The sequence below is a fragment of the Phocoena sinus genome, chromosome 4, assembly GCF_008692025.1.
Source record: "Phocoena sinus isolate mPhoSin1 chromosome 4, mPhoSin1.pri, whole genome shotgun sequence".
Classification (NCBI taxonomy): Eukaryota; Metazoa; Chordata; class Mammalia; order Artiodactyla; family Phocoenidae; genus Phocoena; species Phocoena sinus.
Genome location: NC_045766.1, coordinates 85,677,637 through 85,821,815, shown reverse-complemented (window position 1 = coordinate 85,821,815; position 144,179 = coordinate 85,677,637). Strand labels below are relative to the sequence as shown.

The 144,179-nt window shown below is 38.4% G+C and overlaps 2 protein-coding genes across 6 annotated transcripts; one reads left to right on the top strand and one right to left on the bottom strand.

Moving 5' to 3' along the window:
• Positions 1–80,720: 80,720 nt before the first annotated feature.
• Positions 80,721–109,937, bottom strand: ATG3 (autophagy related 3). Of its 2 annotated transcripts, none has more exons than XM_032630924.1 (12): positions 109,450–109,937; positions 106,515–106,556; positions 102,612–102,661; positions 98,570–98,640; positions 97,109–97,216; positions 91,939–91,988; positions 89,809–89,890; positions 86,279–86,313; positions 85,873–86,028; positions 84,968–85,095; positions 82,615–82,683; positions 80,721–80,985 (listed from the first exon to the last, which is right to left on the bottom strand). In XM_032630924.1, exons 1-12 carry the CDS (start codon positions 109,519–109,521, stop codon positions 80,904–80,906), a joined length of 945 nt encoding a protein of 314 aa, XP_032486815.1. In that variant the 5' UTR covers positions 109,522–109,937; the 3' UTR covers positions 80,721–80,903. The 2 variants fall into 2 exon arrangements, with proteins under 2 accessions (XP_032486815.1, XP_032486814.1); XM_032630923.1 differs by lacking the exon at positions 80,721–80,985 and adding an exon at positions 80,999–81,329 and having other exon boundaries at positions 109,450–109,877.
• An 88-nt stretch (positions 109,938–110,025) lies between these two features.
• SLC35A5 (solute carrier family 35 member A5) lies at positions 110,026–130,238 on the top strand. 4 transcript variants are annotated; one of them, XM_032631171.1, is made up of 7 exons: positions 110,026–110,414; positions 111,067–111,215; positions 116,120–116,218; positions 117,591–117,724; positions 120,253–120,320; positions 126,695–127,475; positions 128,744–130,238. In XM_032631171.1, the coding sequence occupies exons 2-7, from the start codon at positions 111,086–111,088 to the stop codon at positions 128,810–128,812; spliced, it is 1,281 nt and encodes a 426-aa protein (XP_032487062.1). In that variant the 5' UTR covers positions 110,026–110,414; positions 111,067–111,085; the 3' UTR covers positions 128,813–130,238. The 4 variants fall into 4 exon arrangements, with proteins under 4 accessions (XP_032487062.1, XP_032487060.1, XP_032487061.1 ...); XM_032631169.1 differs by having other exon boundaries at positions 110,057–110,259; XM_032631170.1 differs by having other exon boundaries at positions 110,057–110,414; positions 117,594–117,724.
• The last annotated feature ends 13,941 nt before the right edge of the window (positions 130,239–144,179 follow it).

Here is a 144,179-nt window from a genome sequence, read left to right as displayed (position 1 = left end):
TCTTTTGTTGCGGAGCACAGGCTCCAGACGCGCAGGCTCAGTAGTTGTGGCTCACGGGTCTAGTTGCTCCGTGGCACGTGGGATCCTCCCAGACCAGGGCTCGAACCTGTGTCCCCTGAATTGACAGGCAGATTCTCAACCACTGAGCCACCAGGGAAGCCCTGTAGGCACTTTTAAGCTAGCCCTTGCCTTTCTCCTCACCATTGTCCTGGCCTCTTGGCCTTGCATCTGATTTTCTCCTATGAAACACACTCTCACCCTATTTAAAGAATTCTTTGTTTGGACTAGTCGACTCACAACTTCACTTTCTGCAAGATTCTGTTTTGTTTCCCCTTTGCTTGACAATCTTTTCCTTTGTGAAGCCGCATGTTCTTATCAGACTCAGTGCCAGCCTTCAGAAACCCAGCCAAGAGCAAAGTCCTCAGGTCCCTACATACTAAGGAAAGGAACTTAGACATGGATAATGTCACAAGGAAACTAAGGGAATTGAGAGAAAAAGTTACCCGAGAACAGCAAGAGCTCCGATAAAGGTGAATGAGTGGAGAAAGAGCCTTCCCCACTTTGGCAATGATAACGCCAGAGGGATTGGTTTTTGCAACAGTTAGGCTCAGCTGCTCTCCAGTTAGCAACAAGGTTTCTGCAGCCACACACCTTCACAGGAAAATAGAAAGGAAATGGGGGAGGACAACTCTTGAAATCCTTAGTGGAAGGAAACTACTGTCAAAGATCACTGAGATTTTTGTTGTCCTTCCTCTGAAGGTCTGCTCCCCAGGAAGAAAAGCTACAGATGTTTCCTCAACAGAACACTTTGAACATAGTAGAACAGTGCAGCTATTCTAGACTTGGAGCCAGAAAACCAAGGTTCACATTCTGTCACAAACGTCATTGTTCCATCTGCCACAAGTCAGTTACCCCTCTAAACCTTGACTTCCCCATTTAAAACAAAAGATTCATCTTGTACTATTGCACAAGAGGTAATGTGTATAAAAGAACTATCAAATACTAAAGTACCTCATTAATTTGAAGTTGCATTGTGACAATATTTTAGCACTTATGATATTCATACTACGTATTTGTGATTTAAATGATACAGATTTGAAAGGAAATTTGGATTTTCAGTCCAAAACAGTGTGAGTACTAAAAGAGACCCCCAACAGGATAGAAATAAGTAGTATAATAGTATGATGGGGTTTGGAGTCAAACCTCAGTGCAAATCCAAGATCTGCTATATACTAACTACGTAATAATAAATCTGACAATTTTATGCCCACATGTCCTCATCAGTGACTAATTCTTGGCATTGTTTTCAATGGGATTAAGTGAGAAAGCAGAGCAGAGCATAATGTTAGTTTTCTTTCTTTTTGCATTGACGAGGAGAAATAACAGGGAAGTTCTGACTGGTTGGACATGAAAAAAGAGGAAGCTGAGGACACAGAAATTGCAATGTCATGTATAATAATACTTTTGTGATCAAAAAATAAAATAAAATTGGACAAAGACTGCCAATAAATTCTCAGAAAAATCTCTCCTAAAGGGCCAATCAATCAAATCTTAGCATAAGTTTGAGAGGCAACACACAGGGAGAAAAAAAAAAAAAAACAAAAAATGTGAGTTTAGTGATAAAAGTGAAAGAATATCTCATTTTATGTGTACTTTTCCCCTTTTATGAGATGATAAAATTATAGCTTATAACTGGTTTTACTTAATTATATAGGCACAGTGAAACAGTTCTAATCAATAATTATCAATTATCAGTTAAAAAAAAAACTTATTTTGCTTACCCAGGAGAGAATATCTGCCTTAAATGTTGCTCCTTTGACTAGTCACTCACATCTACCTGGTACATTAATAGAAAATTATTGCAAAAGAACGGAGCAGAGACTGAATATAGCTAACCTCTTCTCTTTAGCTATACCTCAACCTGGACTTACAAGTGACAGACACTTGTTAGAGTCATTTGATCGTAAAGTTAGGTGAATAAGTATATTCAGGAGATCGGTTGTTGGAAATTCTAGATAGGATTAGACAAAAGTAAGTCTGGGTCTTCAGGAGGCTATTGTAAGCAAATTCAGCAAGTGTGTTTTACAGTAACCACTCTTATGTAGAATTCCATCTACTGCAGCTTACTTCCTCATTTCATGATACCAACCCTGAGCGTGCAGTATTTCTGAAATAATGCAAGACCCAAAACATAATAATTCTTACATGATTAATGATATCCTTATATCAAAGCACTTTCATAAATTTTACTATATTTATTGTCATTTTACATATTAGGAAGCTGAGGTTCAGAAATGTGATGGGATGGACTCAGTCTCATAGCTAGCTCGTAGCAAAGCCAGGACTCAAATCCCCTTCTCCCAACGCCAAGGACAGTGCCCTTTCCAGTGTACCTTGCCTGAAAGAGTATCAGATGCATGAAAAAATTAAATACATTTTCTTTCCCTTTAGTATGGGAGGGGACATCCTGACTCATTGGCTGAATTGGTAGAATAGAAAGTGACTAATCCAAGGCAAACAGACTGACCTGGGAGCCCAAACAGAGATGTCCTTCATTCCAGACCTCTTTCTACTGCTTTATCCTTGCTCATTTATTTGTCATCCATTCCAAAGATTAAGAAACGTAAAGAAACTATTACAATAGAAAGTTCAAAAGGGAACTATTTGTAAAATATGTGCCAAATATGATCAAATAACATTAGGTTATAAACCTGTCACTTCATCCATTTAAAGTTTTAAACTTGTGTCAAATTCACTTGACACTTGAAAACAAATAATTGAGTCTGTCACTTGTCTTATTTGTATATAGTTTATTAGAAATTATGCCCTTAAACATAGTCATGAGCTATGTTTTTCATTCCCCAAACCGCCAATACTTAAAACAGAGCCTGGCACACACTTGATGCTTAAAAACTATTTGTCTAATGAATGAAAGTACAAATTGTGCAGTGGTAACGGGAGGCTGAGAAGGAATAATGAAAGAAAAGAGGAAAGAACTGTATATTACAGACATGACCCTTCTTCTATCTGCCTGGATGGTGACAATGAAAAATTACACAACTTTGGCAACAGTAGAAAGCTGATTAGGAAATTTTCTAAATAGGATGCTTCATATCCAAGGAAATCAGAGAACAAAATTCACTGAATTTAGTTTCCTTGTGCATTCAAGTGTTATTAGTAATGGAACTCATAAAGACATTTTTATCGTATATCAACAGCAAGGAAATTATCAGCTTCTTAGGCAACATTGTTCTTGGGTTATTCTAGTGCCTCTCAAACTCTTATGTGCACATGAGCTACCTGGAGAACTTAAGAAAATATAACCCTTGTAGATTTGATTGAATGAGTCTACAGTGAGGCCTGAGATTCTGCATGGCTAACAGCTCCCACATGCTGCCAACACTGCTGATCCATAGATTACACTATAAATAGTGTGTGTTTTGTTTAGTTTTGGGGGGATTCCCATATTTTCCTTCATCTTCACTAAAACCTTACCATTTCACTATAAATATATACTCGATGTCAAATATAAAGGTCTGCGATGTGCCTTAGGTGAAATTTTGGATTGATCCTTCATCCTTGCTGTATCACCAATATACTTAGGTCACCAAGTCAGACTATTGATGTGAGATATTCTGATTCGTCAATCTTTTTATTATGACAATTTTCATCATTGAGAATGTCAAATTAACCACGTTAGGAAAACACTTGACATCCCACCTGAAAATGATTGATCATAGTTTCTTTAACAGGTTATTCCGCCATCAAAAAAATTCTCTTTAATGAAATTCCTTTTTTTTTTTTTTTCTCAGTTTATTGCTATTACCTGAGGCTATGAGCTGGGTCACACCTCTCTGAAAATTAAGGTTAAGCAACCATTTTCAATTATGGTCTCTGTAGGTTGTGAAATGTTTTGAAAGCAATTTTATGGTGATATTGAATATCATAAAGTAGTGAAATTGGCAAAAGATTTACATTATTTAAAAACTATAGTCCAGGGGCTTCCCTGGTGGCGCAGTGGTTGAGAGTCCGCCTGCCGATGCAGGGGACACGGGTTCGTGCCCCGGTCTGGGAAGATCCCACATGCCGCGGAGCGGCTGAGCCCATGAGCCATGGCCGCTGAGCCTGCGCGTCCAGAGCCTGTGCTCCGCAACGGGAGAGGCCACAGCAGTGAGAGGCCCGCGTACGGCAAAACAAAAACAAAAACAAACTATAGTCCAGTCAAGGTAATATTTCTGCCAGTAGTTCTCAGACTTGAAAATCAAAGTCACTTGGAAGACTTCTTAAATCACAAATGCTGGGCCCAGCCCTCTGTTTCTGGGTGGGGCTCGATAATTTGTATTTCTAGCAAATTCCAAGATGATGTTCTATACCACAGTTTCTCAACCTCAGCACTATTGAAATTTTGGTATGAATAATTCCTTGTTATCCAAAGGATAACAAATGAACCAAAGGAACCAAAGAAACCAAAAAAAAAGGACCTACTGTAGAGCACAGGGAGCTCTGCTCAATATTCTGTAATAACCTACATGGGAAAAGAACTTGAAAAAGAATAGATACATGTATATGTATAACTGAATCACTTTGCTGTATACCTGAAACTAACACAGTGTTAACCAAATATACTCCAATATAATTTTTTTAAAGCAATCAAAGACTAAAATTGTCTTTGTGGTGTTATCCAGCAAGAGGCCCAAAGCCCCACACCTGCTCCAACTTCAGTCTCCTGGAGCCCTTCTTTAGCCATGCTCTGTTCATTTGGTATCCTCACCTTTCTCCAGGAGATTGTCCCTATTACTGGTGTACAGAATATGGGGAACTTGATCCCCTTCCTGAATGCAGAGATATGTTCCCAGAATCCAACGCTGTGAATTTGAATGTATTTTTATTGTGTCACAACCTTATTGGCTGGTAAGTCACTGCTGTTGCAGAATTTCAGACATATCGAAGGTTAAATAGGTTGTTACTGATGTTTTAGGACACGACTGTCCTAACTAACATTGTTCCAAGACCTAAACAAAAGACTACAAATGGACATTGGAACACAGTCCATTCTTATGGCACGGGTTATCTCCTGATACCAAGTAGCTTGTCTAGAAAACACATGTGATTCATGCAAAATCACATCCTCTCTTTTTCTCTCTCTTCTATTTCTCACTTTGTCTCTCTCTCACTGAACTGCACTCTCCCTGTGTTTGAACAGTATTTTTTTTAATTTTCCTTTGGATTCTCCATTAAAAATTTATTTTTGCATACAAGAAGTATTATGTAATCTTTGTAACTTCATTACGATTGTGTATTTCCTTCATTTAATTCATTGAGTCACTTTTCTGGGGAAAAAATATTACAAGAGACTTATGAAAAATCCAATGAATAATGATGCTATTGATATCGATAAAAGGCGATTTCTTCCTGTTAAAGTTTAACTTTCATATTGACCCAGAATTCTTATTAAGGGAAATTTCTCAAAACATATTTTTGTTCATTTACTGAAAGAAGTCCATTAACACTGAATTCAAATTTCCATTGAAACATGAAAAACGGCTCTCTTTAGAATATGTGATTCAAAGACACAAAATGAATTCCAGAAGTCTCAAATAGTGAAGACTAATAGAGGGCTGAAGAAGAGAAGAGGGTAGATTTTCTTCAGACAAATTCTGCAGTTCCCTAGTCTCCTTCTCTATCTTCCTTTTGCTCTCCCTACCCCATCTCCACTAAAAAAAATTAAAAAAATAAAAAATAATAAAAATAAAAGACTGAGAAAGGCCTGAGTAAGATGCCTTCTGAAGTGGGAGGATCTCTTCTCTAAGGAAGGGGAGGTTTTAGAATATGGGCAGTACAAGGCTATAAGAAAGACAAGTAAAATTCCTGCAGAACAGAGCCAGGGCAGAGGAGAGCTCTGGGAGCTAAGCATAGGATGCTAATACTGATGCTCAGAGGGAACAGCTACATCAGAGACAAAGCTCAGAAGATGCCCTGGGGCTAAAGGAATTGATGTTGAAGGAAGCAGCAGAGCTAGCAAGAATGGTAACTTACCTTCACTTATAAGTTTACATTTTATTTGATATTTTGTAATACATACATAAATTTTTGAATTTGAAATGTATTATATATTTAGCTTTGTGGGTTTTTAAAAATTTTATGAGTTCTGATCTCATTTTAAAATAAAACTCCTGGATATGGAAATAGTGAAACAAATCCCTAAATACCGGCATTGTAATTTTTCTCCAATACAGTGCTCACTTATTCAACACGTCCGAAACTGAAGTGATACTTGACCTCCAAGCACTTCCTCTCCATCAGAATCCACAGTAAAAGGAATCTCCATTCCTTCTTAGGCATTCAAACCCTGGGTATTATTACTGATGCCTCCTTCTCACTCAGTCTCCAAATCCAACTTGCTACCAAGTCTCAAAAGTTCTACCTGTTAAATATTTCTGGAGTCCACCTCCACCTCTCCATTTTCTGCTGGCAACATTCTTGCTCACCTAGATGACTTTCAGAGGCTTAAGATTTGTCTCCCTCCACCCCTTCTTTTCCCCCCAGTTAATTACCTATACACGAGCTAGTGATTTTCTGAAACCCATCTCAGGCTTTACATTATTGTTAGAATAGAATCCTCACATGAGGTGTACGTTTTTGCTAGTCAGTTTGCTAGTCAGTCAGACTCCATTCCCTATCCGTCCCTGAAACATAACTCCAATTTTTATGTGTTTTTGAGGAAGGTGATCCCACCCATAATCTAAGTTGTCTTAAAGGGTGGGCCTTTGTTGGTTTCATCCAATCAGCACGTAGCATTTGTCTTGTTCAGGAAACACATAGCAACTGAAGAAAAAGAGACTGCAGGAGGTGTTTATTGGATTCTTAGGGAAAAGCAGCATTCTACTTTTCCAAGAGAGAATTGAGTGAAATTTCTTTTTTGTTTTTTCATCTTTTCCTGATGTGAATAAAGAAACACAGAACCTCTAGGAAAACTGGCAGCTATCATAGGCAAAAAATGGAACCACAGTTACATTAACACTGTAAGACATCTGCAGAAAGCAGAGAGGGTGACAAGTAATAAATTAGTTCCTTTTGTCCATATTTGAGTTGCCGGATATACCCTTGCCTGAAGCTCATTTTACCACTAGAATTTTCTATTATGGAAGCCAGTAATTTTTTCCTTTTTTTATGACTTAAGCCCATGTGAATTTCTTTCTGGCTTCTCCCAGCCTCTTTAGTCTCATTCTACCCCTCTAAATGAATCTCTCTGGGCCACATGGCCTTCTTTCAGCAGTTTGACCACATTGAGGGTTTATCAAAGAGTTTCCTATGTATTGTTCCTTCTGCCTGAAACATACTTTACCCCTGTGCCATTATCAATGTATTGCCTCTCAGCTCCAAATTCACCTTGTTGCCTGATCTGTAAAAATAGATCTGGGCCCTTTAAATAATATTTTCCTTTTGGCAGCTGCATGATGTTAAGCCTTATCAGTTGAGGGCACTGGAGAGATACTGTAGGAACAAGGAGTTTCCTTCCCTTTCCAGTGTCTCATTTGCCAGGCTCCTGGAGAGCATGGTTTCTTCTTCAGTGCTTGAACCATATAGTTTTCATCAGTGCAAGGTGCCTGCATGGCACAGCTTTCTCCAGCATTTGGCCATATGTTTCCTTTAATCCTTGACTAGAGCAGTGGCTCAGATAGTGTGGGCCTGTTCCCTAGCTCAGGTTATTGTTTTTTGTACTCTCAGCCCCATGTGTGCACATGCTGGCCCTGAGCTGCCCTAGCCTGAGCTGCACATGGGAGTGCACTGGGTTCATATAAAGGAATCCTCTCCATTCCAATGGTACTCTCAACTCCCACTGTGTGCCCCACCCTTTCTTCATGGCTGCCTACCAGTCTGCCTGCCTGTTCCCTGCCCAGAGACTGTGAACCAGCTCTGGCTCAGGCCATCTGGCAATCTTCTCCACCCTCCAGTGTTCTACAACCACATCTCTTTCAGCAACCTCTTTCAATGAAAGCTGAACCTTCCTTGCAAATTTGTCCTTCCTTAGGTATGCTACCCAGCCCTAAGGTACCTTTTAGAGTTCTCTTTCCATGTACATAGTGAGTCTCCTATCTTAGCTTGATAATCTTTATATTAAACTTCCCCTGTTTAAATTACTGTCACCTGATGGGACTCAAGACGATGCACCCCCTTTACCTATGGCCGCTCATATTCCTGATCTCATTTTCTCCAGCAAACTTCCCTTAACCTCCAGACTAAGTTAGATCCTCATATTAATTAGCTCTCATTGCATACCACAGAGTTTTTTTTTTTTTGGTTTATAATGCTTACAAACGTAATTAATGTTTGTGTGGTGATTTGCTTAATATCTTAATTACTATCCTGGAAAGTCAATGAAGAAAGGGAAAATGTCTTTCTTGGATTCCTAACATCTAACACAATGCCTGGTACAACATAGCAGGTTTTCAGAATACTGATTTTTTTTTTTTACCGTATATTACGTATGTATGTGAATTTTATGAAAAGCCCAAAGTAGCTGTGAATGGGAGAAACAGGGAGTATGAATTTAGGCAGGTGTCACTCTGTTAACCAAGTTCACTCTGGTAGGGCTAACAACGTTTTGAGTGTTCAATAAATAGTTTATTAACTGATGGCGAAGAAAGTATGTTTCCTCCTACATTTGGACAGCACTCCCTTATACCATGAAAGGAAAGAGCTTCAGAAAGTCATTTATATTCTATCAACCTCCTCAGACTAATGACTCAAGAGGGCCCTTTCTTTCCTGTCAGAATCTTGGTAGAGTGGAACATAGCCAGCATATGTGGACCCTTAGAGTTCAGAGTGAACAAGCTCAAGATGCATAATTTTATCTGATCACTAGCTGACCCCCAGGCGTTGCTATTCAGAATGTTAACGATTGTCAAAGTAAATAAATCCTGTTGCTGCTTAGTCAGGAGACAGTTCTCTTAGGACGCAGCACAGTGATGGATTAATATTGGAAAGCTGAAGCATCTGCTTTTATGATTTTTATTTTTGGCTCGTACTGGAAGCCAGTGTTTTCTTTATTTGTTAACGGCCTTTTAACATGAATGGTCTTTCCAGATCAGCAGTTTATGGGCATCTTTCCAAACATCAATTTGATGTTTCCGGAAGAATGACTGCTTCTTTCTGGGAAGCCCCCAAAATAACTTTTGTATGTACTACAGAGACTATATTGTATATCAGAACATCTATAATGGGCATTTGTTGGTCTTGCTACCAAAGTCAAGACTCTCATCCTGTGGGCGCAGGATCCTGATTTGGTTTTGGGGAGTCACCTTCCCAAGCTTCTGTCCATATGTGTAGAGTGAAGTTGACCTTACACCTGGCTCTGGGGAGGCCCTTGTGGCCAAATCCTAATTCAGACAATACATTTGTGCACCACAGTTTGGTCTGGTCACAGTTTGATTCACGAATGTGTATAGGGTCTAAGTCTGGACAACCAATCACTGAGATGCCGTACTGAGGCTTCTCTCTGAGCTTCCTGAGACCAGGACTTTCTCTTTCCTGCTGCACTTGGAGTTCTAGAGCTGCTGCAGACAGAGCCTGACTGAGGGTTGATCCAAAATGGAGGTGAGCAGAACCAAAAGATGGACTAAATTATCCAGATTCTGATAGTTTTAATATAATCTTCTCATCAAGCTTCTCCGAAGATGAACTATTCTAGACTTTTCAATTATGTGGGCTTATAAATTCACTTACTGATGAATCAATTCACTGTGTTAAACACACCTTTTAATCTTGGCGAAAATCCATCTACCTGTTTTCAGATGTAAAGTGATGAGCTTGAATAGATGAGAGGCAGAAAATAAATTTTGGTCACATAGATTGGAAAAAATAAATAATGATCAAGCACTGAGATAAGAAATGCTTTTATCAGTCATTTGTTTAGTACTTAAAATACGTTTTGCAAAATTCAAGAGATGGTAGAAGTGTCAAAATATAAGCTGGTCATAAAGTCGGCAAACAGGTGCATATCATAGAGCATTTGTTGATATTACAACACAAAAGTGTAATTATGGATAACATTATTTGACGTAAACCCCTCTTAAAATCTACTTTTGTGTTTTAAGACTAATTAATAGACCATAATACTGAATAATGCATGTGTCTAAGTTCTTTCATGATGCTGTAACAAAAATACTATAGTCTGGGTGGCTTAAACAACATTTATTTCCCACAGTTCTGAAGGCTGGAGTCCAAGTTCAAGGCACCTTCAGATTCGGTGTCTGGCTTCCTGTTTCATACACAGCTGTCTTCTTGTTGGGTCTTCATATGTTTCTATGTGGTGAAAGGGGTAAGGGAGTTCTCTGGGGTCTCTTTTCTTATTGTAGTTAACTTACAATGTTCTGTTAGTTTCAGGTGTACAGCAAAGTGATTCAGTTTTATATATATATATATAATTTTTCAGATTCTTTTCCATTATAAGCTATTACAAGATATTAATATAGTTCCCTGTGTTATATAGTAGGTCTTTGTTGTTGATCTATTTTATGTATAGTAGTGTGTATATGTCAATCCCAACATCCTAAATTATATTTTCCGCACCCCGCACCCCCACCCTGCTATCCCCTTTGGTAACCATAAGTTTATTTTATATGTCTGTTGAGTCTTTTCTGTTTGTTTTTTAACATCATTACTGCAGCATAATTGCTTTACAATGGTGTGTTAGTTTCTGTTTTATAACAAATTGAATCAGCTACACATATACATATATCCCAATATCTCCTCTCTCTTACATCTCCCTCCCACCCTCCCTATCGGACCCCTGTAGGTGGTCACAAGCACCAAGCTGATCTCCCTGTGCTATGTGGCTGCTTCCCACTAGCTAGCTATTTTACATTTGGTAGTGTATATATGTTGATGCCACTCTCTCACTTCGTCCCAGCTTACCCTTCCCGCTCCCTGTGTCCTCAAGTCCCTTCTCTACCACTGTGTCTTTATTCCTCTCCTGCCCCTTGGTTCTTCAGAACTATTACTTTTTCTTTTTAAATTCCATATATATGGGTTAGCATATGGTATTTATTTTTATCTATCTGACTTACTTCACTCTGCATGACAGGCTCTAGGTCCATCCACCTCACTACAAATAACTCAATTTCATTTCTTTTTATAGCTGAGTAATATTCCATTGTATATGTGTGCCACATCTTCTTTATCCATTCATCTGTTGATGGACACTTAGATTGCTCTATGTCCTAGCTATTGTAAATAGAGCTGCAATGAACATTGTGGTACATGACTCTTTTTGAATCATGGTGTTTTCAGGGTATATGCTCAGTAGTGGGATTGCTGGGTCGTATGGTAGTTTTTAGTTTTTTAAGGAACCTCCAAAGTGTTCTCCATAGTGGCTGTATCAATTTACATTCCCACCAACAGTACAAGAGGGTTCCCTTTTCTCCACACCCTCTCCAGCATTTATTGTTTGTAGATTATTTAATGATGGCCATTCTGACTGGTGTGAGGTGATACCTCATTGTAGTTTTGGGTTTTTTGTTTTTGTTTTTTTGTTGTTGTTTGTTTGTTTGTTTGTTTTTTGCAGGACGTGGGCCTCTCACTGCTGTGGCCTCTCCCGCTGCGGAGCACAGGCTCCGGACGCGCAGGCTCAGCGGGATGACTCACGGGCCCAGCCGCTCTGCAGCAGGTGGGACCTTCCCGGACCAGGGCACGAACCCGTGCCCCCTGCATTGGCAGGCAGACTGTCAACCACTGCGCCACCAGGGAAGCCCTCATTGTAATTTTGATATGAATTCCTCTAATGATTAGTGATGTTGAACATTCTTTCATGTGTTTGTTGGCGATCTGTATATCTTCTTAGGAAAACTGTCTATTTAGGTCTTCTGCCCATTTGGGATTGGGTTGTTTGTTTTTTTGATATTGAGTTGCATGAGCTGCTTGTAAATTTTGGAGATTAATCCTTTGTCAGATGCTTCATTTGCAAATATTTTCTCCCATTCTGAGGGTTATAGTGGTCTTGTTTATGGTTTCCTTTGCTGTGCAAAAGCTTTGAAGTTTAATTAGGTCCCATTTGTTTATTTATTTTTTTAAATTCCATTTCTCTGAATGTGAGTCAAAAAGGATCTTGCTGTGATTCATGTCATAGAGTGTTCTGCCTATGTTTTCCTCTAAGAGTTTATAGTGTCTTGTCTTACATTTAGGTCTTTAATCCATTTTGATTTTTTTGTGTGTGTATGGTATTAGGGAGTGTTCTAATTTCATTCTTTTACATATAGCTGTCTGGTTTTCCCAGCACCATTTATTGAAGAGGCTATCTTTTCTCCATTGTATATTCTTGCCTTCTTTATCAAAAATAAGGTGACCATATGTGTGTGAGTTTATCTCTTGGCTTTCTATTCTGTTTCATTGAACTATATTTCTGTTTTTGTGCCAGTACCATACTGTCTTGATTACTGTAGCTTTGTAGTATAGTCTGAAGTCAGGGAGCCTGATCCCTCCAGCTCCATTTTTCTTTCTCAAGATTGCTTTGGCTATTCGGGGTCTTTTGTGTTTCCATACAAATTGTGAAATTTTGTTTTAGTTCTGTGAAAAATGCCATTGGGGGTTTGATAGTGATTGCATTGAATCTGTAGATTGCTTTGCGTAGTATAGTCCTTTTCACAACGTTGATTCTTCCAATCCAAGAACATGGTATATCACTTCATCTGTTTGTGTCATCTTTAATTTCTTTCATCAGTGTCTTATAGTTTTCTTCATACAGGTCTTTTGTCTCCTTAGGTAGGTTTATTCCTAGGTATTTTATTCTTTGTGTTGCAATGGTAAATGGGAGTGTTTCCTTAATTTCACTTTCAGATTTTTCATCATTAATGTATAGGAATGCAAGAGATTTCTGTGCATTAATTTTGTATCCTACTACTTTACCAAATTCATTGATTAGCTCTAGTAGTTTTCTGGTGGCAGCTTTAGGATTCTCTGTGTATAGTATCATGTCATCTGCAAACAGTGACAGCTTTATTTCTTTTTTTCTGATTGGGATTCCTTTTATTTCTTTCTCTTCTCTGATTTCTGTGGCTAAAAATTCCAAAACTATGTTGAATAATAGTGGTGAGAGTGGACAACCTTGTGTTGATCCTGATCTTAGAGGAAATGGTTTCAGTTTTTCACCATTGAGAACGATGTTGGCAGTGGCTTTGTAATATAAGGCCTTTATTATGTTGAGGTAGGTTCCCTCTATGCCTACGTTCCAGAGGGTTTTTATCATGAATGGGTGTTGAATTTTGTCAGAAGCTTTTTTTGCATCTGTTGAGATGATCATATGGTTTTTCTCCTTCAATTTGTTAATATGGTTTATCACGTTGATTGATTAGTGTATATTGAAGACTCCTTGCATTCCTGAGATAAGCCCCACTTGATCATGGTGTGTGATCCTTTTAATGTGCTGTTGGATTCTGTTTGCTAGTATTTTTTTTTTTTTTTCGGTACACGGGCCTCTCACTGTTGTGGCCTCTCCCATTGCGGAACACACACGCCAGACGCTCAGGCTCAGCGGCCATGGCTCACAGGCCCAGCCGCTCCCGGCATGTGAGATTTTCCCGGACCGGGGCACAAACCCGTGTCCCCTGCATCGGCAGGCTGACTCTCAATCACTTCACCACCAGGGAAGCCCTGTTTGCTAGTATTTTGATGAGGATTTTTGCACCTATGTTCATCAGTGGTATTGGCCTGTAGTTTTCTTTCTTTGTGATATCTTTGTCTGGTTTTGGTATCAGAGTGATGGTGGTCTCGTAGAATGAGTTTGGGAGTGTTCCTCCCTCTTCTATATTTTGGAATAGTTTGAGAAGGATAGGTGTTAGCCCTTCTCTAAATGTTTGATAGAATTTGCCTGTGAAGCCAACTGGTCCTGGGCTTTTGTTTGTTGGAAGATTTTTAATTGCAGTCTCAATTTCAGTGCTTATGATTGGTCTGTTTATATTTTCTATTTCTTTCTGCTTCAGTCTCAGAAGGTTGTGGTTTTCTGAGAATTTGTCCGTGTCTTTCAGGTTGTCCATTTTATTGGCAAATAGTTGCTTGCAGTAATCTCTGATGATTCTTTGTATTTCTGCACTGTCAGTTGTTACCTTTCCTTTTTCATTTCTAATTCTATTGATTTGAGTCCTCTCACTTTTCTTCTTGATGAGTCTGGCTAATGGTTTATCAATTTTGTTTAGCTTCTCAAAGAACCACCTTTTAGTTTTATTGATCTTTGCTATTGTTTCCTTCATTTCTTTTTCATTTATTTCTGATCTGATCTTAATGATTTCTTTCCTTCTGCTAACTTTGGGGGGTTTTGTTCTTCTTTCTCTTATTGTTTTAGGTGTAAGGTTAGGTTGTTTATTTAAGATGTTTCTTGTTTCTCGAGATAGGGTTTATTGCTATAAACTTCCCTCTTAGAGCTGCTTTTGCTGCATCCCATAGGTTTGGGGTCGTTGTTTTTTCATTGTCATTTGTGTCTAGGTATTTTTTTATTTCCTCTTTGATTTCTTCAGTGATCTCTTCGTTATTTAGTAGTGTGTTGTTTAACCTCCATATGTTTGTATTTTTTTACAGATTTTTTTCCTGTAATTGACATCTATCTCATAGCATTGTGGTCAGAAAAGATACTTGATATAATTTCAATTTTCTTAAATTTTCCAAGGCTTGATTTGTGGCCCAAGATATGACCTATCCTGGAGAATGTTCCATGAGCACTTGAGAAGAAAGTGTATTCTGTTGTTTTTGGATGGAATGTCCTATAAATATCAATTAAGCCCATTTTTTTAACGTATCATTTAGAGCTTGTTTTTCCTTATTTACTTTCATTTTGGATGATCTATCCATTGGTGAAGGTGAGGTGTTAAAGTCCCCTACTATGATGGTGTAACTGTCGATTTCCCCTTTTATGGCTATTAGCATTTGCCTTATGTATTGAGATGCTCTTATGTTGGGCACATAAATATTTCCAATTGTTATATCTTCTCCTTGGATTGAATCTTGATAATTATGTAGTGTCCTTCTTTGTGTCTTATGATAGTCTTTATTTTAAAGCCTATTTTGTCTGATATGAGAACTGCTACTCCAGCTTTCTTTTGATTTCCATTTGCATGGAGTATCTTTTTCCATCCACTCACTTTCAGTCTGTATGTGTCCCTTGGTCTGAAGTGGGTCTCTTTTAGACAGCATATATATGGGTCTCATTTCTGTATCCATTCAGCTAGTCTATGTCTTTTGGTTGGAGCATTTAATCCATTTACATTTAAGGTTGTTATCGATATGTATGTTCCTATTACCATTTTCTTAATTGTTTTGGATTTGTTACTGCAGGTCTTTTCCTTCTGTTGTATTTCCTGACTAGAGAAGGTCCTTTAGCATTTGCTGTAAAGCTGGTTTGATGGTGCTGAATTCTCTTAACTTTTGTTGTCAGTAAAGATTTTAATTTATCTGTCAAATCTGAATGAGATCCTTGCTGGGCAGAGTAATCTTGGTTGTAGGTTTTTCCCTTCCAGCAATTTAAATATGTCCTACCACTCCCTTCTGGCTTGCAGAGTTTCTGCTGAAAGATCAGCTGTAAACCTTGTGGGGATCCCCTTGTATGTTATTTCTTGCTTTTCCTTTGCTGCTTCTAATATTTTTTCTTTGTATTTAATTTTGATAGTTTGATGAATATGTGTCTTGGCATGTTTCTCCTTGGATTTTTCCTGTATGAGACTCTCTGTGCTTACTGGACTTGACTGACTATTTCTCATATTAGGGAAGTTTTCAACTATAAACTCTTCAAATATTTTCTCAGTCCGTTTCTTTTTCTCTTCTTCTTCTAAGACCCCTACATTTCATGTGTTGGTGTGTTTAATGTTGTCCCAGAGGTCTCTGAGACTGTCCTCAGTTCTTTTCATTCTTTTTTCTTTATTCTTCTCGGCGGTAGTTATTTCCACTATCTTATCTTCCGGGTCACTTATCCGTTCTTCTGCCTCAGTTATTCTATTGATCCCTTCTAGAGAATTTTTAATTTCATTTATTGTGTTGTTCATCATTGTTTGTTTGCTCTTTAGTTCTTCTAGGTCCTTGTTAAAACTTTCTTGCATTTTCTCCATTCTATTTCCAAGATTTTGGATCATGTTTACTATCATTACTCTGAATTCTTTTCCAGGTAGACTGCCTATTTCTTCTTCATTTGTTTGGTCTGGTTTGTTTTTACCTTGCTCCTTCATCTGCCCTGTGTTTCTCTGTCTTCTCATTTTGCTTAACTTACTGTGTTTGGGGTCTCCTTTTAGCAGGCTGCAGGTTCGTAGTTCCTGTTGTTTTTGGTGTCTGCCCCCAGTGGGTAAGTTTTGTTCAGTGGGTTGTATAGGCTTCCTGGTGGAGGGGACTGGTGCCTGTGTTCTGGTGGATGAGGCTAGATCTTATCTTTCTGGTGGGCAGGACTGCATCTGGTGGTGTGTTTTGGGGTGTCTGTGACCTTATTATGATTTTAGGCAGCCTCTGTGCTAATGGACAGGGTTTTGTTCCTGTCTTGCTAATTTTTTAGCATAGGACATCTAGCACTGTTGCTAGCTGGTCCTTGAGTGGAGCTGGGTCTTAGCATTGAGATGGAGATCTCTGGGAGAGCTTTCACTGTTTGATATTATGTGAAGCCAGGAGGTCTCTGGTGAACCAGTGTCCTGAACTCGGCTCTCTCACCTCAGCGGCACAGGCCTGACACCTGGCCAGAGCACCAAGACCCTGTCAGCCACACAGCTCAGAAGAAAAAGGAGAAAAAAATTAAAAATAAATAAATAAGTAAATGAAATAAAGTTATTAAAATAATTTTTTTAATTATTAAAAATAAAAAAATTAAAAGTAATGAAAAACAAGAAAGAAAGAAAGAAGAGAGCAACCAAACGAAAAAACAAATCCACCAATGATAACAAGCTCTAAAATCTATACAAAAATATAAAAAGGACAGACAGAACCCTAGGACAAATGGTAAAAGCAAAGCTATACAGACAAAATCACACGAAGTATACACATACACACTCACAAAAATAGAAAAAGGAAATATATATATATATCTATATATAAGAAAAAAAGGAAGAGAGTCACCAAATCAATAAACAAATTTACCAATAAAAAGAAACTCTAGATATTAAACTATGATAAACATAAAACCAGAAACAAATTAGACACAGAAAGCAAACCCCAAGTCTACAGTTGCTCCCAAAGTCCACTGCCTCAATTTTCGGATGATTCGTTGTCTATTCAGGTATTCCAGAGATTCAGGGTACATCAAGTTGACTGTGGGGATTTAATCCGCTGCTCCTGAGGCTGCTGGGAGAAATTCCCCTTTCTCTTCTTTGTTCACACAGCTCGTGGGGTTCAGCTTTGGATTCGGCCCCACTTCTGCGTGTAGGTTGCTTGGGGGTGTCTGTTCTTTGCTCAGATAGGACGGGGTTAAAGTAGCAGCTGATTAAGGGGCTCTGGCTCACTCAGGCTAGGGGGGAGGGAGGGGTATGGAATGTGGGGCAAGCCTGCTGCAGCAGAGGCTGGTGTGATGTTGCACCAGCCTGAGGCATGCCATGTGTTCTCCTGGGGAAGTTGTCCTTGGATCACTGGACCCTTGCAGTGCTGAGCTGCACAGGCTCCTATGAGGGGAGGTGTGGATAGTGACCTGTGCTTGCACACAGTCTTCTTGTTCTTGTACACAGCCTTCTTAGCATTTCATGCCCATCTCTGGTATCCACGCTGATAGCCGCGGCTCGCACCCATCTCTGTAACTCGTTTAGGTGGTGCTCTGAATCCCCTCTCCTCGTGCACCCCGAAACAATGGTTTCTTGCCTCTTAGGCAGTTTCAGACTTTTCCCAGATTTTCTCTCGGCTAGCTGTGGCACAGTAGCCCCCTTTGGGCTGTGTTCACACAGCCAACCCCAGTCCTCTCCCTGGGATCTGACCTCCAAAGCCAGAGCCTCAGCTCCCAGCCCCCACCTGCCCCAGGCGGGGAGCAGACAAGCTTCTCGAGCTGGTGAGTGCCGGTCGGCACAGATCCTCTGTGCGGAAATCTCTCCGCTTTGCCCCATGCACCCCTGTTGTTGTGCTCTCCTCTGTGGCTCCAAAGCTTCCCCCCCAGTCACCCCCTGTTCCCACCAGTGAAGGGGCTTCCTAGTGTGCAGAAACTTTTCCTCCTTCACAGCTCCCTCCCAGAGGTGCAGGTCCTGTCCCTATCCTTTTGTCTCTGTTTTTTCTTTTTCCTTTTGCCCTACCCAGGTACGTGGAGAGTTTCTTGCCTTTGGGGAAGTCTGAGGTATTCTGCCAGCATTCAGTAGGTGTTCTGTAGGAGCTGTTCCACATGTAGATGCATTTCTGATGTATTCGTGGGGAGGAAGGTGATCTCCATGTCTTATGCCTCTGCCATCTTGAAGGTCTCCTTAGATTACTGTTTTAAATGGTATCATAGTTCTTAGGCCTGATCGTAACAGAATGTAGTTTGTCGTTGTTGTTGTTCACTATAGGAAGAAAGGAAATCACATTTAAGAAAATTTCCGTACTTGAGGAAACAAAACCTTAGCACCCAACACAATGATGCTTACTGAGGCTTACTAAAATTTTAATACAAATTTATCAAGTTGAATTTATTTAGTTCTATTTAAAATCAGGCAACCTGGTGGAGAATGCTGAGGGCCATTTAATATTATATGTAGAACTATGGGCTATATCTGCCTCTGGCATTTCTGGAAATTTCAAGAAGTTTACTACATCTTTATTTCTATTCTTCTTAATGGAAACACACACACCCACATAAGTTCTTTTTGTAGTATCTCATTTATGACTATTTGTTTTTAGTCAGAGCTTCATAAAAATTTTTTTCAGAAATATGTTGCCTCGTCTTGCATTCTGTTTTCAGTTCCAGTATTTACAGAACACGGAACCCAAAAGAAACACCTAAGAACTTGTATTCCAAGAACTTGTGGGAAAATTTTGCACTACCTCCAAAACACCCTTTGCTTTGTCTGTGAAGTCTCTTCCCTAATGAGACCACAAACATTATGAGGGACTTTTGCATAGTAATCAGACCTGTGATCATGCTTCTTTATCTGCTGGTATGATTTATGAAGAAATCATACCTGATTTTATGAGGTTATTTATGATTCATTCTTTAATTAACTCCCAATTCCCTTCTGGAAACTCTTTAAGGCATTTTTGTGAGAACAAATGAATAGCCTGAAGTCACATACCAGGCAGAGGACAGAGTCAAGGTTGTACAGTTCAGCCTCTGATTTTTCTGCTTAGGTTCTACACTGCCTTACATGCTCTTCCAAAGGACCACTTATTACGAGATTTGTTAATCCTGAAGCATCTTTGCTGCAGATGAAAGTAAATGTATTAAAATAAACACATTTTAAAAGTAAGTCAATATATGTAGCATTTAGAACAGTGCCTGGCACATGGTAAGTGTTACATAGACTCATTAAATTTTTAAAAATGTATAAATATTAACATGGTATAACATAGACTGCATTTGTTTTAACAGATACATCAAACATACCAGGTTACTTTCCCTTCCTGTTATATCAGAAAGCTTCATTTGTTCCCCTGGAATTCAAAAGGAGAAATAAGAAATCAAAAGGGGTAAAAAACAGAACAAAACAAAATTCTTCCTCAATTCCCTATAAGTTAGGGTCATTTAAGAATAGGGGTTCTGGAATCAGATTACTATCTGCAATCTGAGGATTGAAATATAAAGATTGAAATTCAGTCCTTAGAGCAGAGGTGGGATACCCCCTTACCCATGCTCACCCACTTGCATGCCATTGACAGCATCATTATTAGTTTGGGCTTGTTTATTTGCTGTCTAGCATGGCACACACACATCTGTTTGTGAGAATTCATTTTGCCCATTTTGTTCATTGGTTCTTCACTTCTCACTCCAGAAAGGCATATCCAAGAGGAAGGGGCAGGACCTAGCACATCACTTTAAAAAGCCTGGGAATCCTTGTTCTGGGGACATTCTATACTTAATGCCACACACACTGCTGTCCTGCCACCTACATAGTCAGGATCTCCTAGTTCACTTCAGATGAAGTAAATCAAAAGATTTACCCCTGACCTTTTTTTCTGAAGCTCCAGCTGCCAGAAGAAACGTGGCAAAAACTGGAGGGGGACCATGGAAAGAGACTTTGAGTTGCAGATGTGGACTTGGAGTTACAGAGGAGTCCCTCATATCCTGAGAAGGTTCTGGGCTCTGGAAGTCCTCACCACAAAACAGCAGAAACACTTTTGCTCAGACAAAGCTTTCTCTCATGGCAGAAATAAGGATTGCTCTGTCCAGCTTAGTCTCTGTAGCTACACTGTGGCTGCTGCTGTTGTGGGGAAAGGGATTAGACAAGATGACAGAGGGGAAAAAGGAAAGAGAGAGAGGACTGAGTTGGTTTTGACCCGAGCTAGACCAGAAGTCGCCATACATCTCTCTCTTACTGTCTTTCAGTGTTTGCTAGTGACATTGAGCAAATTCTTACAAAAACAGAATTGCTTTCAAAATATCACACCTCTGCCATCATAGCCAAACCCACATTTTTCAAATGCATTATTGTTGGGTGGGGATACAGTTCAAGCATGTGCTTATGATGGCAACAGTTAGCACAGACATATGAATTGCCTCTAGGGACACTGGGTCTTCATTTAGACAGGGGTGTGGATGACTGGCATGATGTGATGTGGCTGTAAAACACAGGATGAGACAAACTAACTCAAATCAGACATGTTGATCCGAGAAATTATTTCAACCTCCCTTTCAACACCCTTAAAATTTAGAAGAGTTCCTCCTAAGATTGACACAAGTAAAATGAATAAGTCCCAGCAATATGCCTTCCTCACCACAACCCTGACTGGAGCACTGTGCTGTGCTTAGCATGCCTCATCATGACTAGAGGAGACCTGTATTAATCCATTTGGCTTTCTGGTGGAAAGATGAGTTGTCCCCTAGGAAATCATTGTCCACAGTTTATAGCAGAATAGTGTGTAAAAAGCCAACAGAAACCAACTAAAAATCTATCAGCCCTTGTAACTGAACCCCAAATGTGTGACACAGAGCAGCAGGGAGAAGATGGAACTCACCTCGGTGCCGTCTAAAGCAGCAGAATAGGTAGAAACAGGTAATGAATAGAGATAAAGCCCCCAAAGGAAGCAAATTATAAAGGGTCCATTGTTGGTCCACCATCTCTTCCTTGGAGGGTGGTCCTGCAGCATTCCTGGTATCTGAAATGTTAGTCAGTACTAAAGATGGCTAGGAAATATGAGATACATTAGGTAACACCCTCTGAATTGTCAGAACTTGAATGGAGTTCCAGCTGATGCTTCTATTTCCCTTTCAAGAGGCTTCTCCCAAGAATCCCAGGACTCAGTACTCTCACCCACCTCTTGCTTTATTGCTGAGCATATGTGAATGACTCTGGGTTATAATTTATCTTTTGAAAAGCTTTTTATTCTGCTAGGGTTAATCCCCTGGAAAACAATATCCATAACAACTTTCAGAAAGCATTTTACCACACCCTTTCATTACATTGTCTTATTTAATTTTCATATTCACCACTTAAGAAAAATAAGGAATACTTTTTATCCAGTCACTTGCCTTGAGAGGAGCAATTGTCCCAAGACTTGCCCAAAGTCTGATAGCTAGTAAATGGCAGTTGGGACTCAAGCCAACATGCTTCTGAAACTAAATTGAAGTTCATTTAACACAGTGCCTTTCTGCTGTATCATAACCCTAATATCTCCAAATACTTTTATTATCTTCAGATACCTTTGGTATCTCCGGATATGCTTCTCTGGGCATACAGCTGGTTCCCATTGCTACTGATCAATGTTAATGTGCATTAAGGCCCTTTTTCTTCATGATAGGTTGCAACTTACTAGTGGGTTGTGGAACAAGGTAACAGATAAAAAACAACTTCAAAAAATGAAACATAACAAAATAGAAAATATCAGAATTCATCGCATATCTTTCGATTTTGTACTTCTCTTAATATTTTTTATGTAGGAAAGCTTTATTTCTAGATATATTAACATAGCTATATATTCCTTCCCCATACACTTGTTTTTGGGGTAAATGTGGTCACAGGCTACTGGATCTGGGCATGAAATGGTTTGGTAATTGAGTGGTAACAAATGCTGTATTGTTCACAGGGCAGCTATTGTTTAGGGTGGGCAAGCAGCCAAATCATTACCAAGAGTGACAAACTCGGCTATCTGGGGGAGGGGAATGGATAAGAATAGGGACTAAGATTCCCACAACAGATATCCTAATACAGACAAATCCACTCAATTAAGAAGATGCAACTTGTATTACTTTCCAGTCACTTAACAATCTACTTTCCTTAATTTTATTTGGCAAGTTTGATACTTACTTATAAGAGAGTGTTCTGAAGTGTTTTGAGTCCATTTTGAAACAGAAAGACAAGATAAAGAATTGAAATTGAATGTGAAAACAATGAGGATTATACTCAGGTGTGTCCAAAATCAGAGCTAGTCTCTGAGAAGACTCCTGCATTTACATACTAACAGATAATCCAATAATCCAGCTCAAAGGCAGTTTGCAAAATTTGTAGATCATCACCTCAAGATCATGGTCACAAAGTAAATCCCTGGGTTTATTTTGGATCTCAAACACAGACTGTATAAATACAACACAATCTTCCTCTCTCTGCTTTGATTCCCTCTTTCCCACTCCTTAAGTATAGGGACACAATTCAGCCTATATGACACCCTTTGGCACTTGAATAACAAGATGAATATTCAGCAGGTGTCCCAAGTGAGTATAAAAGGCCACGAGGAAAGAAGGCTTTTGATGACATGGTGGGAACTAATTGTGAAATAAAGATTGTGCTTCTCCATGAAAAGCTGCTCAACATCACTAATTATTAGAGAGATGCAAATCAAAACTACAATGAGGTATCACCTCACACCAGTTAGAATGGGTATCATCAAAAAATCTACAACAACAAATGCTAGAGAGGGTGTGGAGAAAAGGGAGCCCTCTTGCATTTTTGGTGGGAATGTAAGTTGATACAGCCACTATGGAGAACAGTTTGGAGTTTCCTTATAAAACTAAAAACAGAATTACCATATGACCCAGCAATCCCACTACTGGGCATATACCCAGAGAAAACCATAATTCAAAAAGACACATGCACCCCAATGTTAATTGCAGCATTACTTACAGTAGCCAGGTCATGGAAGCAACCTAAATGCCCACTGACAGACAAATGGATAAAGAAGATGTGGTACATATATACAATGGAATATTACTCAGCCGTAAAAAGGAATTAAATCAGGTCACTTGTTGAGACATGGATGGATCTAGAGACTGTCATACAGAGTGAAGTAAGTCAGAAAGAGAAAAAAATATCATATATTAACGCATACATGTGGAATCTAGAAAAATGGTACAGATGAACCAGTTTGCAGGGCAGAAATTGAGACACAGATGTAGAGAACAAACATATGGACACCAAAGGGGGAAAGCGGCAGGGGGTGGGGGTGGTGGTGTGATGAATTGGGTGATTGGGATTGACATGTATACATTGATGTGTATAAAATTGATGACTAATAAGAACCTGCTGTATAGAAAAATAAAATTAAATTTAAAAATTCAAATAAAAAAGAATGGATAAACAACAAGGTCTTACTGTATAGCACAGGGAACTATATTCAATATCTTGTGATATACCATAATGGAAAAAAATAATGTATACATAGGTATAACTGAATCACCTTGCTGTATACCTGAAGCTAACACAACTATACATGAATAAAATAAAATTTTTTTTAAGTAAAAAAATAAAGATTGTGCTTCTCACCCTGCTCACTCATAAACCCCCACTTTCCTACTAAGATGGCTTTGTGAAGCTCCTAATCAGGGATTGACCAAAGGCAGGTTGGAGAGGACAGAGTTGCAGGCCAGTGTGTGTTTCAGTGGCTGTTCTATTGACTTTCCCCCTGGGACTGTGCTCTGCAAAATGCTTTGCTTCCTTCTGAGAGATAATTGCTTCCCCCAACAGCATCCAAACCCCCACTCTGTCACAACCATGTTTTCACATGGACCAATTATTAACTTGAACATAAAAAGCAAAGCAGAGTTAGATATAAAAACAGGAAAATTCCCAATACCTCCTAAGAAAGATATTTCAAGGGGAAAAATGAAAGATTTTCTATCATACCTCCAAAATTTATTTACTAAAATCATGGTCCTGAAATATAATTTCAGAGTTTATATATTTTTAAATAAATAAATTTATTTATTTTTGGTTGCATTGGGTCTTCATGGCTGTGTGTGGGCTTTCTCTATTTGCAGCAAGCAGGGGCTACTCTTCGTTGCGGTGCACAGGCCTCTCATTGTGGTGGCTTCTCTTGTTGCGGAGCACAGGCTCTAGGCACGCAGGCTTCAGTAGTTGTGGTTCATGGGCTCAGTAGTTGTGGCTTGCGGGCTCTAGAGCATGGGCTCAGTAGTTGTGGCACACGGGCTTAGTTGCTCTGTGGCATGTGGGATCTTCCTGGTCCAGGGCTCGAACCCATGTCCCCTTCATTGGCAGGTGGATTCTTAACCACTGTGCCACCAGGGAAGTCCTCAGAGTATATTGTTCTCCTCACCTCATACTCAGTTCATTGAGTACTCCCTGGTACATAAAGAAAATAATTTCTCTTTAACACTCTTCCCATTATGTTTGTTTTCATCACTCCACGAAAGGAAAATCCACACCCAATGCAAAGACAGTTTCTAAGTAATTCATTTGACTTTTGTGAAGGAAGCAAGAATGATCCAAATAAATATAACACAGTTCCTCCTTGCCAGTATATCATAACCCTTCATGGAATAAAAGACATTTCTCCACATTTCTACAATACAAAGAAATCTGTGATAAATGAGAGGCAAAAACCTTATTAAATGGCATAAAATTACTAGAAAATAGAAATCACTTTCTCTAGTGTAAACATAGAAGCCTTCATAAAGAATTAGGAAATGAGCTGGGCTTGACAGAAGAGGTATAATTTTGATAGGTGGAGGCAGATTGGTGTGAGTCCAGTAGTGTAAGCACTGGGAATGTTCTTCACGGGACTCAATAAAAGAGTGGCTTTGGGGCTTCCCTGGTGGCGCAGTGGTTGAGAGTCCGCCTGCCGATGCAGGGGACACGGGTTCGTGCCCCGGTCCGGGAAGATCCCACATGCCGCGGAGCGGCTGGGCCCGTGAGCCATGGCCGCCGAGCCTGCGCGTCCGGAGCCTGTGCTCTGCAACAGGAGAGGCCACAACAGTGAGAAAAAAAAAAAAAAAAAAAAAAAGAGTGGCTTTATGAAATAAGTTTATTAGGCAAATTAAGTATATTAGGAAGATTTTTGGCTGAAATGAGCCAAAAGTGGGAAAACTTTAAAGACAAGGAGTTCATAAAACTAATTGGAATTTTAGAAGGAAGATAGTGAACGTCTGAGATGATCATGAAGCTCCAGGAGGGAATCAATCACAGAGTGGAAGGCTGTTGACAGGCAAGAGTAGAAGATCAAAGCAAAGTCCTGATAAATTCCTAATAGGCTCAGAAGCATTAATCATCAATGTGATAAGAAAGGGGGTGATAAGAAGGTGGGAGAGTAGAAAATTAGAAGAGTAGAAATCTTCAGAGAGAACTTAAAAGGCCCTTCATGTCTTCTACACTGCTCTTAGACTTCCCCTTTCACTACTTCATCCTTCACACTGTTTGTTCCAGTCATACCCTAGAGGCATTGGGTTTAGGAGGGAATGCTGCCTCCCTTCCCTTTGAAGTTAGGCCCCCTCCTCCCCAAGGGAGACAGATTGTAGATCCCAATTTCATCTCTGATTTAGTTAACACTTACCCTTCCCAAATTATTCCAAAAAATTGCAGAGGAAGGAAAGCTTCTGGACTTGTTTTACAAGGCCAGTAATATCCTGATATCAAAACCAGACAAGAATACTACAAGAAAAGAATATTTTAGGGCAATATTCCTAATGAACATAGATGCAAAAATCATGGTGTATGATCATGTTACAAAAACAGACAAAGATATCAGAAAAAAAGAGAAAATTATGGTCAATATCAGTGATAAACTTAGGTGGAAAAATCTTCACAAATATATTAGCAAACCAAATCCAACAATACATTAAAAGGATCATACACCATGATCAAGTGAGATTTTTCCCATGGATGCAAGGATGGTTCAATATCTGCAAATCAGTCAGCATGATACACCACATTAACAAACTGAAGAATAAAAACCACGTGATCATCTCGGAACAGATTCAGAAAAAGCTTGTGACAAAATTCAACATCCATTTTTAATAGAAATGCTTTACAAAGTAGGTATGGAGGGAACATACCTCAGCATCATAAAGGCCACATATAAGAAGTCCACAGCTAACAACATATTCAATGGCGAAAAACTGAAAGCATTTCTTCTAAGGTCAGGAAAAAGACAAGGATACCCACTCTCTTCATTTTTATTCAACATAGTATTGCAAGTCCTAGCCACAGAAATCAGACAAGAAAAAGAAATAAAAGGAATCAAATTGGAAAGAAGTAAAACTGTCGCTGTTTGCAGATGATATGATACTATACACAGAAAATCCTAAAGACAATACCAAAAAACTGCTAGAGCTTACCAATGAATTTGGTAAAGTTGCAGGACACAAAATTAATATACAGAAATCTGTTGCATTTCTATACACTAAAAACAAACTAACAGAAAGAGAAATTAAGGGAAAATCACATTTACAATCTCATCAAAAAGAGTAAAATACCTAGGAATAAACCTACCTAAGGTGGTAAAAGACCTGTGCTCAGAAAATTATGACACTGATTAAAGAAATTGAAGATGACATAAACAGATGGAAAGATATACCATATTCTTGGATTGGAAGGATTAATATTGCTAAAATGACCATACATACCATACTATTCAATGCAACCCCTATCAAAATACCAACGGCATTTTTCACAGAACTAGAACAAATGATTTTTAAAATTTGTATGGAAACACAAAAGACCCTGGATAGCCAAAACAATCTTGAGAGAGACCAGAGCTGGAGGAATCAGGCTCCCTGACTTCAGACTACACCACAAAGCTATAGTAATCAAAACAGTGTAGTGGTGGCACAAAAACAGACACATAGATCAATGGAATAGAAATAAATGCATTCACTTATGGTCAATTAATCTATGACAAAGGAGGAAAAAATTATACAGTGGGGAAAAGATAGCCTCTTCAATAAGTGATGCTGGGAAAACTGGACAGTTACATGTAAAAGAAGGAAATTAGAACATTCTGTAACACCATATACAAAAAATAAACTCAAAATGTATTAAAGACCTAAATGTGAGGCCAAAACCCATAAAACTCTAGAAGAAAACATGTGCAGAACACTCTTTGATGTAAATTATAGCAAGTTTTTTTTTGGATTTGTCTCCTAAGTCAAAGGAAACAGAAGCAAAAATAAACAAATGGGAGCTACTTAAACTTCAAAGTTTTGCACAGCAAAGAAAACCATTGACAAAACAAAAAGACAACCTAATGAATAGGAGAAAATATTTGCAATGATATGACAGAGAAGGGGTTACTATCCAAAATATATAAACGGCTCATAGAGTTCCACATCAAAAAAACAAACAACCCAATTTAAAAATGAGCAGAAGATCTGAATGGACATTTTTCCAAAGAAGTCATAGAGATGACCAACAGGCACATGAAAAGATGCTCAACATTACTAATCATCAGTGAAATGTAAATAAAAACCACAGTGAGTTATCACATCACACCTGTCAGAATGGCTATCATCAAAGAGACCACAAATAACAAACGTTGGTGAGGATGTGAAGAAAAGAGAACCCTTGTACACTGTTGGTGGGAATGTAAATTTGTGCAGCTACTGTGGAAACCAGTATGGAGGTTCCTCAAAAATCTAAAAATAGAATTACCATATGACCTAGCAATTCCACCTCCACGTATATATCTGAAGAAAACAAAAACACTAATTTGAAAAATACATGCATCCCAAAGTTCATAGTCACATTATTTACAGTAGCCTAGATATAGACACAACCTAAGTGTTCATCACCAGAAAAATGGATAAAGAAGATGTGGTATACAATGGAACACTACTCAGCTATAAAAAGAATGAAATTTTTCCATTTGCAACAATATAGCTAGACTTGGAGGATATTATGCTTAGTGAAATAAGTCATACAGAGAAAGACAAATACTGTATGTTATCACTTATATGTGTAATCTAAAAATAAACGAATGTAACAAAACAGAAACAGACTCATAAATAATAGAGAACAAACTGGTGGTTAACAATGGGAAGAGTGAAGGAAGGAGGGGCAAAATAGGATAGGAAATTAAGAGGTACAAAGAGCTATGTATAAAATAAATAAGCTACAAGGATATATTGTACAGCACAGAGAATATAACCAATATTAAAAATAATTATAAATGCTGTATAATCTATTACAATTTTGAATCACTCTGTTGAACACTTTATAAGAACATAAGGTTGCAAATCAACTATATCTCAATTTAAAAAGTGCAACCATCACCACTATCTAGTTTCAGAATATTTTCATCACCCCAAAAGGAAAACACAATACCTATTAAGTAGTCACTCCCCATTCTCCCTTTCTCTCAGCCCCTGGCAACCATCACACTTTCTGTCTCTATGAATGTTTCTATTCTAGGTATTTCATATAAAGAGAATCATACAATATGTAATCTTTTCTGTCTGGGGTCTTTTACTTAGGATATTGTTTTTGACGTTCATCTATGTTATATCCTGTACTAGCATTTTATTCCTTTTCATGGATGAATAATATTCCATTGTATGGATATATCACATTTCCTTTTTTTTTTTTTTTTTTTTTTTTTTTGCGATACTCGGGCCTCTCACTGCTGTGGCCTCTCCCGTTGTGGAGCACAGGCTCCGGACGCGCAGGCTCAGCGGCCATGGCTCACGGGCCCAGCTGCTGCCGCGGCATGTGGGATCTTCCCGGACCGGGGCACGAACCCATGTCCCCTGCATCGGCAGGCGGACTCTCAACCACTGCGCCACCAGGGAAGCCCCACATTTCCTTTATCTATTTATCAGTTAAAGGACATTTGGGTTGTTTCTACTTTTAGGCTGTTGTGGACAGTGCTGCTATAAACATTTATGTACATGCTTTTTTGTGGATATGTATTTTCATTTCACTTGGGTATTTTCCTAGCAATGGAATTACTGGGGCTCATGGCAACTATGTTTAACCTTTTGAAGAACTGCCAGACTGATTTCCAAAGCAGCTGCATTAGTTTGCATTCCCATCAGCAATGTATAAGGATTTCAGTAGTCCATATTCTTGCCAATACTTGTTATTTTCCATGAAAAAAGAAATTCTAGTTTCCCCTGTGGGTGTGAAGTGATATTTCATTGTAGTTTTAATTTGCATCCCCATAATAACTAATTACATTGAGCATTATTTCCTATGTTTATTAACCATTTATATATCTATTTTGAAGAACTGTCCATTCAACTATTTGCCCATTTTTTAATTGGGTTGCTTGTCTGTTTGTTTCTGAACTGCAAGAATTCTTTATATTCTGGGTACTAGTCCCTCATCAGATATATGATTTTTTTTTAACATCTTTATTGAAGTGTAATTCCTTTACAATGGTGTGTTAGTTTCTGCTAACTAAGTGAATCAGTTATACATATACATATGTCCCCATATCTCTTCCCTCTCGCGTCTCCCTCCCTCACACCCTCCCTATCCCACCTCTCTAGGTGGTCACAAAGCACCGAGTTGATCTCCCTGTGCTATGCGGCTGCTTCCCGCTAGCTATCTATTTTATATTTCATAGTGTATATATGTCCATGCCACTCTCTCACTTTTGTCCCAGCTTACCCTTCTTCTTCCCCGTATCCTCAAGTCCATTCTCTAATAGGTCTGCATCTTTATTCCCATTTGCCCCTAGGTTCTTCATGACCTTTTTTTTAGATTCCATATATATGTGTTAGCATGTGGTATTTGTTTTTCTCTTTCTGACTTACTTCACTCTGTTTGACAGTCTCTAGGTCCATCCACCTCACTACAAATAACTCAGTTTCATTCCTTTCTATGGCTAATATTCCATTGTATATATGTGGCACATCTTCTTTATCCATTCATCTGTTGATGGACACTTCGGGTGCTTCCATGTCCTGGCTATTGTAAATAGAGCTACAATGAACATTTTGGTACATGACTCTTTTTGAATTATGGTTTTCTCAGGGTATATGCCCAGTAGTGGGATTGCTGGGTCGTATGGTAGATATATATTTAGTTTCTTAAGGAACGTCCATACTGTTCTCCATAGTGGCTGTATCGATTTACATTCCCGCCAACAGTGCAAGAGAGGTCCCTTTTCTCCACACCCTCTCCAGCATTTATGGTTTCTAGATTTTTTGATGATGGCCATTCTGACTGGTGTAAGATGATATCACATTGTAGTTTTGATTTGCATTTCTCTAATGATTAATGATGTTGAGCATTCTTCCATGTGTCTGTTGGCAATCTGTATATCTTCTTTGGAGAAATGTCTATTTAGGCCTTCTGCCCATTTTTGGATTGGGTTGTTTGATTTTTTAATGTTGAGCTGCATGAGCTGCTTCTAAATATTGGAGGTTAATCCTTTGTCAGTTGCTTCATTTGTAAATGTCTTGTCCCGTTCTGAGGGTTGTCTATTTATCTCGTTTATGGTTTCCTTTGCTGTGCAAAAGCTTTTAAGTTTCATTAGGTTCCATTTGTTTATTTTTGTTTTTATTTCCATTTCTCTAGGAGGTGGGTCAAAAAGGATCTTGCTGTGATTTATGTCATGGAGTGTTCTGCCTATATTTTCCTCTAAGACTTTGATGGTCTCTGGCCTTACATTTAGGTCTTTAATCCATTTTGAGTTTATTTTTGTGTATGGCGTTAGGGAGTGTTCTCATTTCATTCCTTTACATGTCCATTTTTCCCAGCACCATTTATTGAAGAGGCTGTCTTTTCTCCACTGTATATTCTTGCATCCTTTATCAAAGATAAGGGAACCATACGTGCATGGGTTTATCTCTGGGCTTTCTATCCTGTTCCATTGATCTAGATTTCTGTTTCTGTGCCAGTACCATACTGTCTTGATTACTGTAGCTTTGTAGTATAGTCTGAAGTCAGGGAGCCTGATCCCTCCAGCTCCATTTTTCTTTCTCATGATTGCTTTGGCTATACGGGGTCTTTTGTGTTTCCATACAAATTGTGAAATTTTTTGTTCTAGTTCTATGAAAAATGCCAGTGGTAGTTTGACAGGGATTGCATTGAATCTGTAGATTGCTTTGCGTAGTATAGTCATTTTCACAATGTTGATTCTTCCAATCTAAGAACATGGTATATCTCTCCAACTATTTGTATCATCTTTAATTTCTTTATTCAGTGTCTTATAAATTTCCGCATACAGCTCTTTGTCTCCTTAGGTAGGTTTATTCCTAGATATTTTATTCTTTGTGTTGCAATGGTAAATGGGAGTGTTTTCTTAATTTCATTTTCAGAATTTTCATTAGTGTATAGGAATGCAAGAGATTTCTGTGCATTAATTTTGTATCCTGCTACTTTACCAAGTTCATTGATTAGCTCTAGTAGTTTTCTGGTAACATCTTTAGGATTCTCTATGTATAGTATCATGTCATCTGCGAACAGTGACAGCTTTACTTCTTTTCCAATTTGGATTCCTTTTATTTCTTTTTCTTCTCTGATTGCTGTGGCTAAAACTTCCAAAACTATGTTGAATAAGAGTGGTGAGAGTGGGCAACCTTGTCTTTTTCCTGATCTTACTGGAAATGGTTTCAGTTTTTCACCATTGAGGACAACGTTGGCAGTGGGTTTATCATATATGGCCTTTATTATGTTGAGGTACTTTCCCTCTATGCCCACTTTCTGGAGAGTTTTTATCATAAGTGGGTGTTGAATTTTGTCGAAAGCTTTCTCTGCATCTATTGAGATGATCAGATGGGTTTTCTACTTCAATTTATTAATATGGTGTATCATGTTGATTTATTTGCATATATTGAAGAATTCTTGCATTCCTGGGATAAACCCCACTTGATCATAGTGTATGATCCTTTTAATGTGCTGTTAGATTCTGTTTGCTAGCATTTTGTTGAGGAGTTTTGCATCTATGTTCATCAGTGATATTGGCCTGTAGTTTTCTTTCTTTGTGATATCTTTGTCTGGTTTTGGTATCAGAGTGATGGTGGGCTCGTAGAATGAGTTTGGGAGTGTTCCTCCCTCTGCTATATTTTGGAAGAGTTTGAGAAGGATAGGTTTTAGCTTTCCTCTAAATGTTTGATAGAATTTGCCTGTGAAGCCATCTGGTCCTGGGCTTTTGTATGTTGGAAGAATTTTTTTTTTTTTTTTTTTTTTTTTTTTGCAGTACGCGGGCCTCTCACTGTTGTGGCCTCTCTCGTTGTGGAGCACAGGCTCTGGATGCACAGGCTCAGCGGCCATGGCTCACGGGCCCAGCCGCTCCGCAGCATGTGGGATCTTCCCGGACTGGGGCACGAACCCGTGTCCCCTGCATCAGCAGGTGGACTCTCAACCACTGTGCCACCAGGGAAGCCCAGGCAAAGACCTTTTTGACCTCGAAGAGCTTACCATTTAATTGGTGAGGCAAGCTTAACTAACAAGACCACTTTTCTGTAATAAATTTACTATTTACCACTCTTTTTTCTCCTAGTTTAACTGAGCTGAAAGGAAGGCTCAGCGGGACCTTGTATATTAGTTATTAGGCAGTATAGGGAAAAATAAGACAAGGTACCTCCCTTGAAGGGGCTTGCCTTGTAATGGGAAATAGAGAACTTGACATATGGAAGAGTGAAATAACACTCTAAGAAGGTGCAGACCTTGCTTGGGTGTGCGGAGGATTAACTTTGACTGGGACTATAGGGGCAAGGCTGAATGGAAAGTTTGTATTTGAGCTGAACCTTAGTGAGTGAGTAGCTCTTTGATAATCAGAGCAGTGAATGGAACAGGGTGGGGGTATCTTAAGTCTGGGGAAATTGAAGGGCAAACACAGACTGTCCAGGAATCTCATGGCGGATTCAAGGAACTGATATACACTTGGATTGTGGTTTTATGAAAATACTGATATGCAGACCACTAGTCATTTCAGAATAAATTGAATAAGCATTAGGGGGGAGAAGTTTAAACTTTGCTTATCCACCATGAGAAAATACAGAGCCTGATTCTTTTGGGATATTTATAAAGTTCACGTAAATAGCTAAAAATGAGAATTTTCAGTTGAACAGGGTTGTTCAAATGCTAACAGACTGTGTGATTTTGAGATAGTCACCCAGCCTCACCAGCCCTCAATTTTTAAAAAATAAGATGAAAGGACTGGACTACAAAAACAGGAAAAGTCTTACCCACCATCCTTTCCTACACACAAACACATATACAACTTCACCTCCCTCAGTGTACAACTGATGCTATAAAACCACTTCTCTAAGTCTCTCTATTACAATATGTTACCTTTCCATTTAGCCACTGGGCTGTCACCCAATGCTAATAGCACTGTTGAATATCCCGGCTAGTTCAAGGATTCCACGACTACATGCTTGGGAGGAGTGTACAAAGTGGGTTAGGAGGGGAGAAGAGCTAGCTGTTAGTCCTGACCACATCACTGACTTGCAATGGGATAATAGAAACATCACTGTGGTTCTTGTGTGTTCTTATCAGCAGGATGAAGATCATTGGCTGTCACATTGACTAGCATAGGAATTTTTCTCGAGTGGAGGAAAGAATGGATGGAGGTTTATGAACAGGCATTAAAAGTCATCAAGAGTGCTCCCTCTTTGTACAAAGAAGACATTAACACTGCCTACCTGCGTGAAACTAAAACTGGTGCTTGTAGTACAGGAATGATGCACTGAGGTAAATGATAGAATTCTAATTTTCCATCTGACAAGTATGTTGACACTTTTGTTGCTTGTCCCAAATTACATATAATCATCTTATGACACTCAGGTTATCCAAAGCTGTCCCCAAGGGGTTTGTCTTGTCAAATAAACATCTGAAAAGGAATGAAGATCACAGTTGCTTTTGGCTGGGATTTATCTGTCAACTTTAGTTTTGTTGTTCCTGCTGTTTTCTCAAACATTTATATCTAATGGTGGGGAATTTTCAATGCTAAAAATAATTAAAATAAATGTATGCAGTGAATGATGAAACCTCTACCATCTTCAGGCTCTCATATGATAAAGTATCCCTTTTTAAGTACTGTATGTTTAGGAAGCCTCTCCTTTTAAAAGTTCTCAGGTTCCCCTGGTGGCACAGTGGTTAAGAATCTGCCTGCCAATGCAGGGGGACACGGGTTCGATCCCTGGTCCGGGAAGATCCCACATGCTGCAGAGCAGCTAAGCCTGTGAGCCACAACTAGTGAAGCCTACACTCCTAGAGCCCATGCTCTGCAACAAGAGAAGCCACCACAATGAGAAGCTTGTGAACCACAGTGAAGAGTAGCCCCTGCTCGCTGCAACTAGAGGAAACCTGTGCACAACAATGAAGACCCAATGCAGCCAAAAAAAATTTTTTAATTAAATAAATAATTAAAATTCTCATGAAAACCACTGCTGCATTATTACAGAACGTATATTCCATGACTAGGGTATACCTAGCATAGTTGATGCCCAGAGTGCATGATTTTTAACAACCATTTTTTTCTATATGGAAAAATATTTAGAAATAATCATGAAATGAAACAAATAATAAAATGCCCAGGAAAGAAACATAGTGAATATTGTTTTCATTAAACTTCGTGTATAAAATGGTGCAAGTTGGACTTCCCTGGTGGCGCAGTGGTTAAGAATTCGTCTGCCAATGCAGGGGACATGGGTTTGAGCCCTGGTCTGGGAAGATCCCACATGTCATGGAGCAACGAAGCCCGTGTCCCACACTACTGAGCCTGAGCGCTAGAGCCCATGAGCCACAACTACTGAAGCTCACACGCCTAGAGCCTGTACGCCGCAAGAAGAGAAGCCACCACAATGAGAAGCCTGTGCACCACAACAAAGAGTAGCCCCTGCTCGCCGCAACTAGAGAAAGCCTGTGCACAGCAATGAAGACCCAACACAGCCCAAAATAAATAAATTTATAAAAAAAGAAAAGAAAAGAAAAAAATAAAATGATGCAAGTTAAAAAATGTTTGAAAAATAATAGAAAAAGGGAAAAATGCACAGCTATTTATTTAATAATTTTATATCTATCTAAACAATGTGAACTTGGATCCTTTAGTTACAGCCTGATATTGTAGTTTATGTAAGTAATTTTCCAGTAATTAATAAGCAAATTTTATTAAAACTGAAATTCTATAAAAGACATAATTTAGACCATTACTGAAGTGTATCACTAATGTAAAGTTTTATTTTCTTGATCCATTCTTTAATTTTAAAACAACACTTTAAAGATTATAAATTATAAAGATATTAATCAATAAAACAGTTCAGATATAAACTTTAGTTCATGCATGAAACAACAATTGTATCTCACAGTTTGTATTCTGTTTCACTGTTTTAAATTTTAAACAAATAAATATTCAAAATGGTTGTATGGAATGAAAGAAATGAAACAACACACATTCTGTTCCTTTGTCTCTCTAATCACTGTGGTATTATTGTTATTTAAAAATCTACTGTTTAAATGTAGAAATATGTAGTACCACAGGGGTTGGAGACACAAACTATGCCTAGAGCAAGCTCATGTGATTCTGAACATTTATGAATTTGCTCTTGAAGTGAACACATATAGCTGAATTTGAAGTCCTCTGAGTTAACTTTCAGGTAGATGCAATGTTTCTTAAAGGGGAAGTACTGAAAATGTGCTAATTTGAAACTTACATACATATTATTAAAATTTAGGAGTAACCATGGTCATTATTTAGAACTTAGACCAAAATATTTGGGGATGGCGGAACATTTTATCACTGATATTTTTCAGAATTGCTGGTACATGGTGATCATTAAAAGTAGACCAACTTTTATTTGCTTTAAAACTCTGTACAGACAATATTCCCCCTTATTGCCCACACCCAGGGAGTGGGGTGGACATCCCACTATTCATGACTATTTAGTTATGGGACAGATTCTACTGCAAAGGGGATGCAGAAAGAGGCTCACTTGGCTCTTCAATTTTCTCATAAGATTTTTTTCTTTTTTAAAGATTGAACAAGATACAATCTCTCAGAGTTTTCAAATCTCCAAGAGGGAGAGAGCCCTTCTGTCTGGGTTATCAGGAAATGCTTCAAGGAGGAGGTTGAATCTCCTCCTGTCCCAAACCCCACTCCAGGGCAGATCTGGTCCTCCTCCCATTATAACAGTATAAAATACCATTATCTACCTAATCACATGGACCAGAACCTGGGTGCCATCTTTGTCTCTTACCCCACTCCATCAGCCACCAAGTTAAGTTAATTCAGCATCCAAAATATCATTCAAATTGGTTTTCATGCTACTGCCTTAATTTGGGTCTCATTCTACTTCATGAGGATTATTGTCACAGCTTACCAACTAGTCTTCTACATTCCAAATTTGGCCTTGTTCCCCTCCCTGCACCCCAATTCATTCTCCACATCACTGTCACAGTTTACATTCTTTTTTTTTTTTAAAGATTATTTTTTTAATTTTTATTTATTTTTGGCTGCTTTGAGTCTTCATTGCTGTGCGTGGGCTTTCTCTAGTTGCGGCAAGTGGGGGCTACTCTTTCGTTGTGGTGCCCAGGCTTCTCATTGCGGTGGCTTCTCTTGTTGCAGAGCACAGGTTCTAGGCACGTGGGCTTCAGTAGTTGTGGAGAGTGGGCTCAGTAGTTGTGGCGCGTGGGCTCAGTAGTTGTGGCTTGCAGGCTCTAGAGCGCAGGCTCAATAGTATGGTGCATGGGATTATTTGCTCTGTGGCGTGTGGGATCTTCCCGGACCAGGGCTCAAATCCGTGTCCCTTGCACTGACAGGCAGATTCCCAACCACTGCGCCACCAGGGAAGTCCCACAGTTTACATTCTTAAGACGAAAATCCAACTGCAAGACTTTTTTGCCTAAAATCCTTTAGAGATTCTTCAGTGCCTGCAAGAAAATGTCCAGACTTCATCAAATGGCATTTTGCCCCTGCCTCTTTATGCAAACTTGACAGTCCCCCCCACACACACACTCCAGCAACCCACATCCACTTGATGTTTCTCCTACCAAATGTCCCATGCTATTTTGTGTGACATGCATCACTCTATTATGAGTAAATATGTGTTTATGCATCTTTCTTCTGATCTTGTCTATGACCTTCTTGATGGGATGGCAAAAGGAAATGGCCTTAGAAAAGGTATGAAAGTGAGAAAGCATGAGACTGAACAGAGAGAGCTTCATGAAGAGAAAGATCTCCTGTTCACACTCTAATGCTCTCTGTGCACTAAGACACAGAGCAGACGCAGCTGAGTCCTTAGGTGTATGGACTAAAGACATTGAGGTGAAGGATGTATGTATATCAACATACCCTTTAGTGGTTATAACTTAACCACTAAAGAAAAACTAGAACTTACAAGTATGCAATGTGTAAAGGCCTGATTTATGTCCATTCATGGGTGATATTCAAAATATTTAAGAAGTGACACTCCATGGTCGTCCAGATACCCAGATCAGCCAATCAGAAAGGTGTGCCAACCACAAAAAACTGCATGGTCCAGTACCTTCCAGCTTAACAAGTGTAGCTGCTGGTGTAAATAATATCAGGAGCTGAAGGGAGTAAGTAATTTGTGAAACTTACTAACTACTAAAAACCTAAAAGTCAATCGACAGACGAATGGATAAAGAAGATGTGGTACATATATACAATGGAATATTACCCAGCTATAAAAAGGAACAAAATTGGGTCATTTGTAGAGATGTGGATAGACCTAGAGACTGTCATACAGAGTGAGGTGGGTCAGAAAGGGAAAAATAAATATCGTATATTAATGCATGTATGTGGAGTCTGGAAAAATTGTGCAAATGAACTGGTTTGCAGGGCAGAGGTAGAGACACAGGTGTGGAGAACAAACATGTGGACACCAAGGGGGGATAGTGGGGAGGGTGGTGGTGGTGGTGGGATGAATTGGGAGATTGGCATTGACATATATACACTAATATGTATAAAATAGATAACTAATAAGAACCTGCTGTATAAAACAATTAATTAATTTAATTTAATTTTTTTAGAAAAGAAAAAAACAAAGACCATGAAATGAATAGAGAGAATTTTCACATTCATCTTCTATCACTATTTTCTCTTTAAAATCTTCTTAAAATGGTATGTGAAACCTTTCTTTAATTTTGCTTTCATATGGTATTTACAGAGCACATTTTTTAAATAATTTTTTTTTTTGGCTGCACCGCATGGCATGAGGGGTCTTAGTTCCGTGACCAGGGATCGAACCTGTGCCCCCTGCAGTGTAAGTGCAAATTCTTAACCACTGGACCTCCAGGGAAGTCCTTATAGAGCACATTTTAAAACAATTTCTTCTAGGGCTAGGATTTCTCATAATGTGATATGACTATTTTGGAGAATATTTTGAAGACGATCTCTTTACTCCAGTAGTATTGAGCAATCTAAGACATTAAGCCATATATCACTTGCTTTTATATAGTTTGGGATAATTCTGAAATTTTTTTGTCTTGATATAGTTATTCTAGTATTTGCCATAGCTTTGTCTAACAGTTAGCAAAGCATCTAAAGTACCTGTGTCATTTCCTTTCCTTGAGATATTAAAGAATAGTACAAGCAGAGAGCTTTAGTGATCATCAGGTCAGATAGTTTAAGTCACATTTGGAAGGTAACCTCCAGAATCACTGCTTCATATTGATGGCCACTTGCCCACAATTGCAGCATATTTCGCATTATCAAAGTACTGTAAACCCATCCTAGGTGCTCCCGACAGGAGGAAAATAGGGATATGCCTAATATTTTTTGAGTTCTTATTATGTGCTATGCACTTCTACGTACAATACATATATTGTTTCCTTTGATCTTCACAGCAGTTCTATGAGGTAGTTACTACTATTATCTTTATCTTAAGTGGGAGAAACCAAATATTAGAGAAGCTAAGCCACTTACTCAAGATCACCAGCTGGCTGGAGGCAGAGACAGGACCAGACTTGAACCCAGGTCTGGTTACCAAACCACAAGTTCTTTTCTGGTAGAATAGTTGTGAAAGTGCATGGGAACACATAGGAAGAGTTGTTAGCACTGTGGTTCATTCACAATAAATAATAATAAATACCAGGCATTACTATTTTTTGGATAGGGTGAATTTAGGGAAGCAACAGAGCAGTTGAGTAATTGTCCAAGGGTGCAAGGCCTATGGGAGGCAGAGACAAGATGGAAACCCAGAAGGTCTGCCCCAAGTGCCTCTGCTCTGAACAGTTACTTCCAACTTCTTTTGGGGATCAGCAGTGATGTGATCATGGATCAGTGATGTGGTATATTCACCAGCCAAATGAATATAATAGAGATAGAAAAGGTGTTATATCCCATAGAAAAAAGTCCTTTTATATGAGACGTGAAATTCTTGAGAATTATACTAATGAAGAAGGCTAGTCTTGGTCAAAACTAGGAAGTAAAAATCCTTTGCTTTTTGGTACTTTCTCAAGCTTTCTCTGAGTACTTCTTCATTACATTTCCACCCAATGACAAATATCCCCCTGCAGTTCTACCCTAGTGGTCATGCCTTTGTCTCCTCAGACCAGAGGATTCACTCCAATCCTTCAGAGTCCTGCCTGTCCTATGTGATAAGGATGAGTTTCCGGTGGAGAGTTCGTTGGCCAATGTGTAATTATCTCTCTGGAATAGCAAAGGTTTTTACCCAGTTCAACAGACCCTAAAGAAAAATGAGTCATGTTGACAATTTAGGGGATAGTTCTGGGTAGGGAAGACTGCCTGGTATAGGTGGGTCTGTCCTTCAGAGATGCTAGGCCTTCCACCTTCCTCACAGTGGCTTTAGGAAGAAAATCAGGTCAAGAAAAGCCTAGAACATACCTTGGAAGCTATGGACAGTAACATTCAAGAGAGCCTTTGGCATTTTATAAGAAACCAACATGAGTATTTCTAAATGTTGCCTTCAGTGTTTGAGTGGTTACATGTGATGCTCAGAGTAACCGTGGGTTATGTGTTGTTGGAAGGACACGAGGAAAGTCCATCTCTACTTCTTTTCCAGATACTTCCTCACCTTCCTAATACATTCTACTACAGAGATCACACTGAGATTCACTGGCATTTTCAAAGCCCTAGAAGATACCTAACATTACCTATGTGGGCAGAAACTGCCAATTGTCCCCCAATATTAATTCTTCTAATACCCTAGAAGAAAAGGAAATGGGGCCATCACCACCCAGGTAGAACCTAAGTGTCCCAGCCTTCCTTATAGCCACTTCTGGACAATGGGCTGTTTGTGATACATGCAAGTTCCAGATTATGCTTATAAGATAAATGTGGCTATCAGGAAGGAGGTAAGGAGGAGTTAAAGAGCTCTACCAGCTAAACCTAATGTTTCCCTATGACTGCCTAGATGGCCCCTCTATCACTCGCGTGGACTGTGTTCAAAGTGAACCTCACGTTGTACATGTTTAGATTCTGAGCATACTAACATGATTCCCTGCATGTGTACACACAGACACAGGCACACAAGTAATTTCTTCCATGGAGATAAGCATGGAGATCAGAGTCCATAACCATGAGAGGATACCGGAAAGGTGGAAAATATTGAGCTTATTTTAGGTAAGGGAGTGAAGAAAATTGGAAAAGTGAAGCAAATTGCTTATGATACAACAATTCACTGACACAAAGTAACTCAAGCCTCATGACTCCCAAACTCTGTTCTCATTTCTTGGTGATGGGGATGATGGGAGATAATGATATCAAGAGTTCTTTATAGACAACTTTTGCCAACCCCAAATGAGAGATGATCTCCCAATACTACTTTAAGGGGACTATCAAGTTAATTAAGTTTGGGACTAAAAGGGAAAAAAAACCTAAAACATTATTAGCTAAACTTACACAGGACTTACTATGTAAGTTTAGCTAATAAACTTCAGTCACTGTTCTAAGAGTTTTACAGAATTAATTCACTCAATACTCACAACAACCCTATAAGTTCGATATCATTATTGTCCCCATTGTTTAGATGAGGAAAGAGAACCAGAGAGGTTATAGTCACAGAACCAGTAAATGGCAGCGATGGGAGAGTAATCTAGTAATCTAGAGTCCCTGATCTTATCTGCTCCACCACTGTGCCTCCAAGGAACAAAGAAAAATGTTGATTTCATTTTTGGACCTGATTACAAATATCTGTGAACATTTTTCTTTCAACAAATTCTGAACTCTAAGTAAAGGTGAAACTCACAAATGATGGAAATTAAGTAGGAAAGTCCCAGTGAATCAAGATAAACTGTTTAACTTCAACATTACAATAGAGGAAATTTTGATAGTGGAACAGAGGAAACAATAATTAACTAAAGACCTCAGTGTTAGGAAAGTCTATTCAAGGCTGTGATCAACACAAGAATTGGTCTTTTCATACCTCAATCCAGGAAATCCTGTAGCTGCAGAATGTATTTTTAGACATTTACGTAAAAGGTAGTCATATCTTATGACAGGCATTTTTGTAATAACAATACACAGGCATTTGGCAGAAGGCAGAGCTCTATCTCTGGCATACAATGTGCATATTTCAATAAGAACAAATAAGTAGAGCCAGAGAAATAAGCCTGATAAAGACACTGTGTTACAAAACCAGAAAATGAAGGAATGAGAGACAGATTCAGAGCACTTTTGCCCCAATGTTTCTTCTCTGACCCAAGGATATGGCCTGTTCATGGTGGAGAAACAGAATATGGGAGGAATGTGGAGTATGGATCCATGGATCACACTGAACTACTACCATAATGGAGAAAGAGAACACACACAAGACCCACATGGAGACTTGGCCCCAACCACTGTGTTTTCAAAGGCACCAAACAGTCAGTGGCCTCTGGTACTAGACCAGATAAGGATGATTTTTTATTACAATAAGCAGTGATCAGAGATTTCCTCCTGCCTTTAGTCAGGATCATATATAATCTCTGCTATAACCAGACATTAACTGCAATGCTCCTGGCTGCTTGAAGCTGGGATCCTTCGTTGATGCTCAGCTGAACAATGTCCCAGGACCTCTCAGCTGGAGCCGCTCATTGGGGATGAGGCAGGTGACTGACAAGGGCCATCACCACCTGCAGCCTAGTTCTTGCCAGAAGAATCTCTCTATGTGTAGGTGCTGAAACTTTTATTACTTTCATCCAGACAGAAAGTATATGTTAGATACAAAGGGACAGAGTTCCCCCTAATTTTTTTTTGAGAAACACAAAAGGCAAGCAAGCGTAATTTCATTATAAAGAAAGACCTTAAGCTGGAAGTTTGTAGAGAACTTTACCTTTTTTACAACCTTATTACGGATGCAGCCTCATTCCTGGGAAGAGGCACACAGACTTCACATTGCTTTGAAGTGGAAAGGAAAAAATCTTTAAAAATTATTTTTAAACAGTTTGTGCCAGTGTAAAGAATTCAGTAAGCAAATCACGGGAAATCTCACCAACCTCTCTTCCTAATTTAATTCAAGTAGTGCTACAATCCAAAAACTGCTGGATAAGATACCTGGCCAGTACTTTATCTAAGGCATTCCGTTTCATTTTTCAAATAATTCATGTCACTATACTTTGGGCTAAATATATTGTACAATATATTTCATGTATTCATTTTATTTTAGCTTCAAAACCTCAACTATTTTAAATGATAATGTTAAAACTTGCTTCCCACTTAATTGAATATTGTGTGGGTTGCTTGGTGTAAAGAATATTAGCAAAAATACCATTAATGTTTTTCAAGCTTTTATTATGTGCACTTACTATGCCAGGCACTTTATCTACTGTATTTGTAGTCTTCACAGAAGCCCCATAATTTAGGTACAACTATTATTATTTCTATTTTACAAAAGAGGAAACTAAGGATAAGAGAGGATAAGAAACTAAACCGAGGTCACACAGTAAGTGGCAGAGTCAGTCAATGAACCCAATTCTAACACCCAGGTCTGTTTTTGTAAGCACATGGAGAGGAGGAACAGAGTTGTACCATACTCCCAGTGTGATGCAGCACTGCATGTTCTTTTACTTCATTTCACAGAGAATCGTTTATATATTCTTCAGACTGGTATGATTTCTGTTTAATAATATTTGACTTCAGTCCTAGCTAAAGTGAAAAATCCAGTCAGCCATCCTACACCTCATCAACATAATACCAAATACTTAGAAACATAAAAACGCTTAAATGAAGGGGATTTTTATTTTGCACCTGGTTGCGTGCCATCCTGGCATCACAAAGACATTCCAAACCACACAGCTTCAGAACTGAAGATGACATTTACAGGATTTCAGTGACCATATTTTCTGATTTGAAAAATGTAAGAGTATGTGTGCTTGTGGGGATAATAAGGCAAGGTATTTGAAACCAGGAAATCAGAAACTTCTGCTAGCTTTTTATAGCCCTTCCCCCTTTACAATATGTGGGCATCTGTGACCACGTAAGGGAGCAAGTGAACTCATCACTTTTTTGCCTGCATAAAGTCTTTGCAAAAGTGGCCAAACATCGTCTATGCAGAATCCAAGCTGTTTTCTATATCATGACACCCAAGTAGGAACATTCTTTTTCATCATACTAGAAGCAGAGACAGAATGCTCTGATCCCATATTTCTCAGCATTGTCTCATTCAGTATTCTCAAGGCATGTTCCCCATTGAAGCAAGTAGCGAGATTTTATTTAGCCACATTATTCCAGAGTAACCATGGAATCAGATATAACTCCAGTTATCCAACACCTAACCTACCCACCTGAGTACCTCAACACTCCTCTAGCTTCAGTTTGGAAAGAACAAGCTATTTATTCACCATCTGTATGACATCCAGAACATTTTTGCTAGTAGGAGGGATAAATTTCTACTGAACTATTTATAATGTTTGCCCAATTCTCTTTTCTTACCATCTGTGTTTTTAAGAAAACCAGCCAAACTGTGACTTAAATACTGTTTTCTAATTTGGTTTATGTCCTATAATGTCTTCAGTGAGCAAGTCTAGATACTTGGTTTCATCTACCATTATCCACTGGACATAAACACTACATCCTACTACAATCAGCAAGGGAAAGCATTGCCTCCAACTCCCCCTGAGAAATAGAAGAAGTCAGTGCCTTACCATTGATACTCCAGATGCCTACAAGTGGAATTAGGAAAAGGACCCAAAGCAATTTCCCAATTCCAAGCATGGTTGGTGATGTCTTCATTTCCTGTTTATATCACAGATATTCAAGTAGAAAGCTTCCCTTCCTCCCCTGAATTCTTCAGAGTTGGATCAGGTTACCTACTCCAGTGACATCTATAAAATAGAGAAGAGAGAGGAGGTGGGAGAGAACAGTAAGAAGAGCCCAAGTAGTCTGTGAAACAAAATGAACAGAAAGACTAGGCCGTACTCTGTTGTGTGGGTTTCGCTTCTTGTCAAATTAGCTGTTCACTTTCAAATGCTCTGATCCATTAAGCAGTACAGTCCTTAACTTCTCTTTCCATACCAGCCTTTTTGCCCCACATTTAGGTTTTTCTCATTCGAACTTCAGTGAATGAACAACTAAACTCTAAAGAAATTTATATTGTTGAAATCTTTAGGTTGAGATTTTAATCAAATCAAGGTCAGGAAATTCATGGTAACAAGTACTTATGGTAAGTATACATTTTCCCCCTTTCCACAACTTGTGATTATGAAACTTCTTTTATGTAAGAGATTTTAGATTTACCTTCCCCAAAATCATGTCATTATAAGATGAGAACGCTTATTAAACCAGTGAAGATTCTTCTGAGGTTATGGAGAAAGTGAGTGACAGGAAGCCTTTCCTCAACAGATGAAGGAAAGGCAACTGTCTTTAGTCTGTAGATAAATATCAATGGGATGAGATCATCATTAGTACTGGCTACATGTTCTCTCTAAATAATAAAGTTCCAAGCTGAATAACACCTTGAATATCAATTAATGGAAACTTCCATTTTCAACGTTCTTCACGTGGTTATTATCTGGATTAAATAGAATAGAAACAATAAAGGAAGAAATGGAAAAGTTCAAGATCAGACAGGATCAATGTGGGACTGTTTTCTCCAAGGCCACTTGTAATAATTAGCATAGCTTCTAATCACAGAAGCTAATTAAATTCACCCATTTGAGATTCCAAATGAAAAATCTAGATTTGTGACATATGTGGTCATTGACAGAAGTTGATTTTGTAAGTCTTTCTCTCAGAGGCTGGTGATTTTCTTCCAAGGCCAAATTTCAATGGTTTTAAGTATATAAGGTTAAAAAACAGTTATCATGTATTCACTGATTCAGATAAACACTGTGCAATGGTTGGAGGAACAAAGAAGAAAAGTCACTCTTTCTGATTTTAAAGGGCTCACCCAGCACTGTAATTTCCTCATATCAGCCTTCAGTGTTGGGACATAAATATTCAGGCATTTCAACCACCACATTGTAATACAGAGCGACTACACATAGCTTCTTAGAACTTACATTACTGGAGTAAACATCCTGCAAATATTACAGTATTTATGTAATATTTACACAACTTTCTTTCCCATGCTCAAGGTGGAATGCAAATGACCTATACCAGCCGAGGTAAGGCTCATTGTCCCTTTAAAATGGTCTCAGAAGTCAAAGCCATAAACCACAAGGCCAAGGATCTCAGGATATTATCCCAAACCAGAAAGAAGTCCTATAAATGTTGTTTATCTCAACATAAAACCTTCATGATTCACTATTCTAAAGATTTTTTCATATAAAAATGCCTGCGCTAATTAGATAAATTTGGGGGGAAAAACTTATGTAACATCTAATGTATTTTTTTAAAAGATATCTATTTTGTGACTTTTATCAGCATGACTGGTCCTTTGTCCCTCCAGAGCTGGAGTCCTTAGAGGCCCACTGTAGACAGAATCCTCAGTCAGAATCTGACTCCTATCTTCATTCTGGTAAAGAAGAATTGAAAGAAGCCTGGCTCAAAAGTTTGTTAGCTCAGCAACAAATCAATTTTGCTTTAAATTTTTACCTCATCTAGTAATTAAGCTTCTATCTTGACCCTTGTCCCATTATAATTATGTACTGTTTGATCAGAAAATTATACTTTTATTTAAATGTGCAAATTTGAAGAATTTGCTACATCTTAAAAAGTAATTGCATCGTATTTTAGAAACAATTTCAAAAACATGAACCTATCTCCGATTTTATAGTTAAAGACAAAAAGCAAAATAGAATTTGGAATCTTCAAATTCATTTTGCAAACATCTTTGGAGCTACTTACAGGGCAAATTCTTCAGTTCACTTACAGATGCAGTTGCTTTCATGAACCATGAAGCAGCTGTGCTTTCTTCAATATTTTTACCCAAGGGTGATCAGAGAAACAGCAATCACAAAATAAGACGCAGGGTCCTGGTGTGGTCTTGCCACTGACTTTAGATAACATCAGCCCAGGGGATGAATCTTGATTCTGAATTTTTTTAACTCTTTGGGTGACTTCTATCAGAAATATAGTACAGTGTTTAAAATCATTTCCATTCTTCTACTTGGCATCCTCTCCTCATCAATGGTAGTAATAGTTTCTATATATGACTGTACCTTTGAACCAGCCTGGGCACTTTTTATTAACTAGGTGGAATTCTTGGATCTCACCCACATCTACTGAATTAGAATCTCACAGGATTGAGGCCAAATATTCATATTTTAAAGAAATTCCTATTTTAAAAGTGATTCTGATACAACTAGTTTGGGTGAATATTTGGAAACCAATTATAAATTAGTGGGGATCATGGACTTTTGAGCCACAAAAGACTTAGTGTCAAATCTTTGCCACTTACTAGCTGTGGACTCTTTCATATATTTCCTACATTCTTAGAGTCTGTGGTAGACACAGACGTACCACTCAGATCCTTTTTCAAGGACATATTTGCTCTTAGCTATTGGGGAATGCAGTTAGCAGACTGTATCCAGGTATGCTGTATGCTCCTTCAAGGTATGCTCAGCTGAGATTTCCCTTGTCCAAGGTCATGCTTTCCCATGACAGCCTGCATCCAGTGATGGAGCAAGGAAAGTGTATAAAGGGTTGGCCATTGTGACTCCACATGGGATGTCGATGGGCAATACTTGACCCAGAGCTTCCAGTTCAGTCAGCCAAGGTTATGTCAGGCTTCTATCACAGTTTGACTTCTTTCTCTGCCCAATCTCCCTTATACCCCCTTTCTTTCACAGGTGTTGATCCCTAATCTATTTTGATGTCTGCTTCCAGAGAACCAAATCTGCTCCATATCTCAATTTGGATGGATACCAGGAAGATGGATACGAGGAAGCCCTGTATTAATAAGCAATAAAATGGATACCAGGAAACCCTGTATTAATAAGCCAAAAAATAATGATAGTGGAACAACTTGAAAATGTGTATTTGCTAATGGTAGTCACTGTTGTATAGAGAATGAGACTCAGGAGTGTCATAACAAAGCTGTGATTAGCAGAGAAATGTAATAGATTAAAGGTCTGAATTCCAGAAAATTCACAAGGATGGATCAGCTTCACCAACAGGTCACAGAAGTAAAGGGCAGAAAGAATTAGAGGCCTGAGAACAGGAGATCTAATGAAGGGTCCAGCCATTTGGTCTGTCCCTCAGGGAAAGAGCTGTAACCCTCCAAAAGACTGGAAGGGGTCAAAGTAGTCACAACAAGACTAGAGGGCTGGACAGGTAAACAAGGCAGGGGCCACTTACTGAAAGTGGGATACAGAAAAGGATCATAGTCATTGGCACCACACCTGAGAACCTGAGATGGGCAAGGATGCTGACTTGCTACTGAGCTCTTCCCCTTGGCTCTTTAAAGTGTATGTTTGGTGACAGAATCAATCCCATACTGTGAGGTGGATAGGGTTGATCCAAAAAAAACAGTATAAAATACCCTCAGCTGCAAAAATTAAAAGACTGAAGTTGCTTTAGGGAAAAAAATTCCTTGCAATAAAAAATGTATATATAGACAACACCCGAAAACACCCTTCTCCCCTTACTTCTGTATTGGTGGACTTGAAATGTATTGTGGTTCTGTTATTTACTAGATGTGTGTCCTTAGACAAGTTACTTAACTTTGAATCAATTACCTCCTTGAAACCCATTATTCCCTCTGTAAAGCAGGAATAATCACACTTACCTGGAACCTTGTTGTGGGTATTCAATAAGAGACAAAAATAGTAACTAGCATACATTTTAAGTTTAACAAATGTGAAACCACTTACCACAGTGACTGGCACTAAACCAGGATCCTGATAAATGTATTTTCCTCTCTTTCCTCCCACTCAGACAAAAAGTATAGAGTGCCTATGTCTTGTTTATTTGTATTATTTGTATTGCATGGGCAGGGAGAGAGTTGACTTCTCTTATATCCCAGGAACTATATTTGTATATGCTCATATTTTTGTGCCATATGTATGTTTATCTCATTGCTTGTGTCATGAACCAATTTATGGATGCATCATTGCTTTGCAAATTGTTTTCTCTTTTACTTTTGTGGATGTCCACATGTCTTGATGAGCCTACAGCTTTAGATCTCAGCAAAATGTTAGGGTCTGAAGCCATGAACTTGTTCTTCCAGGAGGGACTAGGGGGTTTACATGGAAAAGAAAGGTGGCATACCTTGTAGATTTCCAAATATAAGGGTGTAATTGACCAAAAGCCCCAGGTTCTGCACGCTGAGATTTATCACCTTATTTGTGCCATGAGGCTCTGCTTCCCAGCCAATGACTGAACACAACAGAAATACCAAGGTAGGTCCATTTCTGAGGGACACAGGATACTTCTAATGACCTACTTTCACTTAAGAACTCCCCTAGAGCCTTGCTAAACCTTCTTGTGGTACACAGCACTCTAAGATTCTTCCACCCAACCTATTTCCTGCAGTCACTCAGGATCACACTTGCTTTGTGGTCTAATAGTTCTTCCTGGCATTTTTTTTCTCACAGGTGTTTCCCCTAATCTAATCCTTGCATATTTTATCCCGTTTTGGAGTCTGCTTTTTGGAGCACCCAGTCTAACACATTAACTTTGCATAGTTATGACAATGTTGAATATACAACTTTTAATTTTGCTTTCCCATACCCCTTGTTCAATAGATGATATTCTGCATAGAGGAGATCTATTTTGCAGAAAGTGGGAAGGCATGAAAGCTAGTTAGTAGAAATCGCAGTATTAAATTAGTCAATCTGGGAGAAACTGTGACGATCAGCCAAACCAATGGGAGCAATAGTGAAAAACAGGCATAGAAAGCAGGCAGGAACCTGGAAAATTCACATCCTTTTAACTACAAAAGTGAAAGTAGCTAAGAGCACAGTGGGAATTGGACCAAATAAAGCTTTATCAGAGCTGCACTGTGCATGCTCCACTCGCATGTGTCTTAGCAGTAGAATCCTCTCCTTATTTACATGGCTTTATGAGAAAAAGAACATGCAAGCGAAGTAAACAGTAATTCAAAGCAAAGGAAATGGATTTAGTTTTATTTTGGAGTAAGGTCAAAGAAAGAATTTGGGAGAAGTTTGTCCTGAAATGAAATATATATCCATATATATTCTCCAGCAGCTTCCTGAAGGCCCAATTGTGCCGGTCATTTCAGTTGCTCAGTAATGAAGAGATCCCAAAATGATAGGTCCCAAGGAAGGATCCCAGGGGGCCAGGGATGCAGGGAGTACTCAAGGGCTCAGGTCAGGGCAGCAACTAGTTGCCATTCCCCAACCAGTTCAGAAGTGCAGCATTTCATATTCTAACATCTGGTAGAGCCATATCAACGGTAACTGACTGAATTTTGGGCCTGTTTATCCCTTTAATGCTAATTGGAGTCAGTGTTAATAAACTCAGATAACTATATACCTAAATTTTCACACATAATGGTTTGAAAGGAAACTCAGAAAGATCAGGTCCAGGGGAGGCATGTTCTCCTGACTTCTGAGCAGATTTTTAGCTGCTGCTCAGCTGCCTTGTAAGATTGCTCTCCCTGCCCTTACCATAGGTGTTTCTCCAAGTGAATTAGGAAAAAATACTTTCCAGTAGCATCCATTTAAATAGCTGAATAATATTCTATCTTATAATTACAGCGCTATTCATTTAGTCATTTTCCTATTGTAGGATGTTTAGGTTTTTCTAATTTTTCACATAAAGATAAGCATTTTTGCTCTGCTGCATTTTGGATGATTTCCCAAAAGTGGTATTACTGAGTAGAACATATGAACATTTTTAGCACTCTTGATACTTAGTGCTACATAACTTCCAAGGAAGACCAGCATATATTTCTAGCGGCAAGTTATGAAAGCATCCAGATTTGGTTAACTGCACTCTTACCATTAGTAATGTCTTGTTATGATCATCATATTTCTAAAAGTAAAACTTTCCATTTATTTTGGAATTTTATGCTTAATGAGGATGAACAGATTTGGGGGGTGTTTTATCATTTGTGAATTGTTCTTACACGATTAACTGTTTATGAAAATATTGGAGTCAGTGATTTTCTTATTATTTTAAAAATTTTTATAGTGCATATATAGAATATATTATACTTTTGTCACCTTGCCTGCTATATTTTCAGCAAACAGTTTGTTTTTGCCTTTAAACATTTTAATAGTAGTTTTTGATTTATGGAAGCTGACTTTTTAAAAGGCAACCATATCTAACTGTAACCATATGTAACAATTTCTGTTGCTTTTAAATTAGAAAAACACCTTTCCTGAATGATTTCTAATCAAGATGTCTATGTAAGTGGAGTCAGCCTCCCAAATGTGTCTACATCCTAAACCTTGGAACTGTGGAACCCCTGATACTTTATATGGCAAAAGCTAATTCACAGATTTGATTAAATTAAGGATCTTGAGGTAAAGAGATTATCCTGGATTGTCCAAGTGGGCCTGATGTAATCACAATGATCCTTATGAGAGGGACGCAGAAGTTAGTCAGAGTTGGAGGAGAAGGAAATGTGACAACAGAAGCAGAAGTTGAAGTGATGTGGCCACAAGCCAAGGAATGCCAGCTGCCTCTAGAAGCTGGAAGAGACAAGGAACAGATTCTCCCCTCTGGAGCCACCAGAAGGAACCAGCTCTGCTGACATCTTGATTTTAGTCTTGTAAGACTCATTTGGGATACCTGGGTCTCTAGAACTGTAAGAGAATAGATTTGTGTTGTTTTAAGCCACTTAGTTTGTGGTAATTTATTACAGTGGCAATAGAAAAGTAATGAATGATGTAATTTTGTTCTCCATCACACAAATTGCCAGTAAATGTCAAAATGTTATTGTCCAGTAAATATTCTCTACTAATATAAAAGGAAACTTGCTTCACTATAAAATTTCATGGAATTTCTTTTAGAAATAGTGTGGATGAGGATGAACCATAATACCATAAGAAGCTAGAAGTTCTCGAGCCTAATTCATCTCCTGTGAAGCTTAGTGTACCTGGTAACTATGGAGGCCACTAGGCAGCACACCCCTCACCTTCCCTAGGAAGAGTGATGACAGGTCAAAAGGCTATTTTAGGATTACACCACTGGAGTTCTATATCAATTTAGATTGAGTGCAGCTGTATATAGTGGAAAAGTCCAAAATAGTGATGGCTTTAATAAAATAGAACATTTTTTCTTTTACATGCAAAAGAAGTATAGAGGTAGGCAGGACAGGGTTGATATTATGGCTCCTCATTAATCAGCAACCCTGTATCCTGTTTTTTTTTTTGTTTGTTTTTTTCACTACCTTAACTCTGACATCCATCTTCTGGGTCCAAGATGTAAGATGAATGGTCTCAGCTCCAGTCATCATGTCTGAGTTATAGGTTTGAAGAAAGAGGCAGAGGACAAAGGGAGCAGACCTTGGGGATGACTGAGACTCTTTAAGGAGATTTTTCTGGAAATCCAATCCCAAACTTTCACTTACAACACACTGAACATGACTTAATCATATGACCACACCTTCCTGCAAGGAAGACTTGGAAATGAAATTTTCTATCTAGGCAGGAAAAAATACACAACTAAATTTCTAGATTCCATTGTTAAGAAGGGCCAAAGCTTTATCTACCACATCCACCACTTTGAGCACTTAAACATCCCTGGAAGAACACACATCCCTCTCCAAAAGGGACAATATCAACAGCTCACCTTGCTAACTCATCCAAAGTCAACGTATTTGGAGGACATATATTCTCCGCATCAGATTTGTACATAGCTTCTCATGGTTCTATGACCTGTGAACTAAAAGGTAACTCATATGCTCCCAACATTTATATGGTAGTGTTTAAAAAAGATTTTATAAGCATTTTTGATTGTTGAATGAAATGTTATTTCCAATGATAAAACATAACATAAAGGAGGCCCTCTTCTAAAACAACTGGTCTCCCCAAATGAAGAAGGAATATAGTATCCATAGTTTAAATTATTATATGACAATAATAAATTCTAATCGGGTAACATTTGTCCATTTTGATAAAAATAACATAAGTTTCTGCATATCTTTTCTAGACCATTGTTGTATCAGTGTTCCATATTATATAGAAGGTTACTTCAAACCAAAGGCAAAAATGTCAATATGATTTCTTTCAGCTTTTAGGAAAAGATACACATTTCTATACAGAAAAGGGTATAAAGGAAATACAGGTAGCTACTGACAAGAGTGAGGATATCCTGCTGCCAACAGTGGACAAATTCCTATGTTTGGGCTTCCAATTGCCCTAGCCTTTGCCTTCTAAAGTCTCTTCCTAGTTTTTGAAGATTAAGTTCCTTGGGAAGCAGACTCTGAGGCTGAGATGAGCACACAAGAATTTTATTAAAGAGTGCTCTAGGGATCATTGACTGTAAGGACAGAGAAGAGAGGAGTATTAAGCAGAGGGGTACACCAGGCTGTGATACGGTCCCAGCAAAGGCTTCAGCCAACCATGGGGATGTCTGAAACTGGATTGGCCCCTTAGAGTAGATTTGAGCTTGGCTGAGAAGACTGGGACTTTACATACCTGCGTCAACAAGTCATTGGATGTAGGCTGTCTTCAGGAAAGGTGGTGTGTCTTTCGGTGAAGTATTTCTCTTCAGCAATTTCCCAGACAAGACTGACAGCTGAGAACACTCTCAGCAGCTCAAGAATTGTCCTTCAGTCCTAAAGGGGATCTGGATCATACATCATAGCCTCTACTACACTGGTCCTTTTTCCTTTAGGACCACAGCTGAGGGGGGCATTGGAAAGGATGACTTTGGGGAATGCACAGCTTCATCATTCTACTTCCTGTTTGTGCAAGTTGGGGTCCAAGTACAGTGTTGATATTTATCAGTCACAGGCTATTATAAGCTAGTCTTGGGGTTCCCGTAAAAATCTAGTAGGATTTTCTTCTATTATTTTTTCAGTAAGTTTCATGCACAAATAACCACAGTTAAGGAGCTGGTATAGTTGTGAAATTTTAAGCCAGAAGACTTACTTACTGGCCATTATCCTTTGTCCACCCTCCAGCTCTCAGTTAATGAGAGCTATCCTGAGACTATTTGAAAGAGGATTAAGTGGGAAGTTAATTTTTAGTCTGATTTTTATCAATGAGCTAGCTCTCATTATCAGGCAAACAACTCTTATGGGACTTGCTTGAAAAAACTTGCGATCAGAAACTTATCTCCTTCTAAGGCTAAACAGTAGCCTTTACTCTTAAGGTAAGAAAGCAGTTGATTTTTTATAATAGATTTTATTTTTTAGGCAGTTTTAGGGTTCACAGCAAAATTGAGCAGAAAGTAGAGGATTCCTATATACTCCCTTCCCCCACACAAGCACAGCCTCTCCCACCATCAACATCCTGCACCAGAGTAGAAGCTTTGTTACAACAGATGAACAAACATTGACAAACCATTATCACGCAAAGTCCATAGTTTATATTATGGTTCACTCTTGGTGTTGTACCTTCTATAGGTTTTGACAAATGTATAATGACATTTATCCCCCAGTATAGTACCATACAGAGTAGTTTCACTGCCCTAAAAATCACTGTGTTCTGCCTATTCACCTCTCTCCCACCCCTCTAACCCTTGGCAAACACTGTGGTCACCTTTTTGCTTTTTCCAGAATGTTATATAGTTGGAATCATACAGTATGCTGCCATTTCAGATTGGCTTCTTTCACTCAGTATAATATACTTTTAAGTTACCTCCATGTTTTTTCATGGCTTGGTAGCCCATTCCTTTCTTTAATAATTCTTTATTTATTTATATATTTTTGGCTGTGTTGGGTCTTCGTTTCTATGCGAGGGCTTTCTCCAGTTGCAGCAAGCGGGGGCCACTCTTCAGTGTGGTGCGTGGGCCTCTCACTATTGCGGCCTCTCTTGTTGCGGAGCACAGGCTCCAGACGCACAGGCTCAGTAGTTGCGGCTCACGGGCCCAGTTGCTCCGCGGCATGTGGGATCTTCCCAGATCAGGGCTCGAACCCATGTCCCCTGCATTGGCAGGCAGATTCTCAACCCACTGTGCCACAGGGAAGCCCCTCATTCCTTTATAATGCTGAATAATATTCCCTTGTCTGGACGTACCCTACTTTATTTACCCATTCAACTGAAGGACATCTTGGCTACTTCCAAGTTTTGGCAATTATGAATAAAGCTGCTATAAACATCTATGTGCAGGTTTTTGTGTGGACATAAGTTTTCGACTCATTTGGGTAAACACCAGAGTTGAATCTTTTAACTCTGCAAGATTCCCAATTACTAAAGGCTCAGTCTATTTAGATTGCAGGCAACAAGCCCACGGCCTCTCTTAGCCAAGTGCTAGTCCCTCCCACCTATAGTTTGAGTTGATCTGTATCTTGCAGGACTTCACTGAAAGCAGCAAGAATCAGCACACACACATTAACATTTTGAATTTTCCCCAACATATTGGTTAATGTAACGAGCTTGGGCAGCATGGGTTCTGCCATCTAAGGATTGTGTGATGTCATATAACTAGGTTCGCAAGTTTTCTACTCTCAAAGTCTAAATTCTTAGTATCCTTCCGCCTACTTCCTTCATGAAGCCAAAGACACAATTTAGGTTGTGATGCTCTCTGTACACAGTCCTGGTAAAAATGATTGCATTTCAGATAGCAGAATCATCTATAGTTAGTTTAATCAAAAGAATTCATTTCATTTCAAATTTCTTGAAGTGCCAGGAAACCAACTTAGAGGTCACATAATGAGAAGGAATACAGCAAAGAGAAATATCCAGTTATCCAGTAGGCTTGTTACAACAAAATCACACTGCTGCCACAGCACTCAACACATGTGAAGCCAGAGACTAGGCCATCACCACTACTGTTCTAGAAACAAAGCATAACAAATACCTCAATGACACTGCTTGTCATAAAAATCACTGGTCTGCTGCCTCGTCATGTTCACTGCCATGTTCCAAGTCTCACACACAGAATCCTGACTACGAGAGAGTCTGGGGAATGTGATCTTCACTTGCTGCCTCCAGGGTACCAGAAGGCAGGATGAAAAGGAGCTGGAGTTACATGAGGAATGGTTCTCACTGAGGGGTGATTTTGTCTCTCCAGGATATTGGATAATGTCTGGAGACACTTCTGGTTGTCACACCTGAGGTGGGGCTGATAATAACATCTAGTGGGTGGAGTTTAAGGATGCTGCTCAGCATCCTACAATGCATAGGATAGACCTCAAATAAAGAATTATCCAGCCCCAAATGTCAATGGTGCCGAGGTTGAGAAACCCTGGTATAGAGTGAGCCAATCTATAGTATCTGCCTTAAAGTTCCACCTCAGATTCACAGTCCTTGGTGACCGTGGAGGCCCTAGGTGTCACTTCTGGAGACTCACAACACAGAGCCTTACTCTAAGCACTGGAGAACCACATCCAAGGAGGAAAAAAGGCAGGGACTATGTTTTGTTACCACCTGAGTCTCAGACTTCCACCCACTTCCCAAGGCCCTTCCATCCCTGCACCTTGGAAATGATAAAAATTTCTCATAAATATAGAACTGTCTTCTTCAATCCAAACTTGAAGAATCTAAACAAGTACCTACATCGGTCTCTCACCAAAACCATCTCAAGCTCGGTTTTAGATTGCATTTTCCCAGAAGCAAATCCCAATTCAAGGACTTGAGTGTAAGTGGTTTTTTTGGAGGTGTTTCCAACACAATATGGGAGTGAAGAAGTTGGAGAGGAATGGTAAGGAAGCAAATAAGTGGGTTTTTTTCTAGAAAAGTACCACTGTAGATAAGGCACTTAATCCTCACCTCCAGGAACTCTGAGATCCAACACAAAACATATGCCTCAGAGTCAGCCCACTCAAGCACTGAGGAAGCTGGTGTATTTAACCATTTTACGAGTTTCCTATTGCTCCTGTAACCAATTGCCACAAACATAACACAATTTATTATCTTACAGTTCTGGAGGTCAAAAGTCCAAAATGTGTCATACTGGCTAAAATCAAGGTGACAGCAGAGCTGCATCTGGGAGCTTTTGGGGAGAATCCGTTTCCTTGCCTTTTCACCTTTGAGAGGCCACCTGCATTCTTTGGCTGGTGTCCCCTTCCTCTATCTTCAAAGCTAGCAGCATAGCATCTTCAAATTTCCCTGTAATTGTGACTACCTTCTTCCATTTTTAAGTGGATTAGGATGTGCACCTCTTTAAGCAGGTCATTTTTTTTTGTCTACCCAATATATCTATTCTCATCAGTTGTTACTTGAAGACTACTCTCAAGAGGGGCATTAGCATGTCTAGCCTGTTACTCAGATAAATGAAGCAGGCTCTGGTGGCTAGGGAAAGCCCGTAAGCAAAGAAGTGCAGGTGCCAGCAAATTGCACCAAAGTGGTGAGGATGAAAAATATAGGTGGACACCATCTGATGCAGTTCCTCCTGCATATAAGTCAATAATGGAAAACACAGGCAGTCCTTTTATTAGTCTTTGTTTTGGTTTAAGAGAGGAAGGAAGGAAGGGAGGGAGTGAGAGAGCATAAAAATCATAGTATATCTATGTAAAGATATTGTTTATATGTAAGGAAAGGTTCATATAAAGGTAGAAGAGGGACACAGAAATATGGTTAAAAAACCATATTTTTTAACACTATTTTTTAAAAAAGAAAGGCAACTGTAAAGAATCAAAGGGACTGCCTCCCTTTGAAAGAGATTTATTAAGAGAAACAGAATAAATTTTAGAAAGTTTTATGTTTTCAATGTAATTCATGAGTTCATTGTTCATTTTGGGAAGATGGGGGTGGCGGCAGCATGGTTTTGGAATGTTTCCAAATTCCCACATCAAGACAAACAGAGTAACTACATAGCAAAACCAAAAACCCCTAGCATTTACAAGAAAACCAAAAGCAACAAACCCAAAAACCCCAGGTAACAAACTGCCCCACAGGCCACAAACGAGGACAAACTACACACAGGCATAAATCTGCATGGTATCAGCTCTGTGCAAGAGGAAGTAGAGGGATGTAACAGGGCACCTGACAGACCTGAGAATAGTAGAACCCCAAAATAGCCAAGGAACTCACTGGAGCATACAGTGGGCCTAGCGGAAATAGCAGCTGAAACTGGGAGGGCATGTCTACTCCATTAGCAGGTAATCACAGGAGCCTGCTGTAATAGGGCTGAAGAAGCATAGTCTCTGTGAACTTTCAAAACTTAGCCACATGGCTGTATCCCAGGACATGGCTCTATCCCAGGACATGGCCCTACCCTAAGCAGTAACTACTAAGGGTGGCATCAAAGTAGATGGCAGCGGTGATAAAGGTGAAGAGAAGAAAGGGATCATATGAAGGTGGGGGAGGAAAACAGAGTTCAAAAAGCAAGCCACAGTATTTCTGAACTCTGAAGGAAAAACAAAAACAAGACAAAAAACAGACAATAGAGCTCTCTGCAGTTAGAAAAGCTACCTTGAATCATTCCTCCTTCTAAAAATTTGGAAAAATTAATTAAGAAACAGGAAAGTATTGAGGTCAAATCCCATACAAAGTTATTATAAGAAAAGAGAATAAAGAACAAAATAACTTCCCTACCAACAATGAAAGCATGCCAGAAGACTTCCCTGGTGGCGCAGTGGTTAAGAATCTGCCTGCCAATGCAGGGGACACGGGTTCGAGCCCTAGTTTGGGAAGATCCCATATGCCGTGGAGCAACTAAGCCCGTGTGTCACAACTACTGAGCCCATGTGCCACAACTACTGAAGCCCGTGAGCCTAGAGCCCGTGCTCCACAAGAGAAGCCACCACAGTGAGTAGCCTACACACCACAACAAAGAGTAGTGCCCACATGTCACAACTAGAGAAAGCCCGTGCACAGCAACGAAGACCCAACACAGCCAAAAATAAATAAATAAATAAATTTATTTAAAAAAAAAAAGAAAGCATGCTGGAAAGACATGTTCACAGAACAGATTTTAAAAGAGCTAAAAGAAATTAAATAACACAAGACATGAAAGAACAACATAATTTAGATCAGAAAAAAACTCAAAATGAGGTGACAATTCAGAAAAGAATTAGAACTAAAAGAAATTTATTTTAGAGACAAAGACTAAACAAGAAGGAACACAAGGGTGAATGAGCACAACAGACAATGCCTTAATAAAATAGAAGGTGAAAAATTAGACAAGTTTTTAAATTCAAAAGAAATGAATAGGTAAAAAAGGATTTGAGAGAAAGTAGCAGTATTGAAAGTAGGAAAAAAGATCAATTATACAGTCCATTTTTTTTTTTTTTTGGCTGTGCTGGGTCTTCGTTGCTGTGCATGGGCTTTCTCTAGTTGCTGCAAGCGGGGGCTCCTCTTTGTTGCGGTGCGCAGGCTTCTCGTTGCAGTGGCTTCTCTTGTTGCAAAGCATTGGCTCTCTATGTGCACAGGCTTCAGTAGTTGTGGCACGCAGGCTCAGTAGTTGCAGCTTGTGGGCTGTAGAGCATGGGCTCAGTAGTTGTGGTGCATGGGCTTAGTTGCCCCATGGCATGTGGGATCTTCCCAGACCAGGGCTTGAACCTGTGTCCCCTTCATTGGCAGGTGGATTCTTAACCACTGGACCACCAGGAAAGTCCTTGACTATACAGTTAATGTAAATTTCTGGTGAAGAAAAATCAAAGCAAGAGAAAATCTAAAAAATATAATTTAAAAAATTTATGAAATAAAAAATATTGTTATCCTAAGCCTATTATATATGTAATATGGGATAAAGTAAGTATAGGGTAATCTAATTGTTCCAATCCCTATGTCTCTGAGAACAGAAGTCTCTGTGACAGGAAGGAAATACAGATGTAATATCGAGGTCCAAGACACTGTAGCATTCCCAAATTTTAATTGGAGGTATAAAGTATTTTATCCTAAAATATGTATATACATAAGCACAGAGCTAGGAGATAGATGGATAGAGAAAGGAAGAGGGGAAGAAAGAAAGAAAGAAAAGAACAAAGACAGAGAACAGAAGAAAGAAAGAAAAAAGAAAGAAAGAAAGAAAACGGAAAGAAAGAAAAGAAAAGAAAGAGAGAGAGGAAGGAAGGAAGGGGGAAGGAAGGAAGGAAGGAAGGTAGGAAGGGAGGGAGGGAGGGGGGAAGGATGGAGGAAGGGATGAAAGATGGAAGAAGGAAGAAAGAGAGAGAGGGAGGGAAGGATGTCTTTCCAAGCTCTACCCACTGAAGAGGCCTAGAAACAATGACCAACCCAGTAGCAGTAAGCATCTCTAGAACCTGAATTGTGGTCTTGACATAATATTTCCCATTTAAAAACAAAACAAAACAAACAAAACCAGCAACCCAAAACTAGGGCCTATTGGAGAAACAGTTGATTCAGGACTTGGGGCAGGAAATGGACAAAATAAACCTGGAACATATTGTCAGAAAAAGAGCAAGGAAGCTATGAAAGATTACTAGGGTTATACAAAAGGATTCAGAGCCAACTTGAAGAGGCTCCTATTGGCCAAAGATGAGACAAATAAGCATATAAATGGATAATTGCAATTTGTTAAAATCAATCAAATGTGAGGAACGAAGTAAGCTGGAAGAGAATAGACAGCATGCCCATCCTAGCAAGGCCAAAAGAGAAAGCTTAATGTCAATTCAAGGGTTTTGTCTTCCACGTTAGATTGAACACAGTGACTACTGAATTATGACTCTGTTTGCAAAAATGATTCTAGGACAATCTATTACTCAAGAAAGATCAGAACAGCCATGGGCCTGGAACTTTACCCAGAGTAAGGGGAAGATTGCTGCTACTTCATAAAGTTTGAAGGAATGGTGAAAGAGAAAAATAAAGTTATGATTTTTTTAACATCTTTACTGGAATATAATTGCTTTACAAAAAGTTATGTTTTGATTATAATCCATGTGTCATGTTTATTCAACATACCAGTTACATACATAAATATATGAAATCTGTCCCCATGGAGCAGGTAATCTAGGAAAGATTTTACATGTGTACAAATAACTATAATGCAAAATAGTATGAAATAAGTGCCACAACGGAGGCACAATCAAAATTCTATAGTTAAGTAGGCAGAAATATCACTTTTGACGATGCTGAGAGAAAGAGAGAAGAGTAAGATCTGAGTTGGTCTTTAAAGGAAGAGTGGCATTTAGTGGGCAGAGATGAGAGGGAGAACACGCTAGCCTGAAGAAATAGCTTGAACAGAAATGCAATATAGAAAATGTAGGGAATGTCTTAAAGCACAATGAGAGATTCCACTTGTCTGGAAGGAGAAGGTATATGATGGACGAGAGGCAAGGCTGGAAAGATGGACTGGGACCAGGAAATTGGACAGCGCCTTTATTAAAGATTTGGAATTTATCTTACAGTCAATCATTGAAGGTTTTTAAATGGGAGAAACTTCTACCAACTAAAACAGCATTTTAGGATGCCTGAAAGATGCATTAAAAGGAAGGACATATGGAAGCAGAGAGACCAGTGAGGAGGTCACGGCAATCAGAGAACTGAACTGCCGTGGACATGGAGGAGGTGAAAAGAGAGAGAGGTGCCAGAAATATTCTGAAGGAAAAATCAAAATGGGTTTTTGATGAATGATGATGCATGATTAGATAGGGCATTGAGAAAATGGAAGGGAGTAAGGATAACTGAGGGTCTGAGGGTCTGAGCTTAGTGATTGCAAAGAGCTGTGACTGGGTTGGGGAGAAGAGAATTTTGTGCTTTATAAACTTGAAATGAGTGTACTAGGAGGAACAGGACAATGCAAATGAGAGACTGGAGTCAGAGAGAGGGGCTGAGGCAGGAAATAGAGTTTTGGGAGACATGTCTATAAATTCGACTCTGAGAGAGTAAATGAGAACTGAAGGGAGTGCAGAGAAAGAAAAGAAGGGAATCAATGATAGGCCCTCGGGAGACACTGATGTTTGGAGTGGGCAGGAATGGATGGAGAGCAGGATGGAGCAGGGCGGAGACCCAGCGCTGTTCTCCTGGGTATGCCAGAGTCTCCCAGTGTTTAGACTGCCCCCAGACATGGATTAAATCAACCTAACCAATCCACCAGGTTCTATTTGAGAATCGGCACAGTTTAGAGCAGTGCTTTGCAACCTAACTGTGGTGAAAGACCAGTTTTCTTCTTTCCAATTTTTCTTCTTTCCAATCAATACTTTTGTAAAATCAATAAAAGTTAATTAACAGAAAAATGATTAAGTGCTTGGATGTTGTGGCAATGTCAAATTGCTGTAAAGTTTTCTGTGGGCTTACTTTCAATTTCTGTACTAACATTGTGAATATAAAATAAACACCAGTGCACCCGAGTAGCACCAAGAACTGAGTCAGGATACTATTTCGGGTGCTGCCATTAGCACTCTGCGTAGGCAAGCTTTTTAAGTTCACTGGGCTTACATTCACTTGCTTTTAACGTAAGGGAATTAAATTTGCCCTAAAGTCTAGAACATACAGTCCTTAAACATTAGTTGACACTGAAAGGGCCTGACTAAATTATCATTCTGCCCATACTCGCTTCCTTGTCCAAGTAAGGTTTTCTTCTTCTGGGAGACTTTTCCCCCTCTTTTCTAGTATTTTGAGGTGCAATGCTGTGTGTTGAGGCTGGAAGACTAATCAGAGAAAAACAAGCCTCCAGGGGGCCAAATTTTCTGCAAAACTATTCTGAGCTAACCTCTAATTATCTCTAATTGCGGCACATAGAAATCACAGGAAATCTAAAACAAAAACACTAACCCTGAACCACAGATCCCAGCTTACACGACAGGATCCATGGCTCAGTAGCTCAAGATTCCAGGCTACCAGCACCTTGCCCAGATCTGAGTGTGCGCATTTCCACGTCCACCAGCTGACTTGACATGGTCAGTGGCATTTATCATATCCTGTTCATCTTATATGTTCCAAATGCCAAACATAATGCGAGGCATGCAGTAGAGGTTCAATAACTCCTTCTCGAATAAATAAATGGAGGAAAAACACTCATTTCCTTCAAAAGCCTTCCACACCCCCAGGCTGACACTACTAAGTTTTTCCTTATTCAGTGTCCCCTTAGCACTTACTCTTTGAAGAAATTACCCATTTCCTGCCATTCACTATAGGAACTGTGATTCACAGCTCTAGAAAATACCTGTTTGGACTGAATTGTGTCCCCCACATTCCCCTGCCTTCCAAATTCATGTTAAAGCCCCACCCCCAGTGTGGCTATATTTGGAGACAGGACCTATAAGGAGGCCATCAAGATTAAACGAAATCATAAGGATGAGGCATCAGTCTGATAGGGCTGGTGTCCTTATAAGAAGAGGAAGACATTTCCCTCTCTCTCTCCCACTGTCTCTGTACACTACAGAGGGAAGGGCTTGTGTGGACACAGTGAGAAGGTGGCCATCTGCAAGCCAAGAAGAGTCCTCACCAGAAAGAGGCTTTGCCCGCATCTTGATCATGGACTGTGAGAAACTAAATTTCTGTTAAGACACCCAGTCTGTGATATTTTGTTATGGCAGCCCAAGCACACTAATATAACGCCCTTCCTTGATTTCTCCCATGCAAACAACAGAAAAAAGTGACTGAGATTCCCCCACATAGAAAGCCTCTAACTTCCCTTTACCACAACCTGAGGGGATCAGGGGATTATGCTTTGGGACGTTATATTTCATACCACAGAATCATCAACACAGGTACAGCCCACCTCTCAGGGACAAAGCTATTTTTATATACCATGAGGCAAACACCTATACTAATTAAATGATTTTTAAACTTTTGCAGTCATAGACTCCTTTGAAAACTGATGTAAGTTCTACAGTAGCACTGTCTACCTGAACTTTCTGAGATGATGAAAATGTTCCATAATCTGCATTGTCCAATATGGAAGCTACTTAGCCAGAAATGACTATCAAGCTTTTGAAATGTGGCTAGTGCAACTAAGGAACTGAATTTCGAATTCAGTTTAATTCGAATTTGTTTAATTCATTTAAATTTAAATAGTCACATGTGGCTAGTGGCTACCATATTGTATACCACAGCTCTTTAGTGTCTAGGCTTCTAAAAATGCATATATATACTTACACTCAAAATTTTGCAAACCAGTGTTGGGGAGTCCAGTAACAGCATTAACAGCAATATCTACTCAGGTCAGGTGACCTGTACTGAAAACAAAGACCTATGAAGGAATGAATTTTTTTCAGTGTGCAGTTGATGTGTGGTTAGTAATTAGAAGTAACACAGAGCAGATAAAAAGCCCAATTTCTGTAGTCTAAAAAGTAGTCAACTAGTGCTTACTAGGTTCTTAATATACATATCCAGCTCAACCCCTCTGGCTAATGAAAGATGTCTATGCACTCCTTCTGTATCCCCACTGATTCCTATGCCTTTGGGGAAACAGAAGAGGTAGTACAATAACAATGGCTTTCAGAGTTTAATAAATCTGGGTTCAAATTACAGCTCCCTTTATTTTACTCAGAATAGATTTTTTAATATACTAACAAACAACTCCCACATCTCAGTGTTTAACAAAAGTTTGCTTCTCACTTTTCAAGTATCTGCTTGGTGCAACTATAGGGCACCACTCCTTCAGTGGTGACTCAACAGACTTTCTCCATACATAGTTTCATCATCTGAGTACGAGGGGAGGGGAGAGACTGAAGACATTTGAGGGACTTTTCACTGCTACATCTCATATCTCATTGATAAGAACTATTACTCAGCCCCACTTAATTACCAGGGAGATGGGAAGCAAACTTTTCATGTCTAGGAAGGAAAAACATTACACTAAATGTTGATGAACACAAAGCATTGTCTTCTGCTATGCTCTCTAACCACATAAACCTGAAAATTTAATTAACCTTTCTTAGTTATCTCATTTGAAAAATGGTGATAATTATATCTACTAAATAAAATGAATGTTCATGTGTAAAGTTCATTGAACAATGTTTTGCACATTGTGGGAACTCAGTGATGGTGGATTCTTTTTCTTCACTGGAAAAGGGATGGTGTAGCAAACTTGCAACAGCTCAACAGACTCATGGAACAGCACGTCACATCATGTCTCAAACTATCATAGCTCTGATCTAATTCTTCCTGCTCTTAACTATTTTTCCTCCCACTCGGTCCACCAACAACCCCTTACCTTTATGTAATTTTTAAGATGGACCTTTTGTTGTTTCTATTAGCAGGTATGGGTAATTAACCATAATTATCACAACCAGTAGCTCTAATTATTAGTAACTATACAGAGAAAGCTTTAATGTAAAATTATAATAAAGTCAGAGTTCTAAAATATCAAACTCATAGATAAAAGGTGCTTTTCCCCCTCTCTTCCCTCCTTTTCATACATACTACATAGCCTGAAGTGAATGACATATTTGTTATGTACTTGCAATTGTTAGTAAAGGCAGATCTGAATAACATTATCAATCACTTTAATCTAACTGATTTTTATACAATAGTATATCCTGCAACTGTACAATATATATTCTTTTCAAGTGCATATGGTGTGTTCTCTAAGGTAGACCAATGCTGGAATATTAACAAGTCTCAATCAATTTAAATTTACTGAAAACGTACAGAGTATGTGCTCTGACAACTGAATTACAAATCAATAGTAAGATATTTAGAACAACTCCCTAGTTTGGAAATTAAACAACAGACTTCTCAATAGTCTATGGGTCAAAGAAGAAATCATAAGAAGAATTAGAAACTATTTTGAATAGAATGATAATGAAAATATATCAAAGTTTGTAAATGCAGCTAAAGCAGTGCTTGGAGGAAAATTTATAGTTTTAAATGCTTATTTTAGAAAAGAAGAAAGGTCAAAATTAATGGACTAAGTTTAGAGCTCAAAAAACTAACAAAAAAAAACAAAAAACAAAAAAAAAAAAACTAACAAAAGAAAAGCAAAATAAACCTAAAGTAGTAGAAGGGAGAAAATAATAACGAGAAGATATAAATACCTTGGAATAAAATGAGCAAACAACAGGGAAAGTTATCAAAGACAAAAGTAAGTTCTTTGAAAAGGTCAACAAAATCGATAAAGTTCTAGCTAGAAAGAACATAAATTTCCAATATAAGAAATAAAAAAGAAGTTATCCCCACACATCACACATACATTAAAAAGACAATAAAGGAAATATAATGAATAAGTTTGTACAAATTTGACATCTTAGATGAATGGACAAATTCTTTGAAAAATACCACTAACAAACACAAACACAAAATGACACAGAAAATCTGAATAGGACTGCCTATATAAAGAAATTATATCTGTTATCAAAATCTTCTCAGAAAGAAGACTATAGACCCAGATGACTGCACTATTGTCTTCTATCATATATTTAAGGAAAAAATCTTACATAAATTTTATCGGTTCATAGCAGAGAAAGGAAGTTTTCCCAACTAGTTTTATGAGGTCAGTGTGTCCAAAATATCAAAATCTGACAAGAATATTATAAAATATAGAAAAAAGGAGAAATAAAGATACAGAGAGAGAGACAGAGAGAGAGAGGCAGAGAAAGAGACAGAGAGAAAGGAAGAAGGAGGGAGGTAGAGGGAAAAATTACAGACCAATATACCTCATGGACATAGATGTAAAATGTCCACAAAATATTAGAAAATCAAAGTCAGCTATATATAAAATGGATAATACATTATAACCAAATAGTGTGTATTAAGTTTAGTTTAACATTCAAAAATCAGCGTAATTCACAAAAAAGGGGGGAAAAGTATATGATAGTTTCAATAGATAAAAATAAAGCATTTAACAAAATTCAACTCATTTATGATTTTAAAAGTCTGAGATTTTTTTATTGGAAAAGCAAGCCCTACTTGGAATACATATATTTTTTTAATTTTCAGAGTCCCTTCAATGTCACAAAGAGTAAGTTATTTGAATTTGCAGAAGTTAATGTAGTGGTGGAACACTGATAATCACCATTCAGCAAGGCAACAGGCATGGTAGCCAAGTATACCAAAAATTCTAAATTTACTATATTAAATGATTTGCAATTTGAGAGAGAAAGAGCATCCTGAGAATCAGATCTTTTAAAAAAAACTCATAAAACTATGAATAGAAGGGACTTTCCACAATTTGACAGAGGTCATTGTCAAGAACTGTAAACAGTTTTTCTCTACTTACAAGTTAACAAATCAGCCTGTCATGGATGCTGGCAGAAGACACAAATCTCCTAGGTCCGCTGTAAAGGACAGTTTATTTCTCATAACAATAGCAGTAGCTAGAGTATTATCATTTTCTTGTGCTACTTTCTCAAGCCCCAATTTCACAGGATGACACAATGAGGCCTAGGTGCCACCTGCACACACAGTAGCTTACATTACAGAAGAGAAACACTGAGTTTAGTGAAGTCAAATCTCTTGTAATGGGCTGCAAGCAACCCTGCCCAACATTTGCCCCAAAGGGAGACATTATCATATTGGACAGTAAACAGATCCACCCTTTGCTCTGGAGGGAGACACTATATATTCCAAGGCTTTTTGCTATACAAATATCCTTGAAAAGGTAGTCCGGAACAAAACAGTGCTTAGTATATCTGCTTGCAAGATATGTAGCAACAGGAGACTCATGGAGAACTGTCTCCTCAAAGGTGACATATATCCTATAGCTAACATAACTAACGATAAATATCAAATGCTTTTGCCACAAGATCAGGAGCATGGAAAGGATGCACAGTCATATCACTTTGATTCAACATTGTACTGAAGGTCCTCATCATTGTAATAAAACAGAAAAAAGAAATAAAAGCATAAAGTTTAAAAAGCAAAAGCAAAACTATTTCTATATGCAAATGACATAACTGTTCACATGGAAAATCCTACAGAACTCCAAATGACTACTAGAAATAAGTCAATTTAGTTAAGTGATAAAGTTACATAATAATCAGTAATAATAATCATAATAATAATCAGTAATATGAAAAAATCAATTGTATTTTTATTCATACTAGCAGGAATCAAATAGCAGCATACCATTTACAATTATGTAAAAACCAAAATATTCATTAATAAATTTCAGATGTTCAAAACACCTACACTGGAAACTACAAAATAATGCTGAGATACATAAAAGATTTAAATAAATGAAGAGCTTTACCATATTCATGGAGTAGAAGATTCAATCTTGTTAAGATGTCAATTCCCTCCAAATTTATCTATAGATTCAACACCCCCAGTAAAAATTCCAACGGGATTTTTCTTGTAGAAACTGACATGCTTATTTATAATTTTATATGAAAATTCGAAGGACCTAGAATATCCAAAGCAATCTGGGAAAAAGAAGAAAAAATTTGGAGGACATACACTACCTGATTTCAAGTCTTCTGTATATCTATATCAATCAAGACCAGGTGTATTGGCATAAGAGTTGACAAGTAGATTAAAGATACAGAAGAGAAAATCCAGAAATAGACTCATATTTTTAAGATCATTTGATATTCAACAAAGATGCCAAAACAACCCGACGGAGAAAGGAAAGTCCTTTAAACAAAGGGGATGGGGTGGGGATGGGAGGTGAACATGGACCCATACCTCATCCATATACATAGATCTACCTAAAGTTAAACACTTTAGAGGAAAAACAGCAAATAGGTTCATGTTTAAGGGTAGAAAGGTTTTTGAAAAAGGATATAGAAAGCAAAGAAAAAAATGGAAAAATTAGACCTCATCAAACGTAAAAAGTCTATTCCTCAAAAGACAAAACTAAGAAAATGAATAGGCAAGCTATAGACTAGAAGCAAATATCTGAAAAACATACATATGCCAAAGTTCCAGTGCAGGATTTGTGAAGAACTACAAATGAAAAATAAAGACAGCCCAATGAATAAGGGCAAAATATCTAAATGGACACCTCACAAAAGAATACATACAAATGGCCAACAAGCAAGCAGAAAAAAATGTTCAATAGTATTAGTCATCAGGGAAATGCAAATTAAAACCTTAAGATCAAAACTAAAGCCACCAGAATGGCTAAAATTAAAGACTGACAACATCGATGTTGGTGAGGTTTTGAAGCAACTAGATCTCTCACGCATTCATGATGGGAATGTAAAATAGTATCTCATCTTTTTTGTGGTGAGAACATTTAAGATCTACTCTTTCAAGTATATGATTCTGTATTATTAATTATAGTCACTATGCTGTACATTAGATTCCCGGAACTTATTCATCTTGTAACTGGAAGTTTGTACAACATCTTGGTTTTCTCCCACTCCCCAACCCCTGGTAACCACAGTCCTAGTCTCTGTTTCTCTGAGTCAGCTTTGTAAAATTCCATGTATAACATGATATAATAGTTTTCTTTCTCTGTCTGACTTACTTCACTTAGCATAACGCCCTCAAATTCCATCCATGTTGCCACAAACAGCAGGATGTCCTTCTTTCTTTTGGCAAATACTACTCCTGTGTGTGTGTGTGTGTGTGTGTGTGTGTATACATATGTATGTATACATATGTCATGTACATATGCGCCACATCTCGTTTATTGATTCATCCATTGACACTTGGGCTATTTAAATATTTTGGCTACTGTGAGCAGTGCTACAACGAACATGGCGGTGCATATATCTCAAGACCCTGTTTTCCTTTCCTTCGTATATATACTGAAGAGGTGGGATTGCTGGATCATATGGTAGTTCTAGTTTTAAGGAACCTCCATAGTGTTTTCCAGGGTGGCTGAATGAATTTACACTCCCAACACCAGCACAAAAGGATACCCTTTTCTCCACATCCTCGCCAACACTTCCCTGTTGAAGAGGTAGGAAGAGGAAGAGAGCCCTCCCAGGCCTTCTGACCTGGTACGGAGTGCCAAGCACCAGATTCCCTTCTGGTGTTTGCATAGGTGGGAGCTTCCCTAGCTGACCCTGGTGAAAAGAGTAGCCTTGAATGATCTTGATTCCAATGGCAAATCTGCTCATAACTTCCAGCTTCCCCTGCTCCCTCTCTAAGCTCATTCTTTGGGTTATCTCTCTTTTTTCCCCCATTCCTTCCCGACCCAAACATTCTATACCCTCTAGACTGACCTGCTGATCATCTCATCAACAAAGAATGCAGATTCTGAGGTTGACACACTTTGACTCAAATTCTAGCTGTGGTGCTCATTATCTGCGTGATGTGGGACACAAGTTGCTCACTAAGCCTCACTAAGGCTTACTGAGGCTCACTAAGCCTCAGTTTTCTCATCTGTAAAAAGGGGGGAACTTGTACATTTCTCAAAGGGTTGTGGAGCTTCAGTGGGCTCATGTTATGGTTATTTATTGCTGAATAAAAAACCTTCCTGGATCTTAGTGGGTTAAAAAAAAAAAGTATCTCATGTTAGAAAAAGATTTGACAGGATTTTCTGTTTCTGAATGAAACTACATATACATCTACCTTATGATTCAACAATTCTACCCCTAGGAATTTATCCATAAGTTAAAAACAGGTAATGTCATTAGAATAGCAGAGTAGAAGGATCCAATGCTCGTCCCCCCAACTACACACTGAGGAAAATAACTCTAGGACAACTCCAGAATACAATAAAGTAGCTTCAGAAATCCTGAGGAGCACAAAAACTAAGGATGGCACATAGAAAAGTATAGAAAGCAAACCTGTGTCATCTCATCCCCCAGTGTGTCACAGCTTATTGCCAAGAGGGATGAGTGTGACCATCCCCTATGGGGAAAAAAGAGAACCAGAGGACCTCAGCAGCCCTAATTACTGCTGAGGACACTCTAGCTTTTGCCAAAGACTCCCACTGTCCACAGCTATGCTGAACCCAGCTGATGGAGCTGCCTAGAGTCACCCCCGCTGTCCCCTACTCCCTGCTGGGCCCCAAGCAGCAGCTGCATCCTCCCCGCAAGGGCCAGAGCTGCCTCTGTGCAATGCTGCCCCCTCTCCAGGGCCAGAGCCATATGTACACTGCTGGATCCCTCAGTTCCCAGTGCCAGAGCAGACACCCTTCTTCCACAAACATGCACTCGTCCTGGACCCTATCTCTGCAACTGCTACACATGAGCCTGTGCCTGAGACTCTTCTGCTGCACTACTGCTGCAGCAAATGCTCATGCATGCTGGACCCACACCCAGAGGTGTCCTGGCTGTGACTTGCTCAAATGAAATAACACAGTAAACAGCAACACAAAAGCATGTGAAAGCACAAATCTCACAAAGGTAAATATATAGACATATGTAGAGCTGTCTATAACACAGTAAAGGTGGTGTATAAATTATTTTTAACCCTAATATAAAACTTAAACATTTGTTTGTGGGTATACAATATAAAAGGAAACCAAATGTCTACAAGAACACAAAGTGCTGGAGGTGGGAAGAGTAAAAGGACAGGGCTTGGTACGAAACTGAAGTTTTGTTATCAATTTAAAATAGAAGGTTATAACTACAAGATATTTTACGCAAGTCTTGAGCTAACCAACAAGAAAACAGATACACAAAAGATGCAAAATAAATCAAAGCAAATCACTATAAAAAATCGTGAGAGGAACAGAGGGACAAAACAACTGAAAGACAAACAGAAAACAACAAAATGGCAATGTGAAGTCATCACTTATCAATAATTTAACTTAAAATATTAAACTCACCAATCAAAAGGCACAAAGTGGCCAAATGAATTTAAAAGACCAAGATCTATCTATATACTGTCTGCAGACTTGCTTTTAAATTAAAGATACATGTACACTGAAAGTGAAGAAATGGTAAAAGATATTTCATACAAATGGTAACCAAACAAAGCAGATTCACTATACTCATATCAGATAAAATATACTTTAAGTCTAAATCTGTCTCAAGAGACAAAAAAGGTCAGTATATAATGATAAAAGAATCAATTCAGGGCTTCCCTGGTGGCGCAGTGGTTGAGAGTCTGCCTGCCGATGCAGGGGACACGGGTTCGTGCCCCGGTACGGGAAGATCCCACATGCTGTGGAGCAGCTGGGCCTGTGAGCCATGGCCGCTGAGCCTGCGCGTCTGGAGCCTGTGCTCCGCAACGGGAGAGGCCACAGCAGTGAGAGGCCCGCGTACCGCAGAAAAAAAAAAAAAAAAAAAAGAAAAAGAATCAATTCAACTGGAAGATATGAAAATTATAAATACATAACACACTCAACATCAGAGTATCAAAAGTAAATACTGACAGATCTGAAGGCAGAAACTGACAGCAATGTAACAATAGCAGGGAACTTCAATATTCTGCTTACAATAATGGATAGAACATCCATCCAGAAAATCAATAAAGAAACAGCTGACTTGAACACTATAGATCAATGGAAGTTCATATACAGGACTTTCTACACAACAGCAGAAGAATACACATCTTTCTCAAGTGCACATGGAACACATTCCCCAAGAGAGATCACAAGTCAACGAATTTAAGAAAACTGAAACCATTCCAAGTATTTTTTATAACCACTTGGAATAAAACCAGATCAATAACAGGCAAGGAAACTGGAAAATTCACAAATATATGGAAATTAAACAACACACTCTTCAACAACGATTGGGTCAAAGACAAAATCAGATGAGAAGTTTAAAAGTACCACCGGACAAAGAAAAATGAAAACACAGCATGTCAAAAACTATGGGATGCAGGAAAAGCAATAATAAAAAGGAATTTTTAGTGATAAATGGCTACGTTAAAAAGAAGAGCACAAATAACCTAAATTTACACCTCAACAAACTAGAAAAAGAACTAAGCCCAAATTTAGCCAAAGGAAGGAAATAACCAAGATCAGAGTAGAAAAAAAAAAAAAAATAGAGACTAGCAAGACAATAGCAAAGATCAAAGAAACTTTAGCTAGACTAAGAAAAAAAGAGGGAAGACACAAAATCATAAATAAAAGAGACATTACAACTGATAACACAGAAATACTAAGGATCATAGGAAACTATTATGAATGATTATATACCAACAAATTAAACTAGAAGAAATGGATGAATTACTAGAAACACACAAACTATCAACATTGAATCATAAAGAAACAGAAAATCTGAACAGAACAATAATGCGTAAGGAGACTGAATCAATAATCAAAACCTCTCAACAAAGAAAAATCCAGGACTGTCTGGTTTCACTAGTGAATCCTACCAAACATTTAAAGAATTAATACCAATCCTTCTCAAAGTCTTCCAAAAATATGAAGAGGAAGGAACACTTCCAAACTTACTTTATAAGGTTAGCAATATCCTGACATCAAAACCAGACAAGAACACTGCAAGAAAAGAATATTATAGGGCAATATCCCCAATGAACATAGATGCAAAAATCCTCAAAATATTAGCAAACGAATTTCAACAATACATTAAAGGAATCATACACCATGATCAAGTGAGATTTATTCCTGGGATGCAAGGATGGTTCAACATATGCAATTCAATAAATGTTACATCGCATTAACAAGATGAAGGATAAAAATCACATGATCATCCCAATATATATTGCAGAAAAAGCATTTGATGAAATTCAACATCCTTTCATGATAAAAACTCTCAACAAACTAGGTACAGATAGAAGGTATCTCAACATAATAAAACCCATTTATGGATAAGCCCACAGCTAACATCATACTCAGTGGCAAAAAGCTAAGATCAGGAACAAGACAAGGATGCCCATTATCACCATTGATAGAATTCAACAGCAAAAAACAACAAAAACAAAAACACAACCCAATTGAAAAATAAGCAAAGTACTTGAATAGATATTTTTCCAAAGAAGACATCCATATCGCTAACAGGTACACGAAAAGATGCTCAACATCACTAATCATCAGGGAAATGCAAATCAAAACCACAACGAAGTATCAACTCACATCTGTTACGATGGCTATTATCAAAAAAAACAGAGATAACAAAGGATGGTGAAGATACAGAGAAAAGGAAACACTTGTACATTGTTAGGGAATGTAAACTGGTACAGCCACTATGAAAACAGTACGGAGATTCCTCAATAAATTAAATAGAACTACCGTATGGTCCAGCAATCCCATGTCTTTGGGATATATCCAAAGGAAATAAAATCATTATCTCAAGGAGATATATGTACTCTCGTATTTGTTGCAGCATTATTCACAATAGCCAAGATTTCAAAACAACCCAAATGTTCTTTGAAGGGGATGTGGTACGTGGGGATTGGAATTCTGGAGTCCACTGGTATCTAACCCAGCATAGGCTTTTGACCTCTATTTAGTGAATGAACATATTTGGGCTCCGTAGTGGTAGTTGTAGCAGCAGCAATATCAAGGGGAATAATAATAATCATAACAACAATTTTCTTTAGCATTTTCAAAATGTGTTCACTGTAGTTGTCATGGAGGCATGCCACTCAAATCTCCCTTCTGGAGAGAGCCTCCTGCAAGGAGTGTAGTAAGCTGATGGCTTCCACCTGCCACACCTTTGGGATCTGCACACAGCAGTAGAACCAGGACATTCCTGGCAGATGGGGTGCTTCTCTAATAGGCAATCTGTGCTCCTGGATCCCCATTAATCTGTCTGACACTTTCTTGGAGCTGCACTGCAAGATGAGACTCTTTCTCCCCAAGTCTCCTTTCTTCTCTTTCTCTTTTCACAGCTGTCTCACCTGCATCGTGGTCTCTCCTCGACTACTGTTAATATATACACTGCAATATTATCCAGCCTTTAAAAAAAATAGGAAACCCTGTCATTTGCAACAACATGGATTAATCAGGAGGGCATTTCACCAGAAATAAGCCAGATAGAAGACAAATACCTCAGGTTATCCTTTATATGTGGAATCTTAAAAAAAAAAAAGAAAAAAAAGGCAAACTCATAGAAATAAAGAGTAGAATGGTGGTTTCCAGGGGCTGGGAGAAAAGGGGAGAGGTTGGTGAAAGGTTATATAAACTTTGTTATTAAATGAACAAGGTATGAGGATCTAAGGACAGCACGGTGACTACAGTTGGTAACAGTGCATTGTACAGTTGAAATTTAGGCAAGAAAATAAATCTTAAGCCTCCTCACCAAAAAAAGGAAAAAAAAAAAGTAAATATGTGAGATGATGGGTGTGTTGTTAGAATCCTTTACAAATTATTCATATATCAAACCATCACATTGTATACTCTAAATACATTAAAATTTTATCAATTATACATCAATAAAACAAAAAAAATTAATCCATTCTCATTTTAGAAAGGTAGATATGAAGGACATATCTCAGGGAAAATGTCAGGTGATTGAAACAGCAAATAACTGCAAGCAAACACTGGGTAAACTGGATCTCACTGTTCTTCAATAAATGAAGGGGTGAGGATCTCAAACATAAAGGATGTTGACCAATATCATCCACCTCCTTCCCCCATTAAGATAAAAAACCCAAAGAGAAAGTGGGAGAAGCAGTTTTTGATAACTCTGCCACATCCAGAATGCTTAAATGCTTAATCTTGTGCTATTCCACTGCCCTCTGCTGGATGTGATAATTCTGACCTCAAAACCAGAAGTTCTAGAGTGGCAGCAATTGTAATCATCATCGTCATCACACTAGCTACAGCATGAATGTCAAGCACTGTGCTAAGTGCTTTACATGCATCATCATCTTCAACCCTCCTAACAATTCTATGGCTAGAAAATGTCAGCCTCTCTTTGTAGGTGAGGTATCTGGAGGTTCAGAACCAAGGTCACACGATTAAAGGGAACTGGGAATTCAATATTGGCTCTAGAGACAGCTCTTAGCTACTTCCTGTTCCCTAAATATAAACTTCATGCTGTCAGCTGTACTGGGAGACAAATCTGAAAAGGTATTACCTTCTGAGACCAGTTGATTCACTATTAACAATGGAATCACAAAAATGATTTTTATTTTAAAAAGCTCCCCCAAAATATCTTCCTCTAATTTTTCCTTAAGAAGCCCCAAAATTTATCAAAAAGGAAAAGTTTACTCCTCAACTACGGGCAAGAGAGTGTTTCTCAAGAGTTTCTCAAAGTGTGATCCATGAATCAACCTCCTTCATTAAAATCTTGTGAGTTGCTGGTTCAATACACAGAACCCCAGGCACCAGGATGTGTCACGGAAGTAGAGAGGACAGGACTCGCCGCTGAGAGATGTGATATGTATTAGTGGGAGAGGGGTGGACAGAGAGAAAGAGTATGATTCCAGGAATTTTGGCTCAGTAACTGGGGGGGGCTGGTAGTGACGTCAAGTGTGGAAAATTGGAAGAAGTGAGTGGTTTTTTATTGTTAGCAGTTCAGTTGTGGTAGTTGCTGTTTGGCAGTGAATATAAAATCAGGAGTTTTGGCTTAGACATGTTATGTTTGAGATGTCAAATAGGATAACCAAATAAAAACGGAAAACAGAGGAACTACAAAGGAAATAACTGACTTTTAAAACTTACAATATGTTTAAGATCTATCCATGTTGTTTCATGTGTATCTATTATGTATCCAATTGCTGTACAGTACCTGGTATCCCTACCAATGATTAATCCCCAGATTGCTTCCAACTCCTGTCACCATAAACAAAACAGCAATGAACACTCTATAGGTTCCCTGTAATATAATAATAAATATATATGTTGGTCTCTGTCTCCAGTTCCTAATACAGGGCTCCTAAGATCCTTAAAAATTCCTAATTGATAAGAGCACTAAGAATATCTTTGGACTTCCCTGGTGGTGCAGTGGTTAAGAATCCTCCTGCCAATGCAGGGGACATGGGTTCGAGCCCTGGTCCGGGAAGATGCCACATGCCGCGGAGCAACTAAGCCTGTGCACCACAACTACTGAGTCTGCGCTCTAGAGCCTGCAGGCCACAACTACTGAGCCCGTGTGTCACAACTACTGAAGCCCGCGTGCCTAGAGCCCGTGCGCCCCAACAAAGAGAAGCCACCGCAATGAGAGCCTGCGCACTGCAACGAAGAGTAGCCCCCGCTTGCCACAACTAGAGAAAGCACGCACACAGAAACGAAGACCCATTGCAGCCAAAACTAAATAAATAAAATATATTTTTAAAAATAAAATATATTTTTAAAAATAAAATAAATAAAGTTAAAAAAAAAAAGAACATCTTTTGTTCTGTCAAGGTAATTCTAGGTGGACTCTTTAATCGGGGCTCATAACCAGAAAGACAAAGCCATGATTAGAACTTAGAATTTTCAGCCCCACCTCCCCATCCTCCAGAGAGGGAAGAAGGGCTAGAAACAGAATTAATCATCAATCATGCCTATGTGAGGAATCCTCTATAAAATCCCAGTAGTATGGTGTTTGGAGAGCTTTCAGTTTGGCGAACACATCCACTCTGAGAGGGTGATGCCCCCGCACTGCACAGCAACAGAAGCTTCTGGACCCAGGACCTTCCTAGACCTCATCCTTCATCTAGCTGTTCATCTGTTATCCTTCATGTCCTTTAATAACTGATAAATGTTGTGTTTCCCTGAGTTCTGTTAGCCACTTCAGCAAGATAATTGAATCTGAGGAGACATACTTAATGTGACCAGGTACTACCAGATTCCTCTAAAATGGCTGTACCACAAAGGAAACCATTGACAAAATGAAAAGACAACCTACTAAATGGGAGAAAATATTTGCAAATGATATGACTGATAAGGGGTTAATATCCAACATATACAAAGAGCCCATACAACTAAACATCAAAAAAACAAACCACCCAATTTAAAAATGGGTAGAAGAACAGAATAGACATTTTTCCAAAGAGGAAATGCAGATGGCCAACAGGCACATGAAAACATGTTCAATATCACTAATCATCAGGGAAATGTAAACAAAAACTACAATGAGATATCACCTCACACCTATCAGGATGGCTATCATCAAGCACCACAGGGCTTCCCTGGTGGTGCAGTGGTTGAGAGTCCACCTGCCGATGCAGGGGACACGGGTTCGTGCCCTGGTCTGGGAAGATCCCACATGCCGTGGAGCGGCTGGGCCCATGAGCCATGGCCGCTGAGCCTGTGCATCTGGAGCCTGTGCTCTGCAACGGGAGACGCCACAACAGTGAGGCCCAAGTACCACAAAAAAAAAAAAAAAAAAAAAAAAAAAAAAACCACACACAACAAATGTTGGCAAGGATGTGGAGAAAAGGGAACTCTCTCACACTGTTGGCTGGTATGTAAACTAGTGCAGTCACTGTGGAAAACAGTATGGAGGTTTCCCAAAAAACTAAAAATAGAGCTACCATATGACTCAGCAATTTCACTCCTGAGTATATATCCAAAGAAAATGAAAATAACTCAAAAAGATACATGCACCCCAACGTTCACAGCAGCATTATTTACAATAGCCAAATACGGAAGCAACCTAAGTATCCCTCAACAGATGAACAGATAAAGAAGATATAGTATATATACACAATGGAATACTACTCAACCATAAAAAAGAATGAAATTTTGTCATTTGCAACAACACAGATGGACCTGGAGGATATTATGCTAAGTGAAATAAGTCAGCGAAAAGACAAATACTATATGATATCACTTATACGTGGAATCTAAAAATTTTTTAAAAAGAACGAATATAACAAAACAGAAAGAGACTCACAGATATAGAAAACCAACTAGTGGTTACCAGTGGGGAGAGGGTAGGGAGGAGGGGCAAGTCAGGGGTAGGTGATTTAGAGGCACAAACTACTATGTATGAAATAAATAAGCTACAAGGATATACTGTACAGCACAGGGAATATGGCCAATATAACAACTTTAATTGGCATATAACCTATAAAAATACTGAATCACTATGTTGTATACCTGAAACTAATATTGTAAATCAACTATAATTCAATAAAAAAAGAGGCAAGAACAAAAATAAAATGTACAAACAGCTCAAAAAAATCTGTAGTTTTATATCAATGTTAATTTCTTAGTTTTGATAAATGTATCATGGTTATATAAAATATTAACATTAGAGGAAGCCAGATGAAGGGTGTATAGGACTTGCAATTTTTCTGTAAATCTAATATTATTTCAAAATAAAAAGTTATAAAACAAAAGAAAAAACCATTACCATTTGCTACTACTTATGCAAATTGAATGTTTAAAAATGCCACAAAGCTAATATAAAAAATAAACTAGGTGCAAAGACTTGTAAGATTGCCATGCGTAATCTGAATCCCAATTCTAAGTTCGTTAAAACAACTTTATTGTTTATCAAACCAACCCCATTTTTCTTAATGAGTGCTAGAAATCTGAACTCATAAAAACACATTTATACCATTAACATATCCACTTTTAGAGTCATGTACCACAATGTTCACTGCAGCACTATTTACAAAAGCCAGGACATGGAAGCAACCTAAGTGTCCATCGACAGATGAATGGATAAAGAAGATGTGGCACATATATACGATGGAATATTACTCGGCCATAAAACGGAACAAAATTGAGTTATTTGTAATGAGGTGGATGGACCTAGAGTCTGTAATACAGAGTGAAGTAAGTCAGAAAGAGAAAAACAAATACCGTATGCTAACACATATATATGGAATCTTAAAAAAAAAAAGGTTCTGACAAATCCAGGACAGGAATAAAGACGCAGATGTAGAGAATGGACTTGAGGACATGGGGAGGGGGAAGGGTAAGTTGAGATGAAGTGAGAGAGTAGCACTGACATATATACACTATCAAATGTAAAACAGATAGCTAGTGGGAAGCAGCTGCATCGCACAAGGAGATCAGCTCAGTGCTTTGTGACCACCTAGAGGGGTGGGACAGGAAGGTTGGGAGGGAGGGGATATGGGTATGTCTGTATACATACAGCTGATTCACTTTGTTATACAGCAGAAACTAACACAACATTGTAAAGCAATTATATTCCAATAAAGATGTTAAAAAAATCCACTTTTGGGCTTCCCTGGTGGCGCAGTGGTTGAGAGTCCGCCTGCCGATGCAGGGGACGCGGGTTCGTGCCCCGGTCTGGGAGGATCCCACATGCCGCGGAGCGGCTGGGCCCGTGAGCCATGGCCGCTGAGCCTGCGCGTCCGGAGCCTGTCCTCCGCAACGGGAGAGGCCACAACAGTGAGAGGCCCGCGTAACGCATAAAAAAAAAAAAAAAAAAAAAAAAAAAAAAAAAAAAAAAAAAAAAATCCACTTTTGTTTTATGCATTAGGCACCCATGTAAAGATTTCAATTGGAAAAAAAGATCTTCTGATTTATGCCACCTAGTGGTGATTGAGATAAATACGACTGCTGGCTTTAAAAAAAAGATTTGAAGGTATCTGTACTATAAATAAGGCTTAACTGGGAGAAAAATGTTGACAATGTGATAACATCTATTACTACATACCATTTAGATTACAGGTATTCAAAAATAGGATATTTCAGTAAAATCAGTTGGGAAGATTAATTCAAATAAAGCCAGAAGAGTAGCTTGCTGCCTACATGAGCAAGCAGGATATCTGATGTGTATTCTAAGATGACACCCATGTTTACATCTCTCTATTATGCCATATCAAACACCACCTTAATTCTATCAAGATTTTCATTATGGAGAGCTCCTTAAAACACAAAAATTGGGTTACAATTGGAAAAGGGGTAAAAATAAAGGGGCACTGAAGGTAAGGCAAGTATTCTTGAATGATGAGGAATACAAAAACAAACCAAGAAACGAAGGTTCCTTAGAGGCAGGGTTAGCCACTCCCACTACGTGCAAGATGGAAAGAAAGGGGACGAGGGGGCAATGTGGGGTATGAAGAGAATGTAAGAGGAGTCCTCAAAGGGCCTGGGTTCTACTTCTCGGCTCTCAGCGGGTGTCCCTGAGTAGAACCTCACTTAACCTTTCTGAACTCCCAGACCCGTATCTGTAAACTGATGTGATACAAGAAAGGGATCCCTTTAAATTCTAATATTCTATCAGGCAATCACCATAGGAAAAATATTCCTGAATCTTTAATAAAAAAATAACTTTGGTGATACAAACTTAGTATAACAATCCAGAAAGAAAATAAGTAACAGCACTTAACGCATTTCCTGGCACACAGCAAGTACTTCATCAATATTAACTACTAGCAGATAGGAGATTTAGGGAGATGGTCAGAGAGGGGAAACAAAAGGAACAGAAAGAAGGAGGGAAGGTGAGTCTAGCATGAAGTATTTTCTAGCCCCAGCTCTCACATTATTACACATTTAAATACCTTCCTCATAAGTGTGAACCAAAAATACTCTTATCATCATTCTGTATGAGATACTTCTACACTTGAAGAATTATCATCTTTTGATAAGCAAGAAAAACGGTCTCTTTACACTCATTTTATTAAACAAATAAGGCTGGTAGAGGAACTTTTATTTAATGCATAAACATATAATTCTCTTTATTAGAGAAATTGTACATATCGGTGAATATGGTCAATGGTCACATCTATGGGTTAATTCTTTAAAAATCAGAACCAATAGTTAGGATAGATTCTATGCTCTCTTTGTTACATTGTGAAGTGTCTTGTGTAGTCATATTCTATTGTTGGAATGACAGCTTGTACAAATTTCAAGAAAATTAGAAGATACCTAAAGGTCTTTAGCTAAGGAAAACAGATTGGTAAATAGTTCTATGATTTAAGCTAACATTGTAAATATCCATTTTACTAAGCAATAACTCCTCAGAAAAAATACAGAAGACAAAATCTTAAATCAAGTATATTATATTAAAAAAATTCATTCATGCAATTGGTGTCTATTCAGCATGAGGCTCTCTGTAAGAATGACTGACCCGGCCGCATTTAATATTTGCATGTAAGACTTCTTAATGAGTACAGGTTCATATTAGCCCAAATATTTTAATATAAAAATAAGGACAAGATTGTACATGTTTAAATGATTGGGAGATGGTCTTTTTATTGCCTATAAGTTTGCTAGAGTATGTCAGAAAATGAGACAGTGTAAAGAATATAAAAATACTGAAGGAAAAGAACAAAAAATAACTAAAAACCCTCCATAAGGAATGATTCTTGGTTAGTATACGTACTTGCCATATACTATACTGGAATAGTCTTTAATAAATCTGCTATACTGGACTGTCTTTAATAAATTCCTGAATTTTTTTCTATGTTCCACTGCACTCAGAAACATTAAGAGATTAATTTTTCTCAGGGGAATTGATGACAATTATGAATTATATATAGAGTCTTCCAAGTTGCTACACAGCTTCCAAAACAGAGATAAATGCTCAAATTATGCATAATAGAATTTTAAGAGTAATTCTGGTTTGGACCAAAAGTTCTTGGTTTGTTTCAGTATCAAATCAGCCCAATGTTTCTCTGAGGCACACATTCTATTAGCAATGCTTAGTTTATCTGTAGTTCCAAGACAGTGGTGACCCCTCAGTCTACTTCTAACACTGAGTGGCAGGAACCACCAAGTCGAATGTCAACCTAGCATCAAACTAATTCAAGCTATTTGGTATTTAAATCATTGACTCTTGACTGCTTTTGATGAATCCATGCTATGGGTACGTGTATTTCAGGATCCAGTAGTTTACTTAATTCCTCTTGCTAACCCCAGAGAAATAAAGAGGTGCTCTTACCTGGAGAAAAACGAAAATACTACATTTGAAGACAACCTGAAATAGATTTCAGGTGCTTTACTTTTTAATTAACCTCTTTATTTAATCTGAATTCTTTCTTTGCTTCAGAGACCTCAGACTGACAAAACCCAACTTTACTTTTACCTGATAGAAAAGTACGTTTTTGATAACATGTTAAATCAGAAATATACTTGAAAAGAAATTCATGTGTTATCCTCTAAATTCACAGGTTATCATCTTTCATCAACAGATTAAGCACTTTGAGTTTCTTTTCCATAAAGAGTTCACAGTTGTGGAATTGCATACTCTCAGCCACTCCCTCAGCAAACAAAAGCACTTGGCTACCTAGAAGTACATATTGCTCTGAAGCTCTGTAACAAGGCAGAGCTAAGTGGTGCACACAGGGACATGTGCTTATCAACTGAACAAGGCCAGAACTATCACAATGTAACATTTTCTAAATAAATTAAGGACTCCCACTAAGACTTCCAGATGTGCGGGGCTAAAATAAGTTATACTACTGTGCCTTAGAATTTACACTAAATTTCCCAAAAAGGGGGAAAAAAAATCCCAGAAGCAATTTGCCTCTAGTCGCATACACAGGTTAAGGATACATATGAACACCAAGTTCTCCCCCTCCTTCTGCAACAGTCTCAATGATTTTCTTCATCACCTCAGCATGCCTAAAAGCAAAAGAACACATCTTATTAGTACAGATCAATTGGATCAAAGTAGGAAAAGCAAGTTTTTGTTTGCGAAGAAACCTACATTATTACACCTACGTTATTACCGCCTGTGAATTAATTTTAATATATAACAGTACTATTGTAAAATATTCTCCTCCCTACTCCCCAACAAGCCAGATTGTTGAGTCATGCAGACAGTTTTATTGTAGCCATGGTAGTCACAAATGAACACAATGGGACTAGTTAGCTTTCCTATAATGGGGGTGGAAGGGAGGTAGGGCAGAAAATCAGAGAAAGGGAAATCGTGCCAGGGCATAAATGCAGAGCAAGGGCTTTCTGCTCTGAGAAACAAAAAAGAACCTAAATAGGCAAATTCAAAAAAGCTACATGGTTAACAGCTGGTCAAAAAAAAAACCACAAAGATATCTATAAGGCTGTGATTTTGACTGTTCCAATGTTTAACAGAGAGTAAACCAAAACTGAGTTAAAAAAAAGCCAACTGGTCAGAGTTAAGAGGTTTATATATTTTTTTTTTCAGATTAAAATTATCTGATTCTATTTAGAAAAAATTTTTTGGCTTTATATAAAGAAGGATATTTATCTGAAGTTTTCCACAATTTTTTTTGTGGCCAACTGGTGAATCTCCTATGCTATAGAAAAAGGTGGCATCAAAGTAATTGCCTGAGCATAGAATTGAGAAAAGGGCACTGTACAAAAGAAATGAATTTTTACACATATCCTGGCTTAAATAACACTACTTCAATTTTTTTTTTTTTTTTTTTTTTTGTGGTACGCGGGCCTCTCACTGTTGTGGCCTCTCCCGTTGCGGAGCACAGGCTCCGGACGCGCAAGCTCAGCGGCCATGGCTCACGGGCACAGCCGCTCCGCGGCATGTGGGATCTTCCCGGACCGGGGCACGAACCCGTGTCCCCTGCATCGGCAGGCGGACTCTCAATCACTGCGCCACCAGGGAAGCCCACTACTTCAATTTTTATGAGTACAACCTTCATGAAAGAGGCAGTCAACTCAGAAGATGAGAATAAATGTATTGGCCCTGAGAATATAAAGACATAATCTGAGGCAGCCAACGGCAAGGCCTAAAATGCCCTTGCAGTCTCATTTTACAGGGCCCCAGCTTTTTTTGGCCTTATTTACATTATATTCCATAATACAGTCATTTACTAAAATGTTTAACATCACCAGTTAAATTACTTATCTCTTTTTCCCACTGAGTAAAGTTTATACTTCAGAAAGAGACCTGCCTCAGTTTGATAAGCTCTGTCCTAAACTCTCAAGCCATAAGAGGATCCAAAAAAATAACTCTCAGAAATGAAAACCTTTTAGATTAGATAATTTTAGATAGTTTTAGTTTTAAACTAATGACTCTTGAAATACTTTTCATAGTTAGCATTATTAACACTCTTAACATAAATAAACTTGAAAAATGAACGACTACCTATGGGATAGATTTTTGGAATAAAAAGGTTGTTAAAAATGAGAAGAAAATATTAAAGGATTTTTTAAAACAAGACTGTTGCCTCTAATTAGTCAATGGAATATCAGAGTTTTCATCTGAAAAATACTGTTACCAAAACTGCTCAATGATTTGTAGAAGTTACCCATTAGAAATAACTGAAAGAATTTAGCAGGTAATTTTTTTAAGGAAAATTCTAAACAGATCATATATATAGATTCAGTTTCACTTATTTGGCCCTGTGAAAACACATTAATACAATGAAATCCCAAATTATAGAATGTACTTGATTTGGTAGGGCTGAAAACCTCTTAATTGAAAAGTAAAGGAAGAGAAATTCTACATACATCTCCCTTCACTAACCAATAAAAAGAGATAAATAGGTCACCTAGAAAAAGCACAAAGTTAACTTTACATTACACATTCGCAGAAAGATATATCACAATAGAGCAAACCATGTCTAAATGACTAGTATTATTTCATCTAAAAAGGATCTTCCAAAGTATTCTTGGAGCTAATAACAGGAGTGAAATCACAGAGATCTATACTATAACTAAACACACACAAAGGACAAAAATTATTCTTAATGAATTTAAACTTAAAGGAAATTGGTAAGGTTTTTTTTTTTCTTTGTCTTATATATTATTTAAGCACAAAAACATTCCTAAGGAAGACAAAAGAGAATTTTATTTATTAAGTAAATTTTTTCTGTTCGGGCACCATGTTTATACAGACTCCCAAGTAGTAAATCCATGAAGTATACACACACACACATGCACACAAATACACACGCACACACAGACACACCTGCATGGGTGAACTGAACACATAGGAGGTGGTGGAAGATGAGGGTGATTTTCAATGGTCACTGTTTTCTTCACATGATCTTGACTGATGTCTTCATACATGTGCTCAACTGTTAAAGGCTGCCGTTGCTAAAACCATAAAAAGTGCTTCATTTGAAATTAATGTTTAAAAACTTTTAGGCCTAAACTTCAGGGTTTATACTTATCCCCACCTCCCACATCACTTGCAGTTCTGAATTCTATACTATTTAGAATCACCAGATTATTTTGGGCCAAGGATTTATTTACACCAAGTAGGGAGGGAGGGAGGAGAGAGTCTGTCCATCAAGGTTATGTGACATCAGCCACCATCTAATACAGAAAAGATCCCACAAAAGGGCAGGTTCATGGCTATCAAAACATTTTATAACTTTCTAACATCTTTTAGGCCGATTTTGTTTTATTTTCTTGTTTCTCATTTATAGTCATTGGAATGACAGGTTAAACAAGTTACTTTTATTTTAGTTATCCTTTAATTCAATTAAGTGAAATTCTTAAGGAAAAAAAACTACATGCAATATGATCATTCTGCAAATGCCTATATATCCACTAGATATAATCCCAAACAAAATTTAATACAACAAACCAACTTCAATTTTCGTCACATTTTGAAGGGATAAATAAGCTCAGGGACCAATAAATAAATGTAACAGATTATTTCTGTTTAATTCTTAGCAGTGGTGGTGTTACAATGAATAATTCAGTTTCTTCAAAATAAGAATCAAACTCAACATAAATCACAAAATTATAAAACAAATGATTTGTAAAATTTAAAAGGCAAAAGTATATATGCATGGGCCTAATGACAAAAGAATTCAACACAAAAATTTAAAATATTTACATTAAAATGTCTTTCTTTATTTTTACCTCATCATAGCCGAACAACCATAGTCGTGGTGTCTGGTAATATTTATCATAAGTGATGTAAAGGTCGTAAGTTCTTGTTTGCAAAATAGCATCTTCACCTCCAGCATCAGTTTTAGCTTTACAAGCTTCTACTAGTTTCCTTGTATCTAGAGTAGCCTGGTAATAGTGGAGAAAAATTTACAGCCATTAAAATCACTATGAATGTCATGTTTTAGAAAATCTATTTTTCCCATCCCATATATTTTTTATTCAACAGCAGATATAACAAAATTTAAAGCTAAAATGTTATATACTGTAAACAATGTACACATATTAAAAACTCATTTGATAGATCAAGATATTAAGAACACTAATCCCCAAGTTTACTCATTAAAAATTAACTAAAGAAAAAACTTGATTTACAAACCTCATCTGTTTCCAACAATCCACTCTCTTCATATTCTGTTTAAAAAAGCAACAAAAGATTAATCAAGTTTGAAGTAATTTCCTAAACCAAATTACATATTACTTCAGAGTATCACTCAAAACCTGGGTTTCTGCTTTTGTTCTGACTGAAGATATTGAATAAACATGAGGGAGCTAATTCTATACTTCTAAAGCAGCACTTTACCTGACAAAGCCAGAGAAAGTTAGCAGGCTTAAGGCTTGGCCAGTGCTACAACAGTCTATTACTAATACCAACTGGCACAATAATACTGTAGAGCCCTAGGTGACTCCATAGGGTGCACAAGGCTATTTACAGAATTGCATAAAATGTGCTCGTTAAAGTCATCCTGACTTCCACTTGGCTGAATCCAGTGGTCAATTCCCAGTTTTCATCTTAATTGACCTCTCAGGAACATCTGGCATGATTTATTCCTTCTTCCTTGGAACGTTTTCTTTCCTCAGCCTTTAAGATACTACATTTTCCTGGCTTTCCTCCTACCTCACTAGCTTCTCCTTCACTATCTCCTATGCTGGTTCCCCTTCATCATCTATAGTAACTACGGGCTCAGTTTTTGGACCTTGTCTCTTCTTTATCCACACTTACTCCCTTGATGATTTCATCTCGTCCCAAGGGCTTTAAATGCTGATGACTCTTATATTTATTCCCTGACTGCAAACATGGATACCTAATTGTTTACTTATGACTACAATGAGTGACTAAGGAGCAGAGCAAATATCACATGTCAAAAACTGAGCTCCTGACTCCCCCTCCAAAGCCATTCACTCCTACAGTTTTCCCCATCTCAATAATGACATCTTTCCAGACATTTGGGTCAAAAACCTTGGAGTCACACTTGAGTGCTCTCTCTCCCTCATGTCACATCCAATCCAGCAACAAATCCTTTTTCGGTCCTACCCTCAAAATATGTCCAGAATCTGCAGTTTCTCATCACTTCCAATTCCTACTCGAGACCATGCCACAGTCATTTCTTGCCTAGATTATCAAAATAGCCACCCAACTGTTGTCCCTATCCCTTCACTCTATTCTCAACAGTGAAGTCACAGTGATTCTGTTGAGATGTTGTATCTCATTCTCAGCTGTTCCTCTACTTAGAAAAACCCTCCAATGGCTTCTTGTCTCACTCTGAGTTAAAGCCAGGGCCCTACACGATCTGGTCCCCGGGTTACCTCTCTGACTCCATGCCTTATTACTCTCCCCTCTCTCCTCTCTAGACATAGGAGCCTCCTTGCAGTATTTTATACAAGCCACACATGCTCCCACTTCAGGGCCTTTGCACTCTTCCTCAGATATCCAAACAGCTTGCCCGTTCACTTCCTGCCAGACTTTACTTAAAGGGTATATCCTCAATGAGGTTCTTCCTTGACTAACCTATTTAAAAATTACAACACTCATCGTACTACAAGACTCCCTATCCCCTCCCACCTTTATTTTTCTCCCTAACACTTATAACCATCTAAGACAGTATATATTTTGCTTATCTACTGTTTTTTGTCTGTGTCCCCTAAATCAAATATTAGCTCCATGAGATCATGTCTACTGCTTTGTCTCCAGCACCAAATACAGCATCTGATACATAGATACTGTATTGCTTGATAAATATTTGATGAATGATGGATGAAAATTAACTGTTATATTAGATACCAACAACACTGTTTTTAAACAAAATTCCATATATAGCAATTGTTTCTTTAACTCTATCCAAGGGAAATGTAACAAACATACTAAAAGGCTGCCAGATATTTAAGGCAGTCCCACAGCTTGTACTCTAAAAACAGTACTTTATTCATAAGGTTCCCCACTCCAACCAGGACAACTGTATGCCATGCAGAGACAAATGGAACCCAGAAAGAGTATTTGTACAGAAGGTGGTTCTGACAATTATGAGACATCCACATAGAAATGAAACTAAATAAGTAGATATGAAATTCAGGAGATCTGGGTTGGGGGTTTAGACATGGATGTCTTGAGCGCAGGAATGGTATATGAGGTTGCTGTGAGCAATTTCGGTTACAAGTAACTCATTTGGATTTCCTCAAAGAATAGGAGTACACAGTGGAAATAAGGACAAGACTCTTACTAGAATTCAGGAACAGATATACAGCTAGGTTTCACAGAAACTCAAAGTAATTTAGGAAACAAAACTAAAAAAGGTACTTTTAAGTAAAGGCTACTCTGGTTGATTAGGCTATGCTGTCACCTCCTCATCATCAAACACCACTTGCCATTATGGTGCTTCAACTCTACTGACACTACCTTCTACATTTGCATTCTCTCTCACTAAATCCTATGTATTGGGGGGATTTAGCCACCTTACAGCCTCCAAAATATCTGCCCTGTCTTTTTTAAATCCTCTTCCTTTTTCCAACTAACCCTCTCTCTATACACACACATATTCGTATTTAAACTCTCATAGAGAATCTAATGTAGTTTATACACCATTTTTCCTGTTGTAAACAATTCTGTGCCAGACCACAGTACTCAATTACAGAAGTCGTAAGAGTAGATAAAAATCTACCTGGGAGTGAGCAGAAAAAAAAAAAAAAAGTGAAACCCCATGAAATAGTAACATTTAACAGTGAAGCAGAAGTAAAAGAGCCCAGCAAGATGACTTTTTAAAAGAAACAGTCAAGGAAAGAGGAGGAAAATCCTGTGTCAAATAATCAAGGGAGGGGCTTCCCTGGTGGCGCAGTGGTTGAGAGTCTGCCTGCCGATGCAGGGGACACGGGTTTGGGACATGGGTTCGTGCCCCGGTCGGGGAAGATCCCACATGCTGTGGAGCGGCTGGGTCCGTGAGCCATGGCCGCTGAGCCTGTGCATCCAGAGCCTGTGCTCTGCAATGGGAGAGGCCACAACAGCGAGAGGCCCATGTAATGCAAAAAAAAAAAAATCAAGGGAGGAAAAAAAAGAGGAGGAAATGGTTAACAGAATCAAAGCCGTATACTTTTAGACCCGTATTACTGTGTTCTGTTAGTACAGTGGGTTTCAATCTCTTGTAACAATGATTCACTAATGCAGTGAGTCTCAGCTAGCAATCCTAGGAAGGCACTTCAGATTTTCAGGGAGCAGTGGGGGGATTCCATGTAGTTCAAAAGCCCCATTAAGAATCACTATCATAAGGTTTTAGTAGTAAGATGTTATCAAAAAGGAAAAAGAAAATACTAAATGCCAGAACAAATTTTGTTCTGTTCTGAAAGAATTTAAGAATCAGCTTAAGAATCTGTGTCTTACGGCTGTACCCAGCATTAAAGATTTATGATCAGCACTGATCTCAGCAGAAATAATGCTATCACAGCTATGCCTGGGTGAAGTAGAAGAGTCTAAGACCAAGATAAGTTCTGTGCTGATTAAATTTAAACTAAACAAATCCTCTCTAGGCTGTTAAATGTTAAACTTAGAACTCAATGGAGTAGAATTCTTAACTCACATCAATTACACCAATTCTAAAAGCAATATTCTATTGTGAGTAAAGCAAATCCAGAACACAATACCTTCCATATCTGCAGCTTCTCCTTCATCTTCCTCTTCCTCCTCCTCACATAATGCTGAGCAATCCTGGAGTTTTATACTGTCCTTTGAAATTGATTATATTTAAAGTCACTTAAATATGTTCATTAGTTCAAATACTGAGCACCCACATGCCAGCAGTGCTAACTAACCACTGTAAAAATAAGAGTGATAAGATAGTTCGTATGCTCAAGAAACTCCTCCATCAGATGACAAACCCATAAGCCAATCTTTAAGAGTGATGTGCTAAGTGCTGTGACTGAAAAATATAAAAGTATCATAGAAGCACCAAGTCATCTAAAACAGTTGCCAGTTGCACTTCCAACAAAACAATACTTCTAGTTAAGCAATTCATTAGTATTAGAAAACCAATTCAAAGTTAACTTGCACACTTAAAGGAGAAAAAGCCATATATCTATAAATCACAATACATTTATAAGTTAAATTTATTATTATAAATATCATATTCTCTAATTTGTTAACATTCCTGACTGAATTAAGCAACTACAGTTACTAGAACACATAAGATTTCAGTTCTTAACTACATTTGCACTAGAATGAAATAATGCTAATCAAAGCCAAGCCTAATATACAATTATCATTTTCACGAAATTAATATTCTAAAAATCTGAAGTCAATGTAGTAGGTAAAAGAATTGGACATTTAGTTTCACCTAATTTATAATTTTACTCTGGATAGCAAGTATTCTAAGCACTAAATTATAAATAATCATGTAAATTCTATATTAAACAGGAAATGACAGGGAAGATATATTCTAGTTGTAAATTATTCTAAATATTCAACCTTTACTAGGACATAAGAATGTTAAGTGGGATACAAAGTACCATATTAACCATTATTGCATTTATTAAAAATTCTCAAAAGAATTACCATAAACCTATCAAATAATGCTATCCACACTCCTCTGCCATTTATCATTCCCGAAGTCTGAAGCATACATACTAATGGCTGGAGTAAACAGGAGCTTCTGAAGCAGAAAAGCCATTTATGTAATTTTTCCTTTATCATTCAAATTCTCCAAAAAGTAAAACTTCAAAAGGATGAATTCTCAGGCTGAACTGAACTTTAAAGCCCTAGCAAGCATAAAATTGTACACAGGGGAAAAAAAATATTGTTTTGGTTTCTAACACCTTCTGTTAAGCCCCAGGTAACAAATCCCAAAAGATCCAAATGACAAAAACACATAAAGAAAACTATCTTAAACTAGGAACTGTTGTAGTTGAATGTTTCATAAGGACAAAAGGAACACAATTATTCTGTCCAAATATTCTATCTTCTAAGAGATTTGACTGTGAACAAAATAGTTAAGAAAAGATAAGGGTGAAGGCATTTCCTATTTTTTTCTATATTATTTCAAACAACTATATCAAAAATATGAAGACAACTGTAATCATTCTTTCTCTAGAAATGGAAAAGCTAATGTAATACAGATAGTCTAAATTAATGAAAACTTTCAAGCAGAAAATTTCTACCCAATTATATATTTTTACCCTTCCTTCAAATAAACTGTACAATGAAACCCCATTTAGCTTCTACTCATCCAAAATGTCATGATTTTGGATGACATAAAGTTTCCTTTAAATTTTCAAAAACAATAAAATAAAACAAAAAAACAAGAATCCCTCAAATTAGCAGTAAATTAAGAAACTACAGAAGAAATGAGTAAATTACTTAATGTTTAAACTACAAATTTAAACACGATACCATCAGCAGCTACTGATCAGCAAGTAAATAAATCCCCTCAAAACCTCCACTTGAAGACCATTTTGTACTTATACTTAAAAAAGCCGTTTCTTTTAAAATGGTCTAGAAATCTTCCCAATTAGTAAAAAAATTTGTAGATTTTAACCAGTTACAATCTCAAAAAATGTTCTTCTTAACCATTTGACAGATTAAAGAAAAGAGAAGCACTGGGAAACAGCAGTGTTTTGGTATGTTGATGTAGAAAAATGAGAGGGAATAAAATAGCTGGAATTTAAAAGAGCTTGATAATAAATAGAGTTTGCATAAAAATGATATGAATAATCTCAAAATAAATATACATGCAAATAACTAGGTCACTGAATTTAGAAACATAAGTAAACAACCAGTACCTTGCTTTCCAGTGTAATCTCCTTAACTGCTTCTGTTATTCCTGCAATACCTGTTTAAAATTCAGCAGAATATAACTAAAATTAAGTTGTAAACATCCTCCATTTACCTGATTTAAGAAATATAAAAATACTTAATATTACCTAAATTCTCAAAGTTCTCTGAAATGAGGAGGCAATGTTAGCAGCACTTTCACAAATGAACTCTAATAGGAATAAATAATCCCAAAGGCTCCTTTCATATTAAAAATAAAATTAAAAATTTTAAATACCAATTTAATATTTTACCATAAATTATCCTACTCTATCATTCCTCATTTACTATCCTTCACTTATTTACTTTCCTTGTGTGAGTCTATCTAAATAAATATTCATCCTCATAAAATGAACAGATTAAGAGATTACTGGAGTCATACAGGGTTGGTCAAAAGGTTCATTCGGTGTTTTCCGTAAGATGGCTCTAATAGCATTTAGTTATCTAACTTCATTCCAAACAGTTTTTTTAGATTGTACGTGACAGCTGTCATATCAGCATGCATTTAAAAAAAAACATCAAAATTGGTGAATTTTTGTGTAGCCATTTTACTGTTGAGGATGGAAGAAAAACAACATTTTCGGCATATTATGCTTTATTATTTCAAGAAAGGTAAAAACATAACAGAAATGCAAAAAAAAGATTTGTGTAGTGTATGGAGAAGGTGCTGTGACTGATCGAACATGTCAAAAGTGGTTTGTGAAGTTTCGTGCTGGAGATTTCTCTCTGGACAATGCTCCACGGTCAGGTAGACCAGTTGAGGTTGATACTGATCAATTTGAGACATTAATTAAGAACAATCAATGTTACACCACGTGGGAGATATCCAAATCAAGCGTTGAAAATCATTTGCACCAGCTTGGTTATGTTAATCACTTTGATGTTTGGGTTCCACATAAGATAAGCAGAAAAAACCTTTTTTTTTTTTTTTTTTTTGGCTGCGTTGGGTCTTTGTTGCTGTGTGCGGGCTTTTATTTTCCTCTAGTTGCGGCGAGCAGAGGCTACTCTTTCTTGCAGTGTGCGGGCTTCTCACTGCGTTGGCTTCTCTTGTTGTGGAGAATGGGCTCTAGGTGCACGGGCTTCAGTAGTTGCAGCATGGGGGCCCTAGAGCACACGGGTTTCAAATTCGTGGCACGTGGGCTCTGGAGCGCAGGCTCCATAGCTGCGGCGCACAGGCTTAGTTGCTCCACGTCATGTGGGATCTTCCTGGACCAGGGATCGAACCCAAGTCCCCTGCAATGGTAGGTGGATTCTTAACCACTGCGAAGTCCCTGGAAAAAACCTTCTTGACTGTATTTCCGCATGCGATTCTGTACTGAAACATAATGAAAACGTTCCGTTTTTAAAACAAGCAGTGACGGGCAGTGAAAAGTGGATACTGTACAATAACGTGGAATGGCAAAGACTGTGGGGCAAGCGAAATGAACCGCCACCAACCACACCAAAAGCCGGTCTTCATCCAAAGAAGGTGATGTTGTGTATATAGTGGGATTGGAAGGGAGTCCTCTATTATGAGCGCCTTCTGGAAAACCAAACGATTAATTCCAACAAGTAATGCTCCCAATTAGACGAACTGAAAGCAGCACTCAGTGAAAAGCGTCCAGAATTAGTCAACAGAAAACACATAATCTTCCATCAGGATAATACAAGACCACATGTTTCTTTGATGACCAGGCAAACACTGTTACAGCTTGGCTGGGAAGTTCTGATTCATCTGCCATATTCACCAGACGTTGCACCTTCGAATTTCCAATGATTTCAGTCTTTACAAAATTCTCTTAATGGAAAAAATTTAAATTCCCTGGAAGACTGTAAAAGGCACCTGGAACAGTTCTTTGCTCAAAAAGATATAAAGTCTTGAGCTTCCCTGGTGGCGCAGTGGTTGGGAGTCCGCCTGCCAATGCGGGGGACGTGGGTTCGTGCCCCAGTCTGGGAGGATCCCACATGCCACGGAGCGGCTGCGCCCGTGAGCCATGGCTGCTGAGCCTGCGCTTCTGGAGCCTGTGCTCCGCAGCCTGAGAGGCCACAACGGTGAGAGGCCCGCGTACCGCAAAAAAAAAAAAAAGATATAAAGTTTTGGGAAGATGGAATTATGAAGTTGCCTGAAAAATGGCAGAAGGTAGTGGAACAGAAGGGTGAATACGTTGTTCAGGAAAGTTCTTGGTGAAAATGAGTCTTTTATTTTTATTTAAAAACCGAACGCTCTTTTTGGCCAACCCAGTATTTATATTTAAACCTGCACTGAAATTTTTTCAACAAGATACTGGTTATACTAAATATGCTATTTAGGGGCTTCCCTTGTGGCGCAGTGGCTAAGAATCTGCTTGCCAATGCTAGGGGATACGGGTTCGAGCCCTGGTCCGGGAAAATCCCACATGCCGCGGAGCAACTAAGCCTGTGAGCCACAACTACTAAGCCCATATGCCACAACTATTGAAGTCCGCATGCCTAGAGCCCCTGCTGTGCAACAAGAGGAGCCACTGCAATGAGAAGCCCGTGCACTGCAACAAAGAGTAGCCCCTGCTTGCCGTAACTAGAGAAAGCCCACGTGCAGCAACAAAGACCCAACACAGCCAAAAATAAAATAAATTAAATAAATTAATTTTTAAAAATTTAAAAAATATATGCTATTTGCTTCAGAAATCCTGGACATTCAGAGGTAGTAATATCATATCAGATTTATATAGGACTTTTTATTTTACTGTTTCTATATCTTATATAATCCTTACAAACACTATTCTGTAAGGCAATGATTTCTCCCTATAAAGAAATGAAGTCTCCAGAAAAAGAAAGTAATTTGCATGAATCTCACAGACAGTTACATGAATAATCTGGGACTCAACCCACACCTTTTTGGTTCAATGCTCTGTCCAGTGCACCTCATTAAGCAACTACCTTGGAACCTACTTATCTCAATGAAAGGGACATTAAGCAGATGGCAGCATCATAAGTCAGTTAAATAATATTTCTAATTCAAAATACACATCAGTGTTCTCAATTAAATAGTTCAACAAGGATGGGAAATATTAAAGAAAAAAAACCCTAAATACAAAATATGCTTTGCTCCCTTGTTAATCTTCTAAAGCTTTGATATATCTGTTCAATATATCCAAACCAAAGAATGACTCATTTCCACAAATGGAAAATGTCACAATCCACAGCTCTAGCATAAAACTTTTACTTCACAGTAGTTTTTCTAGAAATTATTTTATGATAGGTATGATTATTTTATAACAGTAAAGCCCAAATATTAATGTAATAAATTGCTATTACAAAACAATTCACTGAATCTACTACACAGAAACAAAAGAAAATAAACCTCTTTAATCTGTTTAAATATAATGTAGTAGTATCCCATTAAACCAGACTCTCCTAAAAGTAGGACATACTGGCAAAGAAAAAGACAGCTCAAATGATTCTAATGAAGGTAATACTCTATAAGGCTGTGATGGTTAATTTCATATGTCAACTCAACTTGGGTAGGTTATCGTGTCCCATAGTTTGATCAAACAGCAGTCTAGATGTTGCTGTGAAGGTATTTTTTAGATGTGCTTAACATTTAAATCAGTATACTTAGAGTAAAGCAGATTACCCTCCATAATGTGGGTGAGCCTCATTCAATCAGTCGAAGGCCTTAAGAAAAAAGACTGAGTGCTCAAGAAGAAGAATTAATTCTGCCTCCAGACTGCCCTTAGACTCCAGCCGCAGCAATCAACTGTTCCCTGAGTCTTTAGGCTGCTGGCCGGCCTGACCTGTACATTTCAGAACTGTTAGCTTCCCCAATCACATATGCCAATTCCTCAAAACAAACCTGTCTATATCTATATCCATGGTTTCTCTGGAGAATCATGACTAACACAAGGGCTAACAGAAATAAAAGAAACCTGAGAGAAGAAAAGCAGTGATGAAGCAAAGGGAACTGAGGTGAATAAAGAACCAGGCACCTAGCCTTGTGAGTCAGCTGGAAGCACTGCTTTAAGCCAATCAGAATATAGTTTAAACCTAAAATTCTAAGGGTATCTCTCATAAACATTACTTAGAATTTATGTACACCACATCAAATGAAGTATAATACTATGTTGCTTTCTATGTACGAAAATGATGCTACTTGTCTTCTGTCAACATGGCAAACATTTGTTTAGTTGTAGAATTTCTGTAACAGATTTCTGTCAATCCAATCATTCCGGCACCTGCTTATCTCTGTGATGAATGCCTCTGTAAATATGTACCTGGATTTTGGGGTAGGGGTTATGGAATACAATACAACTAGACAACTTGAGAAACTCACTAACTTGATATCAGAAATACAGTGCTATAACCAATGGCTCTATTCAGTCAACAGGCAATTTCCTACAGATGTGCTACTCATATTTCCCAGTCATGTGAAGACTAAAGCAGAGCAGCTAAAAGATTTTGGGAAGATCCAGGGGAAAAAAGAAAAGTCCAACAGCACTACTCAGTGGAGAAGAGAGGATGATTTTTGAAATTATTTTAAGAAGTTGTTCAATCTATTTTCTCTAGGCCTTGACATGACAATATTCAACTCATTAAGGAACAAAAGAGCTTCAAATCAAGGAGCTCAACTCCTAAATCTGTTTCTATATCATCATAAGGAAATGATGGCAGTATCCTTTACTCAGAGAAGAGGAGAAACAGACTTAATGAGGTACTTTTTCCTGTGCAGATTACTTAGCCCTCTGACTAGTGCAGTGAGTATCAACTGAGAGTAGCAATTTTGCCCCTCGCAGAATATTTGGCAATGTCTAGAGGCTTTTCTGGTTGTCATAACTGGGAGGATGTGACAGGCATCTAGTGGGTAGAGCCCAGAGATACTGCTAAACATTCTGCAATGCACAGAAAATGCTATGACAAAGAACTATCTTGCCCAAAATGTTTACAGTACTAAGACTGGGAAACCCTGCTCTGCCACTACATTTGATATACCTCCTATTCTCTAGGAATTAAAGGGAGAAAACTTGTTTTTAGTATCCTAGATTTAAACTCAGAACGTATTTATTAAAACTAAGTAATAATATGCCTTTATGTAGCCTTTTTTTAAAAATCAAGGCTGTTATCAAAGATTGTAAAGGAGTTTAAAACAATTTAAACTAAATACATGCCATTCTAATCTCCTCTTACCTGTATTATGGTAAGTATCTACCCATCCCCCATCACCATCATCTTCTTCAATGATAGCTTCCAATTCATCTGAATATTCCATCTGTTTGCACCGCTTGTAGCATGGCACTATAAAAAAAAATGGCAAAAACAGTTACTCTGACATAATCTGCTTCCTATAAATCCATTAAAAAAAGAGAAAGTTTATTCTATAAAATATATTTCTGCCACCAAAATATTAGGTATATGATATTTTACTTCTAATAGGAGTACTTAATTTAAGAGTCACATTCAACCCACAAAATTATTTGACCACACTTATCTTTCCCTAAATAGCTTTGTTAGAAGACAAATACAAAGGCTCTACTGGGAGTGTTCTATATATTCTCTACCCTGATGATCTGTGAAGATCAACAAAGCTGAAGTCAGAGATGACATTGTTCAACCTCAGGCTAATGAATAATATACTATTTTAACAGCTTTACTCTCAGGACATGGAGGCACCACCTGTCATAATCGGAGGTGGTAGAGGTGACCTCTGGTTTGCAATGCTAAAATAACTTTCAACATGTATTTCATAATTCATATTTAAGCTCCAGCTATTCATAATGGATAAACCAGTTTAAAGTTCACTAACCTGCTAAACTTTACTCTCTTATACAAATTGGTGCCAAGTTTTTCATATAGCAAATGTATCGAATAACAGGTATTATAATTCATATAAGCCTAAAATTGAAAAATTATAAGGTAACAACATTACGACATGGGGTCAACAAAATGCTATTAATCTCCTGATTTTTTTTTAAAACAAGCAAGATATAAATGACCAATCCTATCAAAAAATATACTGTAGGAAATAAAAAACTGATGTTTGGTACATGTTTTCCCTTTCCTATAATGAGCAAATTAGAATAGAAATCAATGTATTGTTATGTGATTAGATAGGGACTGTAAAAACGTTTAGATGTTGTTTTCAAATTAGCTTCATAAATAATTTCATTAACTTCATAAATACCTGTTTCAGAAACATTTTTGTGCCTATAGGCAATCTTTCAATGACACAACGGACAATAAAACCTCTAGCTTTGAGATTTTAGATATCAAAGATAGTATCAGTTATACTTTCCATGAAAAATTTAAGTCTAAAGATGATTAGAATAGCTAAAAAGATTATGATTATGAAGTATGCTTAAAAAGCCCAATGAGAAAAAAGTCCATTTTGCTTAAAGCTCTTTTCCTTCATATCTTAAAACTAGACTTTTTTGGCAAAAAGAAATAACAAAAAGGAAGGAGATAAAATCAAGTATGGAAAAAATACTCTACCCATAGAAAATCCAGAGTTTCATTAAATTTCCAAATTTCTGTATGAGGGAAGCTGCAAGTACCGCTTTAAGCATGAATTAAGATCAGCAAGTGCTAAGGTTTTTTAAAAAATGTAACTCTTTGCGCAAAATTAACTAATACATACAACATAATTCTTACCATTTTTGGTGAGCAAAAATTGTTTGCCTGATGGTAGGTAAGCCTTCACTTTCAATTCCTCTCCTGTAGCCCTTTAAAAAGAGTGAAAAGCACCAAAATACAAAAAATATTTTCAAAGACAGAAGGTATCACATGTTAATCTCAACACTACACAATCCACACCCCTGAGAAAATTATTTTAGGACTGGTTTGGGAAGGATGCCATAAGTGACATACGTCACGGCAATGAAGAGCACAGCAATATTTATTGTAAATGAAATGTACCAAGAGATGCAGACAGACCAAAAGAATTTGGATTAAATATTAGACAAAAAGGTAGAATAATACAGAACTATATTATGCAACTATTGTGTTTGCCTCTAACCAAATATAATCTCATTCAGATTTTTAATCTTAAAGTACTGCTCATCTGAAGACCAAGAAGAGGCAGAAAAATAGCTCCATGACATTACATAACAAAGTAGGTGGTTCACAAGATCCATATTCCTACCACTGTATTAAAATTGGAACTAAGAGATAAAAGATGCTTTGAATCACAAGATGATAATGTTGAGAATAATGGTTGTAACAAACAAAAAATCCTTTTATTGAGTGCATATTAAGTATAGGACCTAGAACTCTAACATGCAGTATTTTTATATAATCCTCAGATATCTAAATACTGAGTAATATTTATATTCCCATTTTATAAGTAAACAAAAGCTTAAAGAAGTTGGGTTGCCCACAGTCACAAAACCAGAAGGTAGAAGAGCCAGGATGGAGCCAAGTGACTCTAGGGCTCCTGCTCTTGAACACTGCTCCCTCTGTGGGTCAGAGCCAGCTATTTGATTTGGGGGGGCTACTGTGGAATATCTCACCAAGAAATTTGTTCAAAGATTCTTCTGTGGGTCACCTAGGGGAATTGGTCAGAGCTAGAGTGGCATGTGGTATCTGTCAAAAATATAAATGAGCATAAATTTTGAGTTCTGCTGCCGTCTTAAGCTTCAGTCTAAACTTCAAACCATAGATTTGAGCATAAGATAAAGCCAGGAAATGTCCTAAAACCATCTGGCAGGCTTCTAGTATCTTTAGACCATTTCCAAGTGTCAAATTCAACAACATCATGGTAATGCCTGAAGTTCTGCGGGAAGATGATGTAATACAGTCACGATGGCACCTGTAAACATGAACATATAGCATAGAAATGGTCTGTTTCTAGCACTGATTTAAAATGAATTGCTCCTTTGGCCCCAACAATTTAGCCAGAAGTATAGACGTTGGAGTGTGATATAATTGAGTTCTAAGTTACAATAAAATTATTTAAACCATCACAATTTATGAAATGGAACTATAGTGCTCTGCGACGGGAGAGGCCACAACAGTGAGAGGCCCGCGTACCGCAAAAAAAAAAAGAAAAGGAAAATGAAATGGAACTATAAACTACTACCTGCTAAAAGTAGATCCTGTCCATATATACCAACCCCTATAACAATACTATAGATTATACAACTAAACTAACTAGACAACTAAGGGCTTCAACAAAGAAATCTGAATAAAGAAAATGTATATCTATCACACGTGTATTGAAGAAAATCCTTATTTAGTTCTTTTTCCATAGAATGACTATTATCTTAAATTTTATATATCTATATGACTTGAAATATACATATATATTGTAGACCACAACATAGCTAAATATAGTTTTAACAATTTAGGGAAGAAAAAAGTCTAAAATCAGAAAGCTTCTATAATATGAACATAATTTAAAATTTGGAACAGAAATACACATAGGAAAGACAAGGACATAAAATTAATGAACCTGACATTTTGGCCTTCCTTGGTACATAAAAAACAATGTTCTACAAGATAAAGAGCAATTGATCAAAAGCAGTAAGAACTATTCGGGATACGTGTTAAGCATAAAAATTAAGGGTAGGTTGGGCATTGGCCAAAGGCTCGGTGACACAAATGCAGTTTCTCTTTCACTTTTTGAAATATTGAAAACAGTCCAGGAACCCACTTTATTATTTTACAGATCCCAAAAGGCCCACGGTCCCCAAACAGGGGACAGACAGAATCATGAAACTCACAGAGGGGCAAGGACTTGTTAAAAAAAAAAATTAAGGGTAAAAGAAGAGGCCACAGATGAAAGAGAATTCTAACTGTGATTTTAAATAGTTTAATTATTTAAGCTCTTTAGATATTAAGGAAAACATTATCAATTAGAATCTGGTTAATTCTAGAACCCCTGCTCCCAAATCAAAACTCTACCTTTCAACTACAATTGAAAAAGTGTCACTGAGGAGAAAAAAAGGATGTAACAAGTTGAACCACTCATATCCAAACAAGATGATAATTCCAAACAATTCTAGCCTAATTAAAATAGTCTGCCAGTATTGGGATCAATTTTGCAGCTACTGCCAGATGCTTTTATCGTAAGTATTCAAAGTAATGAAACTGAAGTTGTTTTAAAACATTGTTATTATTCAGATATTTAAAAAACACATTACAAGAACTGCTAGTTGCTTAAATTACTTTATAATTAAAAGAAAAGTTAATGAGGAAAATAAAAATTTGAAAAGTCTGTTACAAGTAGATTTCCAATTAAGACCTTATTTGGTATCATGAATCTCTCAACTTTTGAGCTCATTCCTAAAAAGGGGAGAAACTTTTGAACCTTAAAGAAGGTCTTATGGTAAAGAACCGTAAGATTCTGCAAAATTCTGCATTTATTAATGTCATAAAAAAATCCAGGGCTTCCCTGGTGGCACAGTGGTTGAGAGTCTGCCTGCCGATGCAGGGGACACAGGTTCGTGCCCCGGTCCAGGAAGGTCCCACATGCCACGGAGCGGCTAGGCCCGTGAGCCATGGCCACTGAGCCTGCACGTCCGGAGCCTGTGCTCCGCAACGGGAGAGGCCACAACAGTGAGAGGCCCGCATACCGCAAAAAAAAAAAAAAAATTCAATACATTTGAATTTGAAAAATAAGCTAATCAGGTTCCTTAAAAATCTAAAAATACAGCTACCATATGACCCAGCAATCCCACTACTGGACATATATCCTGAGAAAACCATAATTCAAAAAGAGTCATGTATCACAATGTTCACTGCAGCTCTATTTACAATAGCCCGGAGATGGAAACAACCTAAGTGTCCATCATCAGATGAATGGATAAAGAAGATGTGGCACATATATACAATGGAATATTACTCAGCCATAAAAAGAAATGAAATTGAGCTATTTGTAGTGAGGTGGATGGACTTAGAGTCTGTCATACAGAGTGAAGTCAGTCAGAAAGAGAAAAACAAATACCATATGCTAACACATATATATGGAATCTAAAAAAAAAAAAAAAGGTCCTCATGAACCTAGGGACAGGACAGGAATAAAGATGCAGATGTAGAGAATGGACTTGAGGAAATGGGGAGGGGGAAGGGTAAGCTGGGATGAAGTGAGAGAGTAGCATTGACATATATACACTACCAAATGTAAAATAGATAGCCAGTGAGAAGCAGCTGTGTAGCACAGGGAGATCAGCTCGGTGCTTCGTGACCACCTAGAGGGGTGGGATGGAGATGCAAGAGGGAGGGAATATGGGGATATATGTATACATACAGCTGATTCACTCTGTTACACAGCAGAAACTAACACAACATTGTAAAGCAATTATACTCCAATAAAGATGTTAAATATTACTCTTATGAACAGAAAAAAAAAGCTAATCAAAGTTATTAAACTTTTGAAAATTATTTTTTAAAGACCCACCACAAGAACAGACTTAGACACTATAAAGAAACAGAATACTGGTAAAGGAAGTAAGGCATTTATCTCAAAAATCTCCGTCTTTCGTGCTAACAGAGCAAAACAAAACAGGCATAATGCTCAGTTTTTCTTCATTTATTTTACTTTAGCAACACTGGAGCACTATTTAATAGAAAAATCTACTAGAGGAGGGTTAAACAGGTCATTCTAATTTTCATGCACTAATCTATTTTGTAAACTGCCAAAATTATGAAGTCACACCTTTTATAAACTTTCTATTCCTCACTCAAGAGTACTTACCATTGCCATGTTGGACAGTGGTGGACTAAGTGATCTCCAGCTGCTACAAACTATTGAAGATTTAGAAGAAATATGAAAAAAGGAAAAAAGAAAAATTGAACATCATTGAATATAAGGTGGCAAAATACCAAAGGGACCATCCTGTGTAAACTTGATTCAAAATAATCAATTAAAATGCAAACAGCACCAACTTGCTCTACCAGCCTAAAGATTTATTTTTGAATATTTATTAAAATTACAAAATTTTTAACATCCATGAAAATGTATATTAATTTTGGAAGAAAAAATATTGAGTGCTGTTAATTTTTTTATTCAATTGTAATCACTGGATTTAGATAATGCCAAAAGCATACAGTACCATGAAATGAATAAGGGTAACACAACAGGATTTTAAAATGCCAAAAACCACTTTATGGATGAATGAAATGTAGAGCGATTCTTGCTAATGGTTGAAAAGTCAATGAAGATCTTTGAAAAAATTACTAAATAACTACAGGTCTATGATGTAAGAATAGTTTATTACATCACAGTGCACACAGTTTTTCTTCCTCATTTTAAAAAAAAATTAAGTAACATCTTATTTTGAAAGCTTTTTCACAATATTAAAGGAATCATTAATAAAAGTGAGAAATGTACTGCCAAACAATGGGGAAAAAGTTAGAAGCTTTTGGATTGAATCAGAAAACAACAAGACAATTAAAAAATTGAATCCTCTAACACATCTTGGACTTTCTGGGCAGGCTGAACGTTGTACAAATTTTTGTTTTTCTTCAGAAATGAAAAACAGACTCAGGAATAAAGAGTTTAATCTTCTGAGAATTTCCATTATACATGAGCATGGACTGATCTTATCATAAGACAGAAGTCCTGCTTATTCTTGAGAGCAGAAAATGAAAGTCTGTTAAACACAACTGCAGTGTCCCAACTCAAGCTATATGCACACATACGTCCCCAATTACTATTTCACAACAGCTCTAACTTAAAATCATGTATCGTTCATGGGTTTATTATACAGCAAAAAATTATATTATCTTTAACCTTCTAATGTCTTTCTGACATGTCTATGTCATGTCATATGACATACATGTCTATGTATGATATTCTGCTTTAATTTGAGAGAATAAAACTCTATATAATAAGAGTTCTGGCAGTAACTTCTTTTAAGAAGATAGATTAACAAGATAAGATTTAGCAGCATACTTCCAACAGTAACTTTACAAAATGTTTCTGTTCTTTTATTTGAGTAATTTCTTTACTACTTAAAGGGATTAGGTAAAGACAAACACCCAAATGAAATCAATACCCTCTCCCCCAGGTTTTAAGCATTTTGGGTCTTTGCAACCAGATGCTGCATAACTCTACGGCTATTGGGAACTAATTCATCATCACCAAAAAAGTATTAATTTAACAAAGTGCAAGCAAAACAAAGAATTAAAAACTTAAAAATTCTTTAATGATACTGCCTTGAGATCACAAGACTCTAATATTTTATTCCCCAGCACCTCTGGTGGCATCCATCGAAAAAATAACAAAAACACTAGAAGATAAGGAAAAATATAAAAGAACATAGAATTGCTATGCTACTAATGATATTTAGTACATGTGTATATCTGCTCTCATTAGCAGTGGCCATTATTATTATTACACGCTTCCTATGTTCAAATGAAAGATTCAAGTTTCTAAATTCTCAATACTGCTTACAGTAGCTTTCTCTTAGTGATTAAATATTGGATAAGACTGAATAACTTTAACAAGGTAGAATCAATATTACCATTCTGATGAACAACTTTATTCTTCAAGCTATCCTCTATTACTAGTACTCTATTTACTCAAGTCATACACATGTTGTACATTAAAGTATTTTTAGTCAGACAGTACCATATTAGATAATGCCTGTCCTTATTTTTAAACACAATACTTCCACACCTCTCAATGAAAACAAAAAGGTAGTTAGAGGCTGACAGCCAGAAGCCCAGAAACAGTAAGAGAAAACAAATGAACAGATCAACTCAGTATAGTACAGATCCAAAGCATTTTGTCTTCTGGTTTTCTTCCTCTAGACTCATTCTAATCTAATTAAATCCCATAATTGCACTCTATCTCAATTCAGCATTATGTGGTTGGTACCCAGCTGAGCTAGTTTTTGCCTTGCATTTGTTTAAAAATGGGGAAATTCATAAATCACTTCATGATACAATTAAGTGTAAGAGTTATTCATTGTAGGATTAGTAGCTGTTTTAAAATGGTTTGCTTAATTCTATTCAATGACCACAGACTTGTATCTCTAAATCCAACTATCTATTTACCAATTAGCCATTTTCACATAGAGGAGATAAAGTCAAAGAGTACAAGAAAAACAGCACACTTTCATCTCTGCTCTTTATTTTAGATACTGAGTTTCAAGAACATTAATGATATCCTTCAGCTCAAAATTTAGTTTTATTTGGCATTCAAGGTATTAAACTCATGATGCCTAAGGCAGACTGGATTCTTTAGAGAATGTCGAGTCAACATCCCTCATTTTAAAGATGAGGAAACATGAGGCCTGTGCCTAGATAGATTAATTGATTTGCCTAAGTCAGAATAGGAGAAATTAGAGAAATGGGTCTAGAAGGCAGGTCTTCTAGGTTTTATCCATACTATTCTGTGTCTTCACTAAACATGAAGACAATTTTAGATAAAATTTTCAGTTAAGCACACCATCCTTTGAACTTACAAGGATTTGGGACTGAAGAGATTCCATCACAATTGAAAACTAAAAGATCAGTTAATTCCCTGGCTTGAGGTCTTGGAATTTACAACCAGATCATACAACATGCCTCATTTCAATAAAGTTCCATTGCCAATGACTGGTACTTTTAATGAGAGTTAAAGGTGAAGCTTAAATAAATTATTTACCATTCATTAAGACTAAAAAATAAGTCTGCTGTAACCATAACTATTCATAAAACTGGAGTCCAAAAGGATTTTTAGACCAGAATGTATTTCTCTAAAGACAACAAAATAAACTACCTAAAGGAAAGACAATACTTTTATTATATAGATTCAGTGAACAAGTAAAATGATTCCTCAAAACATAATTCTGTATTAAAAGTATATGAGGGCTTCCCTGGTGGCGCAGTGGTTGAGAGTCCGCCTGCCAATGCAGGGGACACGGGTTCGTGCCCCGGTCCGGGAAGATCCCACATGCCATGGAGCGGCTGGGCCCGTGAGCCATGGCCGCTGGGCCTGCGCGTCCGGAGCCTGTGCTCCGCAACGGGAGAGGCCACAACAGTGAGAGGCCTGCGTACCGCAAAAAAAAAAAAAAAAAAAAGTATATAAAACACAACTGGCCTATAAAAGAGCCATTTGTTTCAGTATTAAGCAGATTCATCATTGTCTGGTTAGTAGAAAAAGTGAAAGAACGGTGGGAAAAAAAATCAATGTTAAGTATGTAGCAATAAAATATTTAAGCTAAATACTGATAGAAAACTTAATATCCAAGCATTGAGACAAAGTTTCCAAATGGAAAGCCATAAAAACTCATGTTTGGGGTAGAAAGAAGCAAGACAACCAAACGCCAGAGTCCACTGCACAGCTCAATATAATACAAATATTAGTGAAAGATAAGTCACTATAGGAATCTTTTCCATTTCCTCTCCCACCCTCACTTCTAAATAAAAAGAAATTACAGAAAAATATGAGAAATGACAAACTGAGAGGGAAGTTACATTTTCTTTTATGGGAAATAGAAACTGCTATTATCGTAATTACAATTACAAAATTGCTAACATAGTCAACAGGATCTAATTTTACTCAAATCAAGATTAAATTTCAAGATGTTCTTTTATAAAACACAAAAGCCACCCAGTTTTATGTAATTGTAGAAAATAACAGCTTTATACTGATATTTTCAATACTCACCTCTTCTGGGGTGATAACACCTGTTTCCTTAAACTTTGATTCCTATAGAAAGTAAAAAGAATAACAGTATTACACTCTCTCTCACTTTCAACTGAAAAATGTTTGCGGGCAACTATGTGCTTGGTACCCATCTAGGTAATGGAGCATGTGCAAAAAAACAATCTGTCACTGGTACCTGACCTCAAGGAATACGTAAGTATAACAGAGGAAACTGACATGAAAATAATCACAATATAATGTGATCAGTGCTATATTAGAGCAAAGTTCTTTGGAAAAACATTCAAAGATTTATACAGGGGCTTCCCTGGTGGCGCAGTGGTTGAGAGTCCGCCTGCCGATGCAGGGGACACGGGTTCGTGCCCCGGTCCAGGTCCAGGAAGATCCCACATGCCGCAGAGCTGCTGGGCCCGTGAGCCATGGCTGCTGAGCCTGCGCGTCCAGAGCCTGTGCTCCGCACGGGAGAGGCCACAGCAGTGAGAGGCCCGCGTACCGCAAAAAAAAAAAGATTTATACAAACATTAAACCTCAAAATAATTTTGTGAAATGACGAAATATCATTTTACAGAACAGAAAAACGTCTTAAAGATGTTTAAACATATTACAATTCAGCCAATGTCTCATTTGAGTAATATTAGAAACCAAATCTAGAAGTCCTAAATCACTTAATACTTTCCCATTATTCTCATCTCCACCAAGATATTATACAATATTGTCTCCTCTAAAGCAAGGATGCAACTTACCAAATTTTTCTAAAGTTTAAGTTATACATAAGGTTTTGTGGTAGAAATCTACAAAAATGAAGATTCACTTATGAACATTACTGATTCAAAACATACCAAATAACTACTATATGCCAAGCACTATTTAAGGTAATAGGGACATAGAGTGAATAAAATAGACCATACCCCTCCTTGTCCTCATAAGAAGTTTAAACTCTAGTTCAGGGAGAAAAGCCAAATGGTCATCAATATCAAAAAGAAAAATGGGGCAGAGAGGAAACTGGTCAGGGGTGGAGGGAGAGAGATGGTTATTTAAACTAGGATGGTAAGAGAAAAAAGACTACACTGATGGGTGACTATAGAGTAGAGACCTTAAGGAAAGGAACCAGCCACAAGGCTGTCTGGAGGAAGAGCATTTCAGGCAGAGGGAAGAGCAAATGCAAAACCCAAGGCAAGAGAGTGCTTGATGGATAACACAGAAGGTCAGACTGGCTTTTAAGCAAAAGTGAACAAGAGCTTTTGCTTAAAATCCAGTAGTAGGTGAGAAAGGACCCTCTACCAAACAAGTATAGGCTTGAAGTTCATTGTAAGGACTCTGGCTTTTACTGTACATGTGCCTTCCAAACCATGATTTTTCTTAATTTTTACTTGTTGGGATAAATCATCATCTATTTCCCAGGGATTTAGCTTTTTCTCCTTGCCTTCCCATGTCTAGTAGGAAACTACAAGAATTCACTCTGTAAACCAACAGTTTGCACAGGGAAGATCAAGGAAAGGGTCATTAATTCTACTTTCCTTATTACTAAAAATACATAAACAAGCTAACACATCCTTTCAGTTTGGTGAACAAGTAGAATGCTTTCTCAATACATAATCCTATAAGTTCAAAATAGCAGTTTTATATTTTATGTGGGAGGTTTTTTTCTCTCGCTCCTCTCTCCCTGAAACTAAAAAGTTTTAATAACTGTGTATTATTTAAATGCTGTATGCCTAGTAAATTAGACGTTTCTGATAAGATGACATAATATGCAAAAGAATCATTCGATTCAAATGTCAAAAAAAATAGTTTCAAAGTTGACTGAACAATCTTAATTATGATGGGTTTCACAGTAAACAAATGTAAGCGTAGCAAGTGTTGGAGTTCTCATTTATAAACTTTTTTAACTTGGCCCAACAAGACATCATTTTAAAACCATTCTTAGAAATAAGTATTTAAAAACTGCAGGACTAATATTTCGCTTTGTCATGGAAAGGGAGCAAAGTAAAATCTTCTTAGAACACCAGAGTAACTTCTTGAATAGAGAGGAACAACCATGTCCATGGATATTTCCTCCTACACTAAGATTTGTAAAATTTTAATAAAAGCTTAAAGAAAAAAAAAACACTTAAGCAAGAAATCGCTATTCATTTACTATCATTGCTCGCTTTTCAGAAAGGAAAAATAAAGATACAATAACAAAAAACTTACCATAGAGGGTTATAAAAGAAAAACTCGAATGCAATTCTATTAATTTATCTTTGAAAATAAGAAAGTCAGTCACTGCTGTAATAGCTAATGTGTCACAATTTTTAGTTTAAAAATGCTGCTATTGCCAATGTAAAAAAAAATTATGTATCTAGAAGGGTCAAGCTGCTCCGTGTTATCACTGACGTCCAAGATGAACTAGTTTCAGCTATTTTAAAACTTGGGAAAGGGGGTTTTGCCTGTAAACTGGGTTCAACGGTACTGAAAGAAATAATGTTGCAAATTTCACCTTGTTCCACTGAAATCTAATAAGCTGCGACCTCATTCACAACTTACTATTTCAAACTCCTAATTACAAGACTTACTACCAAATTTGAAAGAAAAAAAGTAACATGTCATTTTAGTACCAAACAGATTCATTTCTTTAAAATAAGCAAAATCCTTGTTTAAAAAGTTCAAAAGACTTCCGAGGTTAGGATTTAATGTTCTAAAACCCACTTAGCTGCGGACTACGCTCCAACCTGATGTACCCAGACGAGCTGAGTTCTGGCGGGTGAAGTACGCACAGAGCGTCGCTCCAAGTTTACCCTAGAGAACAACTGGAAAAGACCGCGGGAGGGGGCTGCACCCTTTCCCGCGTACCACCCTACACCGCTCCCCACCGGACAACACCGTGACTCCCCCGGCGTCCGGTCCTCGGTCCCTGCAGAGCCAAGCGTGAGCCTGACAACCCCCGGCAAGCCCGGCTTACCTTGAGGACCGGGGTCAGGTACTCAGCCACTTCCAGTGCCTTTCCCTTCACCGTGTTAATCACATTCTGCATCCTGGGGCCGGAGTAGCGGCCGGCCCCGCGTCGGAGAGGAAAGGGCAGCCGGGACAGTGGTCGGGAGTCAGAAAATGTCCCCGCTGCCGCCGACTCGCCTCAGCACCGGCCGGCAGCACCCAAGGGGACGGGACGCGACGGGAGGGACGGGACGAGGGGCAAGGGCAGCCGGCGCGGCGCGCAAGGGCAGGGCGCGCGCTCCTCGCGCCCCAGGCAGCGCGCAGCAGGCCAGGCCCAGCTGTCACCTGGCCGCGAGCGAGGGCGGCGGGGCTGCGCTGAAAGAAGAGGGCGCACGCGCACCCCTTGCCCTCTCGGGAGGAGTCTTCTCTGCCAGCCTTCACTCGCGCCCCTTCCGGCTTCCGCTTCTTACTCTCGCCCTCTGGCCGTAGCTCCGCCGCCACCTGGGCCTCACGTGACACAGGAGTCTCCGGGTACGTGACGCGAGAAAGGCCGCGCTGGGGCGGGATCGGGTCGCTTCTCCCCTCCCTCCGGAAGCGTAACACTGAGCGCGCCTGCGCAATGGGCGCCTCCGCTTTTGCTCAGTCGGGTCTTTATTGTGCTTTTTGTTACGGAATAGGAGGGTTGGGTCCAAAGGCTTATTCGCCTTTCTTTTCCTCCCATAGGTTCTCTGCGTATGGACCCTAAAAGCTACCGCTGCTGCTGCTGCGGACCTAGACAGTTACTGTCTCAGCTTTAGGATGTACGCTCTTCCACTAGAAGCTCTTCCAAGGGACCGAGGTAACCGCGCCCCCCGGGACAAGGAAGTGCGCGTGCGTTTGAGGGGAGGGCGCCCCAGACGAGATGTCTCCTGCGCATGTGTGACAAGAAGGCGTTCCTAGATCGTGGAGGGAAAGCTGCTCTTCCCGAGAAGGGGAGGTGTCTCTTTGGCCTTGGTAGGTTTACGCCCACCTTGGGCTGTGGGCAGTGGTATTTCCAGCTCATCTCTCACCAATCCCCCAGGCACTGTGCACTATCCTTACTCTGGGTTGCTTTGGGTAGTTACCCGATCTGGAGTTTAATGGCCTTAACATATCAAAAGAGGGCCTTAGAGCCATTGATTTCTAAGTCGTCTTCTACTTCCAACAGTAGTTCAGTATAAATTAACACAGTGTTTCAGATATTTCTATTTCGGTCATTATTGTAACGAAATCTTTCCCATCAAGCTCTTTTTCTTCCTCCTATGGAAAAACTGCTACTGAGGAGAAAAATACAAATATGAAATTATCTTCTAGAGCAAAGTTGCTCATAAGAATGAAAGTTAAAGAGTTGCTTTTCTGCAGAATCCTGCTGTCCTAAAATGTCCTACCTTTGGCAGCACTTCTAACCTGGCTCTTGCCTTTTCAATCTCTAGAGTTCCCCGTCCTATCAAATTTTGACTCTTTCCTTTCCCCATAGTTTCCCTTGTACTCCCCAACTTTTTTGCTTTGGGTATAGGCATAACCAGACATCTAAAAAATTCCTTTTCTGTTCTTCACAAATCAGTGGTATTTGCATTATGCTTAATCTGCCAGTAGGCTTGCTCATGAACTTGTTCTTCTCTTTAAGGCAATTGAAAAACAGTGGAATGGAAAGCAATTATTGTGGTCATCCCGTGTTAAGCTCCTCTTCAGCAATGTATACATTCCTGCTGGGGGCTATATTCATTGCTTTAAGCTCCAGTCGAATCCTACTTGTAAAATATTCAGCCAATGAAGGTAAGTTAAGATTTGGAATATGTATGGAGCACTGCCATCTAATCACACTTTATCTTTCTTGTCTTTAGTTTCCCTTGTATATAAAATGGGGATAATACCCTTTAAAGTATTCTGCTTCATGTCAGTGATAAAGCATGTTTAAATTTGGTTCTTTAAACTGTCATTCCTTACCAAGAAAAATTTTTGATGCTGAGTGAAATTTGGGTCAGTTAAGTACAGGATCAAAACCTTTGCAGAACAGATCATAACATCTGACTGTTGGTTTAATCAACAGGTGTTTCTGGGCCTATAGCAATATATATTATAACTTATTTTGAAATAGGAGATACATTTGGTCACTTGGGGTTTGTGAGGTACTATTTCAACTACATTATCAATGGAGCAGTACAGGTTATTAGCTTTGATAAATACATACTCAGGAAATCTTTTATTATTCTTAATGTAAGAATTTGTATTTAAACAGTTTAATTCCACAAAACTGTGTTGAGAACCTCTCACTAGTTATTGAGTACACGTAAAATCATGACATCATGATCGTTAATGGTCTGCTTGGGGAGTCGGATGTGTACATAAGTCTCTTTTTCAGTTAACATTTCTCTGCCAGGCGCTGGGCTAGATCTTACTAGCAGAGTTCAAAGTGCACAAGATATAGACTTTATTCTCAAGAATTCACAGTTTATTAGAAGAGAAATACATGTAAATGCATCATGAAAATACAGTATAATAAGTGCAGTTCTATACCAAAGATACAGAGGTAGTTTTACATAGAAAGTGATACATTCTGTCTGGGAGAGCATGATGTGGACTGTGAAGCAGTCAGGGAACACTTCCCTGATAAGGTGACAGTTGATCCACAAGACAAGGTGGGCAGAGGTATTCAAAACAGAAGCAACAGCCTGTAAAAATTAACAGATGTATTAAAAAAGCAGGATGGATAGTGAGAATGTGTAGTTCAGAATTACTGAGCAAAAAGTTTTAAGGACTTGGACGAGGGGGGAAGGAGTGCTTAGCCAGAGAGGGCAGTAATGATCAGAGCGCTGAGGACTTTATATGTCATGCTAAGCATCTGGGACTTTATTCTCTAGGCCCTAGAGTCTGGGGGACGAGGAATACTTGGAGGAATATAAACGGCAGGGTAAGATGAGAAAGACTATTATGGTAGCTGGATGGAGAGTGGACTAAAGGGGAAGAGAAGTAGCCAGTTAGGGGGTTATTACAAATTCAAGCCACAGATGATGAAAACTAACCAAAGCTTTTGAAGTAGGAATTGAGAAGAGAGGATAGATTCAAGAAATATTCTAAACATAGAAAAGATAAGACCCGGAGAATGTGTGGAATGTGGAGATTAAAGGAGATGAAGTATTGGATAGTTCAGAGGTTTCTGGTTTGGATGCTGAGTAGATCAATGATCTCAACTGAGATGGAGACTAAGGAAGGAAGAGCAGTTGGACAGAGCTTAGAGAAATTAACAGTTTTAACTCTTGTACCTTCCATGAGGCCAGGAGCTATGTCCTTGTTTACTGCTGTATCCTGCAGTGTTTAGCACTTCACACATGTCAAGGAAATGCCAGTTAAGTGAATAAATAGGAGATAGTCATTCATATGGATATGTTTAGTGAGCATTAAATGTTCCAGAATACAGATTTGGAAACATTTATATTAAATTGACATTTAAAACTCGAGGAGCCGGAGGGCTCCTTCAGGGTAACCACACAGAATGAGAAAATAACAAAGAGCCAAGGAATGCCAGCATTTAACAGGAGTGCTGACACTCAGAGGACATTAAGAAGGAATTAGAGAGGTGAGAGGACTAAATGCACATGACTTATAGAAGGGAGTTTGGGAGGAAATTGCAACATCAGGATAAGATAAGGATTAAAACCCACTCTTGGGAATTAGTAATTAGAAGATGTTTGGTAATCTCAGGAACTAGGTAGTTGGAGTACTGTGGTGGGATTAGAAACCAAACTGCTTGGGGGCAAGATCTGAGTGGAAAGTGGGTACAGTGGAGATAATGAATATTGACACTTCTATGGAGATTAGGAGGAGGTATGGTAGCTGGAGAGGGAGGATCTTATATTTTATTTTTTTCAGTTGGGAGTTTTGAACATATTTGTAGGAGAGGAGAGGAAGCCAGTTAATTGAAAGATAAAGGAGATACACACTGAAGCCCGAGGAAATAATTATTGGAGCAAAGCCCCTGAAGAGAAGGGAAGGTTTTAATGGGGAGAATGGGTAAACAGTGGGGCCATGGCTCCTCTCTCTGGGAGTGAAGGGAAACCAATAAGGATGAATGTGGCGTAGGTAAGGTTGAAGTGTGGGCAGAAGAGTGGAGAGAGGTCACACATGATGCTGTGATACGATACGGGATCAAACATGAGAGAAATGCAAGGAGAAAAACAAAAACAATGAAAAGCAAGAATGAGTTAAAGAGCAGTGACAAGAGTTTGAAAGTTGTGATATGAAGCCCCCCCCCATTTGTGTGCGTGCATGTTTGCTCATGTGTATTGTGCTAGAAAGTAAAGCAAAGTATTGTTGGAGGATAATGGAAATGTGATTTCAGTATAACTTTGAGCTCAGAAGAAGGAGGAAGAGATGTTTTTAACTGAGCTTTGAATAATGGAGAAAGTTTAACAGCCAATTAAGCGCAGAACACTTAACTGCCAGGTTTAGGATGTCTTACAAGACATGATCCCTGTCTTGTAAGAAGCTTACTTTTTAAAATTTATTTATTTAATTTGTTTGTTTGTTTTTATTTTTGGCTGTGTTGGGTCTTTGTTGCTGCGCGCGGGCTTTCTCTATTTGCAGCGAGCGGGGGCTACTCTTCGTTACGGTGAACCGGTTTCTCATTGCAGTGGCTTCTCTTGTTGCGGAGCACGGGCTCTAGGTGCATGGGCTCAGTAGTTGTGGTGCACGGGCTTAGTTGCTCCGCGGCATGCGGGATCTTCCCGGACCAGAGCTCGAACCCGTGTCGCCTGCATTGGCAGGCAGATTCTTAACCACTGCGCCGCCAGGGAAGCCCCAAAGCTTACATTTTAAGGGTAAGACATACAACATAAAAAATAACTATAATACAATGTTACAAGTACTGTTATAGAGGTTTATAGGTAGTGTTACCCGAAAGCAGGGTTCACCTCTTGGTAGGTGTTGAGCCAAAAGACACAACCAAGCCAAAGATCGGGAGAAGGAAGGATTTATTATTACTTGTAGCAAGTAAGGAGGACACCAGGGATCTTTCCCAAAGCAGTGTCTTCCCAAACAGCAAAATTGGGGAAATTTTAAGCTAAAGGGTACATGCATTTTATGAAGGGGCTTGGGTGGTTGACAGAATCCCGCTTTAGTTGACTGAAGTCAGGAGGGTCAGAAAAGGTCAACATCATCATCCAGTTCTAGTCGATCTGGTGGTTGAGCAATGCAGGCTCATCTTTACCATTGAAACTGAACTGGGAGTCTTTACAACTGATACGTTATCTTTGCTATTGTCACTTCTCTTGCTGGGTAACAGTTTATTCCTGCATTCTTCTGTTCCCTTAAGATCCTTAATTACTCAGACCTGTTCAAGGACAAGCATTATGGCCAGGCTTAAGTCACAAGATGGCTGAGGCCAAAAATGGCTTCTCTTATGTCCAGAAAGCCACGCCTGGTTCTCTTTCTCCGGGAACCCCCTACCCTATCTGTTTACACTAGTGCTACAGGATCAGAGATGAATAAAGGATTGACTATGCATAGGTTGTGAAGGTCAGGGAAAACCACAGAAAAGAGGAAGAAAGAGTGTTCTGGGGAGCAAGAATGTCGAGTTGGCTTTTTTCCTTTGTACTTGGCCAGTTTTTTCATATGACAACCAAGGGAAACAAGCACATATTTTTGAGAAAATGCATTCCTCAAAATAGTAACTAATAAAATTTATGTTTGTCCTTGGCAAAATCATAGAGCAAGTTGTTTGTAAGCATTTTAGAAAAAGGAGAGAAATAACAGCTAAGTCAAGATACACTAACCAAACCTCATTTCCTAATTAGATTGACTTGTAGGTTGGGATATAGCTTCCTGATTGGTCAGTGGGTTTGGATGTGTCAGTGTGTTTGTCCACCGAAGAGCCCTGGGCCAGTTGCCTCTTGCCTCAAGCCGCTTCCTTCTGTTACCACAACATACTGTTTGTCCCAGAGTGCCTAACAAATATTGTTTTCCATGTGTACCATGATATGAAACAGATAGGAAAACTCTGAGTTCAGGGAATATCACAGACAGAGTGTACCTTGATTTAAGCAAGGCAGACAAGTCACACAAGAGGAATCACGAGCTGGGTAATAATTCAGCCGCCTAGATTGGTAGCTGTTTGATTAGTCAGGCCCTGATTGTTAGTTAATGGTCAACTTAGAAGGTGATCTCTAATGCCACAAAGCTTTCTTCGCCTGTAGCCCTAGCCTCCTCAACACATTTTTCAGGAACTCGAAGGAAAACATGAGAGGCATATCTCTCAATTTCAAGGATAATAAAACGCTCAATGAGGTAAGGTGAATTCACGTTAGGTGAATTGATTCAAAAATCCAAAAGAGCCAAAACCAACTGGATGAAGTTTAATATAACCAGTCTTTTGCGGTACGCGGGCCTCTCACTGTTGTGGCCTCTCCCGTTGCGGAGCACAGGCTCCGGACGCACAGGCTCAGCGGCCATGGCTCACTGGCCCAGCTGCTCCGCGGCGTGTGGGATCTTCCCGGACTGGCGCACGAACCCGTGTCCCCTGCATCGGCAGGCGGACTCTCAACCACTGTGCCACCAGAGAAGCCCAATATAACCAGTCTTAAAGTCCAACTTTTAAGTTTAGAAACAGCTCTAAATTATTTACTGTATGTAAGCATTATATAGAGCAAAATTTATAATTAAAAAACATTTCTGTTACATTTCAGAGAACAAATATGATTATCTTCCAACTACTGTGAATGTGTGCTCAGAACTGGTGAAGCTGGTTTTCTGTGTGCTTGTGTCATTCTGGGTTCTAAAGAAAGGTGAGTCTTGAAATGGTATTATATACTGGTTAAAAATCACAGAATCAAAAACTTTTAGAACTGAAAGGAACACTTCATATCAGTTAGTCTAGCCCATTAATTTTATATATGAGGATACTAAGATACAAATAGAAATAGGATTACTCATGTTTTGCAGGTGAGGAGCAGACTCAGAGAGTAAGTAGTAAGTGTTAATGTGGTGCTGGGTAGGAGGGGGCAAAGCCTGGACTGCAACCCACATGTCCTAGAGTCCCGTCCACTGTGCTGCCTCTTGACTTGTTCCTGTGGTGGGTCACACAGCGAGTTAGTTTTTGTTCAAATTCAGGATTATCTAAATCACTGCTGTCTGACGCGATATGTAGCATACTGCAAAACAATCCCCATTGCCTTTAGGGGGACAGCATAGCGCTTTGGAGTCAGAGAGACTGTATTCTAGGGCAGATTATTTTACTTTTCTGAGCTCCAGTTTCATCATCAAATAAGTATCAAATAAGGGTGCAAATAGTATCAAATAAGGGTACTAATCCTTCCTCAGATCAAAATATGTACCCTTTTGTGGCTATTAATTCTCCAGTTATTGAACCTTAGCTCTCTCTACTACTTTGATCCACCTTCCCACATGAGGTAGACATAGAATTTACACTATTAAAGGGCTTGCCCAAGAAGTTGTCTTTTCATTCTCAGAGGTTTCAAGCTTTGCAGAGTTTCTAGTTAGTGGCATACATTTCTTAATCTCATGAAATTTATGAAGTATTTACAGGGGTTAGACTTAAATTGCTTTCTATCTTTTCATTTTATTTTACATTCTCCGTTATAGTACCTTCTTAAGTTTTTGTAAACCTAGAGATAGGAGAATAACTCATACTAGGATGAGCAAGGTTAATTTTCTCTACTCCCCTATATATAAACTTGCACTTAGTTATCTCCCGTTCCTGATTCCCTCACCCACCACAGCACCACCGTCCCGGCCCCGGGAAAAAAAATCCCAGCATGAACGCTACATTTTTTGTTCCACTTATTTTAACTTGTTGATCTCTCTTGGCTTTATGCTCAGAGTAGTAAGAGAAAACATAAGTGTGTCCTGAGTTGCCTTCTTCAGTAATACGTCTGTCTCAAGTTAGCAGGAACTAAGAAAATCAGTATTCCTAAAGTGTTGCTGTTGTCAGAGATGAGCACGGTGGTGGGGTGAAGAAAGACCACAATGGAATCCTGTGTAGTCCTTGATTTCTCAAGGCTAATAGTCACTTATGAAAGCATGTTCATTAAGTCTCTTTTAAAGAATTATATCAGAAATTAAATACAATTTACTTTCTCTAAAAATATGTGCATTCTCATCAAGCTCATATATTTATTGCTGTATTTCTTTCTTTAGAAGATCATCAAAATAGAAACTTGAGATGTGGTTCCTGGAAGGAATTCTCTAATTTCATGAAGTGGTCCATTCCTGCCTTTCTTTATTTCCTGGATAATTTGATTGTCTTCTATGTCCTTTCCTATCTTCAGCCTGTAAGTAAATAATGACAAAGAAGACTGCATTGAAAAGACAGAGAAATGAATCCTGGAACTAACCTTTCTCTTTTTTTTTTTTTAATCGTTTTCCTTGGCACTGTTAGTTTCTCATTGCCTCACTGGCCTTCCTGAGGTTTGAGCAGAATCATCTGAGCACTGACTTAACAATCCACTTGCAAGACTCTTCCACTGTGAAAGATAACTATTAAACTGTGCTGACTGATCTGTGGGAGCTGCTTCCTGACCACTGAATCTAGAGCCATCTCTCTCTCTGTAACCTTAACCAGTCTGCCTATTTTCTGAGCCATCCTGTGGTCACCCACCTCTAATATTAATCTCAACATCCAGGACCTCCCAGCAGACTCCCATGATTAACTCAGAAAATTATACACTCAGTGTACTGCTCTTTCTTACACTTGTTTTAATGTGGTGTATATGTATTCTTTTGGTATGATTTTCGTTTTCTGTTAGTCCTGTCATTTAACCAAGTTCTTTAAGGGTAGAGATTATATCCTCCCAATCTAACTGCTATCCATAACTGATAATACTAGGTATACTTCTCATCTCCCCTGGCATCCCCTACGCCAATTTAGAGAGCTGTTAGTAATCAGAATTAAAGTTTGGTGTCTTCTGCTTTTACCTATTACTCAGTTTGGATCACGTGTATATTTTCCCCTCTATATTTTCATTTTATAAAACGAGGGTTTCTATTGCCACATTTAAGAAAATGTGTTTTAATTTTCTTTAAAGAGCAAGTTCAGGCATTTTGATCATAAATAGAATTTCTGTTGACACTAGTCCTCTATTTGAAGCCTCTTAAGTATATCCAAATCAGTATGAAAGTGGGGTGAAAAGGAGGGGTCAAGAGGGCACTAAGGTAGAAAACAGGAGTTTGATTCTTTTGCACAATTTAAAAGATTAGAACCAGGCAAGGCCAAACTGCTCTGTAAAATAGAATAGTGTTACCATACCGGCCCAAAGGTAAGGACCTAGGCCAGGGGATTACCTGAAGTTGCTTTCAGCTCTGTGATCCATTTTATTAGCAAAAGTTCATTCCATTTAAAATGTGTCCTCTCCTAAATTCTTTCAGTTTGTTTTTCAGATCTGAGAATTCCTCCCAACAACATAATTATTCACATTCAAGAAGTGTATATTTGTTGTGTTTTATTTGTATCCAACAGACTACCTCTAAATTTATATCCCTTTGCTAAATCCCTAGTACCAAAGCAGGAGTGCAACTTCCTGTTCTTACAGCTTCTTGCTTTGCTCTTCCTTCCTGATTGTGTACAGCCACAGATATTACAAAATAAATTACTTGGCATACATATTCTGTGTAGTGCTATGCCCACACCTCGTTGGAAAGAATTAAGTAGAGATGCATGGAAGTTTGGGGGCAAAGAGCTGTGATATTTTATTTGTTCTATACTATTGCCTGGACAGAGTGGACACAATTCCCCAGGCCAGCAGCCGCGCTGTAACTGTGATTGATCAGAGCCGCCACTTCCCCACTCTTAACCAGCCACGTACTTTTCTTATCTCCTCTTACTTGTCTCCTAACCAGGGGTTCACAAGCATTCATCTGCAAAAAAAAAAACCTTAAAATAATGGTTCCCATAAAAGTCAGTAGGAAAAGAGCAATATTGTATTCTTGGAATTTTTGCTAGTTGTTATTGGATTTTACTCTTATTTCTTTAATTCAGCTGCATATCAGTCGTGTTTGCTGGTTGCATAAGATTGTGGATACTCTTTAGGGTTGGTCAATTTAAAGTGACAGCAAGGAGGAAGGCAGTAGGATTTGTTTTTAGAAATTATTAATATTGTCAGATCCAATTATGGGGGCAGTGATAAATTTCATATTTTCTGGGCCAAAATGTATATATGTTCAGATTAATATTCTCATATGTGAAATTTGACTAAATTCACAAAAACAAACCTTAATAAAATCTGGCTAACACCTTTCTAAGTGTTTAGAACAATGTGAATAAATCCAAAGGACTGTCAAATATAAGTTTGGTAGTGAATCACTGGTATTGAATCACTACAGTTGAACCAGGTATAAATTGATTTAATTCCTAGAGCATTAAAAACGCTTAAAAACCTATACCTCCATCTTCTTAATGTATAAATGGGCCTAACAGTATTTGCTTTCTCTCTACCCACAGAATCAGCGTTAAAAGTCTCTGAGAGCTTGAAAAAGTATGCTTTATAATCATTGTAACCATTATTTCTGGACCTAAACTTATAGAGTTTTTACGTATTTCCAGATCTGCACATAAAGATTATTACACAGGCATTTGCTGAATTTCAGCACATTTTCAAAGCCTGTACAATAATTTGATCATATCTACGTAAGTTTAACAAGCAATAAAAATAGAATTTAATCCTCTAGTGAAGTAGCTGCCCTAATAACCCCTCTGGATTTTGACCAAAAAGCTTTTTTTGTCAGGTGAACTTGCACCAAGTTGGGAGATTTCTGAGGTCAGTGCTTTGCTTGGATTGTAACTCTATCTTCTCTTTCTTTCTAGGCCATGGCTGTTATCTTCTCAAATTTTAGCATTATAACAACAGCTCTTCTATTCAGGATAGTGCTGAAGTAAGTAACTTGTTGTGAAAGCATATATCATACTTTAAAATGGCACCGCCTTGTTTCAGATGATATACCCTCTGAATCCCAAGGCCGGGATTTTATTCCTAATTTGCTTTGTGTGTTGGGCAAGTTGTTTAACCCATCTGGAAAGCAGCTGCAGTGTTAGCCTGTCTAAATCCTCTGCGATTCAATGTTTGAAATATATTTTCTTAGCATCTCAAAAGACAAGAGATGATTGGGTTTTAATTATTTTAATTTTTAGTGCCAGATTTTCAACAAAGAATTCAATAGCTTTTTTTTTTTGCAGATTCTCTGTACACTAATAGGGAACCAAGAAGTTCCTAAGATTAATATATTTGTTATTTGGAGTTTGGAGGTGATAAAAAGCGGCAAATTCCTTATTAAACTCCTTGAGCTGACTACGTGATTTAAGCTCTAACTGGCAGAGGATTTGCATGAGGGATCTAGTTAAAATTACAATTAATAAGAGTGAACTTATTAAACTTTCCAAGTGCTATCACTAATTCATCTCCAGGAGAACGTTTGAATAAAATAAACATTTTTAGTTTAGATAAGCTCTGCTGCAAAGCAAAGGCCAGAATGTCCTAAGGTGATACAGGATCTGGGTACTTAACCCCAGTTTAATTTGTTATTTAATGATGATGATGATGAAAATAAAATTAACTCTTTGTTATATTTGTTGTGATTGTTTTTATTTTAATTTTACATTCACATTCTCTTTTTAATTTGTTTCTCAATGTGCTATGTCATAGTGTGTTTTCATAATTGATGTGTACGGAAGGATGAAGGGCTTGGTCCATAGGCACTCAGTGGTTATTTGTTGAATCCCATGATGCATTCAGTACATAAATTATATGAAATTCTTGAAAGGTTTTCTTTTACCCTGAGGAAACATTCAATTTAATAGTAATGTAAGAGATGGGAAAAAAATGAACATAGCATTTCATCCAATTTAAATGTTACAGTCACTGAATTTTGCTATCACTTTCTTCATTTTATTTATGAATTGTGAGAATAATTCAATTCAACTAGCAAGTTAAAGAATGCTAATCCAAAAAACATTTTAAAGTCTTTAAAATCAGCACGAAAGTCACTTTGTAGGATAAAAGTTGGCTTCTGAGAAAACATATGTAAGCAATAATATTTTTATATTGATTCCTGTGATAAAATTAGGGATGCACTTCCATAAAGGAATAATTGTTGGCTCTGACACACAATAAAATACTCACTATTAATAGGGGAGCGATGGTCTCAAAAACATGTATTTTTGTTTGTTTGTTTGGGGCTTTTTTTTTTACTTTTTTTTCAAGTAAAAAAATTTTTTTTCCCTGTGAAGTGACAGTTTATGAGTACACATGGTATTATACTTAAGTTGTTATATAATACAAGTATTATGTCAAAATTAAATTAATAACTGAATTTACCGAAGATAAGTTTAAAGGTATTTCCTGACTTGAAATTGGCTAGTAGCTCTAGCTATGCCCAGAGTTGTTTGTTTTTTTTAATGACCCCAGAGCATGAGCAGGGCTGTGGGCCAAGGTGAGGGGCACTTGGAAAAGCCCTGCCCAGGGTGGCCCGACTGCCGTGTGGGCAGCTGCGCGGGGATGCTCTCCACCGGTGACTAGAAAACACTAAGGTCTCCTCAGGGCCTTTCTACCCTATTTCGACTTAACCCCACAATGACCCCATGAGATAGGTGCAGTTAGGCTGAGTCTATGCCTGGAACCCAGAGCCACTAAGCATTTTGCAGCCCTCAGGCAGCTCCCTTTGGCTGTAGAAGAGGGAGTGTAGGTGGATAGGCTGGGGGCAGAGGGGCAAACAACGTTATGAACTACAGTTCAAACTTCTTTTTTGTTTTACATATTTTACCTCTTAATATTCAGAGCAGTAATATGGATTCTTAGGCATGTGTTTGCTTTGTTGTTAATACCACTCTGTTTTGAATCCTTAGAAGTTCTTTAGATTAAAGAAACAATAAAATCACTCCATTTTTATTATTTCCACAAGCGCTTAGCTCCCAGAATGGGTCTTAGTTTGACTAATTCACAAATCAGCACTTGAAGCTACTCTAAATAGTGAAGCTAAAATGTGGTAATTAATAATGTCTTTTATGGGAATACCTTTTAGGTATTACCTATTATTATACTTTAAAATCAACTTTGTTCTATTTTGATCTTTTTGTTGGTGATAGTGTATGTTGTTTGTTAGTTTTTCCCTATTTAATCTACTCTTCATGAGTCATTTGATGGTCTTTTGTCCGTGGCAATAAAATTTTGACCTAAGAATAGCTTGAGTTCTATCACAAGTTCTTAATTTGTTTGTCATAAATAACTCATTTAGAATATCAAAGCTCTTGTCTTATACTTGACTCTAGCAGAGCTATCAAATAACCTTTCCCATACAGGTAAAGGATATAAGGCTATACAGGTAGAAAAAAATAAGTCCAGTGACTAATGTAAAACTTACTTGTAAGAATTTGAAAGTGAGAAAAAGTGAAAAGTATCATCATTCAAATGTCTCACTCTAAACCCCATGTGAATGCATAGATTTCCTCCTTGAAGTACAGTTACTGGTTCAAAGTGGAAATGTGGCAGGCATACCTCAAAGCCCTATTGGTTTGCTCTTAAGGCTTGGCAAAGTTGTATAATCTTGTTTGCTAGGCTTTAGGGAATAATAATGTCAGCCTGAACATCGAGATTTGGGAGATTAGAGAGCGAAACCAAGACCAGCACTTATTTTTACCTAAAGAATGTATATAAGTTTCTGTGATTTCTTCAAAGGGAAGGGAAAAAATTCTTTAAAAACACATTTTGAAACATATGTTGGATGTCTTAGAAGTTACGGTGAACTTTACTTTCTGAACCAGCAGAAAAGATAAAAGTGCCACTCAGTAATAACAAGCATTTCTCCAAAACCATTCATTCACTTGATAAATATTTATAATTTCCCTTGATAAATCTGCCCCTGGTCACTCTTTGTGCTATTTAGAAAGTTATGATGCATGGTTTCTTGTAAAAAGTTACGTCTTTCCACTTAAATATTTTCTTGCTCTGCTTTGGTTTACCACCAGATATGGTAGAAATGCTCATATCTGACACAGTTTGGACCTAATTGTTGAGTTACTAGGAAAACTCAAAGTAGGGATGTCATTTAAAATATATATACATACTTTAGACAATTTAACTTAAGGTATGTAAGTGTCGATTCATCATTCTTTTGATGGTTCAAAGTGGAACCATGGTTCAAAGTGGAACCTTTCCTTTGCATACGTGTGGGGTTTGCTGATTTGGAGTTCTTTGGCTTCTTTCTTGCTTGAACCTACATTCATTACACATCATCTGTGGTTTCTGGTTTCAATTTCATTATAGTGGAGCAAGCCTTAAGTATATTTTTAAAGTAGATTCTTCTGGATTTTTATTATTCATTCCCTAAGCTTAAACTGACTTACCTGTGCCTAATTCAAAGGCAAGTTTTTTGTCTTGAGATTTGCCTTTTGTCCTCCCAAAGCATTCAACTTAGTTTCCATGAAAACAGCAATCCTTTTCATTCACTCATAATTTATGATTTCTGTAATCATTAAAATATATAATTACAATAATGAGGTCACCTGGCAAAAACACGTTTTGGAACAGAGACTCTTTGTGAGCAAACAGTTCACTTGGGAGCAGAGGCCTTCAGGTTCAGCAGCCTTCCAGCCAGAGGCATTCAGCTCTGCGCATCAATCTGAATGTTTTACTGGGGCAGTGGAGAGGTCGGTTAAGTGAGTTTCTACTGTTGAATCACCTAAGCCGTAAGGAGCAAACTTTTTCAAACTCTTTCGTGCCTAATCAGTCATCATTTATAAGAGTGCAGATCCTCAGCTGACTTTATAGGATGATTTATTGTTTTATTTTCTTTGCTAAAAATCTATTTTCACCCTAATCCTTAATAATTTTTACCTTCCTAGAACATTATCTTGAATGAGTAATTATTTGCAGTAGGTACCGGTTAGCTTATTTAAGGCTTTATTTCCTTGGATTCTTTTTTCTCCATGGCAATATTAGTGGAAGATCTATAGCCGTCAGAATTGAAAACTTCTAAAGGACCTGTAGAGTATATCATTGCCTCCTTTATCTTGACTTACAGTACTTGGTTATATAATGATTTTTATAAATTGAGCACCCATTTTTCATCTCTGTCTTTTCGGTTTCCGTTCCATTTGCTTTCTACTACTAAATGTGTACCACCTGCACCTTCAGAAATGTATGTGACTAGCTGACAGTTTCTGAACTCATGGACTATAAGGCTGTGTTGGTCTCATCACTGCATGCTAGATCTGGTTATAGGAAAGTGTATACACAAGAAGACATATAGGGAGCACAGGTGTGCTGCTGTCTGTGCTATCTGTGCAGTTAGCAGTTTCACAGCATGAAGCTCTATGGAAGCATTGGTGAAATCAGACACATATTCCTGTACAGGCATCCTGGGAACTCAGAATTATACTTAAGAGGTGCATTGGTCCAGAAGGAGAACTTACAAAACCATAGCTCAGACTCCTTCCTTGCTCTTTCATAAATACATGACCTTAGAGAAGTCAGTTAACCTCTGAGAACCATTTCCTCCCCTAGAACAGAAACTGCCTGACCCATAGTAGGTGCTCAACAAAGGCTCCAAAATTCTTGCAACTTCAGTTCTCACCTGTTGCTTTACACGTCTGCCTTTGCTCATGTTACTCTCTGTTCTTGGTGTGCCTCTTCTCCACCTGACTAATCGATCTTCAAACTTGAAGGTGTTGTTCCCCCCAGAAGCCTCCCTGGATGCCCCCACCTGAGTCCCGTACCCCTCTTTCCTTAGTCAATGTACCTTCTTGTAGCCTTTGTATAGACTCTTGCCTCTTCCTGGGTATATTGCCAACTCCCTTTTCACATGAGAAACTTCAATTTATTTTTCATCTTTCAGCCTAAGTGTCATTTCCTCTTCGAAGCACTACCTGACTCTATTTCCAGACTCAGGTGTTGTTCCTCAGTTTACCCCAATTGTTCTGTGTATCATATGTCACACATTATATTGTCATCATTTAGTTCCATGGCTCACTCCGTATTAAAGTGTAAATTCTTTGAGGATGGAGACCAAGTCTTTTTTTCTCTTCCCAGCATGCCTGGCACATAGTTGCTGCTTATTAAATGTCTGTTGAACTGAATGAATTTGCAAAATGGAATAATAATCATCACATCCTCCATATCTGAAAAGTTTGTTGTTAGGAAAAATAAAGAAATAAAGCATTGTGAGGACTTCATCAACTGAAACACTGAAAATATTTTTTCCTTGCCTTATCAAACAGTTTGCTGTATATTTTATGATCAGGCCATGAGTCTGGGAACTAGCTTCCTCAAATCATTTCTGGGTCATGAATACCTTTGAAAATTTGACAGATCTTTGAAGGATCACCTGGTGGGGGTGGGGAAGACCAGGAATTCCTATGTAGACCTATGTAGAAGATTTGGCACACACTGCAAGAATTCACAGATATCCTAAGCTCGTCACATTTATTCTGGTTCATGGAAACTAGATTGAGAATCCCTGCTATAACTTACTTTATCACGAGATTAAAAAGTGATCATATCGAACAACTAAGATCAGTTCCCAAGGTAGGAAGGAGGCTTAGTTAAACCTGTAGGTTAAAAGGAAACTTAAAATGAGAAATGACTGAATGGCCTTAAGGGACAGCTACTATAAAAAACAGATAAAAAATAAGTTCAAGAGGCTTCCCTGGTGGCGCTGTGTTTGAGAGTCCGCCTGCCGATGCAGGGGACACGGGTTTGTGCCCCGGTCCAGGAAGATCCCACATGCCGCGGAGCGGCTGGGCCCGTGAGCCATGGCCGCTGAGCCTGCGCGTCCGGAGCCTGTGATCCGCAACGGGAGAGGCCACAGCGGTGAGAGGCCCGCGTACTGCAAAAAATAAATAAATAAATAAATAAGTTCAAGGGCTTCCCTGGTGGCGCAGTGGTTGAGAGTCCGTCTGCCGATGCAGGGGATGCGGGTTCATGCCCCGGTCCGGGAAGATCCCACACGCCGCAGAGCAGCTGGGCCCGTGAGCCATGGCCGCTGAGCCTGCGCGTCCGGAGCCTGTGCTCCGCAACGGGAGAGGCCACAACAGTGAGAGGCCCGCGTACCAAAGAATAAAAAATAAAAAAAAATAAGTTCAAGAAGCAGACACACCCTAACGGGTTTCCTTTGAACTTGAATTGTGGGGAATGCTGGCAAAAACAGTATGGTTCATGCAACCAAGTACTCAAGTGATTGAGTTTTCAGTAGACACAGTTGATAGGGGAGGAGGAAAAAAGACTAGTATTAAAATCTCTTTTTTCATCTTTGAACAGGAGGCATCTAAACTGGATACAGTGGGCTTCCCTCCTGATTTTATTTTTGTCTATTGTGGCCCTCACTTCTGGGACTGAGACCTCACAACATAACCTGGCAGGACATGGATTTCATCACGATGCCTTCTTCAGCCCATCCAATTCCTGTCTTCTTTTCAGAAGTGAGTGCTCCGGAAAAGACAATTGCACGGCAAAGGAGTGGACTTTTTCTGAAGCTCAGTGGAACACCACGGCCAGGGTTTTCAGTCATATCCGTCTTGGCTTGGGCCATGTTCTTATTATAGTCCAGTGTTTTATTTCTTCGATGGCCAATATCTATAATGAAAAGATACTGAAGGAAGGGAACCAGCTCACTGAAAGCATCTTTGTACAGAACAGCAAACTCTATTTCTTTGGCATTCTTTTTAATGGGCTGACCCTGGGCCTTCAGAGCAGTAACCGTGATCAGGTTAAGAACTGTGGGTTTTTTTATGGCCACAATGCATTTTCAGTAGCCCTTATTTTTGTAACTGCATTCCAGGGCCTCTCAGTAGCCTTTATTCTGAAGTTCCTGGATAACATGTTCCATGTCTTGATGGCCCAGGTCACCACTGTCGTCATCACAACGGTGTCTGTCTTGGTCTTTGACTTCAGACCCTCCCTGGAGTTTTTCATAGAAGCCCCGTCAGTTCTTCTCTCCATATTTATTTATAATGCCAGCAAGCCTCAAGGCCTGGAATACGCACCTAGGCAAGAAAGGATCCGAGATCTAAGTGGCAGTCTTTGGGAGCGCTCCAGTGGGGTAAGTTTGTGAGAATGCTGCATTTTTGCCTGTTCTTCCCAAATTCAAAGTGTAGTTATACAAGAAAAGAAATAGATCAGTGCTGATTTGGCACAGGGCGTATTGGATCTCTGTGACTTACCATTCAACAAACATTTGTTGGACTCCTTATGTATAAGGGCTCATGATAATGCTGTCAGGGGTTGAGAAAAAGTATAAATCACAGTCTCAAGGACCTTATGCATTAGTTGTATCATAGGATATTACAGTCACAGAACCAGAAGATGCATCACAGGTTATCTTGTCTAGTCTCCTAGTTTTACAAGTGAGGAAACAGACTCAGAGAGGCTAACTGGGTTACAGATAGTAAGTGAAAGAACTGGTACCAAACCCATTCATTACTCTTTCCACCCCACTGTAGTTGGGGAAACAAGCCTCATTCGTAAGAAAAGTTGATCTTTGACATTAGTAAGTCTTGTTAAATATAAGTCAAAAGCCTGGCTTCTTTCTTTTCCCTGTAGTTTTTCATAAACCAGAGTGTGCCAGAAGGGCAACCTTGTTTATCTCGCTAAGACGGCGGTTCCCAAGGTTCCCAAAAGGATCGCTGCAAATGCATAGTGATCTTTTGGAGGCTCAAGTTACGAGATACATATTTAAATAAAACATGGAATGGAGTCCTCTATCTAGGTTTAAATTTACAGTTTTCATGAACACACAAAATATGAGATAGTTCACACAATGAACATTTTACTCTTCGGGAAAGTTAACCTATTTCTTATTAGATAGAGTTCATGGCAAAGCTTCCCTCAGTAATGCCTCTGAAGTGATGATATTTACAACAGATTCTTAAGATGAAAAAATTAGAGGCCTGCTCTGCTATCAGTTAGAATATAGATTTAGAAATCCTGTATTCTTTTCCAACAGTCTAATAACACTGCTTGCCCTACTTTTTTAGGTAGAAGAAAATCAATGTAGGTAACAAGGCCTAGTTTATACCTATTTCTGCAGCCTTTAGTCATTTCCCTCCAAGACCAGCAGAGGCCGCTCCTTACTTTGCTCTTGTTAACTTTGAAATTCAAATGTACTGAAGTGCATTCCAATTTTTTAATCTCATTGTATGCCTGCGGTTAACTTTCCAAGAATTTATTTATTTAATTTCATTTAACAAGATTATAGTTTAATTAAATAAAATCCATGATTTGTTAGTAAGGTTTCTCCTTAGTAATCATTAAAAATGGGACATTTCTAGTTTTGTCCTAATTAATTACTGATTTCATGTTTCCTTTTAGGATGGAGAAGAACTGGAGAGACTTACCAAACCCAAGAGTGATATTGAATCCGATGAAGATACTTTCTAACTGGTACCCAAATAGTTGGCAGCTCTCACAAACCTTATCTTCACATTTTCAGCATGTGTGATATTTATCTTTCCACTTTGACAAACCAAGAACATTTCTAAAGCATAAAACTCTTTGTATATATCTAACCGCTCCCTAAATAATTCCAACCAAAGCTTAGAGTACCCAAAGGCTAAAAAGTTCTAAGGAACTGATGTAAGAATAATAGTATGGAGACTGCATTAATGGCCTGGTACTTAGTAGGTCAAGATATATTTGCAGATTATTTTCCTTGTTCCTCCATTCCAGAAAACTTGTAATAATCATGTTAGCCGTACCCTATAAATATACAAATAGAGATCAGTTTGCCAGATTTTCAGAATTGTGTAGTTATACTCTGCATGCCATAGTCTTCCCTTTTTTATCATTATAAATATCACCTAGGTTGACCCTTGAATTTTGAGGCCATGGAGATAGTCATTTTGTAATTAAAAAGCAATGAGACTCTAAAAATTTGGTTGAAGGACCTGAATAACCAGCCACAACATTGATTTGAGAGTAGTGTAGTCTGTGCTAAATGTTTTGCCAAAGAAGCAAATTTTTCAACAAAAATCTCAGAATTTTAATTTTTAGAAATTTGTGGGAAATCTTATTTTTAGTGGTTGTCTTTTGATGTTTTTCTACACAAATAAGCTTCCATTTAGGTGAAAGCTGGTTTCCAGTGCCCACAGTTATCACTTGTATTTTACATCACTTAAATGAGCTATGGTGGGTTTTTTTCTCCTCACTTTGACCACATGACTCTTGAATTATTCTATTTTGGAGAACTAATAAGCCACTTTTATTAGTTATTAAATAGAACTTATGACTATTTTATATCTTTATATCATACTCTGTTCCTAAATGTTGAGACACTGGCTTCAGAATCATGCCAGGTTGTCAGTAAGACTATTGCCGAAGAGTTCTTTTAAAAGAGTCACTTTGCAAACAAATGACTTTTACTGAAATATGAATAGTATTACTCTAAAAAGAGGAAGGCCAGTAATAAATAAAGCACTTTATAGTAACCATATTGCACCCTTAAACTGCATGGTATTTCTTGAGGTATTTTTGCATGCATCCAGTTGAGTCTATGAGGTAGAGAAGTCAGGTGATAGATAATTTAAAAATGAGAAAACAGAAATGACTTGCCCAAGGCCATATGGTGGATGGTGATGGGACAAGTGTTGGCTTCAACTAATAGACCTGTGTGTTTATAGAGCACTACACTGTAAATGTGAGCTTTAAGTTGTCGTTTTCATGCAGTCTGTACATCTCTTCTTTCCCCTAATTTTCATACAGATAAATATAAGATAATACTATTACATAATCCATCTGTGATATCCAGAACAATATGAATGGCAAGAGTTGCTGGAAATTTATAAATAAAATAACTATTAAACACTTACCTTGTGTTGCCACTTTGTTATATGAGATGGAATGCAGAGTATTTTTAATTTCAAAATGTAATTTCAAAAGAACTTTAAAAACTCTCTCTTTTTCAGTAGATCTTGACTTCTGAGAATAGCAAAACTTTACCTTATCATAGGCGTTCCATCAGAGTAATGTGAAACAGAAAGATTACTTTATTGTGGCAATTCATTTTAAGGTAAAGAAAATCGGCTATAGGAAGACCTCACTTTTAGGAAATATAGCATACAAAACATACTTATTAAACACGTAAAATTGCAACAGTATTCTGAAGGTATTGCCTACGGGATATATTAAATAGCAGATCCCACTAATTCATGGAGATTGATTTTCTCATTTACAGTTGCTTTTTCACCCTCCTTTTCAGGAAAGCATTGATTGCCCAAAGGAAGGTTTACTCATCTTAATTTACAAATTAAGTAGAGAGAGGGAAGGAGCTGGGACTAAAATGTGAAGTTCTGATGTGGATGCGCTGGAGTACAGTTGACCCCTCAACACAGGTTTGACCTGTACGGGTCCACTTATATGCATATTTTTTTCAATAAATACAGTCCTATACAATCACCGGTTGGTTGAATCCTCGGATGCATAACTGCAGATATGGAGGGCCGGCTCTGGGACATGAGCATCCTCAGATTTTGGTCCGCAGTGGGTCCTGGAACAAATCCCCCACAGATACCAAGGGACAACTGTATTTTGTGGGCGCTACTATTTTAATAGGAGAGTAACTGGAAGGTGAGAGGTCTAGAAACCATATCCTATCATCTTAGGTGCTCTTGGATCAAGTGTGTAATCTGGGGAGAACGAGTGTCATGTGGAAAAAGAGGTAGACTTCTTTCCTGTTCTAAAGAACAAGTTAGAGGGTGATGGTTATTCTTTCTTTATAAGGAAGACTCTCCTAACAAATGATACTTTCCAATAAGGCCTTCCTGAAGAGTAGTAGAATGTAGTAGTAAATTCTCGATCACTGAAGTGTTAAGGAGAGATTGTATCAGCAGTATGTTTTAGAAGAGATTCCATCATTGGTATAGAAGTTGGACTAAGTGATTTCTAAAGTCCCTTCCTATTTTTAGATTCTCTTCTAAGCAGTTTTGACCTACAACTAATGTGCTGAATAGCCTTTGGTTGGACCACAAGTATGGCCTATAGTGACCTGATTCCAGCTCTGTCACTGGTCCTAGGGTCAAACTTCTATCCAGCAATGTGCCTAATCCTGAGGGGAAGCAGGATGTGGCTGTTGGTTATAGAGGGAAAGATGGCTTAGACCCAGATCCCAAATGCTTGGCCAGCTGTGTCCTGCTGCCATAGGTTTTCAAGGTCCATATGCAAAGGAGACTCAGGGCAGAGTTACTTTGTTTATAACTCTAAGGCTTTTTGCATCTGAATCCACATGTGGAAGCCCTGTTGCTGGTGACCTGGGTTAGACTATGTGGGGCTGTAGGGAAACCTTTTGCTCTTGTACAGGCCCAACCTTGACCAGACACAGCCCAGGTCCTCCTTGGCAACTTCTCCTTTTACTTAAGTCCTGATTTTTCCTGCGAACTCTTACCATTCTAGTATGGTGAAGGGGCAGAGAAAGTCAAACCCAAAGGAAAGAGAGTGGTTTTCCTTCTCTAAAGCCGAGAGCAGACTTTCTAATACTGAGTAATATATATCCCTCCTTTAAAGGAAAAAAAAAGCCTCTCACAGATCAGTGTTGACCTTTTTTTCACTTTACTGTAATTTAAATGCATATGAACATAAAGTAGAAACTTCTCATAGTTTTTATATGAAAACCAAAACAAATTTACAATTAAAGTATAAAGCTATAAAAGCAGTAAATTTTCAATTCAAATAGGAATTTAGTGAGAAGGTGATATTTTGCTCAAATGGAATCACAGTAAACTCCCTAACAGATCTGCAGAACTTCTGTCCTCACTTGCTATTTTACTTGCTTCAAGCACCATCCTGTCTCTGCCAAGAAAGATAACTGAAACCTGCTGACAATGCTGGTAATGCATTTAATCCTGCTGGGATTTATCAACCCATGTCCCTAACAATCCCATGCGGATGTGGTGTGCATCGAGCTGCCAACTCCCATTGGCCGCGATGCCCTGGAAAGGTTTTAAAAACGTCAGCTTTATGTGTTCCCTGAAGCTTTGAAAGAACTCACCAATAAAACTGCCTAGGCTTGGCACTTTTTTGAGGAGTACTTTTTTCCCTACAACAGTCTTTGTTTCTTCCTCCTCTCCTCTTCTTCTTGATTCACTCTTGATCATTTATATTCAATATTTTGCTAAAAAATTAACCATCCAGATTTTCAAATTTATTTGCACAAGAATTCGTGACTCATGCTCATAATTCTTTTACTTATTTCCTCTTTTACTATAGTTCTGTTTTCTTTCTCATTTTTTTTTTTTTTTTTAAACATCTTTTTTGGGGTATAATTGCTTTACAATGGTGTGTTAGTTTCTGCTCTATAACAAAGTGAATCAGCTATACATATACATATGTTCCCATATGTCTTCCCTCTTGCGTCTCCCTCCCTCCCACTCTCCCCATCCCACCCTTCCAGGCTGTCACAAAGCACCGAGCTAATATCCCTGTGCCTTGCGGCTGCTTCCCCCCAGCTATCTACCTTACTACGTTTGTTAGTGTGTATATGTCCATGACTCTCTCTCGCCCTGTCAAAACTCACCCCTCCCCCTCCCCATACCCTCAAGTCCGTTCTCCAGTAGGTCTGCGTCTTTATTCCTATCTTACCCCTAGGTTCTTCATGACATTTTTTTCCCTTAAATTCCATATATATGTGTTAGCATACGGTATTTGTCTTTTTCTTTCTGACTTACTTCACTCTGTATGACAGACTCTAGGTCTATCCATCTCATTACAAATAGCTCAATTTCATTTCTTTTTAAGGCTGAGTAATATTCCATTGTGTATATGTGCCACATCTTCTTTATCCATTCATCCGATGATGGGCGCTTAGGTTGTTTCCATGTCCTGGCTATTGTAAATAGAGCTGCAATGAACATTTTGGTACATGACTCTTTTTGAATTTTGGTTTTCTCAGGGTATATGCCAAGTAGTGGGATTGCTGGGTCATATGGTAATTCTATTTGTAGTTTTTTAAGGAACCTCCATACTGTTCTCCACAGTGGCTGAACCAATTCACATTCCCACCAGCAGTGCAAGAGTGTCCCCTTTTCTCCACACCCTCTCCAGCATTTATTGTTTCTAGATTTTTTGATGATGGCCATTCTGACTGGTGTGAGATGATATCTCATTGTAGTTTTGATTTGCATTTCTCTAATGATTAATGATGTTGAGCATTCTTTCATGTGTTTGTTGGCATTCTGTATATCTTCTTTGGAGAAATGTCTATTTAGGTCTTCTGCCCATTTTTGGATGGGGTTGTTTGTTTTTTTGTTATTGAGCTGCATGAGCTGCTTGTAAATTTTGGAGATTAATCCTTTGTCAGTTGCTTCATTTGCAAATGTTTTCTCCCATTCTGAGGGTTGTCTTTTGGTCTTGGTTATGGTTTCCTTTGCTGTGCAAAAGCTTTGAAGTTTCATTAGGTCCCATTTGTTTATTTTTGTTTTTATTTCCATTACTCTAGGAGGTGGGTCAGAAAGGATCTTGCTGTGATTTATGTCATAGAGTGTTCTTCCTATGTTTTCTTCTAAGAGTTTGATAGTTTCTGGCCTTACATTTAGGTCTTTAATCCATTTTGAGCTTATTTTTGTGTATGGTGTTAGGGAGTGATCTAATCTCATACTTTTACATGTACCTGTCCAGTTTTCCCAGCACCATTTATTGAAGAGGCTGTCCTTTCTCCACTGTACATTCCTGCCTCCTTTATCAAAGATAAGGTGTCCATATGTGCGTGGGTTTATCTCTGGGCTTTCTATCCTGTTCCACTGATCTATCTTTCTGTTTTTGTGCCAGTACCATACTGTCTTGATTACTGTTGCTTTGTAATATAGTCTGAAGTCAGGGAGCCTTATTCCTCCAGCTCCTTTTTTCGTTCTCAAGATTGCTTTGGCTATTCGGGGTCTTTTGTGTTTCCATACAAATTGCGAAATTTTTTGTTCTAGTTCTGTGAAAAATGCCAGTGGTAGTTTGATAGGGATTGCATTGAATCTGTAGATTGCTTTGGGTAGTAGAGTCATTTTCACAATGTTGATTCTTCCCATCCAAGAACATGGTATATCTCTCCATCTATTTGTATCATCTTTAATTTCTTTCATCAGTGTCTTATAATTTTCTGCATACAGGTCTTTCGTATCCTTAGGTAGGTTTATTCCTAGATATTTTATTCTTTTTGTTGCAATGGTAAATGGGAGTGTTTTCTTGATTTCACTTTCAGATTTTTCATCATTAGTATATAGGAATGCCAGAGATTTCTGTGCATTAATTTTGTATCCTGCTACTTTACCAAATTCATTGATTAGCTCTAGTAGTTTTCTGGTAGCATCTTTAGGATTCTCTATGTATAGTATCATGTCATCTGCAAACAGTGACAGCTTTACTTCTTCTTTTCCGATTTGGATTCCTTTTATTTCCTTTTCTTCTCTGATTGCTGTGGCTAAAACTTCCAAAACTATGTTGAATAAGAGTGGTGAGAGTGGGCAACCTTGTCTTGTTCCTGATCTTAGTGGAAATGCTTTCAGTTTTTCACCATTGAGGATGATGTTTGCTGTGGGCTTGTCATATATGGCTTTTATTATGTTTAGGAAAGTTCCCTCTATGCCTACTTTCTGGAGGGTTTTTATCATAAATGGGTGTTGAATTTTGTCGAAAGCTTTCTCTGCATCTATTGAGATGATCATATGGTTTTTCTCCTTCAATTTGTTAATATGGTTTATCACATTGATAGATTTGCATATATTGAAGAATCCTTGCATTCCTGGAATAAACCCCACTTGATCATGGTGTATGATCCTTTTAATGTGCTGTTGGATTCTGTTTGCTAGTATTTTGTTGAGGATTTTTGCATCAATGTTCATCAGTGATATTGGCCTGTAGTTTTCTTTCTTTGTGACATCCTTGTCTGGTTTTGGTATCAAGGTGATGGTGGCTTCGTAGAAGGAATTTGGGAGTGTTCCTCCCTCTGCTATATTTTGGAAGAGTTTGAGAAGGATAGGTGTTAGCTCTTCTCTAAACGTTTGATAGAATTCACCTGTGAAGCCATCTGGTCCTGGGCTTTTGTTTGTTGGAAGGTTTTTAATCACATTTTCAATTTCAGTGCTTGTGATTGGTCTGTTCATATTTCCTATTTCTTCCTGATTCAGTCTTGGCAGGTTGTGCATTTCTAAGAATTTGTCCATTTCTTCCAGATTGTCCATTTTATTGGCATAGAGTTGCTTGTAGTAATCTCTCATGATTTTTTTTATTTCTGCAGTGTCAGTTGTTACTTCTCCTTTTTCATTTCTAATTCTATTGATTTGAGTCTTCTCCCTTTTTTTCTTGATGAGTCTGGCTAGTGGTTTATCTATTTTGTTTATCTTCTCAAAGAACCAGCTTTTAGTTTTATTGATCTTTGCTATTGTTTCCTTCATTTCTTTTTCATTTATTTCTGATCTGATTTTTATTATTTCTTTCCTTCTGCTAGCTTTGGGGTTTTTTTGTTCTTCTTTCTCTAATTGCTTGAGGTGCAAGGTTAGGTTGTTTATTCGAGATGTTTCCTGCTTCTTAAGGTGGGCTTGTATTGCTATAAACTTCCCCCTTAGAACTGCTTTTGCTGCATCCCATAGGTTTTGGGTCGTTGTGTCTCCATTGTCATTTGTTTCTAGGTATTTTTTGATTTCCTCTTTGATTTCTTCAGTGATCACTTCATTATTAAGTAGTGTATTGTTTAGCCTCCATGTGTTTGTATTTTTTAAAGATCTTTTCCTGTAATTGATATCTAGTCTCATGGCGTTGTGGTCGGAAAAGATACTTGATACAATTTCATTTTTCTTAAATTTACCAAGGCTTGATTTGTGACCCAAGATATGATCTATCCTGGAGAATGTTCCATGAGCACTTGAGAAAAATGTGTATTCTGTTGTATTTGGATGGAGTGTCCTATAAATATCAATTAAGTCCATCTTGTTTAATGTATCATTTAAAGCTTGTGTTTCCTTATTTATTTTCATTTTGGATGATCTGTCCATGGGTGAAAGTGGGGTGTTAAAGTCCCCTACTATGAATGTGTTACTGTTGATCTCCCCTTTTATGGTTGTTAGTATTTGCCTTATGTATTGAGGTGCTCCTATGTTGGGTGCATAAATATTTACAATTGTTATATCTTCTTCTTGGATCGATCCCTTGATCATTATGTAGTGTCCTTCTTTGTCCCTTTTAATAGTCCTTATTTTAAAGTCTATTTTGTCTGATATGAGAATTGCTACTCCAGCTTTCTTTTGGTTTCCATTTGCATGGAATATCTTTTTCCATCCCCTTACTTTCAGTCTGTATGTGTCTCTAGTTCTGAAGTGGGTCTCTTGTAGACAGCATATATAAGGGTCTTGTTTTTGTATCCATTCAGCCAATCTGTGTCTTTTGGTGGGAGCATTTAGTCCATTTACATTTAAGGTAATTATCGATATGTATGTTCCTATTTCCATTTTATATATTGTTTTGGGTTCGCTACTATAGGTCATTTCCTTCTCTTGTGTTTCGTGTCTAGAGAAGTTCCTTTAGCATTTGTTGTAAAGCTGGTTTGGTGGTGCTGAACTCTCTCAGCTTTTGCTTGTCTGTAAAGGTTTTAATTTCTCCATCAAATGTGAATGAGATCCTTGCTGGGTAGAGTAGTCTTGGTTGCAGGCTATTCTCCTTCAGCACTTTCAGTATGTCCTGCCACTCCCTTCTGGCTTGTAGGGTTTCTGCTGAGAGATCAGCTGTTAACCTTATGGGGATTCCCTTGTGTGTTATTTGTTGTTTTTCCCTTGCTGCTTTTAATATGCTTTCTTTGTATTTAATTTTTGACAGTTTGATTAATATGTGTCTTGGCGTGTTTCTCCTTGTATTTATCCTGTATGGGACCCTCTGTGCTTCCTGGACTTGATTAACTATTTCCTTTCCCATATTAGGGAAGTTTTCAACTATAATCTCTTCAAATATTTTCTCAGTCCCTTTCTTTCTTTCTTCTTCTTCTGGAACCCCTATAATTCGAATGTTGGTGCGTTTCATGTTGTCCCAGAGGTCTCTGAGACTGTCCTCAGTTCTTTTCATTCTTTTTTCTTTATTCTGCTCTGCAGTAGTTATTTCCACTACTTTATCTTCCAGGTCACTTATCCGTTCTTCTGCCTCAGTTATTCTGCTATTGATCCTATCTAGAGTGATTTTAATTTCATTTATTGCATTGTTCATCGTTGCTTGTTTCATCTTTAGTACTTGTAGGTCCTTGTTAACTGTTTCTTGCATTTTGTCCATTCTACTTCCAAGATTTCGGATCATCCTTACTATCATTATTCTGAATTCTTTTTCAGGTAGATTGCCTATTTCCTCTTCATTTGTTAGGTCTGGTGGGTTTTTATCTTGCTCCTTCATCTGCTGTGTGTTTTTCTGTCTTCTCATTTTGCTTATCTTGCTGTGTTTGGGGTCTCCTTTTTGCAGGCCGCACTTTCGTAGTTCCCGTTGTTTTTGATGTCTGTCTCCAGTGGCTAAGGTTGTTTCAGTGGGTTGTGTAGGCTTCCTGGTGGAGGGGACTAGTGCCTGTGTTGTGCTGGATGAGGCTGGATCTTGTCTCTCTAGTGGGCAGGTTCATGTCTGGTGGTGTGTTTTGGGGTGTCTGTGGCCTTATTATGATTTTAGGCAGCCTCTCTGCTAATGGGTGGGGTTGTGTTCCTGTTTTGCTAGTTGTTTGGCATAGGTTGTCCAGCACTGTGGCTTGCTGGTCGTTGAGTGAAGCTGGGTGCTGGTGTTAAGATGGAGGTCTCTGGGATATTTCCACCGTTTAATATTATGTGGAGCTGGGAGGTCTCTTGTTGACCAGTGTCCTGAAGTTGGCTCTCCTACCTCAGAGGCAGAGCCCTGACTCCTGGCTGGAGCACCAAGAGCCTTTCATCCACACAGCTCAGAATAAAAGGGAGAAAAAGTAGGGAGAATTAGTAGAAGTATGAGTAAAGAAAGAAGGAAAGGAGGAAAGGAAGGAAGGAAGAAAGAAGCAAAGAAGGAAAGAAAGGAGGGAGGGAGGGAGGGAGGGAGGAAGGAAGGAAGGAGGGAAAGAAGGAAAAAAGACAGAAAGAAAGATGATACAGTAAAAATAAAATAAAGTATAATATAGTTATTGAATTAAAAAATATTTAGAAAAAAAAAAAAGGGACGGATAGAACCTTAGGACAAATGTTGGAAGCAAAGCTATACAGAGAAAATCTTACACAGAAGCATACACATACACCTTCACAAAAAGAGGTAAAGGGGGAAAAATCATAAATCCTGCTCCCTGAGACCACCTCCTCAATTTGGGGTGATTCGTTGTCTAAAGGAGGGAAGGAAGGAAGGAAAGAAAGAAAGAACGAAGGTAAAGTACAATAAAGTTATTACTATTAAACTTAATTATTAATAAAAAGAATTTAAAAAAAAAAAGTCATGGACGGATAGAGCCCTAGGACAAATGGTGGAAGCAAGAGTATACAGACAGGATCTCACACAGAAGCATACACGTACACATTCACAAAAAGAGGAAAAGGGAAAAAAATCATAGATCTCGCTCCTAAATTCCACCTCTTCAATTTGGGATCATTCCTTGTCTATTCAGGTATTCCACAGATGCAGGGTATATCAAGTTGATTGTGGAGCTTTAATCCGGTGCTTCTGTGGCTGCTGGGAGAGATTTCCCTTTCTCTTCTTTGTTCTCACAGCTCACAGGAGCTCAGCTTTGGATTTGGCCCTGCCTCTGCGTGTAGGTCGCTGGAGGGCGTCTGTTTTTTCGCTCAGACAGGACGGGGTTAAAGGAGCCGCTGATTCGGGGCCTCCGGCTCACTCAGGCCGGGGGTTGTGGGATGGGGGTAGGAGGGGCACTACGTGCGGGGCGGGCCTGCGGCTGCAGAGGCAGCGTGACGTTGCGGCAGAGGCCGGCGTGATGTTGCACCAGCCTGAGACCCGCCGTGCGTACTCCCGGGGAAGTTGTCCCTGGATCCCGGGAACCTGGCAGTGGCGGGCTGCACAGGCTCCGCGGAAGAGGGGTGTGGAGAGTGACCTGTGCTCGCACACAGGCCCCTTGGTGGCGGCAGCAGCAGCCTTAGCGTCTCCCGCCCGTCTCTGGGGTCCGCGGTTTTAGCCGCGGCTCGCGCCCGTCTCTGGGGTTTGCGCTTTCAGCTGCGGCTCGCGCCCGTCTCGGGGGCTCGCGCCCTCAGCCGCGGCTCGCGCCCGTCTCTGGGGTTCGCGCTTTTAGCCGCGGCTCGCGCCCGTCTCTGGAGTTCCTTTAAGCAGCGCTCTTAAACCCCTCTCCTCGCGCACCAGGAAACAAAGAGGGAAGAAAAAGTCTCTTGCCTCTTCGGCCGGTGCAGGCTTTTCCCCGAACTCCCTCCCGGCTAGTCGTGGTGCACTTACCCCTTCAGGCTATGTTCAAGCCGCCAACCCCAGTCCTCTCCCTGAGCTCCGTCCAAAACCGAAACCCTAGCCTCAGCTCGCAGCCCCGCCCGCCCCGGCGGGTGAGCAGACAAGCCTCTCGGGTTGGTGAGTGCCGGTCGGCACCAATCGTCTGTGCAGGAATCTCCCCGCTTTGCCCTCCGCACCCGTCGCTGTGCACTACTCCGCGGTCCCGAAACTCCCCCCTCTGCCTCCCGCAGTCTCCGCCCGCGGAGGGGCTTCCTAGTGTGTGGAAACTTTTCCTCCTTCACAGCTCCCTCCCACTGGTGCAGGTGCCGTCCTTATTCTTTTGTCTCTGTTTTTTCTTTTGCCCTACCCAGTTACGTGGGGAGTTTCTTGCCTTTTGGGAGGTCTGAGGTCTTCTGCCAGCCTTCAGTAGGAGTTCTGTAGGAGTTGTTCCACGTGTGGATGTATTTCTGGTGTATCCGTGGGGAGGAAGGCGATCTCCGCGTCTTACTCTTCCGCCATCTTCAAGGTCCCCCCCTTCTTTCTCATTTTTGATTTTGTGTATGAATGGTGTCTCTTGGTTTTTTAAAGAATAGGTTAATGAGCAGCTTCTAATTTTTACTTTATTAAAATTTATTATGTTCTGTTTTTCTAAAGTTTGTTTTGTTCTTTTTCCATCTTCTTCAAATGTATTTGTTTTCTTTCTTGCTTGTTAATGAACATGTTTATAACTAGTAGAAAAATTCCTTGAGGTAAGTAGACTCCAGGCCGGTCCCCAAAGACTTTAAAATACAGCATTATCATTGTTATTTTTTCTAATTCTGTTTCGAGTCAAGAGTCGTGTCATTGAGGATTTTATTCATACTTTTGTTAGTTTCTAGTTTTTATACACTTGGTTGGAAAATGAGATCTGTGCTCTTCCTGTTGTTATTTGCATATTTTTATTGAATTTATTATTGTAGTTTGGCTCATCCTTTGTGTAAAAACTTTTTTGAGAAAGTTGATGTTGGTTTGATATTTTGAACCAGTTTGAAAGTTTCTTGTCATATTTTAGATTTATTCAACTTTCATTTCTAGTCTGTTTCACTGCTAGTAGTTACTTCTACATTTTTAAAAGCAAACTTAGAACCTTATTTATAAATGTTTAAACCTCAAAAATTAAAATACGGTCATTGACTCCTTTCATTGAAAGATGAGGAACTTAGGTTATTATATTTCCTCCCAACTCCTCCTTTTTCTTAATAAGCCCTGAGAATTTTATCTAGGTCTGCTACACTGTATTTCATCTCTTTTAGGACTCCTATGTTTTCACATTACCATCTCTGAAATTCGGGTGTGTTAAGCAACGACATGTTAATATAGCTGCTGCCTCCTGGCAGTAATGAAGTTGTCTTTGCTTGCACATGCAGGCATTTGGCACGTGCCTACAACTTCTTGATGTTTCAGTCAACAAACCACTTAAAAGACCATTTGAGGAGAGGATAAGGGTTCTGGTTGTTGTCTGAAAATCTTTCATTGGTACCTCCTGGTAAGATCAAGAACATGCCAGCATCAGTTTTTACATTATAAGTGTCAATAGCTTGGAAGGAGACCCTGGAGACAGCAGAGAAACTCTCTTAAAATGCTTCATCATCTTCATGTCTCCCAGTGGTGCTGGGAACTATCTGCCTGGAAAACCTCAGACATCTACGACTCTGCGTCAAAAAGGGATTCAAGAGATTCTGGCTCAAAATGTGAAGATATTCTAGAAATAGCTTAATTTATTTAACTTATAGTTTCCCTTTTTATGTAATCAGAAAATGCTACGTGATAAATGCAAAGTATTTAAAAGCTCTTTAAAAAGAGATATAAAATGAAAATTCTAAATGACAAAAAAGTAATGTTTAATTGACTGTTTCTTAGCAGGACATGAAATAGTGGTGTCTCTTAGATTTGATGTTGTCATGGATATGATGAAATTTGGAAGTTTTTTTTTTTTTTTTTTTTTTTCCAGTAAGCGGGCCTCTCACTGCTGTGGCCTCTCCCGTTGCGGAGCACAGGCTCCGGACGCGCAGGCTCAGCGGCCGTGGCTCACGGGCCCAGCGGCTCCGCGGCATGTGGGATCCTCCCGGACAGGGGCACGAACCCGTGTCCCCTGCATCAGCAGGCAGAGTCTCAACCACTGTGCCACCAGGGAAGCCCTGGAAGTTCTTTTTAAAATGTTTTATTATGCACCTTTTCCTTCAAGAATTAATAGTTTGCCTTTTAGTTTGTAATCCCAATTATCGCAGCTAATTAAACTTTATTTGTTCATGACATAATTTGTTTATTCATAACTTTAAATGCCAGTTCATCTCTCAGCTGGGAGCTGTCTTAAAATAGATTTTTCTCTTCCAAAAGTGTTTTCGACTGATACACTTCCTGAGGTTTTAATATTTTTTGGTGTCTAATAACTACTAACCGCAGGTTTTTTCGAGTCATATTATTGTTCAGAGGTTTTGCATTTTTATTACTTTCTATAGCTATTTAATATAATATAAATAATGGCTTGTCTGAAAAATAATTCTTAAGTCACCTTTTATTTCCATTTAGAAATCTCCTTTTTTATCATTTAGTGTTGCCAAAAAGTTGTTTCCCTGCTCTATTACATATGTACGTATGTATGTGTATATGTATGTCTAAGTGTGTGTGTATGCGTATATGCACATATATATATATATATATATATATATATATATATATATATATATAGGGTTTTTTTCCCCATTTTTGTAGGGGAGCTGATTTCTAAGCCTGGGTGCATGGATGCCTCTGTATAGATCTTTTCTTTAAGATTTCTGTGTACTCATCTTTAAACAAAATTTTAATCAGCCCCATTATTTCCCACAAAATGGTGTAGGTGAAATCTCCCTTACCCAGTTGCTCTTTACCTGGACCCTGAATGGCATCTTTGAAGTTGTGTTAAAGCTAGAAGGTGTTTTAAGAAGGTGGAAGGGAAGTAGGACCATGGAAAATTGCAACGAGGGAACTTTCTGGGTGTGTACTTTTCCTCTATCTCAGTTGAAATGCCTGCTTTGAGTGCCAGTTCCATAGAGATAGGGGTAGTACTGTCTCCTGTTGTGAGGAGAGGGTATCACTTGACTTTTAGTTTGTTCCTCTGTTTGAGACTGAGCCCCCTGCTTTGATAAGAAGTCAGGCTAAGTGAAGTGCCTTGAAAGCAGCACACACTTTCTCTACAACTGTGAAATTTGCTACTAGAATGTTTCTATTGTATACTTATATATAATTATATAATATTTGTATATATTCTTACATTTAATATGTTACAGACACTTAACATATTGTATAAAATATTTTAACATTTCATATCTGTAAGTTTTTTTATGTAAAATTTATACACACTGCCCTGCTACAAAGATTTCCCACGTTCATATATTTGAAAGGACTCACCAGGCTCCACAGAGGACACTCACGTAAGACTTTCATTTAAAGCAAAGGACATGGTGCTGCAAGAAAAGGAGAGTGTAGACACTGGGGTTCCAAGAGAGCCGAAGCCTGAGCTCCCCAGGGTCCTTATTACACAGAGACCGCACTGTCTCCACTGTCTCCAGCTGGAACTACCAAGATCTGTGGGAGGAATCTTGACTTTGGGAGAGCTCAAAGTAGAATTTCCCAGGCTTTTCATGGCCTCTCTAGCCAGCTAATCAGTCAGGTTTTCGTAATCTATTAAGCCAGTTGGAAACCATCATTAAAGAAATTAACCCTGGGGATCCCCGGGGTAGTTTCAAACTTTAAACAGCACATCATAAATCCCACTGCCCTTAGTTTGGCCAAGAGTCGAAAAAGATACCATCATGTCCCCAGAGATAGAGCTTTTCCAGTCTAGCTGTAAACCAACTACATCCTGCATATATATATACCCTTATCTCCAAACCTCCTTCCTCCAATTAGGAAGTTAGGGGGAAAGAACGGCAGGGCATAGCCATGTCACTTAACTTTGGCCTCTCAGCTACAGCTGATCCTTGCCTGAGTAACAGACTACAAGTGTATTTCTTATCTTTCCTAGTGCTCAACTTCCCCAGTTGGGGATAGTAAGGAGACACACATTACTCAAAGTTCATGCTTTGAGATTAAAGCTATTCCCTAGTTTCAATCTTGATGAAGTTTTCTTCTAGAAATTCATGCTTATTGTTCATTTTAGTTTATTTCAGTGAGGGGGTAGTGTTGATGAATGAATTAATATTAGTGCCAGCATCCTTTCATGGACATCCGGACAACTTCTTAAATCTGGAGGCGGTAAGAAGTTCCCAGGAGAAGAAGTGCCTGCGCTGTGAGTATCCAAACGCCATTGACTATGGTGACAGTGGAGTCAACATGAGGTACTTGTTCAAATCATGTCGAGGCTGACAGGAAGAGCAATGTAATAATTCTAGTC

Excerpts from the sequence above, each read along its gene's own strand:
- ATG3 (XM_032630923.1), bottom strand. The coding sequence starts at position 109,521 with ATGCAGAATGTGATTAACACGGTGAAGGGAAAGGCACTGGAAGTGGCT. Across the intron at positions 106,557-109,449 it reads ACCTGACCCCGGTCCTCAAG|GAATCAAAGTTTAAGGAAAC; the intron begins GTAAGCCGGGCT and ends TACTTTCTATAG. Across the intron at positions 86,314-89,808 it reads AGAAGCTGCAGATATGGAAG|AATATGAAGAGAGTGGATTG; the intron begins GTATTGTGTTCT and ends TTTTTTAAACAG.
- SLC35A5 (XM_032631171.1), top strand. The coding sequence starts at position 111,086 with ATGGAAAGCAATTATTGTGGTCATCCCGTGTTAAGCTCCTCTTCAGCA. Across the intron at positions 116,219-117,590 it reads ATTCTGGGTTCTAAAGAAAG|AAGATCATCAAAATAGAAAC; the intron begins GTGAGTCTTGAA and ends TTCTTTCTTTAG. Across the intron at positions 120,321-126,694 it reads CTATTCAGGATAGTGCTGAA|GAGGCATCTAAACTGGATAC; the intron begins GTAAGTAACTTG and ends ATCTTTGAACAG.